This window comes from Ochotona princeps, chromosome 16 (genome assembly GCF_030435755.1).
Source record: "Ochotona princeps isolate mOchPri1 chromosome 16, mOchPri1.hap1, whole genome shotgun sequence".
Taxonomy (NCBI): domain Eukaryota; kingdom Metazoa; phylum Chordata; class Mammalia; order Lagomorpha; family Ochotonidae; genus Ochotona; species Ochotona princeps.
The window spans coordinates 23,310,517-23,443,390 of NC_080847.1; the positions used below are offsets into that span (position 1 = coordinate 23,310,517).

Consider the following 132,874-nt stretch of genomic DNA (forward strand, 5'->3'; position numbering starts at 1 on the left):
TGTGTTAACAAGGCAGGTCATTTGATGCCTTAGGTTTTTGGTGACACTTGGGAACCTTTTGCGTCTTCCATGTAGATATTTTAGACAAGCTCTAAAATTAGAGTGGACATTTAATAAAATAAAACTCGCACTTGGATGGCAAAATATATTAATTCTATTATAATATAAATAGAACAAATCAGATTCATTTATTGGGCAAGCGCTACCTTCTGAACCATCCAACTCAAATTAGATTCAATTCTGTGGCAAACAATTCATTTTCTCATTAGGCAATGAATGTTACCTTCAATAAGGCAATTCCCATTTAGCCTCTGGCCAGAGCAGCTGTCCTTAAAACAAAATTCAGAAACTTTAGCTTATGTGAAAGGCTATGACTTCCTCAGCAGGTGGTTAAAACCATCAACACTAGGGGTGCATATCAGAATAAGGGTTTTGAAGAAACCCAGCTCATTAACAGAGCTCTTGCCTTTCCATAATTATTGATCCCAGAAACTGAAATTAAAAGCGACAAGTGACTCTGTGAAGTGAAAGGTATAAAAGTTCTGAAATACTGTTCAGAATCTTCATCCTTATTTCTAGAAAGGGGAGACATTAGAGATAACAGAATATTACTGTTTTTGAGGACAGTAGGTTAAAAACAAAATTCTGTTTTTAAACTTCCAGGCTTACTGCTCACCAACCATAAAACCTTTATATTCGTTCAGATAGGGAAATTCAACTTGAAAACTCACAAAATACACAATATTTATCACCAATCCACTAATCAGTAAAGTACAATGTAACACATAAAAAAGGAATATTACTCAATATATGCACATTAATAGAAAAACATCTTTGGTAAGAAAGTTTATGGTTTTTTTCTATAAAGCATTTCCATGTTAACCATCTTTATTCAGTAAGCACAGTAAAAATACTACCAATAAATGTCTTCATGGTTTCCAGGAAAATCACTGTTTCCAGGAAAACTCCCAAGGAATACTGCACTCAGTCCTCCTTCTTGTCTGACATACTCTCATCATGGTTTTCAGGACTGACTTTATTACCCGCCCCAGGGGGAGCAGTCTGGACTTCTTTTGGTAATGAAAACACATGGCATGTCTGAAGGTCCAGGTAGCTTGTGAATATCTTAGCATATTCTGGGTGCTTCAGAGCAAAACTTTTAAATTCCTCTAGAAAAGGAAGAAAACAAATACAATAGATTCAGGTGAACCTTCTTTTGACATAATACAGAGAAATAACCTATTCTATAACTCAACTCACAAATATTGCTGTTGAATCAATACATTGTATGGCACTTCAGAGGGTAGTTTTCTTACTACCTAGTCAACCATTACTACTCCAACTTGACTAGGTAGTAGTATATATAATGACTCATTATTTGGAGCTATATCCTAGGGAAATCTGCGCAAGTGGTGCTCTGGAAGGCATGTGTGAGGATGTTCATGTCAACCTTCTTCAAAATAGGTAAAATCAAAATGAAACTACTCCAGTGTTTACCATTGGTGGAAATTAGCTAAATGAATTGTTGCATGTTCTGGACATAATGATAAATAGCAATGAAAATTCATAAACAGATATCTGATAATATTATCAATGAATCATAAAGTCATAATGTTGAGTGAAAACAGGTAGACCTGAAAGAACATGTAGTGCATGAGCCCATTTAAATAAAATTCAAAAATACAGACACAGTAGAATATAATATTTAAAGGAATATAATCTTGGGAAATGTAAAGCAGAAACTCCTTTTTTATATTTTTGTATCTTAACATATACACACACATATATATACACAGATATCTATGTATCTATCTATCTATCTGAAAGTGACACAGAGAGAGAGGATGAGGAAGAGGGAGATGGAGTGCCCCAAGTGTGGGCAGAAAAGCTGAAAGTTTTAGCAGAAAGCTAAAAGTGGGAGCAGAGGCGGGATTCAAATCCAGACACTTCAATACAGGATGTAAGCATCTGAACTGCTAGGTCAAATGTTCATTCAAATCCATGTACTTTATTTTTTTAAGTTTTCTTCTTCTTCTTCTCTTATTATTATTATCATTTTATGATACAGTTCCATAATTCATGTACTTCAAAAGAATTTCTTGTATACCCAAGAGTCTACTTTACAGAACATTAGCCTAACCAGCAACAAAATAGGTCCTAGTAATCACGTATTCAGGGCTCAGCCTCAATCACTCTTTTTAACTCTTTAGTACTGTTGTAAGAATGGAGACAGGGACTGGTGCTGTAGCACAGTAGGCTAAGCCTCAGCCTGTGGTATCGGCATTTTATATGGGTGTTCATTCCAGTCCTGGCTATTCCACTTCTGACCTAGCTTTCTGCTTATGGTCTGGGAAGCAGCAGAAGAAAACTCAAGTTCTTGATCCCCTGCATCCACTGTGGGAGACCAGAAAGAAGCTCCTGTATCCTGGCTTCAGATAGCCCAGTTCCAGCCACTGAGGCCATCTAGAGAGTAAGCCAGCAAATGAAAGACCTTCTCTCTCGCTGTCTTTCCACTCTAACTCTGCCGTTTAAATGCTAAATAAATAAATAAAAATTTTAAAATAACGAACTCAATAGATTAGGGCCTTAAGCATTCAATTACCTAAGACAGAATAGAGGTCAGCCAAAATGTCAGTAATTAAAAACAGGGAGTAAGGGATGTGTGTGACCTACTTTCTCCATCCCAGAAATATTAACAAGTTCAAACTCTTTGAACACCATAAGGAAGGGGTAATTAAAGAGGAATCTCTCTCCAGCCTGTGGGAAAGACAGGAAGAGAATCCATCAGATATCTAGGAACACATCAAAGTTAAGGCAGGAAACCACTAGCTGGACCTCTCCACAGAGATGTGTTTCTTAGGGACTACCCCATAAGACACAGAAACACTGATCCACCACTCTTCAGTGCCAGGCAGCATCACTTTACCACAAGGAGAAAGGATGACCACGGTTGGATGGCCCTGCCACTCTGCCATGAGGCCTCCATCCACACAGGCGTTGCTACCAAGGTGGTAGGAGACCACGCATGCAGATGCTTACCTAAGCACTAAACAGCAATAAATGGTTTAGTGGCTATTACCATTGGACCTTGATCCATATTCTTCAACTGGCGTAACAGCTGGGCTTACTTAACAGGCCACATAAAGAGCAGAAGGTAAAGGGCCCTCACAGAAGGAGAAGCAGACACTGGGGGCACCAAGGCATAGATTTCAAAGCCCAACTGCCTTGGTTGGAATCTAGATTATGACATTCTTTAGCTGGATGGTCTTAGGCAGTTACTCAAATTCTCTGTATTTTGGTAAAATAAATATAATCAAGACTGCTGATTAAAGAGGCTTGCTGTACAGAATAAATGAGTTAATTTATTTAACTAATGAGCTAAAGCATTCAACATGTTTAGAAGCGTACTTAGCAGCTAAGTCCTTTAGATAAGCTATTATGTACTATTATACTACTGTTACTACTATTATCATCATTACTGTTACTTCTATTTTTAATATAATTAGGTACAGAAAAGAAGCCTTTTGTCAGAGGGTCAAGTCACCCCCCTCCTAGACTGACTCAAGAGGTTAAATTGCCTACTCACCATAGGAAATAGAATCCCCATTGGCAATTTCCTTGAAGAGACCAGAAACATCCAGATCAGGCACTCCAAGGGAAGCCTGAAGGATGGTGGTGAATTCTTCCTCCGTTATGGAGCCATCCTCATCAACATCAAAGAGCTGATGGAGAAAACATATGTGACAATCAGCTTTCTGTGAGTTAGAAAGGGTCTGGAATAATCTTGGGATCAAAAACTCTTTAATAGTCATTCAAGCATCTGCTATGCTGAGGCTGGAGGTATACATTTGAAGGAAGCGTAGTTTCTGTTCTCACCACATTGACACTTTCATGATACAAAGAGACAGAATTAAAATAGGGGCTTTAAAACAATGGAAAGTCCAAGGGACCTGAGAGTCCCATGAGCACAGTGATGAGTCCTGTCCGGATAGGTCACAGAAGCCGAGATTTGAGTTGGATCTTAGAACACGAAATGATGTTCCCAGAATATACAAGGAGAGGCCTGGGGTTCATGTTAGGACACTAAGGGACAAGTGGATATCAGATCATGGTAGGTTTAGAAGGGTTTTTCCAAAAATTCATGGAAAAATGGAATAGAAAGGTAAGCTCAGGGTGGGCATTTAGCTTAACAAAGATGCCTGCATCCTACACTGGATACTTGGGCTCAATTCCTGATTCTAGCTCTCTGCCAGAACAGACCCCAGGAGGCAGCAGTGGTGGCTTACGCAACAGGATTCCTGTCACACCCCCACGGAAACCTGGGTTGAGTTCCTGGCTCCTGGCTTCTGGTTCAGCCCTAGCCTAGACCCAGTCCAGTTTAGGCCACTGTGAGTGTTTGGCACATGAACCAGTGAATGAGAGATGGGGGTGTTCTCTTCTCTCTCTGCCTTTTAAATTAAAAGGGATAACAGTAGTAAAAGAAGTTCTTTCCTCTTCCCTTGGGAGGTGTCTGGTCTCATATTTTTAAAGAAACAGTTGACTTGGTGTGGATTTTTTTTTAATCCATGCACAGTTTTTCCATCAGATACACTTTCCATGAACTTCTTAAAGTCCTCATGTAACATCTCACGTAATACGGTAAGATAACGAGCGAGGAGAGGAGGAGTGATGGCGCGTGAGATCAGCAGGCCTCTGAGGCAGCACTAAGGATCGGGTTTGGGGCAGGAGGCTGACAAGACTAGAGGCAGGAAAATCAATTCAGAGTCTGGAGTAGAGGAGCAGGCAGGATAAAAAAGACAGAATTTATGAGAACAAAAATAGGACTTACATTAGAGGAAACAAAGTGACGGAAAGGAGGAAGTCAATGATGGCTGAGGCTTTTGGTGTGGATAACTGGATGAAGGCTGGGTATATTAACAAAGAATGGGAAGTCGGAACAGTCGGTGTCAAATGAAATCAGGAACTGGATCCAGATCAGGTACATTTTTTTTTAAAAGATTTATTCATTTTATTACAAAGTCAGATATACAGAGGAGAGACAGACAGGAAGATCCTCCGTCCGATGATTCACTCCCCAAGTGAGCCGCAACGGGCCGATGCGCGCCAATCCGATGCCGGGAACCAGGAACCTCTTCCGGGTCTCCCACGCGGGTGCAGGGTCCCAATGCATTGGGCCGTCCTCAACTGCTTTCCCAGGCCACAAGCAGGGAGCTGGATGGGAAGTGGAGCTGCCGGGATTAGAACCGGCGCCCATATGGGATCCCGGGGCGTTCAAGGCGAGGACCTTAGCCGCCAGGCCACGCCGCCGGGCCCCAGATCAGGTACATTTTTGAGTGAGAGGTGCCAAGGATAACAGATTCAGGTATCAGTTTCAAAGGCTGGTGAGGTTTGGGATAAGAAACTGGTAAGCTCGATGAGGTCGTCCACTGATTGATATGGTCCATTATAAAGTCTCCGTTTGCCCCATATTTCGCTGCCAACATATAGCTGAGATGAATGATTGATCTGCTCTGTCTTCTGTCTTTTCTTGATTAGAGTTCTGAGTCCAGCAGTTCGATTGGAGCGAAACTGGCAGCGATTCATAACCGGAAAACTATTAACACCACTCGAGCACATATCTCAGAGCATGCCCCACATCCGGGACTCAGGGTGGGCGGGAAACCGGGTGGGGCTTCTCCCTCAATATCCCCCTTTACCTCAGATACATGATGGAAACAATATGGACATAATAGTCTTACCCACTTCCCTATCCCCCTGAACCTTTTTTTTTCTTTTTTTTTCTTTAACTGTAATTAACTACGTAAAGATTGTCAACAACAATACAATAAAATAGATTAAAATTAAAAAAAAAAAAAAGAAACTGGTAAGCATGGAAGCTGAGGGTGTGTCTGAGCTTATCAGGAAAAAACACAAACCCCTGGGAAGATGGGAACAAAGCACTGACAGAAGACTTGAAGCAGCAAGTAAAAACAGCATGCGTCTTGGAAACCGGCAGAGTGATTTCAGGAAAGACAAAAAGATTCTGACAGTGATAACAGGCAATAGCATAAAACAGCATAGAAGGGCAAGGCAGAAGGAGATGGTTAGCCAGATTTGGTAAATCAGAGATCCTGATGACGTCAGTAAACACAGCTTTGGGCAACCGGATGCCAGATGATAGCGCAGAACCTGGCCTTCTCTAGTGCCTTGGATCTCAAGCAATCACAGCCAGGATTCTGTCACACTTTCCATGCTGCCTTCAGAACTCTGGTGGCTCTCTCTTCTGCGGGAGTTCCTTCCACCCTGCAAACTTTATCTCTGCTTTCTCTGTCCTTTGCCACAGCTACCTACCCCAGATCACACCTCTCATTATATTCCCAATTCCCCTTACTTCTGCATCATCTCTGCTATAGAGCTCCCTGTTCTAAGCTAAACCCTACTGTCTGGCCTCTGGTAGAAAGTTCAACACCCCAATTTCCTTTAGGGAATGGCATCTCTTCACAGTACTCGTAATGAAAACATCCTGTTCTTGCTAACAAGCACCTGGCCAAAGACCATTTGGACCATACCAGACTGTGAATCATGAGCTCATGTTAATTACGAAGCCCCAAGAAAAGCCACAGGGCAGTTCCGTGTATCTGATTCTTCCCTGAAGCCTGCTCCCTAGCTTCGCAGCCAATTCCACTTCTGTGTCAGCTGACTAGAGTTTGCCTTGTTGCACACACTTGGACGATGCCAACATTTTACCTCTAAAAGGCAGAAATGAGATAAAAGACGAAGTGTCACCCAAATAAAAGGCTCTGCAAAGAATTCTAAATGGAAAAAGCTACTATAAAAAGAAAGATAAAAGTATGGAAAAGCATTCTAAAACACAAAACACCTGAAAGGAAGGGTCAAAAAAAAAACCCATGCCTTACTGAAAACAGAGCTAATTATAGTTTCAAGTCTTCCTTTTCTCTCCTCTTCCTTTCCCAAGCCAAGGTCTACACCAGCTACAAATCTCACGACTTCTCTGAAAACAATCATTACTGTGATTAAGGGTGAACTTCACTATCAGGTCTTTCATTGGTAAGCCCAAAGTGACCATTTGTCCAGTTAAACTTATAATTACATATACAATCCCAAAACAGCAACAGAAATATCTGGATTGAAATGAGTTGGCTATGTGTGTAATTTCGGTTTTTATGATTAGTGAGTCTATAAAGGCTGTAAGTTATCAACTTTGGTAAAATTCCTGGCCCTTGTCTTAGGATCATCTGCTAAGCATCAACCACTTGGGTTTTTTGTAGGTCTAACAGTTAACTCGGTTTAAGCCAATCACAAGTAAAAAAGGAGACCTTAGGAAAAAATAAAAGAACACACAGGAGTTCCCATGCCTATCCCTGGGAAGTGAGAAAGAACACTTGCAGGCAGAGAGTCTTTGTAAATAAACAGAGTTTGGGAAAATATTCGTTGAGGTCACAGTAGGCTAATCTTCAGAAACTCAGGAAGAGAAAGGTAACTGAAGGATATAAGATAGAGATGGTGCTGAGATTGCCTTTAGCTCCTAGGTTGGGTGGAAGCAAGAGACTCAAGCACTCTCAAACAATCAGATACACAGCTTGGTAAGACAAGCAGGGAAATCCATCCTCCTTGAGAGTTGCCCATCCAAGCACAGAGTTCACAAGAAGCCTTCTGTTTTAAAACCAATGAATATGGGGCCCGGTGGCGTGGCCTAGCAGCTAAAGTTCTCGCCTTGAATGCCCCGGGATCCCATATGGGCGCCGGTTCTGATCCCAGCAGCTCCGCTTCCCATCCAGCTCCCTGCTTGTGGCCTGGGAAAGCAGTCGAGGATGGCCCGATGCTTTGGGACCCTGCACCTATGTGGGAGACCCGGAGGAGGTTCCTGGTTCCTGCGGATCGGCACAACACCGGCCCTTGTGGTCACTTGGGGAGTGAATCATCGGATGGAAGATCTTCCTGTCTGTCTCTCCTCCTCTCTGTATATCTGACTTTGTAATAAAAATAAATAAATCTTTAAACAAAAAAAACAAGTCACAGCGTCATCTCCTGTCACCTAAAAAAAGTCTGACTTAAATAAACTGCTAATTTAAAAATAAATACATAAAAAATAATAAAACCAATGAATATAGCTGGTGCTATGGTTCAGTGCATAAAGCCATTGTCTGCAACACCAGCATCCTAAATGAGAGCTGATTTGCTCTGGCTGCTCCACTTCTGACTCATCTGCCTGCTAATGTACCTGGGAAATCAGAGGGAGATGGTCCAAGTCCTGGGGCCCCTAGCACCCACATCAGAGACCTGAAAGAAGTTCTTGGCTCCTGACTTTGGACTGTTCTAGCTCTGGTCTTTGTGGTCATTCGGGGAATGAATAAGCAGATGGAAGATCTCTGTTTCTTACTTTCTTCTCTGTAACTCTACCTTTCAAATAAATACATCTTAAAAACGAAACAAAGAAAGTCCATGGAGATGTGTATTCTCCTTTATTTCCATTATTACATAAACTTTTTGAGATCCTTTCATGTGTGACATTATAGGAAGGCAGAAACTGTGATGGGGTTCACCTGACACTATGGTGACAAATTAAATTCTGCTGGGAAAATACCACTTCAATTATCTGCATACAGAATGAGAAAATACAGGTAGAGTAGAATTTTCCAGACACAGGTAGATGTTGTTTATTTATAAACCATGCTAAATCACCCGCTCATCAATCTCCATACTGTTAACTAGACTTTTTGTTTAAGCAGGTACTTGTATTTTCTTCATTCTCAGTAGCAACTGCCATTGCATTATTCTCCCATATGTGCATCACAGCAAAAGCAGTAAACTAGTGCAGGAGATTCACTGATTTCCAAATAACAGAGCTAGATTCAGCACTTGTTGACGAGACAGACCAAGATGCTTTCCGTGAGCTGATACCTTGAAGGCCACCTGGATGATCTCCTCCGTGTTGGCAGGGTTGCACAAGACAGCCAGGCCGATCACATACTCGCGGAAATCGATGCTGCCATCGTTGTTCTGTAAAGGGACAGGAGGGATCAGTCAGCAGGGCTGTTCATCAGGTCACAAAGCTAGCCTCAGGTGTACCTCACTGCCATGCACTGAGCCTGTCCACTTCTCCCTGAGACGGAACAGCAAGCAAGGGGACCACAGGTTTTCCATTCAGCAGGAACTGTATTGAGAATACATGTCTTATTTAGCAATCGATACACACATTTTATCACTGACGCCATTTGGAGTGGCCCTCAGGGCACCCAGGGTGGGTTCCTGAGTTCAGTGCTGCCTTAATGGCAGGATCCAGGACCTTCATCTTCAATGAGATGGAAGCAATGATGGACTTCAACAGGCAGGATCATGGCATAATTCTACACTGGGAAAATAGGAAGGAGAGGCAGAAGCACAGCGAAATTCTCCCAGACTTAATCTGCAGTCAGTTAGGACCAACTAAAGCAAACATGGGAGACGCTGAACCCCTTGGGATACCAGGCCCCAGCAGACCCCACATTTGTAAGCCACTGGACAAGCAACATCACCGCTGCCATGCACTATGGAGACATTTTGAGCCTCAGTCAAAACGAAAGGATGGATAATTCCCCATTAGACTGACAGAATCCACCATCAGCTTTATACATTCATTACTCACCTGGTCAGGAACAGAGAGGATGACAAAAGGGGACAGAAAGCCTAAGAAAAGGAAGAAAGGGAGAGAGGGATAAGCTGGAGAGCCAGGGGAGCCTGAAGGAAGAGAGGATAGAGCTGAGGGGGAGAAGAGGAGAAAGGAAAAACAAGATTGAAAGTGCAAAGGAAGGAAACATGGGGACAGTGTTCCAGACAGCAGCTCAGCCCACTGAGACATAATGCTGGCCTCGTCATGGATTTTTGTTTGAATTCCCACTATGGACAGTTGCACAGTACTGAAGTTTCTATGGTTGCTTTATAAATAAGCATTAAAATATCCAAAAATGCAAGCAATCATTAGATGATGTGCATGTTTCAAATGCTCCTGGAAGTTTGTTGTTCTTAGATAAAGTTTCTTTAACAAAGATTTACTTTTTATTTTAAAGCCAGGGTTACAGACAGAAAGGGAGAAAGAGAGATCTTCCATTCATTGGTTCACTCCCCAGGTGGCTGGCAACAGCAATGGCTGAGCCAGACTAAAGCAGGAGCCAAGTGTTTCACCCATGTCTTCCACATGGGTGCAGGTACTCAAGGACTTTGGTCATTCTCCGTTGCTCTCCCAGGCACATTAGCAGGGAGTTGGATCTAAAGTGGAGCATCTGGGACTCAAACAGTGTCCATAAGTTATGCCAGTGTTGTAAACAGAAGCTTAACCCTCTATGCTACAACACAAGCCCCAATAAAGTTATTGTGTAAAACAATATGAGGCATTCTGAAATTTAAAAAGTATACATGGAGAGCAGGTCTTCGGTGCTGTAGATAAGTTGCTCCTTGGGACTCACATCCCGTATCAGTGCACCTGGTTTGACTCTCAACTCTTCTGCATCCAGTCCTGCTCCCTGCTTATACACAGAGGCAGCAGGTGACGCTTCAAGCACTTGGGTCCCTGCCACCCATGTGACAAAGAAATGAATATTAAAAAAAAACACTACATAACACCATTTCACATGTTCTCATCATTAAGTATTATTTTCAACAGCCTACACTGATTATACTCTGTGATGTTACAACTTAAAAATAATGGGATGGGGTTACTTGAATCAAAGGCCTTCACCTGGAGCTGGTACTATGATGCCAGCATCCTATATGGGTGGTGACTGGTGCCCTAGCTGCTCCACTGCCAATACAGCTCCCTGCTAATGTGCCTAGACAAAAAGCAAGAGATAACCCAAAATCTTTGTCTCCTGTGCCCATGTGGGAGACCTGGATGAAATTCTTGGCTCTTGGCCTTGATCATGGCCTAGTCCTAGCTATTATAGCCTTCTGGGGAATGAACCAGCAGATGAAAAATCTCTCATTCCCTCTTTCACTTCAGTTTTTAAAAGGTTATCCAACGGGGCTGGCATTGTGATGTGGCAAGCCAAGTTAATGCCTTCAATGCTGGCATCCCATATGGACACCAGATTGTGTCCCAGTTGTTCCACTACTGATCCAGCTCACTGATAATGAACTGGAAAAAGCACCAGAAAATGGTTCAAGTGTTTGAGCCCCTGGTCACCCATGTGGGAAACCCAGAAGAGGCTCCTGTTTCCTGGCTTTGGCCAGATCCAGCACTGGCTGTTGCAGGAATCTGGGGAGTGAACCAGCAGCTGGACAATCTCAACCCCTCTCTCTCTCCCTCCCTCCTTCTTTTGCTTTCTGTAGTTCTGACTTCCAAAATAATTAACTCTTTTTTAAAGGCTGTCAAATAAATATTTCTTTCTGTGCTAAAAATGTGCCTTTAAAACATTAAATATTGGAAGACAACTAAGAAATTATATCACTTGTTAGTCTATTAGTTCTATATAGTGCCAAAGGTTTGGCTACTTGGAAAAGTCCAAGGTTTGGGTTGGAGTTTTGCACTTCCACTCTGGCAACTGAGGTTATTTATACAAATGTAATACAAATGTAAGAGAGGAACTTGGTTCACTTTAGGATGTTCCCTCATGTGCCTGATGGAAGAGAATCATAGAAATAGGTAATCCCTCAGTTTAAGGAGTAAGTAAATGCTTAATACCCGACCTCCTGTGAAATGATGATCTTCATTTTTCGAAAACATGTCTTTAGAGCTGAGCTACAAAACTCTGGCTCTACTCTCCTTTCCACAGCCATCACGCAGGAAGGTTCAATTGTAAACTTAATATTCTGAGGCCTTAAATGACGTCCTGGCAGCTTCTCCCTCTCCTGGCTTCTCTCCCCCATTCATGCTTAACATATTGCTGGGCTCATTCTAGAAGAGGAAGGCTGATATTGATGTGCGGTTGCTGGCAGCAGCCTCATTCCTACTCTAACCACACCTGGGCTAAGCAGCCCATCAGACCCAAGTTAAATTACAAGTCCCTTGAGGACAGCGGTTGTATGCTCGGTGCTTGGTTCAGTTCAGAATCACATGTGTGCGGAGCTTCCTAAACATTACATAATGGCGACAATGGTGAACACAGCAGCCAAATGCCAACCCCTCCAATTTCCACTGGGAATTTCTAACAGGCAGCTGGGGGATTATCCACAGGCTGACTGTATCATGCCCATAGCTACAACTAGTCAAAAGAGAAAGCAAGTACTTATTTGTAAGCTCAGGGGGACCCTTCAATGTAGCCTTAGTTGAAGGGATGTGTTAACCACTTGGGAAAACAGAAATAGCAGGCTGGTGAACTGTGCACTTGCAAATGCAGCCTCACCCACTGAGCCCATTCACACTGGCACATTAGACTCAGTTTGCTCATGAAAACCATAGTCAAACCATGGGCTCTATACTGGAAAGGCACCAGGGCAGGGACTTGGGGTTCCTTTGGATTTTTTCCTGCAGGAGAGTGCTACACTGAATTTTCTGTTAGGCCAGAGTTTCTGGAAGACAGATTTGACAAATCCTGGGGTGTGTGTGTGTGTGTGTGTGTGTGGTGGTGGTGTGGGCAGAGGTGGATCTGGATTATTCCCCTATTTTAGAGCAGGCAATGGTGGGGGGTTGTGGGTTAAGCCACTGCCTGTAATGACATCCTTTATGGATGCTGTCATGTCCCAGATGCTCCACTTTTGAGCAAGCTCTCGGCTAATGGATGGTGAAAGCAGCAGCAGATAGCCAAAGTGTTTGGGCCCATGCCATCCACGTGGGAGACCTGGATGAAGTTCCTGGCTTTGGTCTGGCCCAGTTCTGGCCGTTGGGGCCATCTGGGAAGTGAACCAGCAGTTGAAAGATCTCACTCACTCTAACTCTGTGTCTTCTTCTTTAACTCTTGACTTTCGAATAAATACATCATAAATCAATCAAGCAAACAGCAAAGGCTATCATCAGAATCACCTCGGAGCTTCAAGACTTTCTCTCTGGGCTCTGCCTTTGTTAGCAGTCTCACTGTCCAAATTATTCGGAGTGGAACCAAGGCATTTGGACTGCTGAAGAGCTCATTTACTGATCACCAAATAAAAGTCACCAAAGTAAAGAGTTGCTTTATATTACCCTGGACTGATTGCCATTTATGTCTTTTTGATCTTTCTGTTTCCTATCTACTCACAGTTTCCAAAGATGAGCACAAGAATGTTCCTAGCTGTAAGGCAGGACAAGATATGACAAGAGCTGGCTGACACCAGCTGGGCATGCCTGAGTTTGCAGGAAGTATGTGTGAGGGCAGCAGTTTTGAACTAAGGATATACCCTCATATGTCTCAAATGCCTTTGAACCCCCCTCCACACACACGTATATCAAAGCAAAACAAAATTACAAAATGCTTATTTTTACTAGAGAAACAGAATCAAAGAGTTCTAGAAATTTAAATAGTTACTCCACAATTGTTTTAAAATGCTGTCCTCATACAAAAAGTGCTTTATTTCACATTTCTAAACCTGTCTCTATATATCTAAAACATTCTTTATAGAAAGCACTTTTTCTTTTTTTCTTTTTTTACATGATGGAAAGACCAGAGGTGAAATTATGAGAAAAACGGACTTTGAATCTCTCTCTTCACCCTCTTACAGGGAAAAACTTATCTTCTGAGTGTTTTCTTAATTTATTCCAATGCTTAAAACAAAACAAAGAAATGATAACATTTTTATTCATGGAGTTCACAATCTTTACATCTATGACTTTAGAACCCTGCACCCCCTCCCATCACATATGTAAATAAATCTAGTATCTCAGAAAGAGGACGTACTAACCATTCAGCACAACTTTTATGAGAAAAAAGAGTTTTTTAATTAAAAGCAGTAGCAGGTGGCCCACAATCTGAAATCTGCACGGATGTGACAGAGTTCGCCAGAAAGTGACAGCTGCGGTGTGGACGGAGCATCCTTGTTCTCTGGGAGGTTCTCAACTTTGCAGTCACCACTTCAGGAATACATAGTCAGCTGCAGCCACTCTTCCACAGACACCTGGATCAGACCATCGGCATCTCTATCCAGCGACTTGAAGGCACGAAACATGCCGTCCAGGCGGACAAGGCAGCTGATGAAGTTGTTAAAATCCATACTGCCATCCTCATCAGTGTAGCGGCGCACGATCATTTCGTGGATCTGCTCGTTCAGCTGGAAGCCTGCTGCCTGCACAGCCTGCCGCAGCTGGGAACCACGCAGACACCCAGAGCTATCCTTGTCGTACTGCTTATACACACACTGCCACTTCTTAATGTTGTTCCACAGGTACTTGAATTCTTCAAAGCCCAGCTTCCCGTTCGTGTCACTGTCCATGACAGACACAATGCTCCGGCACGTGTCAAGGCTGAAGCTGTCTGTCTTCAGGGTCTCCTTGTGTTTAGAGACGACTTTGTTGAGAATATTCATCAGGTCGGTGGCACCCACCTCCAGGTCTGGACCGGCCAGTTGCTCAAACTGTCGCCGAAATCGCCTCTCTTCTTCGCTTTCATGGGCCTCCACATGGGTGAAGTGCTTCTGCGGGGGAGGTGGTTCTGGAGTATACTGAGCTGCTGCAGCTTCACTGATAAAATTCACAATCCCTCCGACTATCCGGCCAATATTACCTCCACCTCCACCCCCGCCTCCGCCTCCACCTCCACCCCTGCCCCCACCACCTCGCTGACCACCTCCACCAAGAAGACCTCCCAGGGCTCCTCCAAGACCTCGATCTGCCCCTTCCAGAAAGGCCTTTGCAAGAAACATGCTTTCAGTCCAGCAGGCAAGGGCAAAAGCTGCAGAGGTCTTGGAAATGGTGTGTGAGGAGAACCCAATGCAGTCCAAGCAGCTGCATGTGGAAGAACTGGCTTTTCTGCACCCGCTTACACCACCCCACGCCCCAAGAGGTGAGGCTTTGCTTCCAGCTCAGGGCGCCTGAACTCCACCAGGTCCTAGCACCTGCCATGTTTTGGGGGCCTCAACAAAATTGCTCTGTACACTTCTAGGATAATGATCCTATATCACAGTATGTGCAGGTATGAAATATTAGAATAACACTCTAAACACTAAAAACACAACACTATACATATCTGACACTGGTTTCTTGGTGCAAATTTCCTAATAGGAGAAGATGAGTAACTCCAGAAAATCATTCATTCATTCAAAAATCAGAAAGACAGAGACAGGATTTTCCATCTATTGGTTCATTTTACAAATATCCACAACAGCCATAGCTAAATCAGGTCACAACAAGGATACCAGAGCTCAGTCTAGGTCTTCCCTTAGCGATCCATTCAGGGACTCACTTGACCCATCACCTGCTGCTTCCCCGGATGCCCAACAAGAAGGCTGGACTTTGAGGTAGAGCTGGGATTTGAACGCAGGCACTCTCATATTGGAGACAGGTATCCCAAGCAGTGTTTTAAATGCGCCAAATGCCTGCCTCAGTGTTCAAGTAGATAGCCGCCTTCATTAAGTTTATTCTTAAATATTTTATTCTTTTTAATAAAATTGTAACAGAATTGTTATCTCAATTTTTGTTTCAGGTTGTACATAGAGATGCAACTGGTTTCGTGTGTTGATTTTATATCCTGCAACTCTGCTAAGTTCAACTACTAGTTCTATTAAGTTGGTTTGTGTGTCTCTCTGTGTGTAATCTTAGGGTTTCCAATAAATGTGATCATGGCATCTTGCTTTTCAATTTGTATTCCTTTTACTTCTCTCTCTTACTTCAGTATTCTGGCTAGGGGGCTTCTGGCACTATGTTGAACAGAGACAATGAAAGCCAACATCCTCATCTTGTTCCTCATCTTACAAGAAAAACTTTGCCTTTACCACTGAGTACGATATTAGCTATGGCTTTTCCTAGATGGTGTTTATTATGTTGGGGCACTTTCCTTCTGTCTCTAGTTTGCTGAGTGTTATTATAAAAGGGTACTAAATTTTGCCAAATGTTTGTTCTACACCAGTTGAAGTGATCATGTGACTTTTTCCCTTCATTCTAATAATGTGGTGTATTACACTGATGGTTTTTCACATAGTGAGCCATCCTCGCATTACAAAAATAAATGCCACGTGATCTTGCTATATAATCCTTCTTTTTACTAATGAAAGTTTTATTTATTGGAAAGACATAAAGTGGGATGGGGGAGGAGAATGAGTTGGTTTCTATTCATTTGTTCACTTGCTAAGTGCCTGCATGGTTGAGCTAAGTTAGGAGCAAACGCAGCAGCTAGAAACGCAATCTAGCTCTCCCATCTGCATGACAGGAAGGATCTCAATTATTTGAGGCATTACCACTGCTCAGGGTCTGTGTTAGCAATCTGGCTCTCTGGAGTCAGAAGCCAGAGTTGGGGATTAAACCCAGGATCCTTTATGTGGGATGCAGGCATCTTAACCACTAGGCTAACTGAACACTCCTTATATAATGTGCTGTTAAATTTTGTTTGCCAGTATATTATTCAAGATTTGGCATCAGTATTCAGTTTTCTTACATTATCTTTATCTGATTTTGGTAGCAGGGTAAAGCTGACCTCACAGAATGAGTTGGGAAGTGTTTCCTCTTCTTCAGTGTTTTGGAAGTTTGAGAAAGGCTGTTGTGAATTCTTTAAGTGCCTGATAGAATTCTCCCATGAAGCCATTTGGTCCTGGGCATTTCTTTGTTGGGAGATCCTGGCTCTCCTTGTTAGATCAGAATTTTTCATTTCTTTATGATTAGGACTCAGCAGACACAGTATTTCTGTGAACTGGTCCATTTCATCTATGTATCCAATTTGCTTACATATAATTGTCCATGATATTCACTTATACTCTTTTTTATTTCTATACAGTTGTGATCTATGTCTCCTCTTTTATTTCTGTTTTATGTGTCTGGCTTTTCCCCCTTGCACATTACATTTGTGAGATTTGATTTTATATTTTTAGTTATTGCCTTCAGATCATTCTATAACAGTCACCCCAGAGAATACTTTGAGACGCCCTACCCTGGTTCTAGGTTAGGTCAGAGCACAGGTTCTCAAGAAGTCTCAGAAAGTTCCATTAGTGATATCGGAAAAAGGTGGCTCAAACTTAATAGCATATCATACCACCTAGTACTTGGAGTTTCGACTTCAAATAAATAATGATAATAACAGTATCTTCTATGATATTATTGTTGATGATAATAATATCTTCTATGATGTTGTTCTATTCTATAATACTATTGATAATGATAAAATAGTATCTCTGTGTCTACTCCAGTGATTTAATATGATTATTATATACCAAAATTTGAACTCAGTGAGTAAGACATAACATGAAGACAACAGGATGATTGTACCCAAGAATCCAGGAGATCCATAGAGAATCAGTTGTAATTTTAATCTGAAACCTGTGTTCACATTCCTACTAATAACTTATTATATTGATATATAATATGCTTTGGTTTTTAGGTTCTATAGAATTCCTCTGGAAGCTCTTAAAGTATTCACAACAGAGAAAGAACAAGTGAGAGGCACGAATCTAGTTATTCCAGATCCCATGGCTAATGCGCTGCATGGTATTTCAAGCCAGTACGGAAGCCCAAAGGGGGAGTACTGATTTCTGCTGAAGCAAACAGAAGCAGAACACTGACTTGTAGAAGAGATTGCTGACTATAGTCTGAGTAGGAGTCTCCAGCTGCACCAGGGGTTTAAAGGGATAACAGGATAAAAACAGAGGCGCCAATGGATAGAAAGTAGTCATGAGATAGTGGGTAGTATACTGGGGTGCATTTCTACTGCTGCAAATGAAGGGAACTGAGAAATGAGTAGGAGGGACCCTGCCTAGAAAGACCCATGCGGCAGAATCCTCATACAATAGTGTAGCAATTGCCAGGGGTTCCAATGGGATACCACAAGAGAGTAGATGCAAAATTACTTTGGAAACTGGGCAATCCTAGAGTTAGTGAATGACTTTCCTGGCTGTAGTTAGGGAGAGCATAGTAATGAACGGACTTGGCTCCATTTAATGATGCTGGTGTGGTGTCATGCCTCCTATCACGCCCAGTGGTTCGTAAAAACCTCTGTAGTGACTGATTTCATTTCTTGTGGGCACAATGAAATGGCCTCTTTGAATACAGAAGGACAAACATTTTCTGGAGCCACACAGGAAAAAAGCTCACAAAAAGATGGTCTTGATTTCACAGGAACACAGCAAGCCATCTGGCCTTAGATTTAAACCCATCCATACAGGCTGCTCCCAGAGCAAAATGGCATAGGCCTTGTTTTTCTAATATTGAGAGTTAACTTGATAGCATCCACTGTCATATGAAATGTGCTTCCTTCTGCCCATCTGAAGCGGTTTATTCGCTGCAGTTTAAATCCAATTGCTCTCACTTATTTTCTGTGAAGATGAAGAACATTTGGCTAAGAGTTTCTCATAAGCCATCATAGAACAAAAGGCTGTCATTAGATTAAGAAGTCATTTTTTTTTCTAGAATATTTAATTCCCTCTGGCTATCTATTAGAACATTAATAGCAGCCTTAGTTCCCGTTTAGGAGAACTCTGCTGTACAGACCTGAGAAAAAAGGGTGAGTGAAGAGGCCACATCTGATGGAAAGTTTAGCCTCAATTCACTGGGAGGAGAAAAGAGCTGCTGAATTTAAAAGTAAACAATGACACGGGAAATACTACCAGTAATATTACTCATAATAACCCCAAAGTAGAAGCAACCTACATGTCCACCAACTGGTGGAGACAGAAATAAAATGCAGTATACTGAGATAAAGGAAACGCTTCATGTGGAATGAATTACTAACGTGTGCTACACTAATACAATGTTTAAAGTTGGATGCAACTTTAAACATTATATGAGGTGAAAGAGCCCGGGAATAAAAGCCCATAGATTGAATGATCCTAATTGTATGAAATGTCCAGAAAAGGAAATTCTTGAGTCAATCTGGGTGAGTTATATAATAAGTAAAAATCTGTGTCAAGGGCCCGGCGGCGTGGCCTAGTGGCTAAAGTCCTCGCCTTGAACGCCCCGGGGATCCCATATGGGCGCCGGTTCTAATCCCAGCGGCTCCACTTCCCATCCAGCTCCCTGCTTGTGGCCTGGGAAAGCAGTTGAGGACGGCCCAATGCATTGGGACCCTGCACCCGCGTGGGAGACCTGGAAGAGGTTCCTGGTTCCTGGCTTCGGATCGGTGTGCACCGGCCCGTTGCGGCTCACTTGGGGGGGTGAATCATCGGACGGAAGATCTTCGTCTCTGTCTCTCCTCCTCTCTGTATATCTGACTTTGTAATGAAAATAAAATAAATCTTTAAAAAAAATCTGTGTCAAGAAAGTTATATTTAAAAATGAGTCAACATGGGGCTCGGCAGCATGGCCTAGTGGCTAAGGTCCTCGCCTTGATCCCATATGGCTGCTGGTTCTAATCCCGGCAGCTCCACTTCCTCTCTATCTCTCCTCCTCTCAGTATATCTGACTTTGTAATAAAAATGAAATAAATCTTTAAAAAATTTTTAAAAAAATGAGTCAACACGGACTGCTTGTACTAGAGGGATACTGCACTAGGAATTCTGGGAACAACAGTACCAGCTGTGCAGCTCTGAGCAGGTAGCTTCCCTCTTGGCTGCTAACATTCTAGAGGATGGATGGGCAATGTCACACCAAAAGCCCCTCTGGCTTTACAAGGCTGCGGTCTAGATTTTCAAATGCCACAGAATGGTGATAGCAGCTTGTTGAGCTTAGTTTTCTTCTGGCGCCTAAGCCTTTTTATGCTACACTTGTATTTTCATTCAATTGTTCTTTATCTTGGATCTGGTTCCACAACATTTAAAGACATGCTTACTTACACTAATCTCCATTTTGACATAGTACCTGGTGGTCCAAGTTCTGCTAATTGCAACCTTTCCTGCGGCTCATTTTCCCAGTGGAATCCCCAGGCGCGGGCACTAAGCAGGAGTACCAACAGCTTCCACTTCAGGTGCAGCCTGTCGTGTGGGGCGTTCACCCCACTGTAGTGTGATATAAACCAGACCTTCCTAATTGGTTCAGAAGAATGTCATGTTGGATAAAATCAGAAGCCTTTCTCGATTCCATATAGATCCTATCTGTTTTTCCTTGTCCTCTCCAACTGTCATTTTGTCATAAATGGGTCTGACACAACTGGTTCTTTATAAAGCCCTGTTTTTCACTTCCCTACACCTTTGGAGGAGGTCAAGGCTCTAATTAAAAAAAAAAGTTACATCTTAATTGTGAAGCTTCCTGTCTGCTTCCTCTATTCACCTCCCAGGAGTCCTTCCACTGAAAAACCAAAAATAAAGCATGTTATTCTCAGAACTCAATGGATACTTCTAATGTCCCAAAACTCAGAGAAAATTCTGTGACTGACTGAAATAGGGGAGTTAAGTCAATCTGAGAACTCAAGTGGGAATTACTCAGACAGATAAGACTATAAGACTCTCAGGATAAGTTGTGCAACTGAATAAAAATACTTCACTTGTCCTGGACAAAAGTTATGGCAGCCTTTCCCTGCAGAACTGGTGAGTTACAGAGTGGATTTCATATAGCAAATCCTGACGAACTAGGATTGGAATCAAGGTGAATGGTATTTTTTGTTTGTTTTCAGTGAACTGGGAAATGCTGCTACCTATCAATCCAGAACTGGGCACACAAAGGACAGAGTCAATCCTGTTGATTGCAGGCACAGCAGCCACCTGGTGTCTCCTCCCGACTGCAGGCCTGGGAAAGTCGGCTCACTGCAGCACCCCACCTCCTCGGACAGGAAGAGGCAAGCAGCGATGCTTGTTATTCCTGGCACTCAAGATTTAGACTTGATCTCATACCAAGAACAGGGCAGACAGGAAGAACTTGGGCTAAAGAAACACACATTCATTGCACAGAATGTGAAATAGTAATGAGAGGTCTACAGAAGTTTACAATAGCCAAAAAAGGCTCGCACTGCCAAAGTGCTGAAGCATACACAAACTTTCCCTGTCTAATATTTCAACAAAGTACACGGTAATGCCCAGAAGAGCACTTCATAAAAGGACAAATGAGAAAAGTTACAAGTTGTCAGCTTGTCTTTCTTTTTTTCAACAGAGTGAAAATATTAACCAACTACCTAAATTCTGCAAGGCAACACACTCTTTGTAGTGTAATCTTCTTGGTAAAAAGGATCATGTGAGCACATGCCAGACCACAATGGAGGAATCAGTAATAGATCATGTGCATTCCTTTCCTCTCACATGTTAAGAGCATGGCATATCATTAGTTACAACTGTGGGGGAATATTCATGAGAGATAGACATATCAGTCAAGAATAAAGGACCACAGCAATTTCCTTTAAAGTAAATGTGGAGCATCCCACAGATTCACAACAGTCTATACACTACACACAGTCACTGGCTACAGTCCTTCAATTCAGTTCTCAGACCTGCCAGCACGCTTCATTTGATCTACTTAGGAAACCTGCAGCTTAAAGCTGGTGGGCATAGCTGGCACCTGTTTTCTAAATAAAGTCTTATTAGGTTACAGCCATGCCCATTCTACATGTGGTCTGCGGCTGCTTCTGTACTAGCATGGCAGAGATGAATAGTTGCAACGCATTATGTGATTTGCAAAGTAAACAATATCTTCTGTCTGGCCTTGTACCGAAAGTTCCCCCATTCCAGAATATAGTTTTGTTAGGGAGAGGATTCATGCTGTTATGCTAACAGTGTCAGATGGAACATTATGCTGAATGGATCATCAGATGCAGTGAGGGAGAGCTCTAACTCATCAGGAGGACGAAGTAAGAGGCAGATGACAGGGTACACAAATGAACAAGCAATAAAAATTATATTCTTACTGAGCCATTTGAACACCATTTTTCATAGGCACATAAGGTGCTACTATCAAGGGCACACACAAGTCAGCTGCATAACCCAGTGGATGGGTCATGGAGGAGGTCAAGGTTCTAAGAAGAGTGCTTTGTTTTTGGTCTCCAACATGCTTAACGGTTAAAAGAAGGAGATGAACTAAGCAAGGACAGTTAAAGCACAACAAGACCTTAGTGTTACTGTAAAAATGACTGACAAATATCTCTGCTCCAGCCCGTGCTATTTCTTAACCCCACGAAGTGTCCTTAAATCGCTTCAAGGATGCTAATAATCTGAATTATGCAGACAAAAAATGTTGAAGAGCCACTGTTTAAGCCATGTCTCAGGTCCCCACTCCAACTTGACTGGCCAGTGAACCTGACTGGCAGAGCCCCAGTGAAGCTCTGGTGCACAGAGTTCGGTCCCCATCCATGGAGGCAGAAGAGCTAGAGCAAACCCAGAGATGAAAAGGTCCTTTTTTTTTTTTTTTTTTTTTTTAACCTACCAAAGATGAGACTTTTCCAAAGGAAATGATCCCAAAGGCAGAAACTTTGCCCTGCTTTGGATCATGAGCCACACATCTCTGCTGGATCCTCAAACTGTCTGTTCTCTGAGAATCTAAAGAATTTAGGAGAAGTTGGTAATAGTATATCTATTCTAGGACAAGTTGAAACAGAACCCATTGCAAAGTTCTTGTAAACTAGCCAGAGATGTAGGTGGGAAGGAAGAATAAGGAAAAGACAGAGAAGCTATTCAGGTGTTCCATCCCCAAAATTTCAACTACAACTGCCTTAGACTTGGGCAAAGATTGACAGTGGAAAAGAGGGAAGGGTAAAATGAGCAGGGGACACAGCGGAAGGATTTTGCAGGTAAGAATGCACAGCTGCTGCAAGAGCAACAGGAATACTCCACTGTTTCTTTTCCCCACCTTTCCTTCTGCACACGCCTCCACCTTCATCAAGCACTGACTATAGCAAGATAAGCTATCCTGAGAGAAACAACCTGGACTGATGACTTTCCTTGCCTTTCCAATTGAAAGTTTCCCAGCTATATCACCTAAAGGGACTGGGAAAACAAGCCTAGCTTGGAAGTATGCACAACAAGGTGTGGCAATAATTGCACAACCCAGCTTCTCCAAATAAAACAAAGTAAAACTTCACATGCACAGACAGGCAGGTGTGTCAGGAAAGATAGATAGAGAGAGAGAGAGAGAGGAATATCAAATGTATTAGTACTAATTCTCCAATTTTCTTGGCCTTTAAGCATGTTGGAGACCAAAAAGAATGCACGTTAAAAATTAGTTCATAGTTTATATCTAAAGCTGGGTCACCCCATACAAAGAAGTAATGAAAACTAACAGTTCAAAATGATAAGTAAGTCTGTCAAAGCACTCCATGCAGAAATGTGATGGACCAAACAAGCTACAACTTTCACAAGTCCCCTAACTAACTGCCTGGGGCCAATCACCATCACCAGCTCAGCGTCAGTCGGTGGTTATTTTAATCCTTGCCTCATGCTCTCTTCTCCACTGTCGGAATCTTCCTTACTTCCCATGCTACACAAGCAGAAGGGAGGCTGGCAGGTGCCATCAATCAGAGAGACAGAACCCGTGTCACCCACAGTTCTATAATTGCTAGCTGTGACAGTGTGACACCTGAAGGACAGGGCAACCTCTAGGGTTTTTTTTTATTATTATTATTTTGATTAATAATCATGGTGAGCACAACATCTAATAGGTGTTATTAACTTCCCCCTTTGTCCTTTTTCCACGTCTTTTCCCATTTCTCCATCTTCTGTCCTTGTGTGAGGGTCACTGTCACATTCCTTCTAAGTACCAGCTCTAAGTATAAAGATATTTCACTTAGAGTGGGTTGCCTGATTTCTAGGGCCATAGGAAGATGCTATAAACATCCCATAGATGGGGAGAATCAAGATGGCGGAATAAGGTAAGGACATGTTTAAACAGACAGAGAAACATTAACCAGCATGAAGCAGAGAGGGCACATTCCAGGAAATAGGAGAGGACAGAACAACAGCAGAGGGGTACTTGGAGACTGACAGACACAGGAAAGCAGCAAAAACAACGGGGTGGTGATGCAGTGACTCATACCCCAGCAGCATTCAGTCAGTGGTGATTCAAACTGCACCAACAGCCAGAACTCCACCAGCAACCAGGTGGGAAGAGACTTTCACTTGGAGCTCCGGAGGTGAACCCAAAGAACTGCCCATCCTGCTGGTCTGATTTCACCAGGAACAAAGATAGAGTAGCAGAATCCAGATGGGCAGTGCGGGAACAGGGTGGATTTCATAGCTTAGTCAGCCCCGCTAAAGCTGGATCAGGCACCATTTTGTTTAAGGAGAAAAAGGCAAGGGAAAGAACTGAGCATATCTTGAGCTGGGAGTAAACTCTGGCTCAGTGAGTTGCAATAGCATGACATCCTACGGATTTCACCCATGATAGGTCTGGGTAGCCCTCAGACCTGACAGCCAGCAGATCAAGAACTCTAGTAGTAGCATGTCAGGTGCCATTGTGTACAGCGTGGCAAATGTTTTAGGACTTCAGGGACAATAGTGAGCTGCGCATGTGCTGAGCTTGTGAGAACTCACTGAGCTCAGTGTCTTGCACTGGTCCCACAGGAAAATAATACCAACTATGTCATCATAGGGTCAAAATAGGTCCACGTGACGCTCAGACCTAACAGTCAACAGGTTCCTGCAACATTACCACCAACAACCTAGCTATATAAGACTCCTGGTGTCTCCCTAATCCTGGGACCTGCTCCAACTGAAAGTGGGAGAAAGGTTGCATAGACAATGGTGTAGCCTCAGCAGTGTCACAGGAAGTGGAGAGTGGTGACCCAGGAGCTGGGGCTATGGAGACCATGGTGGAAATCTAATATAAGAACCCAGACCTGAAACTCACTGGAGGGAGTGGCACAAGCGACTGAACAAAGAGCCGTGTACCAATTGCAATAAGTAAAATCAAATTGTAGACCTGTGGGTGACACAGCTTAGAAACCTGCCCCAAGGAGAAGAATCTGATAACCAGAAGTACAAAGACCAAGAGCGAAAGAGACAGAGGCACAATGAAAATTACTGAAGACTCCCCTGTAAAGGAGCAAAACCCTATGCCAACTTCAGGGTTAACTGAAGAAGACATTGAGAAAATGGGGATGCAGAATTCAAAACACTTGTTATAAAAATTCTTATCAACAATGAGAAGCACGTAAAGCAGGCATTCAAGGAATTTAAAGAATATGTCATACTGGAAATAAATCAAATAAAAGCTGATACATTAGAAATTAAGAATCCACTGGAGCAAATTGAAAGTACAGTGGAGAGTCTTCAAAATAGAATGAAACAAGCAGAAGAAAGAATCTCAGAATTGGATATTTCCTGTTACCACAGGGAAACAAACAAAAAGCTGGAAGCAGAGCTGGATCAGGCCAAAAAAAAGCATTCAAGAATTGAAAGACACTATTAAGAGGCCAAATATAAGAGTTATGGGAATCCCAGAAGGTGCAGAAAGAGAAACTGGGATTAAAGGTGTATTCAATGAAATAATAAGGGAAAATTTCCCTAATCTGGAGAAAGAATTGGGAAACAACATCCAGGAGGGGCACAGAACTTCCAACAGGGTTGACCAAAAAGCGATCTTCACCACAACATATGATAATCAAGTTCTCTTCAATCAAACATAAGGAAAAGATCCTTAAATGTGCACATGAAAAAAATCAACTGACATATAAAGGAATGCCAATTAAACTCACAGAGACCTCTCGTAGGAAATTGCACGCCAGAAGAGAATGGAGCGACATATTCCAGATTCTAAAGGCAAAAAAAATTGTCGGTCCAGGATAACACATCCAGCAAAGCTTTCCTTTGTCTTAGAAAATGAAATAAAATTCTTCCACAGTAAAGAAAAGTTAAAAGAATATGCCTCTTCCAAACTTGCCCTACAAAGGATAATTAAAAATGTTTTCTTGACAAAAAAAAAAAGGAATAGAACCCACCAAAACCAAAGGCAAATGCAAGGAACACCCCAGTAAAATAACAGAAGACTAAATCAATGAACAACCCATTGCTAAAATGACAGGACCTAATTACCACCCATACATATTAACCCTGAGTAAAGGGCCTAGGCTCAATCAAATGTCATAGATTAGTAGACTGGATTAAACAACAAAACTCAGCTGTTGCCTACAGGATATACATTTCACCAACAAGAATCAGTGGAAACTGTATCTCATGGATTTTGATTTTTTGTTGTTAGTTTCATCTCTTCAGAACGTTTTCTTCTCATTAAATTCTTCAGTGACTCACAGATCATACAGTAGCATCATTTTTTCAAGAAGGTTCTTGATTTTCTTTTTCATTTCTTCAGTGACACATTAGTATTCAGTAGCATGTTATTTAACTTCTTGGTGTTGTTAACTTCTTTTTTCTTCCTGTTGCTGATTTTGTTTGGTGGCATTTCATTTAAGGGGATGTATAGCAACTGTGTAATGGAGACCCTCATATCTAGTAACATGTCGTTTAACTTCATGGCATTGTAAATTTCTATTTTTCTTCCTATTGTTGAGTTTGTATTGTGGCTTTTCATTTAAGCGGATGTACAGTAACTGTGAAATGGAGACTAACATATCCAGATGTGAGGATACAATGCAGTATGCATCTCTATTTCCAGACTAAAGATGGACTCAAAATGAAACTGTTTACTATATGACAATAGAATGATGGACTCTCTGCCATTGTCCATGCCCACAATAATGGACATATGACTGTCTATGAAGAACTATACTTTAGTAATGATATAGGGGAATTCAGTGTGGGGGGGGGGATTTGGAGAGGGGATAAGGGAAATTCCAGGGGCTTATGGAACTGTATCATAAAATGATACTAATAGTAGTGATCATAAATAAAAGATTTAAAAAATCTCATAGATGGAACAGTCATTGCACAAGAGAAAGCTACCTCAAATCACTCAGCCAGCACAGTTACACTAAGTAATTTCCTTCTCCTTCCCTCTAAAGTTTCAATACACTTTGTGGTGACATTGCTGCTGTGTCACATCCTTATTTCCTATCGGACAAATTGTTGGCTACAAGCCAACCCAGGAGTGAAGCCCAGGAGCTACTCACAGAAAGGAGGCTGCTTCACACCATCGTGTCCAAGCAGAGTTCATCTCTGAGATCACAGAATTCATCTTTAGGAACATTAGTGTTCTCTGAGGAAAAAATGGGAAAGGCCTTGTTCTGGTTTCTGTTATCAAGCTATACTTTCTTCAAAAAATATCTTTTCCTGGTGGCTAATAGGAACTAGGATTTTTGGTGCCAGCTGAAATGGAATAAGCCCAGGTCGGTCTCTCTCCTGGTTACACACAGAATCTCTAAACATAGTGTGAAAAGTGGCTACCTCTAGAAAAAAATACCACAGCAGGAGGGACAGTAAGATAACCTAAGGATGTCATGGATACAGGATGAGTTTCTGGCTCCTGGCTTTGGTCTGATCCAGTCCTCGATGCTGTGGCCATTTACAGGAGTGCACCAGCAGATGGAGGATCTTGCCCCTTTAACCCTGCCATAAATAAATAAATAAATCTTTCTTTTATATAGCAGTTGAGCTATAGCACCTAACAGTAAGAACCCGAACAGGTGTGGATAGGTTGGGCAAGGCCACTGTTCCTGCCAGGACAGGAGATGGACTAAGTCAGTCTGGGCCAAGGACCCACTGGTGTATGTGAGATCTGCCACTGGGAGGAGGCCTGATAGAGGAGCTTAGGGAACTCCTTTGTTGGGATGCAATCACTGCAGGTGAGCTCAGAAACCAAAGCTGGGAGCAGCGTAGACCACACCAGTTACAGTACTAGCCAGCATACGTGTGGGTCAGGTCTGGGGTGGCCCAGGCTGGGCCAGTTCATAACACCCACTGGCAGATCTGAGAACCAAGACAGGCTAGGTCAGGCTGCAACACCAGCTAGTTCACATCAGGGCCAAGATTGGGGGCAGGCTGGACTGCGCTAGGCCAGGCTATAGCACACGCTGGCTAATGCTGAGGTGAGGTTGCCAGACTGGGCCGCAACACCCGCCAGTATATGTGAGACCCAAGGCGGGGCAGGGGAAGGTGGACAGGGTGTGAGCCTGGTACGGGCACTACGTGGGGCTATCCTGCTAGGCCAGTGCTCCGAATTGGTGAGCATGAATACTTGAACTAAGGACAGACCAGGCTGAGTAGGGCTGCAACACCTGTTTGCCTGCATGTAAACTGGGTTAGGGAGAGAGCCAGGCTGGGCTAACTGACTGTATCCCCTGGGGCAGCCATGAGCCAGAGTAAATACAGCCTAGTTAGGCATTACCACAAGTCACAAAGGCAAGTTACACTGATAAGTCACTCAGGCAAGACTGCAGAACCACCTGATGAGTACAAGATCCAGGGGGCTGGGAGTGGGCTTGTTAGGAAAACTATGGGCACCTCCCTGATGGGCTGTAAGTCCTACTGGTGAGCATGAGAATCAGAACTGCAGACAGACCTGGCCAGAAGGCAGCAGCACCCACCAGCATGAATGTGGGCTGGATAGTGGATCTGGCTGGGTGAGCTAGGTTTCAATGCCTATTGATGTAAATGAGAGCTGAATGGGATGCAGGACAGACTGGGCCAGTCTGCTGCACACTCTGGCAAGCATAGGAACCAGGTCTGGGAGCAGACTTGGTGGAGGTTACTGGGGGTTGCCCCAACTAGGCTGCAGTTCTTGCTGGTAAACGTGAGGACAGAATGTGTGGTGGGCAGGGTTGGGCTGGGCCACAGTATCCATTGATTTATGTAAGAGATGGGGTTGGAGATAGAACTGACCCAGCAATTGCAACTACCAGCGTATGTGTAGGCTGACATAAGTGGCAGACTCAGTCAGACCCCGTACTGGCAAATTACACGCAAGAGTGAGGTCTGGGATCGCCGCAGACAAGGTTTCTGTGGGGACCCCCCCAACCCCAACTGAACTACTGGACCCAGAACTCCAACCATGGGGAGAATCGCAGGATCTGTGGTTTGACCATGGAGTGCATGTATCAGAACTGGGCCTCCTCAGTGGCTTAGGCAAGTGGATGGCATGCCCAGATGCACAGGGAGGATACGACAGCCTACAGGAGCCTGCGGAGGACATCTGGTACCATAGCAGAGGAAGGAGAGCAGAACAAATTGCTCAACTGCACCAGCCAAGCATTGCCAGCAAATACCTGGTTGAATGGAGACTCTGGGGCAGACTGTCAGCAAATGGACTTTGGAAGGATTTCCTTACCCTTGGATTGGCAAGATTGGCAGGATTTCAGAAGTATTGAAACCACTTGAGCGGAACCCTTGGAGCAGGCCCCACATCAAAACCCTGGGATGGCATTGGGTGGCCCTTCCCCATCCCCGGGTGCTGAGCTGGCAGGAAGGCTGGGTGCGGCTTCTGCCCTCGTTTCCCCTCCTCCTCCAGATACTAGGATTCCCCTAGTCCTCAACCCTTCCCACCCTGGTCAACTACGTAAATATCATCGAAAATAAAACAAAATAAAACAAAAAAGAACACAAAACCTCTACCCCAGTGAAATAAAAATCTACGTTCATACAAAAACATATGCATGAATGCTAGATTAGAGTTATATTCAAAACTAATTCCAATCAGACACAAAGCAAATGTTCCTCAACTGGGGAATAAACTGTATTACATTCATGCCACGAAGTACAATTTGACAGTCAAAGGGAACAAGTTACTGACAGGTCTGTCCTCCACATCTCAAATGCATTGTGATAAATTTAAAAAGCCACCTAACAACTGAGTGAGTCCGCAGATGCAGCATCTGGAAGCAGTAAAATAGGGAACTAGAACAGACTGGCGACCCGCGAGGGTTAGAGGTGGGGGAAGACCACAGGGGAACTTTTACATGCTTGACCAATGTGTGACTGAAGGCGGTAGTAGCCACAAATCATAACTCTTTTGCTATAAGCTTCTTGGAACTCACAGATGCATAATCAAAAGACCACGTTGTACATTGTCTTTGTATGTTGCAAAATTAAAAGTATGTAACTTGAGATCCTGATATACTTCTCCTAAGGAAACTGTCACAGAGTTTAGGAATCTACCTGCACACTCGTACCCAGCAAGCCATATCCCCAGCACAACGGCAAACGGCCGGGCTGTAACTGAAACTTCTCTTACCAAACATCATTTGCAACAAAATCTTTTGATTCTCACATATTTTAGGGAAAGCCCAAAAGCCTTTGAAATAGACTATTACCACTGATGTCATCATTGTATGACTTTTGATACAAATTTTCAAATTCTTGTCAACTCATATAAACTTTGCTAATTCTGTACTATAAGTGTGGCTGTATGCTTACAATATTTACTTCTGACCTGATCTTTGAAATTGATACTATCATAGATGGTGTGATACATGCATACACAATTATTATTATTAGGAAACACAAAATCACACAATTCAACCACAACTTCAGCCTTAAAACTTCTAACACTGATCTGGCAAGCTTTCCAAACGCCTGCCACATGGATGGCTGCTCTGTGGGAAATGGCAACGTAACAATGTTAAAGGTTACATTTTAACATACCCTGTCAAAGAGTGCAAAAAGTTGTCTTAAGACATCTGAAATGGGCAACTTTAAATATTCTGCAAATTCTTCAATTCCAATTCTTCCTCCTTTTGAGGAACTTGCAATAGATGCGTATTCATCCAAGTGCTTGCGAATACCATCCCAATCCAATCTAAACAAAAATAATACACGCGTGTGATTAATCATTCACAGTTCTCATGAACATCACTTCATTTGTCAGAGGGAGACTATTTTAAATGTGAACTTTGCAAGGGAGAATAAATAGGTATTTAAAAGAAAATGTAGAACAGGTAGGCAAAAAAAAATTTGTTCGAAGATTTATTTGTTGTTTTTACTTGAAAGCCAGAGTTACAGAGAGATAGATGAAGAGAGAGTTACAATAAGAGAGAGAGAAATAGATTTCCATTCATTGGTTCACTCCCCAATTGGCTGCAAAGCTGGGAGCCGGCATTTTCTTGTGGCTCTCCCACGTGGATCCGGGAACCCAAGGACTTGAGCCATACTCCACTGCTTTCCCAGGCCATTAAACAGGGAGCTGGAAAGGAAGTGGAGCTGCCAGGACTAGAACTGGTCCCCACATGGGATGCCAATGCTGCAGCTGAAGGCTGAGCCTCCTACACCACTGCTCTAGCTCCTGGCTGTTGTTTTTTAAAAAGTAGGTACCAAGTTAAAAAAAAAAAAAAGTAAAGTCAAGTTAAGTGTCCAAAGCTCAGTGATGGTCAGAAATTATATTATGCAAATAAATTCATGTTTCGCACATGGAATTCTCAGTATCATCTAATCACACTCTCGTTCTCACAATGGCCTGGCTGCTCTGACCTACGCGCGAGATGGAAGGTGACCTGTGTGGATCCAGAGCCTCTCTAGCCCCGGCTCTTTCTGTGACCAAGGCACCTGCCTCTGAGTTAACTGCTGTGAAAACACAAAACTGGATGAACAGAATAGGAGAGAAATGCATAGCTACAGTTTTCCTAGAAGCCAGCATGAACAAAGCAAGGGGAAAGGAACAGAGAGGAAAACTTTATGAAAATACAGTCATTTCACAATACACTCACTTCAATTTTCGGCTGATTTTGGTGAATTCCACCAGCCCAGCTTCCATGGGCAGTGTCAGCTGTCCGGCTGAAATCATTAATCTGCAGTCTTCATAGGTGTGGTCTGTGACTGGTACTCCCAGGGCTCTAAAAGCATTAGGAAGCACAACAAAACTCCAGCTTTTTTTTAAAGCAATGATTATTCTTTCTCTGTGTCTCTCCTTCTCTCTGTACATGTCCTTCCAATAAAAATAATAAAATATATCTTTATAAAAAAATAAGTAGAGGATGGCTGAAAGCCTTGGAATCCTACACCCATGTTGGAGACCCGGAGGAAACTCCTGGTTCCTGGCTTCGGATCAACTCAGCTCCAGCCATTGTCTCCAATTGGGAAGTGAACCAGCAGACAGAAGATTTTTCTCTCTGTATCTCAGCCTTTCCGATAAATAATAAATAAGCAATAAAATGATAAAATAAAATAAAGTGTTTTTTAAATTTAAAAACTATTCATGTTCGTAGTTCTTTTTATGTTTTTGCATGTGTGAAAAAATATTTATTTATTTTACCACGATACAGTCCCATAGGCACTGGATTTGTCCTAAGAATAAAAACACCACTGCCCTGTTAGCTCCAAACCTGCTCCTAGGCATGACCGAGGGCGTGCATGCACAGGGAGAGGGGGTACACCTGCAGCCCTCGGCAGCTGCCTGGGAGGTGGAACTGGAAGGTGGTATGGTCTCTCATTACTGGACACTGATCGATCTAATCAGCAAAGGGACCAGTTAAAAAGCTCTGAAGTGCAGGAAATCACTGACTCTGGGCTGTGCAGTTTCTAAACCTTAAATTTACAACCCTCTCTTCAAAGGAGTAACTTTCTCACGTCTCCAGGCATCGTGTTCCCATGCAAACTTTCTCTCTGGTGATACTCCAGCCCTGGGCAGCTACCTGGAAACTACAGAGATAGAAAGTGGGATAATCACAAGCGACTGTCAGCCTGGACGGTCCACAAGTGACGGTCAGCTTGGACAGTCCACCTGTGGGAGGCACAGACTGACCTTTCCTGGTTACCCCTGGACTCCCCACCTTCACCTTCCTGGTGAGCACACAAGTCCATTAGTTTGGGGCTGCAGCTGGGGAAATACAGATTTACTGTGTCCCTGCACACATTATTTTATCTACCAAAATGAGCTAAAGAATGAAACCCTTGGGGAAAAAGAAAACCTTAAAACTACGTTAAGTGGCATTTACTAATACTTTTCAAATTATTTAGTGGCTGTAATCAGACGTGGACACTTACTCAGCCATTAAATTCCGAACTCTACTGGCGAAAAGAACAGGATCATTTTTTTCCTCATCGCTTGGTACTTGCACAGGCATAAACTGAAAGAGAAAACAGTCCTTTCCATCACAACTCCAGCACCTCGGCTCACGGAGGCTGAGAAAATCAACACAGGGAGTCTCTGGCAATATGTTTCCCTCTCCGCCTTTCAGAGCAGAGGTTCCAAGTGTAATGGGAGGAATATCAGCTTAGGCTTGGAAAATCCTGGGACTGTGTCATTTAGCTTAACTGTCTCCTCAACTCCCAGAACTAGGGTCACCTGCTCCCCTGCTTGCCACCAGACAGAACAAGTGCATGTTTGGAATTCTGGAAGGTGTAAAGTTGGAGCCAGCTCTCGGCCCCAGAGCAGCTTTTTCCATCACTCCCATCTCTTCCTGTGGGCATGTTCCTTTTTTCTCATTTCTGTTTGTCTTCAGTTTTGTCTTTCTAGCCATGCATCCAACACATTTATACCAGCTGATCAAATTTTGTATTTTGTTTTCTGCCTTTAAAAACAAACTTTAGGATTGATTTTCGTTTAACATTATTTTACTTTTTGCTCTATCACTTTCAGCTCTACTTTTTTCTCCCCTTTAAATTCTATGTTACTTCATTTGTACTATCCTTGTTTTTATAGTTTTCTTAGACTGAAAAGGCTTTGGTGTCATATTCAAGTCACTATATATCTTGGGGGCGCCTACCATATACCAGGCCAACACAAATAGGACCTCCTTGCCTCAAGAAAATCCATAGATATGTGTGTATATATACATAAATATAACACTAATTATATATCCATACACATATAACTTTATACATAATTATATGCTATATAATAATGTTTGGTCATATTAAATATTACTTGAATATAATATGTACTATGTAATAAAATATATAAAATTATATTTTCTATTAAACTAGACTAATATTTCTTATAGAATAAATTAGATTTCTTATATAATGATTATGCATAGTATATAATAAAATAGATAGTATTTTTATTGAAAGGCAAGGAGACAGAGCGAGATCTCCCATCCACTGGTTCACTACCCAAAATAAGTGCTGGGATTGGGCCAGGCAGAAGCAAGGAAGTCCAAATAAGTCTCCCACCTAGGAGACAGAGTCTTAAGTACTTAAGCAGCCTCTGCTGCCTCCCAGGGCATTTGAAAACTGGAAGCTGGAATTTAGGAAGCGATCGGGAGCTAATACTTGATCCCAACTTTGTAAGAATAAGGATAATTTCTGCCAACAGCTCCTGTTCGATCCATTATGACTATGTACCCGGTACAAGGCTAGATACTTAATATACATTGTTTCACTGCCTTCATTCTTCCTCCATTTTGTTGTAGCGAATTTGAGTTCATAAAGATGAGAAATTTGCTGGAGGACTCATGGCTTACTTCCATTCCTCAGACACTGCTGAGGCATCTCTTATGCGATATGCACTGTGCTGAGCCCTGACGTCTTGGCAACGAAGCTTCTACCTACAAGGAGCCCTCTGTGCAATGGGGCAGAGAGTTCAGGGATATTGAATTAAATTCACATTCATTAAACACCTACTGTGTGCTGAGTACTTTGGCTTTATCCCACCAACTCTCAACAACTCCTTGAGGCAAACTGGACCTTTTCCATCTGATAAAGAACGTGGCTTCAAGAGATTAAACAACATAACCCCAGCCAACACATAAATGGCAGGGCCATGACTTCAAAGAAAAGGATTTATAAGAAACAGTTCCACTGTGTCAAACGGACCAGCTTTCAAACCTTGTTAAGATGCCTATGGATGCTGGTGATTCAGAGATGAACTTTAAGTAAGGGGGTGATGTGACCAGGTCCAAGGTAAATTTGTTTGTTTTTTGTTTTGTTTTTAGTTATTTGAGAAGCGGAAAGTTGGGGGAGTGGTGTGAGGGATAGAAGGGTCTCACTCACCATTTCACAATCCACACTTTGACAACAGCTGGGCAGATCCTGGGCCACAGCCAGGATCTGACAAATCCAACCATGTCTCCCACATGGGTGACAGGGACCCATGAGCTATCCTCTGCCTCCCAGGGTCTGCGATGCAGGAAGCTGGCATCAGGGTGCAGAGCTGGGAGCCTGGGCACTCCAATGTGGGATGCAGGTGTCTTACTCCAGGGTCAAATGCCAACCTCTGAGTGGTCACTTTGGTGGTGAGGAGTGGACACACGTAAGAGCAAGAGGCTAAGAGCACTGAGCACATGGAGGCTCCTGCAAGGCTCCTGAGGAGAGGGCAGGGCCCAGAACCGAGGGGGGGAGAGGAGGAGGAGCAGGAGGGAGGGTGGCAAGGACACAGAGGCATTTTAACACAAAATGGATAGAAATTAGATAATAATGTGCTAATGTGCTGTCATTTCCTTTCACATGTTTTTATTAAATTCCCTCTCCAATGGGACAGTTCTCTGCAGTATGCAGAAAACAAGCACCTGGCTTGTGTTGCTGCCATGGCTCTGTTGTATCATTCTGGAAAAGTCAATTAGCTTTTCTGAGCTCATCCCCCTCTCCTGTCAACTAGAAAAGTTACACTAAATGGTCTCTAAGGTCCCTTTCCATTGGAATTCTGCGGGTAGTTCTCCAGCATCTATTTATTTTTTACAATGGAAAAATAATCTCAACTACCACTAGAGGTCCCCACACCACTTAGATATCCAGACAGTCTTAGCAAATACTTCTAAAAGTTCACTCTATCTGGATCTAATAAAATTTCTTTGTGTGTGTTTAGTGTGAAAACCAAAGAAAACAGTAAATTAAAAATCAATTTCCATAATATAGCATAATCAACTGAAGTTTTAAACTGCAATATTTTTCCTCATTAAAAAAAAAGCAAAATGATCACTTATAATGTACTTGATACATAGGCCATAAAAGAATATTTGGAAAATCCTTAAAAATAAACTACTGCTACTCTGTTAACTAAACATAAGACAAAAAACTACAGTTTGGTTGCTGTTTATGCATGGAACATTTTCCATACAATATTTCTTAATAACTCTCATATGGGCATGACATTTCATTTTTAAAGGAAAAAATTTTGCTGAGAATGCAAAATGATTAAAAAGGTGAGAACCGGCACTCCGAGGCCTTGGCATTCCTAAGTCTTCTTAGAAACCAATGAAAACTCGAATTCAAGAAAAGTTTCCTCCTCTTGGATAAGTTCGGCCTAGCTACATCTTATTTCTATTTTGTACAAAGCCTCTAACAGTTAACCGCACAAACACACCTGTCATTTGAAAAAGATCAACCAAAGAAAGGGAAACCCAGCTGCCTTTATGTGTGGTTGCCACGATACACATGTAAGTAGCCAGTGACCTCAGGATGCTGAGTTTCCTTTTCTCTCGTGACCCTCGGGCCTCACACTGATGACTGCTTTGACATCTGGACAACATAGATCCTCCACCTGGCCACAAGACATGGCTGTCAACTTCACGCTGGTCATGAAAACAAACATCCAACCCTCACCTCTTCCTGCGACAGGTTCTTAGCACAATCCGTGCACGGGCCCCTGATTTTGGCACACACAGACCCTCACAACCTGTCATGTTAGGACCTACTCAGTTTGCTTTATCCATTGCCCTCTCGCAACAACTGCCCGGCTACACAACTCGACCCAGCACTTGGGAGTCCTGCACATCTGGACCAGTCCTTCCATCACCCGGACTCTCTCATTGATGCCACACCCCTAAAAAGTGTCCATCACAAGTCTTCTTGGACACTGCTGCAGAGTGCTAAACACAGTTGCACATCTTCCATGTCTTTCAAGTTGCAGCACACTCCCCCTGGCTCAATGCACTTCCCTCTTAACTTCATAAAGAAGAGAGCCTAGAGGAACTCCTCTTTGCCCTTCCTTACTGCACAACAGGCTGGCTTCTCTCCGAGCTAATCCTTTCCACTTCTAATACTCTCTACACCTTCCCCATATCTTCTTCTACAACAGGTAAGGGTATAGATAAAGGTGTAAATAAGGCCCTGCCTCCTCTTGGTTTTCAAGTGCATTCAAGACAAAGACGAAAAGTCCTCAGCCTGTGATTGCAGGCCTCCACTGACGTTTAGTCCTTCACACAAATGCTCAGCACCAGTAACACCTGTGCATTCTTGATTTCTGGATGACATCAAGAATATTCCTTTCTACCAAATTAACGATGATGAGCAAGAGGAAGACTGAGGTGTGATGACACTAAATCTCTTCTTTCTCCTTTGTAACAGAAGGGACTTTTGAAGTTCAATATAACAACTGTACAGCTCAAGTTCTTCCCACAATGCTTCTAAATTCTCACAGACAGAATGCATGAAGGAAGAGATCCATGCTGAATCCTTCCCCAAAGAACAGAAACATCCAGATGGGCCCAGCACAGTACCCGAGCGGCTGAAGTCCTCACCTTGCATGCACTGGGATCCCCCATCAGCGCCGGTTCTAATCCCAGCAGCCCCACTTCCCATCCAGCTCCCTGCTTGTGGCCTGGGAAGGCAGTCAAGGATGGCCCAAAGCATTTGGGACCCTGCGCCCCACGTGGGAGACCTGGAGGAGGCTCCTGGCTTCGGATCGGCTCAGCTCCGGCCATTGTGGCCACTTGGGGAGTGAATCGGCAGACAGAAAATTGTCCTCTCTGACCCTCCTTCTCTCTGCATATCTGACTTTCCAACAAAAAAAATAAATTTTTTTTTAAAAAAAGAAACATCCAGATAAGGGCAGTGAATGCCAAACATGTGCCACATGCAGAGTTGTAGGCTGCCTTGCTAACCTCTTAACCCTGCACGGCAGACATCATCATGCCTGCTTTGCTAGTGAGAACATAGGCTGAGAGAGCCTTGAGGAATTTTCTCAAATACATACAAGAAGGTAGAAACCGGATGAAAACAAAACTCTGGATAATACTCTTTATTATTATTATTATTAATGTATTTGAAAGGCAGAGCTACATGGGAGGGCAGAAGGGAGAGAAAGCTCACACGCACTTCTTTCTGTTATTTCACTCCCTAAATAACTGAAACAACCAGGGCTGGGCCAGGCTCAAGCTCGGAACCAGGAATTCCATCCGGATCTCCCACACGGAGGCAAGGGCCCAATCACATGGGCCATTTGCACTGCTTCCCCAGCGGCATTAGCTGGAAGCCAGGTCAGAAGTGGAGTGGCCAGGACTTGAACTGGCACCCAAATGAGATGCTAGCATTACAGGAGGTAGTCCAACTGGCTGAACCAGAACACTGGCCCCAGGTAACATTCTTTTTATTACTCCACTTCTCTGGAAGCACTTACAAACACCAGAATTCTACTTATGTTTACAATTTACGTATTAATGTGTACACATATATGAGAATGTGTGTATTTTGTGTGCTAGAGATTTTGTAAAAGGTTCATTTTCAATTCACAATTATAAGTAGTTTAATAGCTCTGGATATTTAAATAAACCATATTAAAGTATCTGATTCTTCCCTAATAAATCAGACGCCTGAAGATTTCTTTCAAGTGGTGTGTGTGTGTCTGTACTGACCATAACACTCATTACTAATTACAATTCTTTTCTTAAATCAGAGATTCTTTTAAAGGAAAAAAAAAATTCCTTTCTATTACTTAAAATAATGAATTGCTCGCCATAAAGTATGTTAGGCCTAATGTTAATAAGTTTCATAAAGGAATCTTCCAGATTTCCTACAGGGAAAAAAAAAAAGTATGGCTTCTAAAGTTGATATAATGTGAACATCACAGCCCAGGAAGAAAGACACTAACTGGATACAGACTGTGAAGGTCATGTTTGCACTCCTAGATCAGCTGCTGCCCACACAGTTGCTACAGAGTATGACTTAGCACTTACCGTCTCTCATGAAACAAGCTAGCCTAATTTACGTCAGAGTCAGCGAAGTTTTATACGCTGGTGACATCATTCCCTCTGCCCCAAGCCATATGTTATCCAGGTGTGTCTGTGAAGCAGCTGTGTGAGAAAGATGGTCCCTGCAGGACCCTTCGAGAATTTCGCCACATTGTGAAGCAAAACTTGACTTCCAGTAGAACCCTTCTGTAAATGCAAGCCCTCGTTGCTGCTCACTGACACCAAATAACCAATTACATGGGACATGAGGTTTGGAACAGACTGCACTTTTCCAGCCCAAGAGTCAAGAAATCATAACCTTTTCAAAAATAAGTCTTCACTTTGGGGAATCAGAGAGAGAAGGGTAGAGATGTAGGGAAACCTTTGTGAATATGACAGTCACTAGATTTTAGAAATCAAGTTCTTGCGAATCAAAGCGTCTGGTAGTCGACATTCATGAGGGGAGATTTGGGAAGGTTAAGGGCACACTAAACTATCCTGTGACTCACAGAGGGGCTGGAAGGACTCTTCAGTAGTCCAAACTTTATTTTTAAACTTGTAAAGTGAGTGCTGTGCTCTTGAATACACATCTTGAATTAAGTTTACTTAATATTCAAGATCTAGGGCCTGGCGGTGGCCTAGAGGCTAAAGTCCTCGCCTTGAATGCACCGGGATCCCATTTGGGTGCCGGTTCTAATCCCAGCAGCTCCACTTCCCATCCAGCTCCCTGCTTGTGACCTGGGAAAGCAGTTGAGGATGGCCCACAGCCTTGGGACCCTGAACCCGTGTAGGAGACATGGAGGAAGTTCCTGGCTCCTGGCTTCAGATCAGCGCAGTCATTGCAGTCGCTTGGGGGGTGAATCATTGGACGGAAGATCTTCCTCTTTGTCTCTCCTTCTCCTTGTATATCTGACTTTGCAATAAAAGTAAATAAATCTTTAAAAAAAATCAAGGTCTAAAATCATGTTTAAGACAATAATAATAAGATTGTCCGTCAATTTTTAAAGGGGGAAAAAGCAAGCATAAAGCTTCCAAAAACCCAAGACAATTGAGATTGGGAATTGCTGACTATGCTCTGCTCAGCCTACTGGTGGAAAAGCTGCAGCTCCAGGGGCAGCACCTGCTCCTTCAAAGCCTCACACGTACAGTTGGAAGTCTCCTGTGGCATCGTCTTCATCGAAACAGTAGGGAATTAAAATATTCAAATATCATAAAGTAGCTAGGAATCACCAGTAACATCATAAGTCTAAAATAAATATAATTAAAATAAGAACACTGCAGTTCTAGCCTTGAAATACCTATCCTTTCACCCAGCACCGCAATTCTAAGGAAGATATCAAATGCCTCCTGATCCAGCTATTGTCCACTGGCAGAAAGTCACTGTGCTTGTAAAGTTACGGAAAAAAGGATGTCTTCTTTTTCTCTGCCAGAGAATACTATCCAAGCAGGTCTCAGAACCAGCTGGGTAAATACAAACACTGTCATTTCAGAAAGAAAGGAAGAAAGCCACAACACAGAAAGGAACTGTGGTAACAGCAGTCGGAGCACAAAATGAGGAATTTGCATCCTTCTGTTGTCATGCAGCTCAACTGTTGACAGACAAGTGTGCTAGACACAAAGCGCAGCTCCATGTGCAACTCCATCGCTGGTGCTAGATCCTGTGTGTGTGTGTGTGTGTGTGTGTGTGTGTGTGTGTGTGTGTGTGTGAGAGAGAGAGAGAGAGAGAGAGAGAGAGAGAGTGTTAGTTCATTGATTTTTAGGGGGGTGCGGGGAGAGGGAGAAGAGCTGAGTTAGACCACCAGAGGGAGCAGCGGAGCAGCAACAAAGGGCCTACTTATAAACAACACAAGGCTTCCCCAAAATGTGTTCTGTGGGGCTGATTCCAGGAGACACGCAGAGAAAAGAGGGATGTGAGGTCAATGCAGTCAAATATTTCAACAGCACTGGGAAGTACTGAGAGAAGAAACCAGGCAAATCTTTTTTTACCCTGGTACTTCCTAAGATACTAAGACACAGTCAGTTAAAAGAAAAAAAAAAAAAACTTTCCAGAAACAAGTCAATGCATCACAAGAACTAGCGCTGTGTTTTTTGGTCACAATGAGAGTTGCTGTGCTGGCATCAAAATTGGAGAGGTGTGGAACAGAGATACCACACAGATATTTCTGAGGCAGGCAGATAACCCGCAAATCTCAAGAAAAAAATGTCACTACTGCCCTGGACGACGTGTTACTGCTGAGTACTTCTAAAGGGCTGAATGACCAAGCCATTGAACAAAGCACAAAATAGGATTCTAGTTCATTACATTCCACAGCCTTCTCAGAACACTGGCCCCATTCAGAATTCCACATTACATAGGCAAATATTTCATGCAATCAGAAACTCCAGGCAAGAGTTCTTGGGCCTGAATATCTTCAGTCCTCCACCTACAGAACCTGGGAGTGTCATTGAAATTCACCGCATTCTGAGTTCTAGCGATCATGCCACACCCCATCTAGGAACGGCTCAGAATGTCCAAACTGTTCTAATCTCTCCTCTGCATGCCACCTGCCACCACAACTCAAAGGGAAGCATTGTCTTTGGAAGGATGGATGGTATGGGGCCTCCCAGGTGTGACTTTCCACGTACACAACGATCCCCTGATCTCTGCGTCTGTCCCCTAAACCCAGGGTTGCACCTGTCAGCTTGCATTGGACATACTTTCCAAGGAGTTGAAGGACCCTGCCAGCCACTATCATGCCCTTTGTTGGGACAGAAAAGCGTGGCATTTGTTTCCCCAGAGGTCAGTGTCAAGTCAAAAGGAATAAAAAGATGGACACGGGGGATGTAAATCTGGACAGCTACCCTGGTTCTAGGTTGGAAGTTCCCACATGCCTCCTAACATGAATCTCAGAGCTAAATCTGACAGCCTGCAATCAGATACACAATTTGCAATAGACCAGGGCTTTTTGTTTTATTTGAGAAACAAGTAGAAAAAGAGAGACAGAGATATTGTACCTATTAACTTACTCTACAAATGCTCCTAATTATCAAAGCTTGGCAGGACCAAATCTGGGAGTCTGGAACCCAATCCAAGTTTCTAGGTGAATGGCAGGGACCCAATTACCTAAGCCATCACCTGCTGCCTCCCAGGGTCTACATCAGCAGGAAGAACCAGGAGCAAAATCAGGAGCACTGGGACTGGGACCCAGGCTCTCTCATCTTGGATGCGGGTGTTGCAGCAGGGTCTTAACCACCAGACTAAATGCTCATACCAAGTTCTTTTTGGTTGCAGACATTCCTATCTGGTCTTTAGGCTAGACGTTTGAGGTCAAATCCTACGTTCCAAGGACACATTCTGAATGACTCACCTCAACTTCTACCTTTGTGAACGGCTGGCAGAAAGTCAGTACGCACAGCTGCAAACTGCAGAGAGAAAAAAAAGAGGACATCCTTATACGGCAATAAAAACATCGTTTGGCTGCACTTGATGCACAAGCACCCTCATAGCACCCTTCATTTACTAGTTTTTGTTTATAAATGCTGCACCGCTGCTGCAGGATTTTTTGGGCTTAGAACTATTCTTGATATTGAACAGCTAAAGACGATACCAAATACGGGCCATGAATCAGAGCCACAGCCCAACACACAAACCACAAATGGTGACGTTTCCTTGACAACACCAACTCACATGCCTGAGTCCCCAGGGAAACTACCCATGGCCACATGTGCACATACAGAATGGTGCTTTAGGAAAACTCCTGAGTAGAATGCCAGGTTTCTAAACGCTTCGTAGGCACACGCAAGTGCAAACACAAAATTATCCTGGTGAGGAGCAGCATAGGGGAAGTGCGGAGGCCCTTGGTGCAGTGGCTTAAATGCACGCTTGGGTTATCTGGTTTCGGTCCCAGTTACTGCACTTCGGATTCAGCTTCCGACTAATGGATCCTGGGAAGCAGGATCCTGGACCCGTATGGAGGACCCAGATGGAGTTCTGTGATCTGGCTTTGGCCCGGCTCAGTCTCAGCTTGATGAGGGCATTTGGTGAGTGGACCAACAGATAGAAAATCTCTCTCTTTCAAATGAAAATAGATCATTTTAAAAATTGTTCCAGAAACAAACACATGCTTTGTATCCGTGGGAATCTGGTGGAAATTTTCAAAAGTTCATTGCCAAGTGAGACAAAGGCTCTCTTTCAACTCTCAAAGATAATTTTTGAAGTAGTTGTTTGCAATTGCAGCCTTCCAGTAGACTTCTGGACTGTGGCTATGATTTCGGTGAGATTGTTAGGTCAGCCTCGTCTGAGAGTTGACCCAGGAACCAGGCAGAGTGGATTATACTACATGTTAAGGGGAGCAACTAATCAGCCTTTATTATTATTATTAGTATTAGTATTAGTATTAGTATTAGTATTACTGTTAAGAAAGTAAAACACAATTTATCTGTAAAATTTACCCAAAGGGACACTTAAGGAAGTTAGGAATTTAAATAAGGGAGTTGGTTGAAAAGTAAGAACTCAGGAAGTAGATTTATCACTTCCATAAATCATTATAAATTGTTAATGCACACTTTGAAAAGGAAAAGCAAATCTATAAACTCCAAAGTCAATAAATATTATCTGCATAAAATAGTTTCTGAATTATTTAAATGCAGTTATTTGAAGACAGAGATATTCTGAAAAGCCCAAATGCTATAAAAAGGAAAGGGGATTTAAAAAAAAAGCCCTATCTGGAAGATCTTCTTAACCCTGTCTTGTCCATACCACACACCAGAACAAATGTCTTTGGGAATAAACGTTGAGATGAGGCAGTGATGGAAAAATTGCTTTCCAGTCATGTAACAGTGTTGTGTTTGTGAAAATCTCTTCCTTAGCATCTGCACGGAGGGGAAGAGCAGCTGAGAAACCTGATTTCCAAGTACCGTGCACGGTGCTGACAGTAACAGGAAGTACAGCAGAGGACAAAGCCACACGTGGGTAAGCACCACAAGGCACCAGAACAAAACAAAACCAGGCCTTTTCAGGAGCCTGTGTCTGCTCACGTGCTCAAGAAATCTCTGCCTCTCCTGCTCAGAGTTCTTTGCCTTATTCATACATTTTCCAGGGTAGAAGCCCAGAAGAACTAAGTCGCTCCAGTTCCTACCCTGACTGCCAGAAAGCCTTCTATTTGATCTCCACATCTACCCAGACCACTCCACAGGACAAAAAAATAGTACTGTGCATACAGTGAACCCCCATTCAGCAGCCCCCTAAGGAGGTTAACTATAAAGGCCTACGGGAGGCACATTCAGAGAAAATAACTAGTCACCCGCCTTCGTCCTCTAACACGTTCTGGTATTTCCTAATTCTCCCTCATGCAAAACTTTGAAACCAGCAACACAAAACAAACATAGAGATAGGAAACTCGTATTGTAGCCTAATGAACAAACTGATTTCCTAGAGTTAAAAAGAATATGCTGTCCAGATAGCTTGTGCAATTTGCATTATCTTTGATGTTGTTTGCTTAACTGCAACTACCAGCATAGCAGTCTAAAACTCCACCTGTGGCACCAATATCCCATATGGGTGTTAGTGTTCCAGCTGCTCCACTTCTCATCTAACTCCTTGCTTATGGCCCGGGGAAGCAGCTTGGGCGCCTCCTGGCTCCTGGCTTCAGATCAGTTCAGCTCTGACCACAGTAACCATTTGGGGAGTGAACTAGTGAATGGAAGACCTATTTCTCTGTTTCTCTTTTTCTCTCTGTGAAATCTGCCTTTCAAATAAAAATAAATAAATCTTGTACTTAACGGCAAGTTGTGATTTGTTTTGAAATATCTCCAAGTGGTCACCATCTCTGTTCATCAGCAATATTACTTGCGCTCTGCACTTAACAGATCACAACTGGGCCAGCCACTGGGGAAAGTCCTTGCGTGCAGGTATTTCACAGACTCGTGTCAAAACTTAAACTGGTTCAGACTTATCCAAGAGGCACTAACCAAAAGATCAGGGCAGCAAGTTAAGATCCTACACGTTCCATTCTTTTAAACGTGGATTTCACTGCTCAGTTTAGTAATGAGATTGTATTTCTCTTCTCTCTTAAATTCTTACAGAAATTATGTGCTTTCAAAACCCAAGATAAAAACTGAAATCTTGGTTAGCTGTTGCCCCCACTCATATCACACTCATCAAGACTATTTCAAGCCATATGACTCAATTATTGTTATCCACAAAGACCTGGATATAAAATAAGAATGGATCTAAAATAAAAATGCTAAATCTGCAATGAAAATAAAACTATAAAATTACAGCTAAGTAAAATGCTAATTGGGTCACTGGGATGCACACACCTGAGATGCACTTGAACATGCTGGACAACCAGAATTCTGCATGTCAGGGACCACGGGCACTAACGGAAAGGCAGTGAGTCATCATGGAGACTCAAGTTACATGACTTAAAACTGATGAGAAATCTTTACTTTCAGAAAGCAATAACTGTAAAACAAGAAATAATCTCTCTTTTTCTTCACTAAAATACAATGGGTACAAACTACTAACAGCCACAAGCAACTTACAATGTGTATCCTTGCCATGTCCAGGTCACAGTATCCTACAATAATACAATATTTACACTGTTAGTCCAGTGGAAAAATATCAAATATAACAAAGATCTTATTTAACGTTGGGATTCACGCATATCTTCTCTGAAACTAAAAGCAACATTCTAAAAATCAAAATATGCATAATATTATTAAGAACAGTGGAACTCATCTAAAAATATTTTGTATTATGTAACTTACATAGCAAAAATTCATCCTTTTATATCATCATCTTTTTGGTGAAACAAGTTCTCAATTTTTTAGAAAAATATTATACATGCTCAGCTATGCATTTCCTAATAAGAACATACTGAGATAATCAATTTGCAAAAAATAAAAAGGAAGGAAGGGAGAGAGAGGGAAAGAGAAAGACAGAAAGAAAGAAAAAGGAAGGAAGAAGGAAAGCAAGCAAGCAAGCATGTATTTGTTTTTCCTTCCTACTCGCACACAAAAGGGAGCCTGTCTTGCCAACGCATCCGCCCCTCTGCTTCCGCCAGCTATTCAGACCATATTCTGCTATCAAAAGGGAGCTGGAGAACATGAGCTGTTTGGAATGTCTGCAGGGCCTCCCATAGTAAAACACTACCCTTACCAGTTTGTTTGGGTATCTGAGGAGGACTGGCTGCACTGGAACTCCAGGAATGAAGGCGCCTACAACCACAATGGAATTTTACAACATGGCTTTTATAAAATGAATAAATGTGAATAAACGTTTAACAGTAACAGAAAAACATCATAATAATCACAGTTTGAGTATACATAACAGAAAACAAACAAGTGGCTCATTTTGGTAAATTCTTAGCATCTGCCAAAATGAGGGTTTTTTTAAATTAAGAATTACTTAAGCAAAATTCTAAACGCTGGGCCTAAACCACTTAAAATATTTACTTCTTTATTAATAAAGGATATTTAGAAAGTTCATAGAAATAACTATTAGGAAAAAAAAACTGAAACTATATTTCAATTCTATTTTTCCATGAATTTCCTGAAGTATCTTCATATTGCTCCATTTGTTTTCATTTCCCAAATATTTGTGATTCAACAGGACAAGAGCATTTTATGACACAAATCCAGCGACTATATGAATAGTGAGATCAAACGTGTGAAGCAAGAACGGCCACACCTTCTAGAAATGACTGGGTCGCTGGAGCTGAGCGTTCTAGGAGCTGATCCAAAGGTCTATTAAAGCTACGCCTGCTCACAAAAGCAGCATTCTTAATGATAAAAAAGAATGACCCTTAGCAGAAATCTGAAGATAATATAATGATCATTTGAAAGTATTCTGTTCAGTGATGCTGGACGCCAGGTGTCTGTGAGATATTTATGGAGGAATATTAAAATATCATTGTTCTGTGTGCACGCGCGCGCGCACACCCACACACACACTGTGGAGGAGATTCTACCACGAAGAACTGGTACTCACATACAAAGAGAAAGCACACGGTTCTGTGAATTAAGCACATTTTTAGTTAGAAAAGAAAGGCTCAAAGCAAACTGAACAATTACCATCTTTAGAACTAGCCAATCACTTGAGAAACCTTCCATACCACTTTCTTACAATACGTAATTTAATTTATCTCACCTGGTTTAAAAGTAATCAAACAGGAACGATTAGTACAAGTGCCTTCTGGGAAAACTAGTATCTTGGGAGAAAAGGAATAGATTTACTATTTCAGGCGAATTAATAGATTATCTTTTATTTTCTTATGATTTAATAAGCAGCTGTGAATGCTTAAAAAACAGAAAGAAGATACAAAGATTAAACCACAAGTGTAATGAAAACTAGAAACATTACTCAATTTTCTTCTAAAAACAAGTATAGTCCCACTACCAACAGGAAAACTAGAAAAGCAGACTTCAGCTTTGAACAGAGACTCCCATTAATGAGACTAATGATTTAGATAAGCTTAGAGAAGATGTAAAGTTGTGCTCAAAGTATGCACCAGGCTGTACCAAACGCTTTGGCTATATGCTCTTTACCAATCAATGTCCCACTTCTTTGCTCCTGTTTCCTCATTAAATGATGTTTGCTCCCATGAGATGCAGTTCAGGGTTGTTTCAAGGACAAAGAAATGGTTACAATGAGCTTATTGCTTCTTCAAATGAGCTGGTGTATGGAATACAACTTAACGTCTTTTTGTTTCAGGAAATGTTTTTAGCTTGTCACATATTTCTTCGCTTCTGCCATGTGAAAGTTATGCTATACAGTGAGCTCCCTCGTTAATTAGAGGAAATAACGGCTCGATTTTTCCGAAACGTTAAATTCAGCCATGAGTAAATTGCTAAGCACATAAAAACAGAAAATCCCGGCGCTCACAGCAGTTAGTGAGGCATACTTTATCATCAGTTTCAGTGGAAATTCTACAGCCAGGCATCTCACAACGAATGAATACAGAGAATCATAAAACCACAGAGCTGGGAGAGGCATTAAAAGTGCAGAGCACTCCCTAATGCTTGGATTCTTTCTACAATATCCCCCCCAAGTGGTTGCTCAGTCAATACTCAAAACTTCTAGAAAAGAATTCCCAAGGAGACTATTCCAACTCTGGAAGAAGAAAATTCACCCTCAAAGAGCAAAATGAACTAAAACCCACCCCTTACCTCACCTTTCAATCCCAGACACATTCCTTGGATCCAAAGAGAAAAGTCAAATACTTGTTCTAAACTCTGGCTCTTGGCAATCATTTAAATATATATTATATATATATTTCACATGTTTTGGTTTCTAAAACCTCCTAGTTCTCATGGTCTTCTACCAAGGTCATCTATCAGGTCATCTATCAAGCTGCTAGTCTACTGGGGGTCACTTGTTTTCACCTGTGCAAAGATAGAAGAATACTTCCTGGAACTACCCCCTGGCTTTATGATGCATTAAATACTGCCCCTTGCCCACCTCAGAAGGTATTCCCATAAAAGGAACAGTGATGGCCAAGTCTGAGGAGGTTCTACAGGGGATTCTGAATGCTCACCAAACAAAAACGCACCATCTAAACATCAGAGTACTTCAGCTAATATTAAAGATCTTTCTATTTCAATAAACTTGTAGACTGTTGCGCAAAATTGAGCTTTAGGAGCTCATGCACTAAACTATAGATTGCTCATATTACTTAATGGTAATTAAAGTCCGAGAGAGAGAGAATCAAGTTATATGAGAAGGAAACACACACACACACACACACACACACACACACACACACAAATGGTTTAAAGAGTTGAGAGAATAAAAAAGAATGTTACACTTGAGTCTGAAATATTTCATTGCATGAACTGTACTGTACTTCATACTGCTTCTTTACATGAAAGCTACCTACCTCTAGGGGATGCACACGAGCAATTCTAAAGCTGTGCAATCAACTCTTGGCATGTATCAGTGGTCATCTTCTGTGTCTTACCTGGGGCCACTGCCCTTCTGATGTTGCCCGCTTCCTTATTTCATTGATCGTGTTCTTCCTGGAATCCGGATCCACACGGGATACCAACACTGGCTGCAGAGCTCGTAAGAGCCCTTCAAAACAAAAAAGTCACAGCCAAATCCTTTTGGCTAAAGCAATCATACTAGCAATAAAGCATAACCGTATGGAAAATGATAACAGCAAATCGAAGCAAACAAAGTTTAAAGACTAACTCAAAGTTTACAAGAACTCAGTTTCTAATTTCAGATAAAGTGGATATTTAGAAATAGTTCACTGATTCAACAGAGATAAATAACAAGAATAGAGGCAAATACGCTCTTCTTTCTAAAGGTCTTCTCCTTCAACTCAAACCTTTGTGACACACTACACGATCATCTTGTTTCATTTCATAAATACCCTGGAAAATGATTATGCAACGTTTCAGTACACATTAGCAAAAAGAAATTATTGCTCATTTTACTGAAATTTGCAATGCACAGTCTTCTAAATCAGTAGCTTCCTAGCACATACAAAACAAACTTCAATTTACCAAAAAGTTATTGCAATACAATTGAGGGGAGGGGACACGTTACACAAAGTATGCTAATTTCACCAAAAACAAAACAACTCAGTGTCTCAGGGTGACTGTTGTGGTGAACCATGTTAAGTCTCCACTTGGGACACCAAGTACTGGTTTGAGTACTAGCTATCCCCACTTCCCATTCAGCTTCCTACCCATGCGTCCTGGGAAGCAAGAGACGTTAGCTCAAGTGTTTGGGTCCCTGCTACCCATAGGGAGAGACCTAGATGGAATTCCAGGCTCCTGCCTTCAGCCTTGCCTGTCCTGGCTGCTGTGGGCATTTGGGAAGTAAACCAGCAGATGGAAGGATCCTCCCTCTCTCTCCTTCTCTCTTACTCCCTCTCTACAAGACAGTAGAGTCTCAGCTAAACGATGAAGGCACAAGGACTAGTATTTCTCCATAGCAGTGGAGGCAGCAGCCGACAATTTTCACAGCCACTCTTTGATCGTGTGATGCTTGCAGTAACCTTGGAACAACTGGGAACAGTTACTTGGAGACTGATTCCTTAGGGAGAGGAGTCAGCATCTGGTGGGAAAAACACTTCCCTTGCTTCATTAATTTTTATGGCAGGAAGCACTCACTGTTCCACATCATCATGTTTAGAATTACACATGGGTCCCTCATGGAGATTTGGGGGGCAGTAATGAAGAAAGCAGAGTTAAGAGAAAAGACTTGGAATATTTATCAGCTTAACACCCCAAAGAGAACGCCATGCAACAAACAACATGCTTCCACAGATTCTCTCTGTTTCTCTCTCTCTCTCCTCTCTCTCTCTCTCTCTCTCTCTCTCATTTTCTTCACGTTTCTCTCGAGCAAACTTTAGCATGCTTTGTTTTTAAAAACCATTTTCTTTGGCAATATACAAGGACAGAAAGACATGATGAGGGCTGGTGATACAGATGCGTTTTTAAAAGAATAAGGAAGCTACAGATGGGCAAATCTCTGGATTTTTTTCATGTCAATTCATTCTTTTCACATACATAGTACCTCATGAAAATGAGCAAATACAATTGAAATGATTTCTTACATGACAGTTACTAAAAAGTTTATCAAGTCACACGTGATTCTTTTCACTTAGAGCATATGCACGCAAATATTTCGTCAGTGCTGCAAGTACTTACTGCCAATCAGAGGGGTCTGTGCATTTTCATTTCGAGACACCATAGACGGTAATCCTGCTACAACACAAGCTATTCCATCAAAGAATGTGGAATGAGGGGCTGCAACAAAAATGGGTGCTTCCAACGGACTTGCAATCTTTCCTTTCACAGTAACTATAAATCCCATTGTGAAGAACATGGCATGACCCAGAAGCTTCAAAGCCGGGTGAGTAATTTTCCTTGAAAATAAATATGAGAAAGACTTAATTAGCTTTGCTCGTGGAAGCTAGCAGCAGAACTTGACTCTAACACAGTAAGAAAGCCAAAATACGTCAGAATGTTTCATTTTTGAGAATGAGTAGTTGACAGTAGACACGCTGCAGAAAGCTGTTTCCAGTTACTAATCTAAATACTTAATCTGAGGAAGTAGATTAAGGAGATTACCATTTCCATTGCACAGATGAAGAAACTGAATTACAGAGAAGTGAAAATAATTTGCCCAAGGACATGTGATTAACATATGGCTATATTAGCTCTGTCATTGCAAAGGGGTAAAAAAGAATTGTCGGGGTGCGAGGCCCGTGGCTGAGGTGGTTCGAGAGAGCCGAGGGAGAGGTCGCCGCGGTACCGTGCTACCGCTGCGAAAGCCGGGGACCGAGAGCCGCGATGTTCCGAATCGAGGGCCTCGCGCCGAAGCTGGACCCGGAGGAGATGAAGCACAAGATGCGCGAGGATGTCCTCTCCTCCAAACGCAACTTCCTCATCTACGTGGCCCTGCTGAGAGTCACTCCTTTTATCTTAAAGAAGTTGGACAGCATATGAGGATGGAGCGTCACATTCAGCTGCATGGGATGAGCCTGGATGCAGTTTCTACTTCTCTGCAAGTGAATAGGCCTGGAAAAGTGCATGAAGCTCTGACTGCATGAACACGCAAACTCAACTTGTTGAAAACAAGCCTGGCCCTGGTAACTGACCTTCACAGCTAAACTGTAAAACTCTAGGAATAATGAAGAGACTGTGGTCCTGGTGTGCCTTTCTGCCTGTGATTGACGGCCTCCATGAGTATTGGTGTAACAAATTGCCCAATCCTATTTTTAGCAAGTATTAATTATAAGGAAAAAATGTGTGAAATAGCCCTGTCTTGTCAACCGTTTCTGCTTCTGTTGGTAATTTTGTCTCCAGTGTGTTACGTTGTATAGATGTCAGCCACAGTGACATTTAAGCACAGGACCCATTAGTCTATATTTTTTAATAAATGCACCAATTTTTATAAATTGAAAAAAAAAAGAATTGTCAACACATAACCCCCTCTGAGACACTCAAATCAGTATTGCTCTTCAAAGTAGTCATTTCAGAAATCTACATGGAGTAATAACAAGACCAGTATCTCCCCAAATTCTTCTAGAATGCTCATGCTGTAATTAGCCCTCATTGAGAACCTTAAAAACTAAATTTATCAGCTCAGGGCTTCCAACAGTAATCTGCACACATCCCAAAATCCAGCTGTCTAGTCTTAAAAAGATTATGCATTAAAGATTACTTAAGTTATCTAACCATGCCAGGAACTGCATAGAACACACAGGACAAGGAAGACCCAGTCAGTCAGTCTCTGATATGCTCAGCTAGCAGGGAAACAAAACCCGTTCCCACAAGTGCAAATGCAGGATAGTTTGCTCAGTAGTAGGGAACGAGCACACAGCTTTTCTTCAAAAATTAAAACAAAATATGTTTACTGCTCACGGTTATCTAAGGAGAGCTGCAAAAACAAGATAAAAAGCAAAACAGCAACAAAAAATGTGAGCTTCCTGCCTAAGCACTAATGGACCAAAGAGCTATTAGGAACCAGCTCCAGAGGGAGCTTCTGTGACTTGTATTTCACAGCAAGGAGAAGCACTTTTCCAGGGGGCACGGACAGCTGCACTCCTGTGCTGTGCCTTAAATTAAGAGATGAAATCCTGACTCAGGTAAGGACACAAAGTGTGCCCCTGCGCCAAATTCACACACCTCTCCATTTTGATCTAGTGTGATATCACTTCTGATAACTACATTTCAAAATAGTTCATCTTCACAGCCAAAAGCTAAGTCTATTTAAAAGCATTTAGCAGCGACTGACAGCCTGGTTCCACACAATAGCTTCAACATTGCCTGTCTGGGAGGAGATGAAGATGCCAATTTGATTGACAAAAGCGAACCTTCCTTTGCCAACATTGCTTGTATCTATTTTATAGAGTATCAGACGATCCCTTCCATTACCCTAGATTTTTATAAGCCACCACCAACACACAGCAAAAGAGGTAATTTTAAAGGAACTTGCAGGTTATTAAAAAAAAAAAATCTCTTGAAGTGCTGTTTTATACAACACAACCTTGAGTTATAAAACAAAGAAGTGCAACTGGCACGGATGGAGGCATCTCTGGGGCATTGCCAGCACTGGATTCATTTCCACTTCAAACTAGCCTTGTGTTTGATATTGATATTTGTTCATTAGAACTGAAACTAAACAGCAATCTAAATATCTCCTCAAGAGTTTCTGCAGCAGCCTTTTCTTTTTTTTTTTTTACAAATTTCAGAGGACATCTCCACATTTGAGATTTGGATGAAAGGAGCACACCCTTATGAATGAAAAAATATTGCATACACTTTGGGAGCGTTCTACAGTTCCCTCAAACCCATCTGTGGTCCTGGGACCCAGTAAATCTACATGAAGAAGCCCCACTTTGAAAACATCTAGAGGGCAGGCATCTGGTCCTGGCCGTCTGGTGGCACGTTTGTTAACTCAACATCAGTCTGTTCTCGGATACCATCCTCTTTACACAATGCTTGAGAAGCAGTTCCCGCTTGCCTCAGAGCTAATGTTTCTGAAAGCCTAGATTATTTTAATAACTAAGTTATTCATTGTAACAATCATTAGTTAATAAAGATCATCATGGATCCACTTAATCACACCACCACAGAGAGCACACCATTACCGCAGAGGGACAAAAACAAACGTGAAAACTGAGGAAGAGTGAAAGTAAGCAAAGCATTTTGTAGCCACAGTGGTTTCCGGGATGTTAGCTGGGTATCTTAAAGAGCCAGAGATGTATTACTGCATTCAGCAAATGGAATATTTTTTCATTAGGAAATTGCAGCTCAATAGCTGATTATCAGAACACTCCTGGGTAGTAGTTTCTATACCAAACTAAATTAATATTCATTCTATCCAAGAAACAAAAGTAAATTATTAAAACCAAGTAGGTAACAATAACATTAAACTGTTGGTCACTGCCTATACTATGCTAAAGCCTTTTTTGTAGTCATGATTTATCTACCATTTGGACAGAAGTCTTTCTTACCTCCTCCAATCGGTCACAGGATGGGTCAGCTTGTCAGGGCAGCAGACGGTTGCAACTGCAGCAAATGGCCATGCCAGTAATATAATTAATCCCACCAGTAAGGCACGAATTGGAAGCAGGATAATGCCAAGAATAAAAATCTGAAAGTCATCATTGGAAAAAAAAAAAACAGATGAATGGACATGATTTTAACAGGTCACTATCAGAAGATTTCTGTGCTGTTCATGCATTTACTCAAGGATGAACTACGTACTGTCCTGTACCAAAGACTTAAGCACACACACAAAAAAGTATTTTATCTGATCTTATAAAGCGTGCTGTGCACAAAAGAAACGGTGAAGAAAAATCACATGACAACTTGATCTCTGTATCATGAAAATGCACAAAGGATGCTGGGGAAACAAAGAAGCTGTGTGTCTGTCCTAGCAACCAGGAAAGCTTCCTGGGAGAACCTTAGTCCTAACAGTCTTGCAGAACAAGCAGGTGCATGTGAGAAGGGGAAACTGTTTTGGGGGAGCTAGCAGCAAAAGGAAGATTGTTGATAAAGGTGTTAGAATGTGAAGAAGTAAAGGCACTGTTGAATGTATGAGCCACATTAGGAGAGGGGGAAAAGGAACATAAGAACGAAAACCACATAAATAAGGGTAGTAAATGGTGTACGAGTGCTTAACTATGTACCAATCACTTTAAGCACCTGACATGTAGTATACCACTTAGTTCTAATAAACTTCAGTCCTTTTAAGCAGAAGAAAGGCGTGGTATAGGGATCAATTAAATGCTTAAACCATACTCTAAGTTAATGGAAGAACCAGGATGTGAATCCAGTTTGGACATAAAGACTTTGCTCTAAATCCTTATAGTATATTGCCTTTTATGGGAAAGATTCTATTCTTATGTATAACATGTTGTCTTTTTTTTTTCCTATAATGCAACTACTCGAACAGTGCCACTCTTTTGCTGTCTCCTCTGACCTGTGTAGATAATCTACCAAAAAAAAAAGGTTAAAAATACAAGGATGATTCAATGAGTTTGTAAAAAATGAAATTTAAAAATGTCTTGGTGCAAAAAACATTAACCCATGCATTTTAGGTAAAAAAAAAAAAAAATTCCATAAGTTTTTTGAGGAACCTGTGTATTCTAGTAATCTGATATCTGTCAAGGCTTTTTGCACATCTGTGTGTTCCAGGTAAAAATTACATACAAATATAGATATGCAAGTGAAAATGTATTGTGCTTTGATGAATATATTAAAGAATAACTTACATAAAATAAAACTATTTTAAGTTTACTCATTATGAACTTTGCCAATGTGTTCCCCTATACAATCACCATCACAATCAAGATATCGTCACTGTCAAAATTCTCTTCTGCACCAGTCACTACACCTTTCCAAATTCCAGAAAACCGCGACTAGGCTCTTCCTCACTACAGTTTTACTTGCTTTACATATTCATGTTAATAAAATAGCATAGGATGTATTCTCTCATTTAAACTTGATCACTTTATATATTTTTTAAAGATTTATTTTTATTACAAAGCCAGACATACAGAGAGGAGGAGAGACAGAGAGGAAGATCCTCCGTCCAATGATTCACTCCCCAAGTGAGCCGCAACGGGCCGGTGCGCGCCGATCCAAAGCCGGGAACCAGGAACCTCTTCCAGGTCTCCCACGCGGGTGCAGGGTCCCAAAGCTTTGGGCTGTCCTCGACTGCCTTCTCAGGCCACAAGCAGGGAGCTGGATGGGAAGTGGAGCTGCCAGGATTAGCACTGGCGCCCATATGGGATCCCCGGGGCGTTCAAGGCGAGGACTTTAGCCACTAGGCCATGCCGCCGGGCCCGATCACTTCATATTTTTAAGATGAAGCTATTCTTCCACATTTAACAGAAGTTTTATTGCAAGTATAATTCCATTGAATAAATATAGCACAATTCTTTTATCCATTCACTTTCTCATGGCCATTCAGTCTATTGTAAGTGGTATCTCATTATGAATGTAGGTTCTATAATCATAAATTAATATTTTAATATCTAATGGGCATCTATTTTCATCTCACTAGGAGTGAAATTATTGGATAATAGATTGCATATCTTTATTAAAAAAACCCACAAAATTGTTTCCCAAAATTGTGCCACTGTTTAACATCCCTGCTGGCCATGTTAGTTAGCTCCTGATTCCCCACATTCCCACCAATATTTTGTGCTGTCAGTCTCTTTAGGGCTAGCCACTCAAGCAAGTATAAAATGATATCTCATTGTGACACCAATTCATTACATTTCCTCGATTAATAATGATATCAAGCAAATAATTTTCTTTAGCTTTTTATGTTAGCTGTTCAGTTCATCAGCCCATTTTTATTGGGTTACTCTTTATTAATTTGTAGGGGCTATTTTTACAAAGCCCATCTACATGTTTGATTGTCAACGTGTGCATTGAAAACATTTTCTTTGTGGCTAGCCTTTTCATCTTCTTAACAGCATCCTTTTATTAATACAGTCAAATCTGCCATCTTTTATTTTCATTTAGTTCTTTTTTTATGCCCTTTCTAAGAAATCTTTACCTATCTCAAAGTCAGGAAGAGCAATTTTATTTTTCTAGAAGCTTTGGGATTTCAGCGTCCTTGTTTCAATCTAGGGATCCATCTTGAATTAGTTTCTGTGTGTAAGGTGCAGTAGAGATTGTGGTTCATTTTTACCCACAGATATTTTTTTGAGTTGATCCAAAAAAGTCTTTGTTGACAAGACTTGATGTTACCTAATGAATTTCCTTGACAATTTTCTGAAGAATCAATTGTATGTTTATAGGTGCTTTTCTAGTCAGCTGCATGGGTTGGTTCATGTTTCCTTTTGTCAATACTCCACTGTCTTAAATATTAAGCTTTAAAGTAAGTTTTGAGATCAATGTGTGTACTAGAGCTTTTTTTTTTTAAAGATTTATTCAGTTTACTACAAAGTCAGATATACAGAGAGGAGGAGAGACAGAGAGGAAGATCCTCCCTCCGATGATTCACTCCCCAAGTGAGCCGCAATGGCCGGTGCGCGCCAATCCGAAGCTGGGAACCCGGAACCTCCTGCGGGTCTCCCACGCGGGTACAGGGTCCCAAAGCATTGGGCCGTCCTCAACTGCTTTCCCAGCCACAAGCAGGGAGCTGGATGGGAAGTGGAGCCGCCGGGATTAGAACCAGCACCCATATGGGATCCCGGGGTGTTCAAGGCGAGGACTTTAGCCGCTAGGCCACACCACCAGGCCCAGTACTAGAGCTTTTTTTTCAACATTCTCTGGAGGTTGTTTTAGTTTCTCTCTATTTTAGATCAATTTTCTATTTAACCTATCAGTTGACACACACACACACACACACACACACACACAGAGAGAGAGAGAGAGAGAGAGAACCTGTTGAGATGCTTACTCAGAGTTCACAGAATCCATACGTCAATTTGCAAAGAAATGTCATACTAATAATACTGAATCTTTCTATATGTAAACATAAAACATTTGTGATAGTCTTAATGAATTTCTCATTTTTACTATATAGCGATCGTGCATGTTAAGTCTTCCACATATCTTATCAATTTTATGTGCTGCTGTTTCTCTTGTCCTGTTTTTCATTTGCAGTAGGGGATGTCAAGAATTTTGGTTTTACTATTTCACCTAAATTCCTGTAATGGCTCCTTAGGCATACCTTGCCAATAGATGTTTATTTTATTGTTCTTTAAACTTGTATTCATTTATTTTATTTGCCAAGCAGAGAGAGAAGCAGAGATCTCTTATTTACTGATTCACTTCCCAAATGCCATGACAACTGGAATCAGGCTAGGCCAAGGCCAATAGACTGGAAACCAATCTAAGTCTCCCATGTGGGTGGCAGATCTCCAGCTACCTGAGTCACCACATACTTCCTCCCAGGGCCGTGTCAGCAGGAAGCTGGAGTCAGGAGCACAGGAGGTAGCTAAGCAGGCACTCTGATGTGGGATGCAGGTGTTCCCCCAACGTCATAACCACTATACCGAATGGTTGTACGGAACCTCAAGGTTAGGGGGAGGTGAGAGCTTAGAGAGCTTAGGGCCACCTTGGTCCTTGGCAGGGCATGTGTGTAGCCTCTGGCATGCACACAGACGCAGGTGAGTGAATGATCATCCCAGGATTATGTCAGAGCTTCTCAAAGCCCTCTGTGGACATGTCAGCCCCTGCCTTTTTCTCTCGCTTTTTCGGTTAGCCTAGTGTTTGCTCCAGCAAACTCCTTGCCTCAGGCAGCTGTCATATAAAACTAATTGCCTCTGATTGTTTCTGAAAATATATCTGAAAAAGGTGATTTGTGCTGGGTGAGCTCCAAGGCAGACGGCATCAAGACAGCCTTGACAATGTGCCGGTATTCTGCAGCCACTGGAAGATCAAACAATGATCATTCTTGAGAATGGCACTTTGAAGGAGCTCCAAGCCTAGTCCACCCGCTTCTGGAGTCCAGGTTGCTGTTTTCTGCCACAACCAAGGACACTAATGACCTGAGGAGAGTGAATGAGAACAGGGAAAGGAACCCTTCCCAAAGTTTACTGTGATCGCTTTCATGAATAAATGCAAACGTTTTCAGCAACATGTATGTATGTATTTATTTATATTAATTAAAATTTAAATTAACCAAAGTGTTCAGCGTGTATATTTATATAATATATATTTAAACTTATATAGTATATTTATATAAAAATATATATTGCTGAACACTTTTGGTTAATTTTCAGAAATGTGGCAAAAATTGATTCTGAAAACTGTACGTATAAATTTTTAAAAATTCTTGCCAGAGTTCTCTTTGATTTTACCCAGAATAGAGTTTATTCTCTTGCTCGTTAATGTCTTCAAGCAGTGTGCGTATTTGTGTATGTGTGAGAAAGAGAGAGAGAGAGATTATCCATATTGACCAGGATTTGTAATTAGTATCTATAGAAAGGTTTATCTGATTTAAGCTACTCCACCATTTCAGGGGCCAAAAATAGCCCTGTGGATTTTTTTTCTCTTGAACGCTGACTTATAAATAAATACAATTTTGCTATCACTCTAATTCCTACTAAAAAATACATACAAAGTAAGACAAACAAGAGCTCCAGAACTATTCCTTGCAGGGAACTTTGGATCCAAATTGCTCGTGAGGCTCTGTGGACACAGTAAGCACACTGCTTTAAAATGAACATACTCATCTGGCTTGAGTAGTGTGATGAAGAGTTAGGAAACAGGACAGTGCAGATCAGATAATGTAAGTTCCTAATTCACTCTAACAGACCCTTGTTCAAGCTCCCCTTCCAAGAAATCATGTTACCAAAAGACCAAGAAACAGTACTGACAACAAGAAAGGATCATAGCAGAGACCACAGCATAAGAAAGAGTTTGAATGTGATTAGAGCAAAGTCCTGTAAGTTGCATTGATATCCACTGTGATGAACAAATACACACTTTAGCTGAACAAGCTGTCAAATATTAAGACAGCTTATCTTCTGTGACATCTTTCAGGCTTGCTGCAAAGCACTGCACTCTGCACCACACTGCCTTCCGGTTTCATGTTCTCAGGACAGGCAGACGCTCTCTTGGGACCCTTCCCTAGTTCTTTTTCATGGCACTTACTAAAGCATGGAATTACATATTTATACACTTGTCTTTTTAGCCTTCTTAATGAGTTTTTAGATGGGCAGGGTCCCATTTTTCTTGTTCCCAGAGATGAGCCCTTGTATAACATGCTACAAGTTCTTGACGTATGTGACATTCATATATGCAGTTCCAACCAAATACCCATTGCAGCTCCACATTCTTTTGAGAAAAATGAAAACCAAGCTACCTTTCTCCCATATTATAAAGTAACAGATCCTTAAATTACCAGAGAAAGAGAGTTAAGTCCTGTAAGGAGATGCAAAAATAACAACAGTACTTAAACAAGATATGGGTCGCCATCTAAGAGTCAATGTGGGCGGTTGGAGGGGTGGGCATTCTAGCTTGGCAGTTGAGACACCTGCACCCCACGGCAGAGCTCTAGCTCCTGAGTACAGCTTCCTGCTATTGCAGACTTCTGATGAAAGTGGTGAAGGCTTAAGTAACTGAGTTTCTGCCACCCACACGGGAGATTTAGATGGAGTTCCCAGCTGATGCATACATGTAGACTGGGCAAGCTCTGTCGTTTTGTTTGTCTTTCAAATAAATAGACATTTAAAAACAAATTTATTTTGAATCATTCACTCTAAGTTGTACATAGATGAAAGAGAGTGCATCTTTTAAAATGGATATCGCAGACACGATGAATGTTCAACTACGTCTCCTGAAACATTCCTTCTTAAACCCTGGCTTCCACATGCCTGTTTTGAAAAACAGACCATTCAAGCCATTGATATTTCTTTGGTCTCTCAGGCCTACTTAGATTGCTTTTAATTTAATATCCAGACACTGTCCAGTTACATTCAACCCAAGCAGAAAATTCTAAATAAGGTGAAAAATTTGCAGACAACAAATAGCACAAAATGATGACGAATACTAAGATCACCAACTAGTATCAGGTTGTTCACACATTATCTCAACTTCAATGCTCCTTTGAGGTATTACTATTATTACAATTTACTGAATGAGAAAATGGATGTAGTTCAGGAGGTCAAGTGAGTCGGGTCAATGTCACACAACTAGCTAATAGTGACCATGCCTTTCGTCTAAGACTAGTGATTTTCCATTACACTACCACTCTCATGGACTTATGCAGAAGAGCTTTGTAAATGGCAGCAAGTCAGATGACAAACCAGTACACTGCAAACATTATGAACATGCCTCGAAGCCGAGTAGATGGCCACACTTTAGAGTATAAAAGAATTGACCATTTCAGACTCACTTTAGTCTTGGCTGCAGGTCAATGTAGTTACAAGTGTTGCTGATGTTTCAAAACACAGTGAAATGCCTATCTATTACAAGGCAGGCAGGCCACATTTTTAAACTTTTAGTTTCTAACCAGGATGGGAAGTATCCAGCCCGCAGGTCATATGAGGCTCGCAAAATCATTTTGTCTGGTTTTACCAAGGCAACTGCAGGAGGGACTCCAAGTTCAAGAAATCTATAAATTTTTAACTTGGTAATTTATAGTCCTTGGCGGAAAAAAAAAATGGTTCCCCACTGCTCCAAGAGGCATTTGTTCCGGTATTGTCATCTGTTCCCTCCTCTCACACCCTTCTTCAGACACCCATTCTACCTCCCCTCTAACCACTACCCCACACTGCTTAGCACAGGACTTCACTTTATTTTTTTTTTAAGATTTATTTTTATTGCAAAGTCAGATATACAGAGGGGAAGTGAGACAGAGAGGAAGATCTTCTGTCCAATGATTCACTCCCCAAGCGACCGCAACAGCTGGTGCTGCACCGATCCAAAGCCGGGCACCAGGAACCTCTTCTGGGTCTCCCATACGGGTGCAGGGTCTGCTTTCCCAGGCCACAAGCAGGGAGCTGGATGGGAAGTGGAGCTGCCGGGATTAGAACTGGCGCCCATATGGGATCCCAGCACGCTGAATGCTAGAACTTTAACCCCTAGGCCATGGCGCAGGGCCCGGGACTTTACTTTCCCTCTAATATAGCACATTGTTCTGCAAAGACTGTGCCAAAGTCACACTCCTTCAATGTAACATAGACACGTGTGAGCCAAAACGCAAAGCACCAAAGCCTTCCTTTCCTCGTGCAGCGCACACGGGACAATGTGGGTGGCAAGGTCTATCTTGTTCTGCGATAAAGACCTTCACCAAAGAGGAAGCCACAAGCGTGTATGTAACTGCTCTCGGTCAAGCAGCCTTAAAGAGAGGAAACGGGACTTCCTCTGGGCACGTAACCCTTTTTAACACTGGGAGACACTGGGCGACTTCTCAGCTTTGCATCCAGGCAGGTGACAGCTGACACAAGCCAAAACCTCCCCTTCTTTTCTGCGATCCTAGCCTCAGTGCCTCGGCTCAGGTGGATCATTCCAGCTTTACCTGTTCCTAATGCCAAGCCTGGGCCCTCTGCCTTCTTCACCCCACCCATCCCAGGCTGACTTCTCTCCTAACCTGAACCCCAACGAAGTCTCATACTCGCTCTCCCGGTGCAAGTGTGCCTCCCACTGCACGCTCACAAACTCAAGTGCAAGCTCCCCAGCAGGTTCCTCTCCCCCTTCTGGGCCACCTCTGGCTGGCTCCGCCTCTTCACCTCAGGGATACGGCTCGCAGGCCGCCGGTTCTGCATCCTCCAAATATCCCCGACCCTCAGAGCGCATCTTTCTCATCCCACTCCCAGCCCCTCACGGCTTCTTCCTCAGACGCCCGCGCAGCCCAGACTCACGCCCCTCCCTGATCCACGCCCCCTTTCCCGGGCAGCCTCGGTGGTCAGACCCTGGAGTCTCTCCGAAGGCTCTGCGCTCAGACCCACGCTCCTCACCTGGACGCCCCTCGCCGCGCCTATCCGCGTCTGCTGCACGAAGGGGTTGGGCACGGGCGGCGGGAAGAAGGACGCCTGGCGGGGCACCATGGCTGGACGCAGCCCCGCGACCCCAGCACCCGGCACGGTGGCCGCTACCGCCGCCGCCTCGGCGCACCGGTTCATGGTCCGGTCCGACCCAAGCAGAGCCCGTGGGTACTGCAGCACAGTCGGAGCCGGCGCCCCACTAGAGACCCAGCCTGGGGCGCCGCTCTGGGGCTTGTGCGCAGGCGCCTGTTACCTAGCCACGACTGCTGTCGCCCCGCCCCTGGCCACACCCCCTTCGGCATCTGGCCCCGCCCCCATAGAGGTGAATGCTTCCTGCCCTGCAACCCTTGATGAACACAGTATTCCTGAGACTCTAAGGTGAGCCTCTCGAAACAGACTTCTCTTGTTTTAGGAACCAGGTCGACTGGATTTTAAATCCAGTTTACAGGTTATGTGATGCTGTCCCCACGGACATCACTGTCTCTGAACGGTAACAAATGTTATTCAGATAAACGGAACCTGGGTGTAGCAATGCAACCACTTCCATCAAGTGAACTCATGTGTCCTGGGTGGGTTCTCTGTGCTTGGTTGCTAGCGTCCTTTGTCTTGGGGTAAACCAGTTTGAGTTGGGTGTTTAGTTGATGGATGAAAGAGTTCTCATATGGAAACGGGTACTGGAGCAAGATTTATCCCAACTCAAAATCTACATACTGAAGGGGGTGGTGGTGAGGGTGGGATGGGGGGTTGACCAGGACGGAGAAGAATCAGTTGCTCCTTCCAGAAAAAAAGCAGAACAAGAATTGCCCTCTGATACTAAATGAGGAACCGGATCCTGAAAAAGGAAACGTCTGGGGTGCCCTGCCTCTGCACCCCTAGGAAGTTAAGGGCCTGTCTGGACCTATATACAGCTGGTGGAGGCGGAGGGGGGAGTGGAGCAGCAGCTGGGATGCTGAGAACAAAAGGAGACGGGAAAGTCAGCAGGCAGAAGGCCAAATGATGACAACCAGAGTTTGGGGCCTAGGACAGTCACTCCGCCGAACTTCCCCATTGCAGAATTGCAGAATCTTCCAACCCTACAGGACGGGTGGGTGGCCTTGAGTCAGGCCCCCATCTGTGAGGAATGGCACATGATTTCCTACAGAGTAGGGCCGCAGGAAGGTTTCAGTAAAGCCGCTTATGTGCAGCATCTATAGACAAACGCTCCAGTGTAACACCTGCTAATTAGGCAAAGGAGCAGCTGAGTTTGCCCCTGCTGAAGAACCTTGATAATACAACCACATTTTCATCAGGACACAAGCTTCCCAGTCTAGGGGGTACACTGCCAAAAGCGGCAGGCAGACCCGTGGGCCGTCATTCCAGGAGCTTAAACCAGTGGGCAGGCCATGAGAGGAGAAAAGGTGATTTGGGGTGCACCAAAATCAGCTCCAGAGTCTTGTCCAATCCCCATCAGCCTCACCAGGAGCAACAGGCTGAGTGATAAACAGGGCTGGGAGTGATTCCAAAACACTAAGACCCACCCAGGCCTTACGGGGCTGCTCAACAGCACCTGCATGGTTACTCTATAGGAGGGAATGAGGAGTAGGGGGTCCGGCAGGAACGGGATTCTGCTACCTCATGACTGTGGGCCCCTGAGCAAACCCCTTCTCTCTGGGACTCGCTGGTCAGTGGCAGTAGCATTAGAACTGGTATTGTGACACTCTAGAAAGCACACCGTGACTAATCATAGAATGGCTGATGTCTGAACACTTCAGGGCTCTCTCCTTAGGGGACAGAGGGACTACAGCCAACACACCTGCTCTTCTCTTGCTCCTTACTTTGGCAGCTCTGATCTTTCTAGAAACATCACTTGTGTCCTGCCAGAAGCAGAGATTTGAGCTTTGTAGAGTTTCTTCATTTTTTGGTAAGGCTGTGGCAGCTCTGGGCTAAGACAATAGCAAACACTGCGACTCAGCTGTTATCTTTATTCACACTTGTTGGCACTTCCCAGGAGGAACTGCTGAAGGCACAGAGGGGAGGGCGGAGATGGAGCCAGGACTCAGTTTTCCTCCATCCAGTGGAGGCAGTGACTGGGGAGGGACATCTTAACCAGAGTGAATAAAGGAAGCATCCCTGTGTGGGCTGGGCTGCGTCAGGTGGTGACTTCAGACAGACCTGAGCCTCGTGTCAGGAGATGCAGAGTCAGAGCAGAAAAATAAAATGATCGAGGGAAAAGAACCAAATGAATACAAAGCAATCCACTAACGTGGGGAAGTTTCTAAGGCAGTCAGCAGTGAGAAGCCAGGCATCTGGGGTGGCCACCTGGCCGTGCCCTTGTGCCACTGTCCCATGCCAAGCTGTTGGGCCACCAGTGCCCTGCTGAGATAGTCCCTGTTGGCTCCGAGGGTGCCATGAGCCACAGACGGTTGTGGAGGGAGATGGAAATGTGGCAGCACCAGGGCAGCCCAAGGCAGGGCTGCATGGAAAATACCCAAATATCTTTTTGAGGGTGGCTCTGAGGGGTGGTGAGGTTGGAGGGAGAAGGGACACCAGGGAGGGGAGCAACCAGCACCTTTCCTTGGGCACAGGGTAGAGCGGCCATCTGGAATCGCAGATGACCAGGAGGGGGTGAAAATGTGGATTAAATGAAGGCGCAGCGGCCAGGCCCAGTGGGGCCCTTCCCTGCACCTGCGTGTTCAGGGCCGGCTCAGCAGCCCAGCCAGTCCGTTTTGATGCTTCCAACCTTCACACTCTTCAGACTTTGGTTCTCAAGCTTCAGGTAGTACGTGTCCTTGAAGAAGTAGCTGTGTCCTGAAAATAGAAGAGAGGCTGTGATCACCCCCATCCTGACATTGTGGGACGCAGAAGGTTCTAGAATGTCTGCCTGGTGTAAGCAAGAAGCTCTTAAACCAGAGGAGACTACCCTGCAGGGCTGGAAGAGAGGAAATGGTGGAGAAGGAAGGCCTCTCAGTTCTTGCATGTTCATCTCTAATTTGGGGATAACTTGGAGCTAAATTACATACTATCTGCCAATATTAATCCTAAGCACCACGCCCCACTTGACACAAGCACCAGATTAAAACTTTTCCACATACTAGAGACAGCAAACCATGCCTAAGAAGGCTTCCATGCCTATTGGGTCAACAGATGAGTTTACTTGATTCACATAAGCTGTTTTGTTTCCTTTTTCTTTAATTCTGATTAGGTTGCCAATATGTAAGCATCTACAAAATCACATGAAAATGCAGGTCTCTGGATTATTTGTAAAACAGCTGGAGGGGCTAGTGCAGTGGCACATCAGGCTAATCCTCCACCTAGCAACACCAACATCCCATATGAATGCCAGTTCATGTCCTAGCTGCTCCACTTTTGATCTAGTGGCCTGGGAAAACAGCAGTGTAGCTCAGGTCCTTGTGACTCTGCACCCAAGTGTGAGACCAGGAAGAAGCTCCTGGCTCCCATCTTTGGGCCAGCTCAGCTCTACAGCCACTGGGGAACGAACTAGCAGATGGAAGACCTCTCTCTTTCTCACTTGGTTGCTATCTCTCTCTTTCTCTCTCTCCTTCTTGCTCTATAAAGCCTGCCTTTCAAAGAAAAATAAATAAATCTTAAAAATATAACTGGATAACTGAGGTTAGCCTGATAGCTTTCAAGTTAATCCTCTGCCTGCAGCAACAGCATCCCATATAGAGGTCAATTTGAATCCCACCTGCTCCCGTCCAATCCAGCTCCCTGCCTATGGCCTGGGAAAGCAGCAGAGGATTGTCCAAAGCCTTGAACCCATATACCCATGTGGGGAAAGCCTGAAGAAGCTCCTGGCGTGGCTTCAGATCGGTTCAGCTCTGACCATTGCAGCCATTTGGGGAGTGAACTAACAGATGGAGGATCCCTCTCTGCATCTGTTTCTCCTTCCCTCTATATAAATCTGCCTCTCAGATAAAAACAAATGAGTTTTTTTTTTTTAATGTAATGGGCAACTGCAACGCTGGGCCACCCATTCTCACAGGCCAACAGCTGGGAAACAACTGGCCCCTAGAAATTACCCATGTACTCACTTGGCCACAGACACCACCATTCCCTGCCACCTGCTTACGTCTACTCTGCTCATTTGTGCTGCCTGCCTGGTCTGTAGAGCTTCTGGAATGCATGACTCCTGAACCCATGATCTCATCGACTTCTTTTCAAGCCCTGGTACCCAGATATTTATCCTTGAATTTTAGAATCCTTAACCTCACACTTGACAGCACACTGCTTTTTCTTGCACGTGTTGGATCTGGAGTCACAGGAGGTCTGGACTCAGCTCAGCCTGTGACAGGGTCTCAGCAAACCTCGGTGGACTTTAACTGACATCTCTTCTAAACAGCCAAGCTGGACTCCTTCTCAGGGCCCTGGAGAGCTCAGATCAGCCTCCAGCGGAATACAGCTTCCCAACTCTGCCTTTCAGCCTTGCTGATCGGGGAGGCCTTTTATTCACTAAGGGAGCAGGACATACAGTGGGAGAAGAGGGGGGACGTTGCCACGTGAGCAACAGAGTGGCCTGTCTCAAAGCCATCCTCCTGCTAATGGGAGGCCTCTGGCAAAACCCGAGGAGGCCTGGAACAAGCCCCAGGAGGAATGGAGGGCACAAGGCCCAGGTTTCTGCCCCTGTGTCAGAACCCTGGCTCTGGGCCCTGCAGCTGTCAGGGGGCCTCACTAAGTTTTGCTGCCTGGAGCCCAGCAGAGGGAACAGAGGTCAGGGGTCTGGATGCTTGCCCAGTACCAGGCTGAAGGGCTTGATTTGTTTCCCTGGGGCACGGCATGGTTGCTGTGCACAAAGAGCGAGTGTATGCTGGCGAGGAGCTGGGGCTTGGCGAGGGCAGGGAGTCCTAGAAAGCGGAGAGAAGCTTGGGCTACTTACCACCGCCCTGCAGGTCCACCACAGCATCCAGGTTATCAGGGATGGCATTCCAGGCGTCTGCGATGAGCCGAGGAAAGCCAGGGTCCATCTTCTTCTTCACCTCATTGTATCTGCAAGACGTTGTACATGCTAACCCACCAGGCCTCCTTAGGGGCCTGTCCTTCCCCTACCTGGAAGGACGTGCAAAGCAGACTTAGTCCTTTTGGGGGTTCGGCTGGTTATTGTGGAACTCAGACCTAGATCTGAACCCTAACTACATTTACTAATCACGTGACTGTGGACAATGCCACAAACACAGCTTTAAAATGACTGTTAACATGTGGGGGTGCTTACTCCATGGTTAGCATGGTGTCAGTCTCTTTCCATATACCTTCTCACTCAGTCCTTACCACAATGTTATGACCCGTTATTGCCGTATACCCATCTCATAGGCTAGAGACTCATAAAGGACCTCCCTTAGCTTCTAAGTGGTAGTCTAAGCCAGAATCTAGGGCTCTAAGTTGCACTTGGAACCTCAGTTGTATCAGCTATAAAATGGGATTGCATTTACTGTAATTCGTGGGTTTAACCTTGTGTGGGGTCCTGAGTAAGCTGCAGGCTGAAAATGAGGAGCCCTCAAGGATTGGAGAGGCGGGGGTGGGGTGGGTGGGGAAACCTGCTCCATTGGTCTTGCCCTGTGTGGCTTGGACTCACTGCTGCTTCTCCACCTACCAAATAGAGATGCATGACATTTTTGTCCTGGGAGATGACCATGGCTGGCAGAGTGAGGTGACATGGCAGGTGGTGGCTGCGAGCCCACAGTCTGGTCAGTCACAGAGTGTTAGAACTGTACCCGACAAGGTGCATGGTTACTCTGGGTCCCGCCTTTAGTTCCGGCAAGCATTCAGGACACTTACTGGAAGGCTCCTTTCCCTGATTAGTAACACCTCTGTCTTTTCAGTGTTCTGAAAAATGCTTTAATGAATGTTGCTGTCATTTTTTTTAAATTTCTTCACTTCACTTAAACTCAATGGATTCACTGTTGTATAAATACTTAACAAGCTCCCAGAGCTACCTGGACAAGCTCGTTTTCACGGCACTGATTTTCTGGACAGAGCTATAGTTGAATTCCACCTTGGTGGCTCCAAGCTTCCTTCCACATCGCTACTAGCTGGCTTGCTGTTTGCCCACAAAGCCACTCTGCCGCCAACCTGGACTATCACACCAGCCTCCACACAGGCTCCCTTCCAGCGTAGGGGTCCTATGTCTCTGTCCGTCACCCCAGGAACTGCCAGAGCGGCCTTCTTTAATCCCAGCTGTATCCTAAGACAACTCCTTACAAAGCCTACCATGCTTCTTCATGACCCCAGATCAACACCCACATACTCTCCAAATCCCCTCTGACCCGTGACTCTAATCGCTATGCCCATGACGGCTCAGAGACAGGTGTTTCATGCTTGAGCCCACCCTCGTCTCATTCTCATTCAGCTCCCCAAACATGGGAGGGACATGAATAAACCTCACTGGGGCTGAGATTTGGCACCCTGGTGGCATTACTGTGTAAGACATCAGCATCCCATTATTACAGTGCAGTTCCGGTCCTGGTTTTACTCCCAAATCCAACCTCATGTTATGCACACACTTGGAGGCAGCTGATGATGGCTCAAGTGCTTGGGCACCTGCCACTTGTGTGCAGACTCAGATGAAGTGCCAGGATCCTGCCTTTGGCTTGGCCTAGCCCTGGCTGTTGTGGACATTTGGGGAGTGCACCAATAGACAGAAGATCAGTCTGTCTTTGTCTCTCTACTTTTCAAACTAATAAGCACATAAATAAAAGAATCTACCCCACTGTGTGATGAAGCTTGGGCTCATGAGCTAATTAGCTCAAGACTGTGGCATCAGAAGATGCTGGTTCTGCAGGAAACCATGTCTTCACTCTCCTCTGTCAGAGACCCCACCTGCAGATGCACCACCTTCAACAGCTTCCCTGTGATACTCTGGACCTCTGCATCCATAGTAGATGCAGTTAAAGCTAGTGTTGAGGACACACACATTTGTGTCCCAACTTCCGCACACAGGTATCTTGGAGCCACTTCAGCCTCAGTTTCCACATTTGAAAAAGGGGTTGATGACTGGTAAATGAGAAACCCAGGTGACTGGCACGGGCTCCAACCCACTGCTGTTGCAGCGCCATAACCGACTGCCATCAGTCAGTTCCCGCTAAGTCCCTTTCCTTCAGTCTACCGTAAGCTCACTGTTCCCCCCGGGACCAGCAAAGTGCCTCGTGTACAGCGCACATTGAATGAATACTTGTGGGCTTAATGGAATCTTCCAGAGGCAGAGCCTGAGCTCGCCCTGGCATGCTGGTGGTAGCTGCTCATCTTCTGCCCAATCAGGTCACTCTGTCCAGACCAGGACAGTGTCTCAAGTTCACAAACCCATTCTCCTGAGGCAGTAGGCTGTCTCCCACAGCAATCTTACCCAGGGCTTCTGCCAGGTCCTCCTGCTACTCTGCCCTGCTGAGGAAGTCTCTCAGAGCAGCCTCTACAGAGCAGGCTGCCCCTCCTGGACCCTGGCTTGAAGAAAAGACTGGGAAGGACCTAGCTGCCTAGAAACCCAGCAAGGCACTGCCAGGCCCAGTGTGCACTTGAGCACGCCCCTCTGTGTATGTGGGCACATGTGCTTACATGCCTACATAGGCAGAGAACATAGGAGAAGGAGGAACAGGTGGAGTGTGGCAGTCCTTCCAAAGCCACAGTTCAGAAGACATCAGGCCTCTTTCCATGCCAAGTGCAGTTTCTAAGATTCTGTCCGTACTGCTGGCCAGGACTCAGATTGGGAGGGTCCGGGGCCTGCGATGCTGAGATGCCACGTGCGGCCGGTGCCTGTGTCAGGGAGGTATCCAGACACTGGGAGCAGAACGCCCAGTCTGTGGCTTCTAGGCTGACTGCTTTTCTCCTCAAGGCTGGAGATAGCAATCAGCTGAACCAGCACAGAGCCTTAGTAACAGGTCTGGAATTCCACCCAGCCCCTGGCAGGCCAGGGACAGGAGCAGTTTCTGACTGCAAGACAGCTGCCAGTGGGGGGCGGAAAGGAGGAGGACAAACAGGCCTTGGGGAAGGAAGTGGGGATTTTTCCAAAAGGGGCAGACAAAGGCATCGGGCGTGCCCTGCTAGTAGCAGTTCCTGGGTGGGGCACAGATGCTGTGGCAGCCACTGAAGGAACCCAGGGACACTAGGAGGGAGCAGATGCCAGAACACCCCAAAGGCTTTTGTGTACAAACCACCCCTTCCGTGTGGATCAAATGACAGGACAGTATGGCGAAGGGCACACAAGACAGGAGCCACAGCGAACACCAGGCTCTGTGCTGACACTTCTATGTATCAGGAACTGATAATAAGTTATGCAACATAAGGTTAAGCTATTAAAATACCCTAACCCTTTCATTTCTTTGACCTCAGTTTCCTCATTTAGAAAGTAGAAAGAATTACCATCAAAATTCTGAGGTTGGGGCTGTGTATTCTGCAGCTTGGCTCCTTGGCACCTTGGCTGAGACTGTGGCCTTTCAGAACTGGGTCCTTGCTTTTTGGCAGTCAGGGACCAGAGCCTCCTGCCCCTTTATGGCCACAGTCACTGAGCCTGCTGCAGGCGGGTACCTGCTGCCTGCCATGGAGGCTGGCTCCTGTGGGTGTCCTGTGAGGCCATCTCTCAGCTTTCTTGGCATTTCGCCCTCTGCATTCCCTGCCTCCTCCACCTCCATCTCCATCTCTAGGGATTCCGTTATTCCTGATACAGAATAAGTAAAATTGAGCATGTATGAATCAGGCCCCAAACTGTCACTACAAGTGATGTGACAGCTAGTTACTTAACACTTCTGAACCCAAGTTTCTAAATCTTTAACATGGGAATAATAACAGCACCCTTCCCATAGAGCCCCTAGACTAGTGTCCGATTCATGAAGTCAGTCTTGGTGGTGATTATTTTATGTTCCCTTTACACAAGGAATCACCCCAAAATATGCATATGGATGTGAGCCAGATGGGCATGACTCAGACAAAAAACTCCTGAGAAGGGAACAGAGGTTATAACCACAATTATACAGCAATGAGTACAGAGCTGGGGCTTGCCTATGGGGACTTCTCATAAGGCAGCAGCCTTGGCAGGCTGAAGACCAGAATGGGGGTACCCATGGCCCCCCAACCTCTGGACACATCCCAGGAGACATGACACTACAGGGCTGTGCCACCAGCCTCACCTCCAGAACTTGTCTCCAGCAAAGATGTATGTCTTCTTGTTCTTGCTCCAGTTAAAAGCAGCATCTACTCGCTGGACATCAGGGGGCAGCCCCAGGCTGGTCAGAGGCTTGGGGTACCCTCGCTCCAGGGTGCTAGCTGAATAGACCCAGTACTGGTTGCCTGCAGTAGGAGTAAAGAATGTGTTGGTGGCTGATGCTGAAATCTCCCACTTCAGCCTGCCCCCCAGCATCTGCCACTGCCCTTACATCTGCCACCCAGAGGACCCCACTGTGAACAGAGGGACATGTGGCAGGGGCACAAACATCAGCTATGCAATCCTTGTCCTGATGACTCACATCTTCGAGAGACTCTTTCTGCTAGCATTCATGCAATACTAATCTTTCATTCATTTGATTGTCTATCATTCATTGAAAAACCCACTTCCATCTTGGTTTGAAGTGACCATCCAATCACAACTGTTTATGACTAGGAAAACACGTTTCTGTACAATAAAAGTAAACATAGGGGCTGATGGTGTAGTGCCACCTGGGACATCAGCATCCTGTATCACTGCACCAGTTTGAGTCCCAGCTGCACCATTAGCTCCAGCTCCCTGCTAAGGTGCTTGGAAAGAGAGATTTGGGGAGAGCTCTGGGCTCCTGGTTTCAGCCTAGATCAGCCCTGGTCCATTGTGTTCATGTGCGGAGTGAATCCACACATGGAAGAGGTTCTTTCTACTCTCTCCCCTTCCCTCCCCTCTCTCCCTTTTTCTACTTATTTATAAACATATCTCAAAATAAAAATCAGGTTTTAAAATCTCTTACTTCAAGTTGTTGCCTGCCAGATACTACAAAGGTGGAAGGAACACATCAGCAGAAAAACAGATTGTTGCCTTTTAGGCAAAGGACTTGGGAAGCATGGAAGAGAATTAGCAGGAAGGGAAAAATGTCTACTTTGCTGTTGGGGTTTTAACAGTCTCCAAGGTGAATACTACATTTGGGCAGGGGGACTATGTTCAAAGACTAGACCCCACCAAGAAGAGGGAGGTGCACAGGGCACATGGGCTTGGGTAGTGGGGGGCCTGGTCACACACAGGAGCCCCGGGGTACAACAGGAGTATCCCCACACACACACCTGCAAAGAACACAGCCTTCTCCTCCTGCGGGGCCTCATACACGGCATCTATCTTTTCGGGGAGCTCAGGCCAGAATGTGGCTACCAGCAGGGGTCCCATGGGCTTGTCCCGTGGTGTCACTGTCCGCCAAATGAACCTGGAGACGGGAAAGAGGAACGGAAAGCCACAACTTGAGTCACTCTGCAGTGCTAACCATACATGCCCTCCCAAAACCAGCAAATAAAAATGAAACAAAGTAAGATCCAATGAGACTTCCATGATGGGAGGTCAAGGGGCAACATGAAGGTTGGAGAAGGACAACAGAATGAGCGGAGTTCCCGCTACACCTGTCTGGTGGAGAAACGACCCCCTGTTCCCCTTCTCTCCTTTCCCCAAAAGACAACCCTGACGACCCCCTGGCCATATCTCAGTCTCTCAAAATCACCAATGGTGAGTGTATGGAATGGCAAGGTCTTCCTATTTCCCCTCCTGCCCAACTAGAAACCGCCTGAGGCAGGATCAAGGCACCCTCCAGCTTTTCCAAAACTGGAATGGAACAGAAATGGCACTTTGGCAAGAGTCACGGCAATCATTTCTTGAGGTCGAGCACGCCCTGCGCCTTGTAATTTAATCTCACAGCATGATCATGTGCACCACTGGTGTTTCTCCAGTATCTAGTTGCCATTTCCCGGCAGCCTTCCTCACACAGCTCCACCTCTGTGCTCCATCCCTCTCCCTCCCCTTCCCCTGCCCTGGCAACCCAATCCCCATTCTAGGAGCAGACCCTGATACATCTAAACCATCGTGGTCCAAGTGTGTCCCCTTATCAGCAACCCCATAAACTGGTTACCAAGGCAAATTATTGAGATCCTAGCCTCTCTGAGCTAGGGACTTCAAAGTTGTTTGCATGAACCTTCCAGAGGATTCCAGCATGTGACAAAGTTTGAGAACTATTAGACCGAGCCGACCAAAACTTAGAATTCCCTGGCAACTCTTACTGATTCATTAGTTTTCATGTGACTTAAGTTGGCAAGACAATAGTGGATAGATAAGTTAGCATTTCAAGTCTAGGGAATTGGGCAGGAGGGAGTTTCTCTCCCTCCTGCACTGGATATGGATAAGAGAGTTGTAGCCCCAGTTCCCATGGGCAGCCATTGTGTGACTGTGGCAATGAAACTGAAGCATAAAGGCAGTCAGCAGACAATGGTATCAAGTCACCAACCCTCTTCTCCCAGAGGGAGGATGGAAGAGTCACTTCTCTCCACTGTTTAAGCTGCTTGGGATTTGCTGGGAAGAGGGTTATCTCTGTTGTGTGCAGTGACCCATTCTGGTACACAAAACGATCACGCCCCTCCTCTGGGCAAAGCAAGCTGAGAGAGGCGAAGGTACTGCCAGGATTCAATTCTAGATCTGACCACAAAGCCCAGGTTGAATCACCCTGTAGTACTGTCCTTGTCCCCCCACTGTCCAGAGCCAATTTGTGCACATACTCACTGCTGAAATATTTACAGATTCACTCAACGAGTCCATTAATAACGTCCATCAAAATCAATTTCAAAGAAGATGCAATGTGACGGGTGCCCATTCTTAGGCCCCCACTTCACAGATGCCAAGATTGTGATCACGGCTCCCTTTATGGGAAATGCTCCAGGCTAAACGTACTCCTGGGCAGCAGGGCCTCAGTGGACTTCCTCATCTCTGTTAACTGGGGCTGCGGGGCCGTCTGTTATCACACATCCTGATTTCAGCATTCAAACCCTGCTGAAACTTCACTTCTCACATCTCGAGTCTAACCTTTTTTGCTCCCCACTGGTCACAGACCCCATGAAAGGCAAGACAGTTGCACCCTAGCCCCTGGAGTCGAGGAGGTCCCTCACAAGTCCCTGGGCCATCTTCCAGCCTCCTCTGGCTCTCTGCTCCCCACCCCCTGCGCGTATAAGCCATGAACCTTAGTACCTCTATGGCTTTCTCTGCAGACCCCTACAACTCAAGCATTCTCTCAAACTTTCATTACTGCCCAAATGCCTGGCAGCCTTGATTGCCAACAACATTTTGCTCACGAATGCCCCTGCCTCACATTCCCTTCACTCTGCCATGGCTTACTGTCAGTCTTCTTTGCCTCTGTTTCCCCACACCATGCTGGTGACGGGCATTGGGATCCCTGGGGAAACCTGCAAAATGCAAAAGGCAATTGACGCCTAGAGGATGCAGTCGTGGGGCTTGAGCCTGGGGACTAAAGCCAACACCTTTATCACTCACTTGAGTTCAACTTTGCCCATGAGCCCCTCTTTGAAAACAATGGCCCCAACGCACCATCCTCCCTCCCACAACTCTCCGAGCCTCATAAACTCCTTGGCACAGTGGACACCAAGTAATTATTTGTTGATAATAACAATGAATGTGAATTCACTGACTCAGTGCCAGGCACGATTCCAAGCACTAAGCTCATCTAATCCTCATGTGAATCCTATGAGATAGTTGAAATATTAGCCTCATCTTAGAGCTGAAGAAAAAAGGGACTGAATTAACTTTCCTGTAATCAAGCAGGTCAGATATTCTAATCCAGATGGTCTGGCACCAGGATCCATTTCTTAATTACCACACTCCACCCATGGATGAATGGATGAGTGGATGAACAGTTAATGGCTAGACTGAAGAGTAAGCAGATGCAAGGGGGGTGGGTGAATGGCTAGACCCTTTAATGCAGTCCTAGACACTGCCTACCATTCTTCAGGGGCCTAGGGCAGAAGGGGGAGAGACTCAGCTCTTGGTCAATTGAGTAGAGACCTTTATCCATTCCATGCAAGATATTGCTTATCTCTATCCTACCATCACTTGCTACCCATCCATACATACCCACACATACACACATGGTGAGTTGGCCGTTTGAGGTTATGGTTGTTCCAGGAGAAGGCCTGCGGTAGACTGGTTTATTGTTCCCAATGCTTCCTTTACATTGCTACCTTGGGATTACACATCCCAGTATGTGGGTGTGTGATTTTTACCAGCCCACTCCTTAGGACAGGTATTGGGCTTGGCCATATGACTTGCTTCAGTCAACGGAATATGCTCAGACGTGACTTGAGTGTGGGTGAGGTTGGCTCTTTGCACCCTGTAATTTACCACGAGTAGCTGCTAACTCACCCCAGGAGAACGGATGACATGCCAACATACCTGACCCTGAACTGTAGCTGGAAGCTAAGATCCTTGGCAAACCCACGGACCATGGGCAGCAAAAAAAGATGCTTGAGTGCTGGCCACCTGAGAGCAGGAGCTGGGTAACACACACCAGCAGCACCCACAACCAGTGATCCATGAGGCCTCCAGCGGGGACCACGAGAGCAAGGGTAGCAAGAGGACACTCACCGGTCCTTGAAGAAGAAGATCTCACCACGGATCTGGGCAATGCCATCAAAGACAATGTCCTGCTTGCAGATCTCAGGAGTGACGGGCCCCAGCGTGGGGGTGGGGCCAGTGCCAGTGTCCACATCTGCATCAGGGGAGGGCCCTGGGGAAGGACACCTGGCTTTAGGCTCTCCCCCACTTCAGGGCTCCTCCCCGTCAGACTCTCAGCTGGACCCACGCTCACTATATCCCTGACAGCTGTTGACCACTATCATGCCCATTTCACAGGTGAGGAGGCTGAGGCCCAGAGAGGGCAAATCTCTCCAGAGTACAGGTTCTTGTGTCCACAGGGGCTCATGTGCAGGCCCATTACTAAGGTCAGTAATGTTTCAGAGTTAATTCCTCCACTCGTGGTGGCCAGCAGCATTATAGCATCAACACGGACCTGGAGGAGAACTTCTTCAGCCTCTTGTAGCCTGTGGGCAGGAGTGCCAGCACTTGAACCGGGCATCTCTTTCCTCCAGATTTCAGGCTCATGCTCAACTTCAGGCTTCCCCAAACTTCATCATTCAGGTACAACTTGCCCCCTGTTGGCCTAGTTCAGGTACCACCAGGATCTATATATGTAATCTCTTAATGGAAGGAGTTTTTACCCTTCAGCCTCACTGAAAGCACTAAAAAAAAATACTTCAATGGTTTCAGGAACTAGGTATGATATCCTCCTACATGCTCAAATAAAAACACATTATGAAAATGCAAGACTTTTACCCCCCTGAATCCTTAAGGTCATTGCACAGGGTGCAAAGGTCTACTTTGTTGTTAGCTAACTCACTGGATTCTAGACCCCTCCCAGTTGGTTTAAGCTCATGTGACCTTGGGTCAAGAACATCACCTTTCCCAGGGCTCAGTTTATCGCCTTAGAAATGGCAGCCTGGAGAGGCATGGATGCTAATGTCACCTTGTCCAAGTACTGCCTTGTTACACCTCCCCGACTCTCCAGGGCTAAGTCAGCACTCCCATCACCCATCCTCGGTTCCAGTGGTCCTGGATAGGTGAGACCTTATGGGGGCGTCCCTCCCAGGCTGTAAAACTGCACAAACCCTGCCCCAGGCTGAGGTTTACCATAGAGCTCTTGAATGCCCTTGATGTCGTCCTGTGACAGGCGGAAGTTCTTCGTGAAGGTATAAATGGGTGCCATCAGGGCCCCAGGGTCCTGGGAGTGCTCCAGTCCCATGGCATGGCCAAACTCATGGGCTGCCACAAGGAACAGGCTGTAACCTGAGGGGGCGGCAAGCAGCGGGAAAGGGGAAAAGGAAGAGAGGGGAGATTGGAGTCAGGATCTGCTTCTAGCCAAACGGATTTCCAGCAACAGTGGGGCCAAGAGTTTTCCCTCTTCCGGGGATTTTGGGATAGTAGGTGTGTAGAGATGCTGGCAGGCATCTCTTGATGGAGTGGGACTCCCTTGGGAGAAGTCTCTCTCTGGGGCAGTGCAAGCTACACTGCAACTTGGACATCTGTTGGTAATAGCAGCCTTGCCTGAAAGGGGTTGAGATGAAAGTGGGTGCTGGGATGGATGACGTCTTGTTTTGGAGTTTGGGCTTCTGCTGAGATGGGTGTGGCCTACCCAGAGAACCTGTCCCTGACCAGGGAAGGGAGTCCTAACTGCCCAAGTTGGAGGGACTAGGGAAGATAGTACCAACTTGAGATGGGGTCTGAGGAAACATTCAGAACTTTAACTAAAATTTAGTTATGTAATGCCAGTATTGCAGGAAGTAGGTTGACTTATTGGATCACAATATCAGCCCCTTAGTTTGTCTACTGAAGTTATTTAAACAAGTTCTGGTTGGTAGGCAGTGATACCCAGTGTCTCTGCATGGTGGCCAGGGTCTTGTACCTTGGTCAGGGCAGAAGCCCCACTTGCGGTCATCGTCATAGTTGGCTGAGGTGGCACACCACATCTTGCTATCACTGCGGCCGGCGCTGGTGCAGCTCTCATACTTGGTACCCAGGAAGGTGAAGGGGAAGACGCAGGGGGCACCCTCTGAGTTCCCGCCAATAGTCGACATGGCTGTGGGGCGAAGGACAAAGGTGAAGGGGCAGAAGGGCCTGAGACCACCAACAGGAAGCAACAACAGGAAGCTGGCTGAGTACTGGTTTCCTCCCAGGCACTGAATCAAGTGCTTTACTTACAGCCCGCCCATTTCACGTGCAGTCGCCCTGCTCAGCAGACTGAATGTGTCACTCCCAAGTCCTGGGCAGGGAAACTGGAGCTCAGGGAGACACCAGTCTGCTGGGACACCAGTCTGCTGGGAAGTGTCAGGCCCAGGCGGGTCCCAGAGCTTCCACCATCAGCCTCCAGTGGGTGTGGAGAGAGGCCAGAAGGCAAGCTGGCTGGGCAAGGCTGACACTGCCAACATCCTCCTCCAGAGGGCGCACCTCATGGGCCGATTCCTGCAGAGACTGTCCTTGCAGTTTAAAGCAGGTGCTCAGTAAACATCAGGCGGGGGAGGGGAGAGTGCTAATTGGAAAACCAAGACTAGGAAAGACAGGGGACAGAGTGAGCGGTCCTTGCCAAGAAGCTGAGAGACCTGGCATTTTGGCCTCAGAGTCTGTCCTGAGCTTGGCCCACCCCGCCCCAGGTCTAGTTATTCTAACTAGCACCGTTTTCCTGGAAAGGGAGGCTGCTGGGGGAGGGGAACATGTTTTCTATGGACAGCAGCAGGGCAGGGGGAGGCTGTAACACCCACCTGTCTCCGGGCAGAAGCCGTACTTCTTGTCACGGTCGTAATCCTCCGTGGTGCCACACCAGCGGTAGCCGTCTGTGCGGCCCTCCGTGGTGCAGCTGTTGTAGGATGTGCCTTGGAAGCGGAACGGGAACTTGCAGGGCTGTCCATCGGCGTTGCCACCCATGGTGAACAGGGCTGGGAAAGAGGAGACAGGGCAGGGGAGCTCAGCTGAAGGCCAGACACCTGCCCAGCACAGGACCTGCTGGCCGCCCACCTACAGGCTCACAGCAGCAAGTTGAAGGCTATAAAAACCTCATTAAAAAAGACGAAGACACTGAGCATGGGGTTCAATCATTTTTGCACCCAAATAAATTCACCTCTTAATTCTATTTTCCCACGAACTTTCTGAACGCCCTTGCATTATAGTCATCCCCACCCTCCCGTGAAGAGCTGCTTCTTGGAGCCCCTACAGAGGATGCCTATCTGGCCAACCCAATCAACAGACACCAGCCATGACATGGTTAACACTCTGTACTCAGCAGAAGCCTCCAGTTCCCAGGCCCAGTCCCAAGCACCCTGTCCACGCTGCCTGGTCCACACCTACACCATGTGGACTGCTGACTATGCTACTCATGTGGGCAGGACAACAGGAGTCTCGTTCCATTTCACAGACAGGGAAACTGAGGCGTGGAACAAAGTGGTCCTGTAAGTGAAAGCCTTGGACAAGGATCATAACTAAAACCTAAAAACATCACCCGATGGCGATCTCTCCCTCACTCTATCCCCCATATAAATGCAACAACAACAACACACACACACACACACACACACAAATCTTCACCTCCTTTTCCTCCCAAAGCTCCTTCCTGGATGGCCTGCTGCGGTCCCTGCAGGAGGGACAGCATGAAGGAAAAGGAACAGAGAGGGTAGGGAGCTGACCTTTGGCAGTTTTGAACCTTCAATTCAGGATCCCAGTTTGACCTCAACCGAGAAGGGGGTCAGGACAGGACAGCAGGTAAAGGGCTCAAGAGTCTGGACTTGTCTGTCACGGGTGCTGTGCTCCCCTAGCCCCTCATCCACCCCAAAGCTACAAAATGGTGTGTCTCTGCAACTGCCAACTAGCAAAACCACAAGTGCGTAACAAGGACCATCTGTGCACTGCAGAGCCAGGGGTGACCTCACCAGCCCCCGTTAACTCCACCATGGCCAGCATGGAGCCCAGGCCCTGGCTTTCAGCCACAAGTTGTGGGGCTCCCCTCTGACTGATCCCCTCTCCCACACCCAAGAAAGTTGGTCTTGAAAATCCATAAATAGACCTGAAGAAGAGACAAAACTGAGTTCCGACCACTCGGCCTGAGAACGGGGAAAGGCAGTGTTAACACAGTTCGAGGCCAGCCTTCCACCTCTGGCCTCCCCTCAGTGGTATTTCTACCACCCAGGGAGCTCCTATCTCCCCTTGGACCACTCCCAGCAAGGATGGCCAGGATCAGACATTGACTCAGCAGTCAGGAGGGGCTGAATAACAAGAAACTGCTAATACAAGTGTGTTGTGCATTCTCCTACCTGGCTAAAGACCAAGGAGATGGCTAGCGGCTAGGGAAGGGAGACACCTTTCCCATACTTAGAAGCACTGCTGTTGCTGTTAGACCTTTGACTGGCAAAGGTACTGTCTTCCCATCAGAGGATCTGGCTCATGGAAGGGTTAATAGCACCTGATTCCCTATTGCAAAAACACAGAAAAGGGTTTTATCTAAAACATTCTGACTTTCTTACCTAATATGAAGTCAGTTTGGGTAATAAAAGCATAAGCAGGAAGACAAGCAATAACTATGTGTTCCTCTCCTTGCTTCATGAAGGCCAGTGTTGAGTTACATACAGAATCAGAAAACCTCACAATTATCACCCAAAACACAAAGAATATTTATACTATGGGAAAAGAACGTAGCTCTTAGACACGTTACCAGACTTATTTCTATTTTTCCTGGATTTCCTGGGTCTGTGATCTAAATTCAGCACAGATGATGCCTTGATCAAGAAGTTTCACAGACAATATTTTTAGGAGTTGCAAGTATGAAGTTTATCAAAGACGGTGTTCGAAAGATCGCGGGTGAAAACTTCGATCGTCAATTTATCAATTTCACCCCATTACGGCTTTAAAATCTTTGGAAATGTCAAGTCTCAAACACTGACAATAACACACACACACACACACACACACACACACAGCCAAGCCAAACGCAGAGATATAGCCACAGCGAAGGGACAGAAAGCAGCACACAAGATGGTACAGTGCCCCTTCTCCCACACACACACTCACCTGTGTGTGCACGCACACACTCACGCATGAGCAGTCCGCATCAAGAGAGGAGCAATGGCGGACACTGGTTGGCCTGCCTGAGCCAGGTTGGATATACCACAGCGCTATGAGTGCCACCTCCCTTTCCCACATCTCAGCTCCCCCATCCATCACCAACTTTCTCCTCATGCCCTTGGGCTTCATAGTTGCAAGGTACAGAGTGGTCCTAGAGAGAACCACTAAGCATGTTCAGGTTTCAAGTTAATTCTAATAGGCTTCAAAAAATAAAACAAAACAAACAAACAACAAATAATAAGCAGACTGTGGCTTCACACATAGCAGTGCAAAGGAAGATACTTTTAAAACGTTGAATTGATTCCATAAAAATATTCTATGAACAATGGTCCTGGTCAGGGCTCTTGGATCTGATGAACGGGTGTGGGGGTCCACTAGTTGACTGGCAGTGCCAGTCCTGGTGAGGTGGAGAGTAGGGATGTAGCAGAGCACTCAAGAAGGCTGGAGGCTTACAGCAGAGCCTGGGAGTTGGGTGGTTGGGAGTAGACACTCACCTTCATGGGGGCAGAAGCCGTACTTGCCATCCTTCTCAAAGTCATAGGTAGTGGAACACCAGAGGAAGCCGTCGCTGCGACCAGTGTCTGTGCAGCTGTTGTACTCCTTGCCGTTGAACAGGAAGGGGAACTTGCAATACTCCCCATCTGCGTTGCCATACTTCACACGGACCACTGGAGGCAGGGGGTGACACACAGGATGGAGGTGGGATGTTTCCTGCATTTTTCTGACTATTGGGATTCTCACTCACTGAGGGGTGTGACTTCTCCCTGACCCCACCAGGACCAACCAAGAAGCCACATCATGGTTTTGCTAGTGACAGGGAGTGTTCAGAGGAGCCGAGAGGAGGCCTGGGGTTCGCAGAGGGCCCTTGCTTACCTTGCCCTTCTCCCAGGGTCCACAGCTCATCATCATCAAAGTGAGAGTCTCCCCCAACACCAGTGCCCGGGGCAAAGGCATGAGCCAGGAGTCCGTCCTTGCCGTCGAAGGGGTATCCATCTCCATGCTCTGCAGCACACACTGGGTCTCAGTGCCCAGCATGGGGACCCATGCACGCCTCTGAACATGCGTGGAGTCCTGAAGTCCACCTGGCATATGCTCCCCTCCCCGTCCCACTGGGTTTATCCAGGGCAGGAACTCAGTGGAGCTTTCTTGACTCGGTTGTCATCACACTATGGTCTACATCACTCCTTCAAGATCACATGGCACCCAGTACTCACACCATCTTCATTCAATGGCTGTATCACCAGCAGTGACACTATGCCTATGCCCACACCATTTGCCCTCCCTCACCTTGAGTCAATGCATCGACCTTTCTTCCTTCAAACCATACCCCTACCTTCATGCCTTACTGTCACCAAAATCTACAGCATAAAACTTCCTGCCTACTTTGCTACCAAGGTCCATCCATGCTGTCTGCCCTCGTGTACATTGTTTGCCACGCAATGTCCCTCATCACACCACCCAGTGTCTCATCCCAGCTTCATGCCTTATGCTACAGCCACCAACACACGCAATGGTCCTGTGTTCTCCTCCACTAACTCTCAGGTCTACCCTGCTTCACTGTGTCTGCTGCAATCCCCCGGGAGGTACCAGGGTCATCCAGCAGAATTTCCTGTGATGTCACCAGTATTCTTTGTCTATTCCAGCAGCCTTGTGTGGCTATGTGGCCAGTGGAACCAAGAGACTGAGTCTTGGTGTTTACTTAAAAACTTAACTAACATCAGTTTGAATAGTCACATCTAACTATTGGCTACCTGTTGAACAAGACAGCAGATCACTGAGTGGAGGTTTGCACTGTATCCAATTACTGCATAGTACACCTGGCTCTCACCTCCACATGGCTCTCCAGCCTTACATCATGTTGGATTTTCACCACCTCCAACGTCTGCACCTTCTGCTCTCATGTCTAAGTTGCCCTCTTGTCTAAGCACTAATGTCACCCCCCAAAACTTCTCATCTGCCTACCCCAGCGACCAAAGTTGATCATGATGTCAGCTTCTCCATCGTGAATGCGAGAAAACCTCAGTGGGGTCACGGCACTCCAGACCTGGAAGGCACGAGCGAAGGCGTCGTCCACTGTCTCTGGGTCCAGGTCAGGTGTGTAGCCGATGATTCTGGAGGAGGCAGAAAGGCAGGTGAGCACGTGTGCATGTTTGAACATGTGAGTGTGTGCCAATGTGGAGTGAGTATGCACAGTGTGCAAGTGTGTGTAGGCACATGGGGGTGCACAAGTGTGAGTGTGCAAATAGGAACATGTGCATGCATGTTAACCAGGGTTCACTGACACAACAGCCCTCCCACAGGCTAGTCAATAGCTTCATGTCCTCTATCAGGAAGTTTATGTCTCACTTCAGGCTAAGGGAGCAGGGATTTTAAAAAAAAAAAAGGGCAATATAAGACACAGAGCCAACATCTCACCCTTGGAATCCAGGGCCAGCTGTGCAAAGCAAAGCTCAGTCTAATTAGCCACCAATTATGACCACTCCATAAAATTTCAATTAGCAGCCAACCATCAAGTTTCCTCTGCCTGCCCCAGTGACAAACATTTGTGACACTCTCGCTGTGTGCCAAACATTACAGAAACCCTTTATGTAGGGGTGATCTAGCTTGTTCTCTTGCCAGTCCCAAGAGGAAGTGGCTGGGATCCCTACTTTGGGGGCTGACAAATCAAGGCTCTCACCACTGAAAGATGGGTAGGCTGATGCCCCATGGCGCTAAAGCTGGAGACTGGCGTCCAGATCTGATCCCATTGCCTTAGAACTCTACATGCAAAATTCCCAAGATGTCAAGACCCTCACAGATCTCCAAGAACACTGAGTACCCCTCGTCCCGATGGCCCCAGCCCTGCCTTGTCACCTGTATGTAATCTGATTCTTTTCCCACTTGGGTTTGCGCGGGAAGAAGTTATAATTGGCCACATCTGGGTTGCCACAGCGTGGCTTCCGCATGGTCTCAATGGTGTTCTGGTCAAGTTCGCCTGTCTGGGGCAACCCGAAGAACTTCTGCATCTTCTTGAGTGTGTCCTTCAGCACGAACAGGTTACAGCTCTCCTTGGGGCAGCCGTAGAAGGTGTTCAGGTATTGCTACACAAAATAAGGGATCCCAAGAGAAGCATCAGATTAGGGTGAGATCGTTGGGACCAAGCAGGGTGCATCTACCCTCCGCGTCCAGACACAGCATAACTCAGGGGTGCCAGGGTGCTGGCTGCAGTTCTCCAACCGGCTCTGACACCCACCAGCTCCAGAAAATACGTTACCACCTGTCAGTGTTATGAGCTCACTCTAGGCCCGCGTCTGTATGTTTCTAACTCACTTCATTCTCATAGCAACTCCATAATGCAAATGCAATTATTCTCCCCGTGACACAGAGTAAGAAACAAATGCACAGAGACTTTAAGAAACTTGCCTAAGATCACACAGTTCACAAATTGCAGATCTGGGTTTTGGAGCAAAGAGCAAGGTCCCAGAGTGCATGCTGAGAACACTCCAACATCCTTCCTTTACATCCACCATTGTACTTATACACCTAACAGAGACTTAAAGCAACTTCTTAAAAAAGAAAAAAAATGGATTGTATTTATTTGATAATCAGGGTGATAGAAGGAGGGAGAGAGAGAATAAAAAAAAGAGAGGAAGGTCTTCCATTCACTAGCTCACTCCCCAAGTGGTCATGCTGGCTGAGCCTGGGCCAGGCCAAAGCCAAGGCCTGGATCTTCAACCCAGTCTCCCAAGTGGTGGCAGGAGCTGAAGCCCTTGAGCTGCCCTTCAATGCTTTCCCAGGAGCATTAGCAGAGAGCTAGATCACAGTGGAGCAACCAGGACTTCAATCAGCATTCTGACATGGAATGCCAGGGTTGCAGGTGGCAGCCTTAACTTGCTGTGTCACAGTGCTAGCCCCACGCTTTTATCCAGAGTCAAGGGCTACATGCATGGGCTCTGGAAACAGACAGAAGTGGATCCAAATCCCGGAACTGCCATTTCTAAAGAGAAAGTGGGCCTGTCCTGTGGGGATCTGCCAGCATCTGGGCCAAAACCAAACTGGCCCTGGAGAGAGCCTGTGCAGATTCAGGAGTGATCAACCAATTGCTTAATTCAATGAATCCGTTTTTTTAAATAATGGTGAATTTATTTATTTATTTATTTATTTGAAAAGCAAAGTTAGAGAGAGAGAAAGATGTCTTCCATTTGATGGTTCACTCCCCAAATGGCCTCAATAGCCTGACAGGGCCACATCAAAGCCAGGAACCAGGAGTGTCCTCTGGGTCTCCCACACAGGTACAGAGGTTCAAGCACTTGGGCCAACTTCCAGTTGGATTAGAAACAGGGCAGCTGGAACTCAAACTGGCACCTATATGGGATGCCAGCATCCTAGACAGTGAATTTACCTGCTACATTACAACACTGGCCCCTCAGCGGGTTCTTTTTGACTCCTGTCACCTGCCAAGCCCTGTGCTACTTTTTTGGGATACACTGGTGTGCAAAATGGAAGTTGCTAATCTCTGAGGTTCAAATCCCAGGGCAAGAGGATCTGCTGATCACAAATCAATGCAAAATTAGCTCTTCGGCCAATGCTGCCTTGGAGTGACAAAAGAAGATAGAAGGTTTGATGACAATGGCCCTGATCTTGCTCGGGGCGGTTAGGAGGGTAGATCCCTAATGAGTTCCATGTAATAAAGGCTGGTGCTGGCTGTGTGCTAGTTCAGGTACTCTTACAGGCAGTGGATGTGACCTCTCATCGCATCTATAGATGAGGAAACAGGGGCTCTAAGGCCAGTCGGTTCCTGCCTTCCTCCGCTTGGAATTAAACGGGCTCCATCCTAGGGTTCATTCTTCTACTCCTGGGTTCCCAGTAATGCCCTCAGGGAGGTAGGGACGCTAAAAGTTCAACTCTCCACCTGCCGCCCACAGCACCATTGTGCAGGTCAGATTCAGCCCCTGGGGAAAAACAGCCCTCTAAAAAACTGCAGGAAGCGTCCCTAATGTCTAAAGTAGGGGCAAATGTGGAGGTATGTGTGTGCGGATGCTGGTATCATGGCAACCGGGAGACACAAGGTTCCTGAGGGGCACCAACTGGGAGGAGTATACTCAGAAGGTGAGAGGTTTCTCTCGTGGCAGAGGCGACGCGAGAGCGCGGGTAGTCTGCTGGGAGCCCAGAGGCCTGTAGCGCCCACAGTGTCCAGGGCAAGGTCGGACCTCGGACCTCCAAGCTCGGCTCCTGTAACGCAGCGGGCCAGGACGCCTCTGGAGCCAGGCGCGCGCACGCTCTCAAAACAACATCTGAGCCGCAGCTCGGGACCTGGGCCAGGAGGGAGGACTGGCTGGCTGCTCTCCGACCCGAGTCGGGCTTCAGCCGCCCCCGCCCCACGCGCCAGGGCCTCCTGGCGCCCGCCCATCCCCCCCCCCCCACCCGTTGTCCCAGCGCTAGTCTGTTCTCCGACTCCCTGGAGCAGTTCAAAGAAACTTTCCGAAGCCTCACTCAGGACCCTAGCGGCCAACGCGCCCTTTAAAGATGGGCCACAGATGCGCCCTCCCATACTCGATGGCTTGTGGCACGGTGCTCTGGAGCTGTTTGGTTTGGCTGGCGCCCCCTCCAGCCTAGTGCCAAGTCCCTCTCTGGCCAACCTCACGTGTGCCAAAGTTTACCCAAACTGGGGTGAAAAGGGGGCCCCTTTCCAAGGTTCCTGTTAGCTGCTTGTCATAGATAGGCCTTGTCAGGGGCCCACTGCTAACTCCCCAAGATGCGCTTAAAGCCTGATTCCCGGCGACCCCTCAAGGTACTGAACAAAGTCCGCTATTTACACAAGGAGCCCTTCCCGGCCTCTTGCCAAAGCTCCTGGTTCCCTGCTCCACTGGATCTCAGCGCCCTGCCGCGGATCTGAGGACGCCGCCTCGTTCATCCAATTACCCCCACCGTTTGCATACAGATCCCTTCCATTGCTTGCCAAGGACCCACCAAGAGGTTGGCGGAGGCCCCTCTCCCCACGCCGTGCACCCACTCTGGAGGTTGGGGGAGGCCCTTATTCTCCTCCTCCGAAGTTTGTCTCAACTTGGCTGTTGGGGCCCGGCATAGCAACTCACCACCGCCAACTCTTTGTCCGTTTTGGGGGCGACATCGCCAGGGAACTTGATGATGGGCGACGGCGGGGCGACGGCACGGCCCAACAGGCAACCTAGGACGCACAGCGCCCGCAGGAGGCCAGCGAGGGCGCCCCGGGCCACTGGTGCCTCCATCCTCGCGTTCCCGGACTCCCCGCGGCTCCCGGGGGTCGCTTGCTCCGGTACGGGTGGTCGCGTCGCTGCCTGGCTGACGCCGGTTCTGCTGCACTGCTGGGTGCCGAGGGTCCGCAGGCTATGGGGTCGCCTCTCCCGCGCCAGGCTCAGCCGCTCACGGTCCGGGACCGCGCACGAGCCCTCGCCGCTACCGCTGGTTCTCGCAGGTCTTGGCGATCCCTTTGTATATTTAAAAGCCCAGATGCAGAGCCTCCAGGCTACGCCGGAGGAAGTCTGGAGGCAGCGGAAACAAGGGCGGGCGGCCTCCAGATGTGGCCGGCTGGGCTGGGAGGGCGCTGGCAGCCTGGGGCAGGGGGAGGGGGCGCGCTCGGGCCCGCCCCTCTCCGCCCCACCCCCCACTCGCCTCCCTCCTGGGGTTTTCTGTTGTTGTTTTTGTCCACCTTCGTTTACCACCACCCCCCATCCGGCTGCTGGCTACCTCTGGCCTCGGCGACCACCTTCGGTGCGCCCACTCTCCAACCCCAGTCCTGGCGTGCAGCCTGTGGACCCCCTGCCGGTAAACATCTGGCGCCATGGCGCCGGGGCCTGGAGCTTCAGGGGTTGGCGTGGAGGGGAACAGCTGTGCTTTGAATGAAGCCCCGGTACCTGCGACCCGGCTGGGGTCAGAGAGGGGAAGGGAGGAGTGGTGAGACACCTATTGTAGGTGTTTGGAGACTGAGAGGCGAGGTGAACAGAAATGGAACCAAAGGGAAGCAAGTGAAGCGGAGCTCCCCTAAACCCGCTTCCTCTGCCCCCTTTCTTCCTTCTGCAAATAGGGGAGTTTGCTGGACCCCATACACAGTGCTAAAGTCACCACCGTAGGGAGCAGAGAATAGTACCTCGGACTCCTCCAATAAACACCCCTTCTCTTGCAACCTGCCACTTCTGAATCCACCAGACCAAACCCCGACCCCTGCAGGCAAACATGACAGGCAAACCCTGACCCCCTGCAGGCAAACATGACAGGACACCTGGCTGGCCGGAAGAAACCTTGGAAGGGTGCTGATGTACCACAGGCCACAGGCCACGGGCCCACGATCTCCAGGAGGTCGTGTTTCTGCCCCAGAGGTGGTGAGGTGAGCAGGAAAGAGCCTCTAGTATCTTCAGACCCCCCGGTGCCTGGGGTCAGATGGATATCACTTCCGGTGCTAGATGGAGGCACAAGACAGGATCCGGTGACTTGCTGTTCAGGTTCCTTTTGCTCTGGCCCAGCCTGTCTCACCACCTCAGCTAGTACTGCCTCCTTCAGTCCCACGCTGCAGGGAAATACAAGCAGCTTTTCTTTATGGAAAACCCAAGGAGTCAGGGAAGTGTGCCTCTACTTAGCTTCAGTCCCTTCAGAGGGCAATTAAATCAGGGACAAACTGTGATGGGTAACTCCAGGAAGGCCTCCTGGAAGAAGTGACTTCCAAGCTGAGACCTGCAGAACTAAAGGGGTGGGAGTGCTGGGAAGGGGGTGGTGGGGAATGTTTCAGGCACCAACTAGGAAACCAAAAGAAATCCCCTTAGTTGGGATTGGGCAGGGTTGGAGGAGGCAGCCTGGAGCCAGTGAAGGAGTAAGGTTAGGGACAGGAAAGGTGACCAGCAAACTGCATGTGCAGGGCCTTGGGCACTCATGGCTGTGCAGCTGGACTTTCTTCCCAGAGGCCTGGGGAGACCTCGGCAGCAGTGTGGGGGCTCCATGGGCTTCAGACAAGTACAGGCTTGCCCAGCAGGCAGGCACGTCCTCTGGCCTGTCAGTGTCCTCCAGGCACGGCTGGGAGTGGGGCCCTGGCCCTCTGTGTGTCCTAGTGGGATACCATGAGGCCGGGTAGGGGTGCAGTCCCGGGAGGGGGCTCCCTGGTGGCTCACGCCCCTCTGGCTCCTGTCAAGCTCCCTGGATAGTCAGAGAGCCAAGTGGGAGCGCCGAGAACTGGGAGTGAAAACGGAAAAAACTTGTCTCAGTCAAACAGGGGCCTGCGGGTAAAGAGGGCCTGAGCAGTGTTTGGAAATTTGGGAAACTTCAAGTAGAAATCTGGCTTTCTAGTTTCCTTGGAAAAGTTGCTGAAATTCTGACCAGCCGGGTTGCCAGTTTCCTAAAACCCTGGCCAGCCCGGAGATGTTTCCTGGTGGCCACGTGGGGCCGGAGCTCAGGAATGGCTGCTTCCTCCAGAGGAAGCGTGTGGCTGCTTTGCTGCAGTCCCCACCATTTGTTTCTTGTCGCACGTGTGACTCATCCCGCTCACTTCTGTTCATTTGCCTGGCTAGAGTTTTAACCTTTTCAGAAAAGTCTTACGGCAGATCTAGACTTTGGCTTTGGGGCCCGTTGGGCAGAAGCAAGCTTTGCTACGCCTCTTCACTGCCGCTGTCATTCTGGGCATTGCAAGGGCCTTGGTGTCCAGTGTGGGTGCTTGGTGCCCATTTAGGGGTCGTGTCTGCAACAGAAGCGGCCCTCAGTGAAACAGTGACTTCTGTGTCCAGCATAGTGGGTACGGGGGTCATCTGGAGCTCCCATAATGCATTTGATGGGGGGTGAGGTGTACCCCACAGCCCCTGTGGACGCCCTCTGACCTCCCCTCCCTTGCCCCACCCTGTCCTGTCCTGACCTGCCTAGGTGAGTAATCCCGAGAGGCCTGTGTGGAACTGGCAAAGCCACAGGTTGCACACCACCATTAGACCATCTGCTGATCTACATGTGCAAACAGGCCGCCTGCTGAACCGCCACCTCCATCTGCGGACTGGCATCTTTCAGCCAGTCCCAACAGAGATACAGTGCATGTCCTGTGTCCCCTCCAAGGATCTGTGTAAGTCCCAGCCCCCGGGAGTTTGCTCTCAGTGGAACCAGAGCTTGCAGATCCAGTGGGGAGATGATGAGGTCATGGGGATGGGTGCGGGCCCAGGCCAGGGAGAAAACACAAAGCTGCATGCAAACAGCCAGACAGGGAGAGAGTATGGAGGCAGAAAGGGGAGTGAGGCCACTCCAGGGCACCAGGAGGCCGGAGGGACAGGGCTGGGCCTCTCCCTAGAGGCAGCCCGCCCTGCTGAGACACTGATTTTGGACTTCCAGTGAAATTGCATTCCTGTTGCTTGAAGTGGCATGGCTAGTGGCTGCTGTGTTAGGGCAGATCTAGGAAGCTTCCCAGGCAGTAACCAGAAGGTGTTGGGGCGTGGTGCGCATGGCTCTTACCCAGGACATCGGCAGGGAGCACCGTTCCAGGAGCAGCGACCTGCAGACTGACTTTACCTTAACCAAAAGTCAGAGGTGACACAAGATGCTGCAGGTGGAGACAGGGCCATGGTGGCCAGTTGTGCCGCCCCAAGCCCCTGGTCTCCCTGCTTGCCATAGGTGTCCCTTAATTCGCCCTCTTGGGGAACCACCTTGCTCTCCATCTAGGTCTCAGAGGCTCCTGGCTGCACAGTGACTGTGTGACCCAGGCAGGCCTGGCAGGTGTGAACAGCCTGGGGAAGCAGCAGCTGAGAGAGGAACGCATGGCTTTCCTGGAGCGAGAAGACTCTCACTGCAGGTAACACAGCCTTTGGCCCTCCACTGTGATTTGAGCTGCTGGGAGGTAAAGGCAGGGACCCCTAAGGACAGTGGCTCCCTGAAGTCACAGCTCCACCACAGAGAGCAGAGTCAGGAATTGAGCCCCAGACAGCTTCTGGATCCAGGCCTACCTGATGGAGGAAGGTGGTAGAGGAGTGTTGGATTGTCAGTACCCCAGCTATGTGCAGTCACACAGCCCCACACCCCACGCTCCGCTGTGTCAAACCCAGCAGGACTTACAAGGTCACACCGCGCATCATACCCCTGACCCAGAACACTGGGGCCCTGCCCCCAACTCCGCCTTTTTGGAATATTCATTAAGTTCTGTCCTGAGGGTCACCCCAAGACTTTTTTTTTATATTAATTTATTTTTATTTTAAAGGCAGAGTTAGAGAAAGATAAACTGGGAGGAAGAGAGAGAGAGAGCCTTCCATCCTCTGGTTCATTCCCCAAAATGCCAAAATGGCCAGAGCTGGGCCAGGCAAAAGCCAGGAGCCAGGAGCTTCCTCTGAGTCTCGCACGTGGGTGCAGGGTGCTCATCCCGGGCAGCCAGCAGGGGACCGCATAGGAAGCAGAGCCCCCAGGACTTGAACTGGCAGCCGAGTGGGATGCTGGTGCTGTACATTGAGGATTAGCCGACTTAGTCACAGCACCACCCCAAATCTCTTCTTTTTCAAGATATACTTTCCTAATGAGTAATAATTTTTTTAAAGATTTATTCTTTTTTTTTTGGAAAGAGAGAAAGAGAAAGTCATCTTCTATCCATTTTATTGGTTTATTTCTCAAATGGCCACAATGGCCAGGACTGGGCAAGAGCAAAGCCAGGATCCAGGAGTTTCATCAGGGTCTGCCATACGGGTGCCAGGCATTCAAGCATGTGACCAACTTCTGCTGTTTTCCTTGGCCATAAGAAACCAGCTGGAACAAAAGCGAAGCAGCCGGGACTCGAACCAGGGCCCCTATGGGCTGACAGCGTCACCATGCCGGCTCCGCATACCAAATCTTACAAATGGCAATGCTCACTTTGCCCCGTGGTGGCTTGCACTCCTTGCTGAATGTGCACTGTGCGGTGTCTTTAAACAAATCTTGCCTTCCGACTCCCCTTGGTCTGCGCCTCCTCCCGGAGTATGTTCAAGGAGCCTGAAAGGAGTCAGGCCAGGGGAGCTCTGCTTTGCAGCACAGCCACAGCTACATGTGTCCTGTGCGGTCCAGCTGGGGAGAAGGTGGGAAGGGACACAGCCCTGCCGCTTGCAGCATGGAGCTGGGCTTCCCCTCCTGGCTCCAGCTGTCTGCGCATCCCAGGCAGGGTCAGGTTGTCCTGCAGGGAGCCCCATCAGTCAGCCCTGGCTCAGGCCCCTGGAGTCCACGGCACAGAGGCTGCCACAGGCAGTCAGGGGGACAGATGGCTGTGGGGATAAGGCTGAGCACAGCCCAGCTTACTGGCAGAGGGATTATACATAGGGCCCCGGGGCAGGTGGCAGAGCAGGGAAAGGGGAGAGAGTTAGGGGTGGCACCCTGTGACCCTGTGCCTAGAGCCATAACTGGTCCAGCCTGGCAAAGCCACCATGCACCTTGTGCCCTCATTGCAGGTGACTGGTCTCACCCCTGCCTGGCTCCGTCTCAGAGCGTGCAGAGACCCTAACACCTCATTTTTTCCCACTTGATTGGCACTCGGCATTCATCTGTCCTGCAAAGCTCCCAATGCTTCATTTCATCATTTCTTAAAGATTTATTTATTTTTACTGGAAAGATGGATTTACATACAGAGAGAAGGAGAGACAGAGAATAAGATCTTCTGGCTGCTGGTTCACTCCCCAAGTAGCTGCAATGGCCAGAGCTGTGACAATCCAAAGCCAGGAGCTTCTTTGGGGTTTCCCATGCGGGTGCAGAGTCTCAAGGCTTTGCGCCATCCGCAACTGCTTTCCCAGACCATAAGCAGGGAGCTGGATGGGAAGTGGAGCAACTGGGACATGGACCAGTGAGTGCCCAAATGAGATGCTGACACTGCAGGTGGAGGATTAGTCTGTTAAAAAAGAAAAACATTGTGCTGGCTCCTCGTGTCATCATTATAAAAAGTATTCTTTGGTGTTTTATTTACTCAGAAAGCAGAGAGACAGCAAGAGAGGAAGGGTGGGGAGACAGACAGAGTGTGCCACTTCTCCCCAAATACATGCAATGGCCAGGCCTGGGTTGGTCCACTGCCAGGAGCCCAGTAACTTGATCCAGGTTTCCCACAGGGGTGGTGAGACCCCAAGATGAAGCGCCATCAGCTACCGTCTCCCAGGGTACATGTTAGCATGAAGTGGAGCTGAGACCTGAACTCAAGCCCTCTGATAATGGACACAGCTATCCCAAGCTCCTCTCCTGTGGGTCTCAGTTCACCTGCCACCTCCTCGGCAAAGCCATCTTTGATTGACCATCCCCAGAAATGCTTGGTTCCTGTGTTACTTCTCTCTTTCTCAGAGGCAGCCATCAGCTTGTTCCTTCAACGTCTTTTTATTTTATTTTGTCTTTATTATTTTTTTATTGGAAAGTCAGATATATAGAGGAGAAGAGGCAGAGAGGAAGATCTTCCATCTGCTGGTTCACTGTTGGGTCCAGAATTTATCCTGCCGCCTTGAACAGAGGAGTTCCACACGAGATAATACAGAGACAAAGGAATGTTCTTGCTAGCGCGCTAGGGTCCAAGTCTCGTCCAACACAATGGAGTCTTGACAAGGACCCTGACCATACATTTCACATAGTTCATATAGGGTTTGGGCTGCAATCCCAGGAATGAGCCATTGATTCTATGAACAGGTATTGGCAAGATTGTAACTGGTCAATTTCTATCACCTGTGACCACTCTGGTGGTCGGTCTCTCTTATCTGTGCCCACCCCAGTGGTCAGCCTCTATCGCCATGACCAGCTGATGACTAGGGACCTTTCAAGTCTCTGATTGGTCAGCTCTGCCTAGGGTGTGTCGCAGCCCAATTCGGGGAAGTGAGTGCCTCAATTCCAGGGACTGAAACTCAGGCCTAGCCTGCTCCAGGCCTGTCGTGGCCTAGCCTTGGTTTCCCTGCAGCAAGTGAGGCTCTCATTACAGAAGCCAAACTTCGTGGTCAGCTAAACAATTGATCAAGCAGCATCATTCTAATATTATTTATCCTGTATTCTAATTACCATTACTTATCCAACCCTCTACTAATTGCTATCTCTTAACATTTACATATGTGTTTTAATTACCTTATTACTAGTTACTCATTTAATGCCATCCCTTAATCTTAATCTCTATAATCCCCTAACATTAGCTCTTAACACTTATATATTTTGCCACTTTCATCCTCTTTATTGCTAGACATTCATTTATTATTGAACTATTTCTTAATACTACTCCCTAGTACTATTCCTCATTACTATCGTCCTAACACAATCTATTGCTTAATACACTGTTTTCTTTATTCATCTGTCACTCAGCACACTTAGTACTACTTAGCTCTTATTTTAGTTTCACGGTCTCACAACTCCTCAAGTGGCCGCAATGGCTAGAGCTGAGCTGATCCAGCCAGAGCTGAGCTGATCCGGAGCTAGGAGTCAGGAGCTTTTTCCAAGTCTCCCACAAGGGTGGGTACAGGTCCCAAGGCTTTGGGACGTCCTCAACTGCTTTCCCAGGCCACAAATAGACATCTGGATAGAAAGTGGGGCCACTGGGATTAGAACCGGCGACTATATGGGATTCTGGCATGTGCAAGGCGAGGACTCCAGCTGCTAGGCTACCGCTCTGGGCCTGCTTCAAGGTCTTCTTCACAGACTCGATGTGTCAGCTGCATCTCTGCTAGCTGGACCAGAGCATTGCACACAGTAGGTGCTCAATTCATGCTTGTTGACCGCATTCCTGTGGGACTTCTTGGAAAGCTTTCCCCTGAGTGCAGGGAGGGCCAGGGCCAGCCCTGTTTGTGGAGGTGGGGGAGCTGGTGTGGTCCTTGGGGTGGAAGGGAGCCCAGTAGTAACTCCTGGCCTTGGAGCTGGGCTGTGTGGACAGGGTTTCAGCCTACGGAGCCTTGGAGAGCTTCTTGTGTCTCATAGAACGTTCCATGCATGGTTCCAGATCATTCTGCCACGTGGAGACTGAGTGAGGACAGACCGCAACAGACCATGGGTCTGAGGGCAGGGTTGTTCATTTGTTACCAACAGCGTGAGAAACTCAGGGTAGACTCTGGGTGGGACTTCCAACAGTGCAAAGAAATCATGGGGCTTTAAGGGGCATCAATTAGCCAAGACTTCTGGTTTTCCAGAGACTTTGGGGACACAGAACCCTGTCGGGTGGTTGGGTGGACACGAGAGTCTACAACCATGGCAAGATCCTGGCTTGGCTGGGAGGCATAGGCTGGCGTTTGCCCATGAGTGCCTGCCTGCCCCAAGCTCTGCAGCCACCACCCCCCCCGCAGTGCTCAAGAGCACTTGAACTTTGGTCCCTGCCTGTAGGTCTTTGGCTTGGGTGGTCTGGGTAGAGGGCAGAGTGGGGCTGCTCTGCACCATTGCCCAGTCGTCTCTCTGGCACATTCGGTCCCCTGGCTCCTGTGTGTGATGCAGCCTGGTGCCTTCAAACCCTGGCAGCTTTCCCACCTAAGGCTCAGCAGGTCCATGTAGCATTTCTGGGTTTTCTGCCTCAAATGTCAGCAAGGAGTAGCTGGTGCGGGTGGGACTCAGCCTCTGGGCGGACTTCGGGTAAGGTCGGTGGCTCACCAGCCAGCGGGGTCCCCGCCTGCTGCCCTACAGCCATCAAGGCCGGTGGCTTCCTGCTCTGCCCAGTGGCTTCCCCCAGGCAAATGACGGAGGACTGGGGCTGTCAGTGAGGGGGCAGCGCTTCCTGATGCTGTGGGAACTGGCCTCCAGGGGAGGGGAGGCTGCGGATAACTTCCAGGGTCCCCCTGCTGCTCCCGGAGCTAGCATGCCATGACCAATGTCAGCCCCCAGGGATCCTGGTCTCCTGGCTGGGACACTCTGCAGGTGACCCAGCTGGCTCCCAGCCCTCTCTGTGCACTGTGACCAGATGGCAAAGCCTCCCCACCCCATGGCGGCTAACCGCGGAGTTGCTCAGCAGCAGGTGGGATGGTGAGGAGCCCCGTCTCAGTTAGTGACAATTTTTAAATTAATGTTTAAAAATGTTTATTTCTTCTGACTTTTAAATCAAAGGCAGATTCACAAAGACAGATCAAGACACAAAAAGATCTTCCGTCCGCTGGTTCATTCCCCCAGCCAGCTGCCAACAGCTGGAGCTGAGCTGCTCTGAAGCCAGGAGCTTCTTCTGGGTCTCCCACCCGGGTCTCCCAAGGCGTTGGGCCATTCTCCACTGCTTTCTCAAGCCATAGGCAGGGAACTGGGTGGGAAGTGGAGCAGTTGGGATGTGAACTGACATCCATATGGGAGTGTTGCAGTCAGGGGTATGGCTCTAGCCAATACATTAATTTATTTGAAAGAAAGTAAGAAAGAGGAGAGAGGGCACGCCATTGTCTAGCTCATTCTGCAAATGCTCCCAGTGGCTGGCAGGAGCTGGACTGGGGCTGCAGCCAGGAGCCAGGAACCCCATCCAGGTCACTGAGAACACAGAGAGGCAGGCCTGGCAGCTGCGGCTTCCTCCCCTGGCCCTATGTTTGTAGAGAGCTGTGGCAGGCATGGGCACTGGGAATGGGACTCAGGTGTGCCAACACTGGGTGCCTCAGCCTCCAGGCTAAACTCACGCCCCACTTTTAGAGGCAAAGAAACAGGGGCCCAGAAAGGTTGAGCCTCATTTCAGCCCTGGGGAGCCTTGTGGGGTTCCCCAGTGCACCCAAGCCCCATGTTACATCACTACCCCAAAGGATGGGGAAACAGGTGCCCACAAGGTGTGCCTGGGACACAGAGAAGGAAAGAAAGCCAGCCCCCACGGGGACTCACACGGAGCCATGCTGTCATGAGAGCCCCCTTTGCCAGTGCTGGAGTGCCAGGGCTATGCAAAGGCTAGAACAAAGTGACCAGGCACACGCAGTAACCAAGCTGAGCCCCTGGCCTCTGCAGGTCCTCTGTCAGCCCAGCTACCCGCAGCTCACTCCTCCTCCTCCTCCATCCTCAGCTCTGGCTGCACCACTGGGGGGGAGGGAGGCACTCTCCCGGTGCCTCCCTCAGACCCATCCGCATGGTTCTTTCAAAGCCAGCTGGAAAACCACCTCCAGGAAGTCCCCCCTTGATTTCACCTGTGGCATACTGACTGTGCCCCGTGCCCTAACTGCAGGTACCCAGCCCCCACACCGCCCTTTAGTTCTTCAATAATTACAGTCACCACCCGGAGTCTGAAGGGAGACTTGGTGTTTGTCATGCATTTAACACGGTGCCAGGTCTGCACACAGGAGGCGCTTAACAAACCATTGCAACTGTGATACACTGGTCCGTGCAGGACCCACCAAGCAGGCATGTATTATACATGCATGCTTTTGGTCATGCATGTGTGTGCATGCACTTGGATGTGCATGAGCAGGTGTGCATGTGTGTGTTTCTGAGCACCGCCTGGGTGACAACGTCAAGGCTACAGGCAGACGGAGTCCTGGACGCTGTTATCCTGAAATAGAGCCCGACCGCGGGCCGCCTGGGCACGGAAGGACGCAAGCGCTTCTCCAGCCACTAGGTCCCCTGGCATGGGTCCTAAGGTCCCTCTCAAAGGCTCGCTGGGCAGGCGGGCTGCGCCATCTGGTGGTCAGCCTAGGAGACGCAGCCTCAGCGTTGGGAGCCCCTTGGGTCAGACCATTCCTTAAGCACGTGGCTCCATCTAGTGGCTGAAAGTTGCCATCACAGGCCATCCGCTCCAGCATTTGCAACATTAACAATTCCAAGCCTCCTCTTACAGCTGCAGAATCAGAATTTTGGGGAGGCATCCACATCATTTACATTTCTCCTTAAAGCCCGCATGCAATTTTTAACTCTGAAAAAGTTAGAAGTTTTAGTTTGAGAAGCACAGACTTAACGGGACTTCTATCTGAGATATTCTATCTTCAAGTTCAATAATAAATCTCACAGAGTAGAGGCAGAGGACCCAAGACCAAGGCTCTGGGGTCCTTCCTCCCCATGCGTGCGCCCACTGTGAGCCCCGTGTTGCTGAGAAGGAGCCATGGGGAGGGGGCCTGATCTCTCTTTAAAAAACTAAAAAAAGAGTTAACGAACTCTTCAAACTTCTCTCTCTCCACCCCAAAGGACGCCCCATAAAATTAAAAGCCTTCGGGCTTTGTTTAAAAGCCTTTGGGCTTCGTATAATAGCCACATCTTTCTTCCTTTTTATTATTATTATTATTATTTTTAATACATTTATTATCGAGAATTAAACTCCCCATATACTCTATAAAAACGCCAACACTGTGTAAATAAATAAGCGCACTATATGTGTATAAATAAATACACTAAATGTGTGTATAAAAAAAAACCTATATATATTACCTATAATGTATAAAATTTAATAAACAAATAATATACATATATTAAATGAACCCAGGTTCATTCTGGGGTCTAGCAGCCCCTTGACCGAGGCAGCGGAAGGTCTGGGATGAGGGGTACAGCAGATCGGGTAGGGTGCGTGAGCCCAGGAGTCTAAGTCTGCTGGTCTTAGCAGACGGCAGGTGGGCTGCTAGGGTGGGCTGGGGGCACCATATATGGGTCAGGGACATGGAAGCCACAGCAAAACCCACAGGCAAGGAGATGCCCCTTCGACTGAGCAGGCCAGACTGGGTGTCACAGTGCTATGTCCTGGGCCCCCTCCTCCAGCCCAGCCTAGTAGCCTGGTGCTGAAGAGCCATGACACCTGTTGAGCCAGAAATGCTCGTCCCGGAATCTCTGCTCTTTGGAGGACGTGAGGGGTGGGAGGGGGAGGCTGTACCAGCGCGTCTCTCTTGGTCTAGCTGGGCCCACTGTTCTCATGTTGCAGAACTGGAGGTCAGCCAAGAGGGGGCTGGCCTCAGCTCTGCCCACGGTTGCTGCCCTTCCGCAGACTGGCCCAGGCTAGTCTTCCCAGCGTGGGGGTAGAGCCCAGACTTCCAATGGAGAGAGTGGCCACATGCCATGCTACTTCAAGGCCGGTACAGAGCACACCCACTTCAGTATCTGCCCATGCAACAGTGATCCGACAGGAGGGGGCCAGGAGAGGAGAGAGACTGTAGCTGCAAGGAATGGCAGAAGACAGCAAGGGCACTGGGCTAAGGCTGGCGGGGAATGGCAGCCAGCTTTGCCATCCTCTTTGCATCCTCGTTACACCTCTTAGCACCTGGAGTGACCCAGGTGTGAGATGTTTGCCCTGTTTGCCAAGGCTCTTGCTATGCCTTACCAGCCCTATGCTACCTGTACCTGTCACCCACCTGTCCCGCACCCCCAGCTCCCACTCATGAACCATCTATGACTCCCTGCTGTCTACAGAAATCTGAAATCAGCCTGGCATTGCAGCTTTCTCTCCCTGAACCGTCCTAGGCTTCCCTCCTGCACCTGTCTCATGTTTCTTATACCTCAAGTCACGGTTCCATGTTTGCAAGCATAGAACCCCCTTCTGGGTGCTCTACCCTGGGTGGGGAGGTGTGTCTGCTTTGCAAAGTATTCCCTCGGGGAGGGGCACCTACCTGTCCTTCAGGGCCCAGCTCAAGGTCACGTCTGCACAGTTTTCCCTGATTCGTTGGATGTTGTCTGATGCCACCCTCCCACCTTGGCCACCACGCCTCCTGCCCCTGCCCCGTTCCCATCTGGGTGCTGCTGTGGCTGTGTGTGTCTTCCAGTGGTCTCCTCTCTGCTGCGGCTGTGACTCCCATAAGGCCAGAGGCTGGCTCCCGGGCCAGACACACCTGTGTTCGCAGCCTGCTTCCATCCTCTGTGAACCCTACCATCCCATGAGCCCACTGGACCTCTGTTTCTGCATCAATAAAATGGGTTCATGAGGTGTTCTGTGAGGCCTGAGATGGGGCACAGCCTGTGTGTACTGTGGCACCTGCAATGGAGCACCTGGTTCATAGTAGATCACAATTATTCAAGGGCAGGAACAAGACAGCCCAGGCGCGTCCCACCTGAAACCCCGTAGGAGGCTCTCTCTTGTTATTATTTAAGATGTTAAAAATTTATTTAACTTTAATGTCAGATTTACAGAGATACACAGAGACATCTTCCATTTGCCAGTTCACTCCCCAAATGGCCACGACGGCCAGAGCTGAGCTGATCCGAAGCCAGGAGTCAGAAGCTTCTTCCAGGTCTCCCACGCAGGTGCAGGATCCCAAGGCTTTGGGCCGTCCTCTGCTGCTTTCCCAGGCCTCAAGCAGGGAGCTGGAGGGGAAGTGGAGCAGCCAGGACTCAAACTGGTACCAGTACTACAGGCAGAGAATTTGTTGCTACGCAACCATGCCAGCACCTCTTGTTGACTTTTCAAAGTTGTTGTTTGAAAGGCAGAGGGAAGGGACAGTCAGGCAGGTGGAGAGAACTCCCGTCAGCTGGGTCACTTCTCAGGCACCTGCAGTGTGACTGGGGCGAGCTGAAGCCAAGGGCTGAGCTCATAAGCCAGGTCTCCTGGCTGGGTGCCTTTCCGTGGCAGCCCAGGCCTGCGTTAACAGGAAGCTGGAGTTGGGAGCCAGAGGAGGACTCACTGCTAGACGCCTGGATTGGGATGTGGGAGTGGTGATGTGGGACCAACACCCAGCCCTGACCAACCTGTTCCTTTCCTGACTGTCACCGTTCGCGGCCCAGGTCAATGTCAACATCCTAATCACTTGGCCGGGATGTGGGTGGCATGGCTACAAAGCCCTTGCAAATATCAACATCCGGGGCTTAGAAGACTCAGATTAGTAGCCTGTGCCTGTTTTACAAACAAATGATCAGAGAAGCAGCTTGGGGTGCAAGACACGAGTCTAGTAGGAAGGATTATATACCAAATCCAGCTAGGCTATATGGGGGTCGTGCGTGTGTGTGCGCGTGCGGGTTGGAAACAAAGCTGCAATCCTCGCCCACTTGCCCATTAATTCCTGCGCAATAAGCTTTTGAAATATAATCTGTCGTTTCAGATTTACGGAACATGACTTTATATAATTGTGATTCTCCAGTACACGTTCCTACACATAATTAAATTCACTTTTAAGCAATCTGAAGCTTTTCTCTCCTGGATTATCTGTTCCAACCATGTCGTGTTGGTAAAAATGAATGTATAATCTGTGGAAGACATTTGGTTGGTTTTGGATAAAACGCATCCATCCTGCTAGTGATCAAAAACCGGAGAGACAGATAAGGTGAGCTCAACGCACCTTCTTCAGCTCGTGCGTGCACAAAGGCAGCCCTGAGCCCAGCATTGTCCCCTCTCCATCCCCCAAAAAAGGGCACGGGTCTCCACAAAAGAGGAATACTTGAGTTGCTTCAAAGGGTACCGATGTTCAATTAGAGCCAAATTATCCGCTGGAGTTGACACAGTCATACACTTTGAAAAGCAACTGAATGAAGGCCCTCCCTGGCTACATGATCAGAAACCAGAGCCCCCCAGCCCCTCCTCCCACAGGAGTATTGCAAGAGACATAAACAGATTCACAAGCTGGCCAGAGAGGAGAAAGGGGGCAGAGAAGGAACGCAGAGACCTTGAACATGCAGAAACAGGTGCGAAGCGAGAGGCATTCCTGCCGAGAACTCTGTGGGTACGGTGCAGTTTCACGCCCCAGACCCTGGAGGGAGCTGGAGCTGCAGAGTTAAGCTGAAGGCACCACGAGTGGACGCGTTTAACCTGCCAATATGTGCAACTATTACGTGTTCATTAAAAATGAAATGAGAGAAAGAGATCTTCTATTCACTACGTCACTCTCCTAAATGGTCGCAACAGCCAAGGCTGGGCCAGGACAAAGTCAGGAGCCTAGAAGTCCATCTGGGTCTCCCGCATGGACGGCAGGAGCTCAAGGCCTTGGGCCATTTTCCACTGCCTGCTTCCAGAAGCTGAATAGGAAATGGAACAGCCGCAACCTGAACCAGCGCTCTCATGGGTTGACGACATGGCATGTAGTGGTTTAAACTGTCCACAGCACCAGCCCCACAGGTAACCGTGACAGACAGGGGCTTGAAAAAAATCAACACCTCTGGCACTTGAGACAATAAATTGGAGGAAGAGGTCGGCATGGTGCTGCTGCGGCTGCCGTAGCCACTGCCAGGAGTGAGGGCGGGGAAGGGCCAGGAGGGCGCACGTGTGTTTCAGTGCATGTGTGTGTGTGTGTGTCCCTTGTCTGAGTGTGTGAACAGGTGTCTCAGTGTACTTGTGCCTGTGCGTGTCTGTGAATGAGTCGAGTGTGCAAGCAGGTATCCTGATTGTGTGTGTGGCAGTGTATCTGTTAGTGTGCACGCGTGTGAGTCTTTGTGCAGTCCAGCTGATACAATTATAAACAGGTTTCTTTGTAAATCCCAATCGTTTATTTCCAAAGGTTGTGAAAGTTTAAGGGCGAGGCGCCTGCAGAATCGGGGTCTGGGGAGGTCTCGCTTGCTGGACCATCTGCAGCCACTCTTCGCCATGACCTTGCTTAGTGGACAGGAGAAAACGTCCCTCCCCAGCCTCTTGTGGAAGAGCAGTGACCTCACAGGTGGAGGTCCCTCCATTATGGCCTCTCATCCTGGAGACAGCTCCCCGAGGGGTAGGACTGCAACACACATGTGTCGGAGGGACTCCAGCATGTGTGCATGTATGTCTGGAGCTTCAGTGTGTAGGATTTTTATTTGTGTGTGTGCGTGTGTATAGAGAGAGACAGAGAAGAAAGTTAAGACCTCAAGCGAACGCCTTCTCTGCTTGGGTCCTGAGTTCTGTGTTAGTGGATCAATCTCTTCCCAGTGGGTACATTCATCTCTGCACGTCGGACCTGCTCTGTGCTGTCTCTGTGCCGTCTCTGTGCCGTCTCTGTGCCGTCTCTGTGCCATCTCTGGGATATAGAAGTGAGAAATCAGGGCCTCACTGGTCTCACAGGGTGTCGCGGGAGTGGGGGATTCTTTCGGGCTGTTCTTCCCAGGGGCTGTACAGCAGGCGATCCTGCCCCTGCAAGACAGGGCCTGCCTTCCCCAAGTTACCAAAGCGTGCCCCTGCCCCCGACACACACACACACACACACACACACACACACATTCTCAGAGTGGCGAGGCTGGGGATGCTGGGAAGATGGGAGAAAGTCTGTCTTCTGATCGCAGACCAGCCAGAGGGGACCAAGGCTGCCGCTTTCTGTGTCCTCCCTTGTAACATAAAATGCTGCAATTCTGGCAACTATGGAAGCCGCACAGGGGAGAAAGTCACAGGCAGATTCTAGCAGGTGAGTCTGGAAACGCCCACCAGATGGACGCTGTCAGCATGAAGGTGAGCACTGGCCTTGGCCTTGAGGTGAGACCAAGAAGCAGAGGACAAATGGTCCTGGTGGCTGTCTTAGAATATTCTCCGCTTCTGCTATTGGGAAAGGAAAAGTGGAAGGAAGGAAGGCACTAGCCCAAGGTCACTTGCAACAGAGAAGCTGAGTGCTCAACATTCCACCTCTGTCGCTTGTACTGCCTGCCTCGGCTGTGCGCCCAGGGTCTGAGACTTCTGCAAGGTCCACCTGCCTGGGGCTACGACTAGCTCAGGTACGACTACGTACTACGACTAGCACAAAAGTGCCCCCTTACTCAACTCATTAACTGTTAGCACAAAAGTTGAGGATTCACATGTCTATAGGATTTTGGGGAGCCAGATATTGCTTCAACCACAGCAACAGATAAGTGGATGAGTGTTGTATGGAAGGATGGATGGATGAATTCTTACACTGAGGAAAAGAACCAGGGTAAGTTCTCACAGTCAGTTCAGGCCACAAGCCACACACACTTCCTTTTTGTTGTAAGGTGAACCCGCAGAAAAGTCTTAGATATTTAGCAAGTGGTCCATGCAGATCTTCACAGACCTGGAGATTGTTTGGTTTTCCTTGGACAAGTCAGGAGGTGCAGCCACGGCAGGCTTGCATTCTCGTGCAGACAACCCAGAAGCAACATATCGCCTGCCCCTTGCAAAGGAGAACGGCTTCTAGCTCCCACGACTTCCTGTTCCCCTACACCCTCAGCAATGACAGCACTTGTCTAGCCCATTGCGTATCCAACTCCTGGGGTGGAAAGACTCCTTCTCCACTCCCGTTCCTCCCGCTGAGGCTGTGTCTGGCCAGGGTCTTCTTTCTCTACATCTCACTGTTGGGAAGCAGAAACTATTCACCCAGACCATGCCAACCCACGACTCAGCTCAGGCTACAGCTGTCTTGGGAGCTCTTCTCTCTCAGTTCCGAGGAGAAGACAGCGAGGCCCGATAAGCGCTGCTCCCCTGGGGTTGAGGAGAGGCGGTGATGGGTACCAGCAGCCCTCGGGGAAACAGCAGCCAGTCCTGGGGAAGTTAAAAGGCAATGCTTTCTGAACATGTCCCTTATGCACTTGCATATTTCGTTGACATTTTAATTAAGACTGGAGCCTTCTTTGGGCTGCTGTGAGGTTGAAATCGCTTTCATAGGCTGCCACAGACTAAAGGTGGAATTGAACGGGAGCCGTGCTGCTACTGAGCGCTGCTTCCTGCGCATGCGTCAGGATGTGACTGACAGTGTATGAGTTTCTGTTGGCTGAAACCAGGCTGTTGCTCTGTGGATTTTGCTGCAGATTAGAGGGCACCTAGGGCTTGCCCTGCCAAAAGCAGGTCCCAGGATCACCTTGAGCTGGAGGCAGGCCCCCCTGTTGTGGAAATTGTTGCTTTCTAAAGGGTGAAAAGGGTGCTGATGGAGGGTGCACCTGAGTGGTCATGGCTGGGGTCATATGGGGGTTATGACGTCCACTTGAGCGGTGTGTGTGCTCTTGCAGTGTTAGCCCAAGCGTCTTGGAAGTGCAAGGCAGGGGAGAAACTCCCCAGCTCTCATGCTGCAAGGTATTGCTTACAGAGCTGTGTTTATCTATGAACATTATTTTCTCCCAGTGGCTGAAACCCAATCATGATGGAGGTGCATTAGGTAGGGTGCTCCCAGCATGCTTTTCTTTTGGAGTGTGGGCTTGTTGTCAGTCTCTGGTGGGCGTGTGCTCACAGCCCTCATTTCTCACCAGGAAGGCTTCATCTGTGTCTTCCAAATGTTGTGCGAAATGCTCCCACAAGCGCTCTGGGTGATGGTATCAGAAAAAAATATGTGTCGGGCTCGGCAGCGTGGCCTGGTGGCTAAGGTCCTTGCGTTGATCCCATATGGTCGCTGGTTCTAATCCCGGCAGCTCCACTTCCTCTTTATCTCTCCTCCTCTCAGTATATCTGACTTTGTTATAAAAATAAAATAAATCTTTAAAAAAAAAAGAAAGAAAAAGTATGTGACCTCAGGGAAATAAATGAAGACTACTGAAAGCAGCAGCTAATATCGAGGTCCAAGACATATGTCATGAGCATCTTTAGAAACATTAGATACACATGTGGCAAAAATAGAAATTTGGAATCCTATTTCACAACGAACACCAAAACAGAATCACTCTTTTTACACATAGAATAAAACGTAAGACTTGGGGAAAATATGGAAGAACTTTACAATAATCACAGAGTGGGTAAGAGTTTTCAAAATATGCTGGAAACACCAGAACTCAAACAAGAAAATACCAGTTTGTCAGTTTGTCTCCAAATAAATCTGTATAAAGCTATAAAACAACAGCAACCATTAAAAATAAACCTAAATGCGGAAAAATAATTGCAGCTTCTATCTTACACTGGTGATTTACTGAGTATCTCAAGACTTTCTGTAAATCCCAAAGAAATTGTCTCTGGCTGGGGTTGTGGGATGGCAAGCTCAGTGGTCATTTCTGATACCTGCAGCCCCTGTGGAAACACCTGTTCAAGTCCTGGCTGCTCTGCTTCTGCTCCAGTTTCCTGCTAATGCACCTGGCAGGTGGAAGACGTCCCAAGTGCATCCCTGCCACCCAACGGTTCATGGTCCCTGGCTTTGGCTTAGTCCAGACCTGCCTGTTGTAACCATTTGGAGAGTGAGTCAGCAGGTGGAAGATTTCTCTCTCGCTCTCTCTCTTTCTTCTCCCTGTTTTTCTACCTTTCAAATAACAAACAAGTTATGTTTAGAAACAGGAAAAAGTTAAACAGACGAACAGCAAAATCTAGACTGTGAATATGAGCAGGAAATATATGGAGAATGAAATGCCGGGTTCTTTTTATTAATTAGATTAGACAATGTTCCAAAGTTCGCTAATACTCACATACCCCACTGAAGAGTTTCCAGAGAAGCAGGCCATGTGATTGGTTGCTGCTTTCCTTACTCTGAGTTGACTCATGAGAAACAGGTGTCCATCTCTCAGGGGAGGAACCTGCTGGCTGGCTGGTGCCTATGAGGCCAACTTCACGAGTTAAGCACGTTTTATCATAGGCATTGTATTCCCCCACTAACACAGAACATGCGTTATGCATAGGTAGTGATGCAGACACAGAGAATACGCATACATGTACTGCTGGCTGGATTCTCAGACATGTTTTTCCATCAACGGCTGCCAGTATAGGCCGTAGCCCAGAGCAAACATTTTTGGAATCAATTATACTTGAATTAACAAGTGTGCTGTTCTTTTTCTCCTTTCTCCTCTGCCCTCCAAACTCTCTCCACCTAAGAGGACTAATGTGTTGGAAGAATTCAACACGAGATTTTTCGTGTGTTTACACATCTGATGCAATATGAAGGCAGACTTGGAAGAACTGTCTTCCTCTTGCTCCCAGCCCCCCGCTGGCAAAACAGCCCTGACTCCCCAGTTCTCCTGATTTTGACCGGAGAGGAATTGGGCAGCTGCATCATTTTGAACTTGCTGAGCCTGTTTCTGATCAGTAAAATGGAAAGTTCTGGCCACCTTTAGGATGGAAAAGAGGTTTTCAAAGCGCATGAAGAGACGGGTAAGGGAGAGATCAGGGAAGGAGGTGCAAGATTGGTGGGAAAGAAGGCGCAGGTGGAGGAGACACTGGGTTCAGAGAGCAACCAGGTTTATTTCACACACAGCACAAAGGTCCATGGCCCAGGGAGTTTTGGAAGTTTCCCGAAGAGTTCATTTAGGGCAGGGGGTGCCTCAAGGTCCTGTGTGGTGTGAGCTGTTGGATCCATTCATGTGCTTGTATGTTGCAGTCTTGGCGGGGTGAGGATGTGAGGTATGCATGTTGTGTGTATACACACTTGTGTGTCCAGTAGATGACTTCTGAGCTGGGCCCGGGGAGCTATCCTGATTTGATTTAGTTTTCAGAAAACCTTAGACAAGGATTTATTTTGGTGGGGTGGGGCCTTTGTTTTCTTGGGTGTACACTGAACTGATTTTTCCCTCTGGCTCTCACAGGGTTGTTTTGTTGGCTTGTTTTTGAAAAAAATCGATTGTGGTGATGGATAGGAGAGTGGTCTGCTAATTGGGAAGAGTCAAGTGCCTTGATATTCAGCAGAGCCTGAAAAGCATCTTGTTGAGTTCAAGGGTTGGCTTCTGTTAGAAATGCTGCTGCCTGGAGTGGGCGTTTATCCTAGGGGTTTAGAATTCCACATCCCAAAGTGTCTGCGTTCAGTTCCCAACTCTGGCTCCCAACTCCAGGTTCCCACTCCTGCCAACCCCAGGAAGCAGACATGCTGGCTGTGTTAACTGGGGCTCCTGCCATCCTTATGGGAGTCTTGGCTTGCATTCCTAGCAGACAGCTGGATTAGAAGTGGAGCAGCTGGGATTTGGAGCAGAGTCTATATGGGAAGCCAGCACCATGGGCTGTGACTTGACTGCTGCGACATAGTGTTGTCTTTTACCCCAGAACTTTCTTCAAGGTGTCAGGTTATGAAGGAGAGACACAATCTACAACTTCTCTAAATCTAAAAGTTCCTGAGGCAGGAAATACGTCCAACCCCATGGGCTTCTGGCTAAGAATTTGAAGACTCACAAGGACCTCAGCTGAAAACCTGGGAGCATTCACATAAAATTTCACATTTCCTGGCTTTCTTGAACAGGCAGCAGGGTCCCCACATCTATGTTCCTTGCCCTACATCAGCCAAGAGATAAGATGTCCTTCTCAAGACAGGAGGTGGGTTAGTGGGCACCATGGCAGGCTACGGAGTTTGCCAAGGGACTTTAATTCCTGGATACCTCTGTCTCACTGGGACACTCCCCCCAGCTGTGACACAGGTGTCCCTTGACATTCAGGAGGGATTGTTCCAGGAATCCCTGCAAAGTTCCCAGTTCACAGATGCTCAAGTTCCTGGTAGAGAGCAGGAGAGTATTTGCATGGAACCTTGCTGTATTCCTGACATCATCTCCAGATTACTTAGAACTCTGCTCTAATGTAAGTGCTGTCTGTAGAAGCCGTGGCATGTGGTAATGACATTCGTCATTACAAAGTCTGTCGTTGGTTAAATTCACAGGTGTAGTATCTGTGGATATGGAGGACCAGCTGTGCTCACAGCAGTTGCTATGCTGTATCCTGAACACTCTTTGAGCATGGGCCAAGGCTGGGTGGAACTGAAGTCAGGATTGAGTTCATCTGGGTCTCCCACACATGTGGCAGAAAGTCAAGTGTTTGAACCATCATCCACCATATTGATGCTGCATTCATAGGGAGCTGGGGGACTCTGAAATCAACGTGTCTTGGCATGGAAGAGCTTGGACTGGGTGCAGACTGTGGCAAGGTCCTCTTGACTTTGATCCCTGGCCCAGGCAGCAGAGGTGTGGGACTGCAGAATCTGTGACCAGTCCAGTTTTGAGAGATGGGGTGGAGAGGAATGGGGAGAGGAGGCCTAAGTGTTAGAGGCACCCCAAAGGAAGTGATACAGAGAATGTCCGCATCTCCAATGCTCTTGCCTCATTCTTGGGAACAGAGGTGGGGTGTGGGGAAGATGACAGGCTTAAGGAGCTACAGAAGGTTGTGTAGAGGAGTAGTTCATGACGTGGATTTGGGTTTCAGATTCTGGGACATCATATGTTAGCCGTGGGCTTTGCCAGTTCTCAAGGCCTGAGCCTGTAGACTGCATCCCTTAGCTGAACCCAAGAGAGGGGATCCTCTACCGACGAGTCCAGGCCTGTCTTCCCCCTCGCTCTCCTTCGGCGTGGCAGCCCCTTGAATGGGTAGTCTATTCCCTTTGGACTTGAGCAGCATCTACCCAATCCCATAGCATTCGGTGTCCCTCGTGCCCACACCTCAAGAGCCCCATCGTGCCATGAAAGTCTCTGTAAAGAAACATAATTTCAGAGAAAAGGAGAAAATAGGACTAAGAGGTTTGGCCAGCAGTGTCGTGTGCACTGGCATTTGGCCTCAGCATGCACAGCAGCGGGAGCATTGCGTTCTGTGGGAACAGGTGCCTGCTGGTCTCCTAGGAGGAATCAACAATGGAATGATCAGAAACCGAGTGAAAAACCAGGCTGCCTGCCTACATCACCTCCCACCTGTCCCCTCCCCCCCTGCCTCCCTGCCACCTCCTGCTTGGAAGGGGCCGTCTTTATCTCCACAGCTTTAGTCTAAATGTCCAACACATCGTATTAATGAAAAGAATAAGCTGTTGTTTATTATATGTCATAATGGGGAATATGACTATTTAATATAAATCTGACATTTAAATTCCACTTAGTTCTGAGATACGGATGATATCAAGGCATAGCTCTTTACCCTGGAGTACTAACTCCCCGGGCCTGCATTTTAAAGCATTGAAGTTTTCAAAGTAATCAGGTTCCTTTTTTTTTTCCAGAGGAACCAAATTGTGAAGACATCTGTTCTGTTATTAATTTCACATAACTCTTAAGCTCCTCAAGGCCAGAAATGAGGCTTCATTCACGTCGAATTAATGAAACATGATTGTGAGGCCCTTGCATGGAGATGCTGTCACACGGTTCTGAGCTGCTTATAAGCACGGAGTAATCTCTCAAACTGCCAGGGGACAGCCACTGGAAATCCGCCCGCCCCCCCCGCGCCCCGAAAACAATATCGGAAAATATCACAACACTAACTCTATCCTGCAAGATTAATAGCAGATGAAAATTTCTGGGAAATGAATCAGACTTTCTCAGGAAAGGATACTAATATCTCAGGCGAAAAGCAGATTGCAAATGGAAGAGCTTTTTGGATACAGTTTAATAATCGCCGCCCCCCCCGACCCCGCCCCTGCCTCACAGGAATGCTTCTGGGAGGAGGGGCCTTGGGTTTCCTGCAGAGATCTCTTGGGGAGCAGACTTGCTGCAGAAAAGGGGCTCTCTGTGACATGGATTCTAAACTGGACAACGGGACTGGTTTTACCATGATGCATGTGCTGGGCAAATGAGGGAGTGTGTGTATGTGTGTGTGTGTGTGTGTGTGTGCATGTTTGTATGATCTGTGTGGGAATGTATGCCTGCATGTGGATGAACATGTATGTGGGAGTGCATGTGAGCTTGTGCATGTAGAGGTGTGAAAATGTGTGTTGTGAGTTTGTGTTTGATGTGTGCTTGGGAGAGAACATGTAGGATTTGGAGTGTGTGAGGATATGTGTGTGGCGGTGCGTGCACATGCTCCTGGAAGACCTCTTAGGACAGGCATGAATGAGTCAGCTGGGAATGACCCATCGCCACGCAGAGTCCATCTCAGCCATTCTGGCAAAGAACTTGTTCCCGAGGCTTTGACTGGGAGGGACACACTTTTGATTCTTTTGGTTAAATCACTGGAAATGCCAGTGGAAAGATCATCTGGAGGGAAGTATGGGAGGGGGTGCCTGAGATTTCTTAATCAAACTTCCAAGTGTTATTCTTGCGCTTCTGGTGAGCTGGGACCCAAAAAAGAATCTGCATATGATATTTACATCTCAAATCTTCAGAGCCTCATTAGCTTTGATAGTTATTTATTTATTTATTTGCAAGGAAAAAAAAGAGCGAGAGAGAGAGAGAGAGAGGAATTTAAATCAAACAGAGAGGCACAGAAGCAAAACCTTTGAATGTAGTGCAAAATTAATTAACACAGGCAGCTGACGGGTAGGCTAGAATACAATAGAACTCAGAGAAAAGACAATGAAACTAATTAGAGTCTGATGGGAAAATCCTGCCTCATTTAGTGATCATCCATTGGTAATTCATAAGTTGCAAATATTGGTATTTGAAGAACAGTGTTGGAATTTTAACTCTGTTTTTCCAGGGTTCCTCTAGAGCTTCCTGTGTCATTTCATTAGATTCATGATCTTCCCAACTAAACCAATCAAATTAATGGATATTGTATTTATGGGGTTCGGGGGAAGCCAGTTGAGCTAGTCCTCAAAAGAGTGTGCGTGTGGATTGAATCCAAGTGTCAGTCCAAACAGAGATGGAAATGCAAGCTGTGGTGAACTCTAATAGTTAGCATTAACCCCCAATGGAGGAACCAATTTGTGTATACCAACAGATAGAATTCCAGTACATTTTTGCCCCTGGATATTTTGGGGGCTTTATTTTACATTCTATGCTTTGTAGATCTGTGAAAAACATTTTCATCCGCGCAGCTGAAAAACCCTTGACCATCAGTAGGAGGAAGACTTTTAGCTTTGCCTCGCATAAGACAGCATCAAGGGGTCTGTCTGGCTTTCTTGTGGGAAGTCCTTTGGAATAAAATGATCAGTTAGCATTTATGTTTTTTTTGTCCTTCTGTATAATGCAACAGCACAAATGTACAACTGCCCCACTGGGAGAATTTAATGCAAAGCCAGCCTGTCCCAGAGTTTTCCACTTGGCTGTGCGTGTCTTTGGTGAGTCCCAGGAATCCTTTCAGCTTCTTTCAGAATCTCCTTTCTACCTACCCTCCTGCCCTGGGCTCGAGACTTTCAGGATGACCCTGGGTCCTTTTGAGCTGAAAGAGAATGGGCTTTGAGAAATACCTTGATAATAAGCTTTAGTTCCTGTCTTTAAAGATGGCTAAAATGCTAATGGTTAGATTTCAGGCTTTGTGGCAGTTGGATGAAAGGGTTGTTTTTGCGCGAAAGATCTTTCCGGTGGTCCTTCAAACCTCCACTGCATAGAGGTGGCCTTGATTAGATGAGTCAGTAAATTATGCCACATCTCAGCTTTTCCCCTATGCAAAGTGGAAGGAATTGAACTAGAACTTGAAAATGATCTTTAAAGTGTCTTAAAACCTCTCTAATTGGCGATTGCAACCCATTGGGGTGTGTGTGTGTGTGTGTGTGTAGATGGGGGAGGGAGGAAGGAATGCATGATTGTGCACAAAGAAACCCAGTAGCATATGCATTTATTCATGAGCTCATACATCTTTGTGTGAGTGTACCTATGGGCTGATTCTGCAGCACACAAGTCTTTCACATTATTTCACTTAATTCTTACAACAACCTTTGGAGGCAGGTATTCCTAATAGGAGCGACAGCCAATGCATTGAGCTATGAATAAATCATAGGCACTTGCCCAGCAGAAGGGACACCAAGCTTCATGTCCCTGTGCCTGGTGTGTGCTGCTGGGTGAGGAAAGGTGGAAGATGGGAAGGCAGGGAGGAGGATGTGAAGGGTCCTGAGCAGGCACTGCATCAACTGGCCCAGAACGTGATTTAACTTTTAAATAGTCTGTACAGGCTGTGTTATTGGACATGGCTGACCTTCAGCCCTGGTTTCCAATCTCCCCACTCAGTGAAGGACAGAACTCAGGCTAAAGAAACCTCAAGATTGCCCTAGCAAAAAGTGACAGGCCTGGGGCTAGTATGGTGGCTCAACAGGCTAATCTTCTACCTGCAACACCTATAGAGGCACCGGTTCAAGTTTCAGCTGTTCCACTTGTGAACAAGTTTCCTGCTTATGGACTAGGAAAGTAGTAGAGGGTGGCCCAAGTTCTTGGGCCCTGGTATCCATAGGGGAGATGTGGAAGAAGATTCTGGATCCTGACTCTATCCATTCAGCTCTGGTTGTTGTGGCTGTTGGGAGAGTGAACCAGTGATGGAAGATCTCTCTCTGTGTCTGTTTCTCCTTCTCTCTGGAAATATGCTTTTTAAATAAAAATAAATAAATGTTAAGAAAAAAATCTGTGAGCAGAGTATATAAATTATAAAAGAAAAAAGTGGCAGGCCTGAGCTGGAAGCCACTTTAAGACCACAAAGTTCTCTCTGTTCTCCGCTCTGCTGCTGGGGAGCTGCCGCAGGTTGGCCTCATTACGGCCCAAGCAGGTCCAGCATTTCCACACCAGAACCCAGAGGAGGAGAAGATCCAGCATCGAGTTTGAGTGAGGCTTATACTGCCAGATTCAGCCAATAAAGAAAAATACAGGACATTCAGATACATTTGAATTTCAGATCAACAACGAATAATGGGTAGTATAACTATATCCCACACAAAACGCTAAAAATATACAAAAGCATTACACATTGTCGATCTGAAATTCAAATGGAGGCAGACATCTTGTATTTTTTCTGGCAACCCTAAGTGTGGGGTGGGTTGTGGGGGTTCCCAGGTACACTAAGATCATTGGAGCTCTTCTCTGCTCATGACCAAGCCCATCGCAACCCTGATCTCACCCCAGGACCTTCTCCATGCCTAGGCCATGGACTGCAGGGGAAGGAGTCCTTGAGACCAGCACCTTGCCTCGCTCTCTTTCTGTCTCCTCCCGCCTTCGCTCCATGCACTGGCACTGTGGTTTGGCTTTGAAGCCGGGCACGGGGTCCACAAGGCGTGTACCCGTCTCCTAAGCACATGGAAACTATTCCGGGCCTGCGGGCCTTCGTGGTGAGTCGGCAGCCAGTCGCACGGTCTTCCAGCTGCGGCACCCCCACCCACCCCAGCCCAGATGGAATTTATTAGAACGCATTGCTTTTGAAAAGAAAACTGCATCTTAATTAAAGGTTGGAGATCCAGAGTTTGTTTACAGATGAGAAACATTAAACAACTACTATGACCAGGGCAGGGCGTCCCCGCTGGGGCTTCAAACATGGCTTACCAGCCTGTGGAGGGACCACATGGTGTCAGCTGCCTCAACATCTGGGTGCTTCGCTGTGAGACAGTCACAAGGCTGGATAGGGGGGATACTGGAGTTAAGCAGGCCTGTCTTCTGCTCTTAACACTTGCTTTCCCAGGATGGCAGGAGGTGCCTAATGAAGGTTGGTTGTGCCTGCAACCCTAGGCCACTGAGTCAGCTTGGGCCATATAGAAGCCGAGAGAGTTTGGCCCTGACTCATCTGTGCACCACACATGAGAGAAATTGTGAGAAAGTGAAGGGGGAGTCCTCATCTGGATTTTATGGAAAGAATTCAGGAGCTGTTTTACCTTTGATGGGTTATGTTCACTGATTTATTTATTGCTAAAAGTTAACTGAAGGTTAGCATTTCTCCCATTCTAATTGCAGGCCCCCCCCAAAAAAATTCACAACCATATTAGCATTACATGTGATCTAACATCAACAGAAATCAAGGATATTTCCATATCATAATATGTTATTAGGCAATATCATGAAATAAATTTGTTAGTATTAGCTAGAAATGGTTTTTCCTCTGTTTATTGCTATTTAATGGTTATCAACAGCATATATACTTTTATATATATATATACGCACACCTATATATACCTATAAACAACTTCAATATATTGCATCTATCTTGCACCATCATGAAAAATTATTTACAGTTGGTGTTTAATGTAACTTGCTTTCTAATTCCTTGTTTTCATTTTATTTGTATAAAAATCTTATTCTGGACTAAATCATGGAGATTTGATGCTAAGACCAATAAACCACACTCCAGGGGTCAACACTGTGATTCCTCACGTGAGGCACATGGAACAGTGAGAGGCACACACAGACGGTCGTGGTGGCGGATCAGTGACAGAGGAAGGGAATTATGGACTGTTTAATGAGTGCAAGGAGCCAGGGAAGATAAAGATAGTTCTGAAGAGTGGTGGTAGACTTTGCACGCCTGTGTGGACATACTTAAAAATGGGTAAACTGTTACATGTACAGAAAAATTTATTTGAAAGGCAGTGTTACAAACAGAGGGAGATGAGAGAGAGATGAAAGGGAGGGGAGGCTCCATTGGTTCACTAAATGGCCTTAATAGCCTGGATGGAACAGGTGGAATTTAGGATCCTGGAGTGGCTGGGACTGAAATCAGGGCTTACGTGGGACCCGTGTGTTCCTGTGCCACAATGCCAATCCCTCCAATGATAAATTTCAATTCATGTGTGTTTTCTTAAAGTTTGTGAAAATTCACATAACCAGTGTAGGCATTTTCATGTCATAGTAATAAACCTCATCTTATCCTGTCAAAGGGTCATTGGAAGGGGCTCTGTGGTATAAACCAGGCCAAGACCTCTGTGGGGCACCATTCTTCCCAAAGCCTGGCTCAGGCTGCCTCCAGGTCTGTTCTCTTTAACCAGGGAGTTTGCTCTTCATAACCTTGAAGCATCCCGCTACTGTCCTAACCTGACCTGGCCACCTCGCAGAAGTTAAGGTCTCACTCCTGTTTCATTAGCACGTTGTTTGACAGAGAAGCAGCTAGGCCACATTAATATCAAACTGAAGCTTCCGCCACAACCCGACAGGGTCATTATCTTCTTGAGTCGATCAAAACCTTGTCTGGGGGCTTAAAGCCAGGATCACTGTTGCACCTCTTGCTGGCCTTTGTATGACTTCACTGAATCTGCAGACCCTATGAGGTCAGAACTGTCAGCAATGACACTTTGTAGATGAGAACTGAGACTCGTGCAGGTCATGCGAGCTTGTCTGACTGCAAAGGCTTTCTGCACCTACACATAATTCCTACACATGATTCCTTAAGAGCTGCCTAAGGTTCCTTTTGGGGAGATGACTTCTCACTGGAGAACTAGTCTTGAACTTGCAAGAGAAAAAGGAGGGAGAACCCCAGCAAAGACTGTCAGACCCTCCTCTCCTATCCCTTGGAGTCCTGGCAGCCGCGTGTGTGCTGGTGGAGGCTTCTGCCTTACTCGTGTACCATGAGCCTTGGTTGATCCTTTTAGTCTGAGCCTGGGGGACAGAGCAGTGTCTGAATGTGTCCTTGTTCTACCATCAATACCAGAATAGCAGTCAACTTCTGTGCTGACCTCTTGATGTGGCTGATCTCAACAATTCTAAATCTTTCATCATCTGTGGGCTCCCTAAGAATATTGGCTACATTGGAATGCTATTGCTATTATCATGTACTTAATGTACTTTTTTTTCCCCCATGTAGCAGGTCTGCTTTTAAAACTACCTTTTGTATACTAAGCAAATTATTAAATAAATTATCACATGTATATATTACCATTTATATATTAAGCAAATTGTATAGCATTACCATCGCAAGAATAAGAGAAACATCAAAGTGATCCCTCAAAAAATGTTTATTCAGTTCTATCCACATTCTACCACATTCTGTTGTCTGCAGAAGAATTTGAGCCTGAAGTCTTTTTATCAGCAACCATTAGGCATTAAACACGCTGGCATTAGCAAGGTATTTTTCTGACGCAATTAGAGGAATCTGGAGTGTGTGGGAGAGCTTGATGCACCATTGTGTGGGTTGGTGGTATTTGTCACCTTGTCTATGCATCCTCTAAGAATATCCTCTGAGAACACTCTTTTGTCCCAGCGCACCTTTGCAGTGCCCCTGTACTGTGGGTGCTGACACCAAGTGAGTACTATTTCATCTGACAGGTGCAAGGAGAGCCCCATGAACCTGGACCAGCACAACCAACAGGGGCACCTCGCTTCCCTTCCTTCCACTCTCCCCTTTGTGTCTTCAGAGGTTCTGTCCTGGTCACAGCCATGTTCTCTTCCATGGTCACATCTGTCCAGGACAAGGACATTTTATAGCATCTTATAACTCCCCATGGGTGTCCAGGATCACAGAGCCATCCTGAATCAGGACGTCCTTGCTTGAAAACCCATGGTGAGGTTGGATACAAGCGATACCAACTCTGCCTTTGTGAATGAAGAGTGTGTTGAAGGAAAGGAGGCGCCAACAGGAGAGGAAGGAGATGAAAACAGGCCGGGGAGAGCTGTAGCACTCCCATTTGGAGAATGGAAGAGTGAGAGCTGCTTCTTGGTGGCATGGTTAATTGGTGGGAGAATCTGAAAACACAGTTGGTACCTCCACTCCCTTCCCCTCCTTTTCCCTCTCTTATACATGGCTACATATGTGTTCATACACACTTAAAATTATTAATTTATTTAACTTATGAGAGAGAGAGAGAGAGAGAGAGAGCGAGCGCATGGACCCTCTTGCTGGGAGCCAGGAATGCCGTGTAAGTCTCTCATGGGTATAACAGAACCTGATTCTCCACCTGCTGCCTCCTGGAATGCACCTTAGCAGGGAGCTGGGGTTGGGAGTGGAGCCAGGACTGGAACCCAGGCATTTTAATACAGAATATGAGCATCCTAAACAGCATTCCAGCTGCACTGGAAAACTCCTGCCCTTTGGGTGCATGTTAAGTGACAACAGAGACCCTGCAACCAAGATCTGTGTTGCTATGAAAATATGTGGGGCCGGAGACAAGATTGCCACAGGCAGGAGGGGCCTCTTCATTCTTAGGACAATGCTGCCTGAGCTGGGAGAAGGGGTCTCTCAAGGGGACTGGTGTGACACGGACCAGCAAACCACCCCTCATCCTCCCCACACTGCTCTGGCTCTTGCAGCATCTTTAACTACCTGTCAGGACCAGCTGAGGCAGTCATGCAGGTTTCCAGGGAGGTCCCAGCACAAGGGCAGAAGACTGTGTGTGGCTACCAGGGGCTGGATGGGTGTGCCTACGCATGCAGATGAAGAAGGCAGGGACGTCATTCCTACTGGTGCACGACTGTGTCAGTTCCCTCTGCTTTGGCCACTTGTCTTCTGGCGGTGGAACAATCAGAATGATAGATGGGAAGGCTGGATGACAGCGCAGACCAAGCCTGCATCTCACCACTGCCAGGCTGCTTCCTCCCGTTCCCTGTGGTTCAGCCCATCTGGGAACTGGGAAACACAAACAAAGAGTGTCCAAGCACACATATAGGGTGCTCATGTGGTTTCCAACTCATGTAGGGGTCCTTGGCAAGCCTGTCCCCTCTCTGGGCCTCCACTTCCCAAACTGTAGCACCCTGGAGGGGGAATCAAGCCTGGCTGATATCATACACACTTAGTTGTTCTGAAAGTTTGTTAAAGTAGAAATCCAGATGTTACTTAAAAACCCATTTGGGCTCGGCGCTATAGCCTAATGGCTAAAATCCTTGCCTTGCATACGCCAGGAACCCATGTGGGTGCCGGTTCATGTCCCAGTAACCCCACTTCCCATCCAGCTCCCTGCTTGTGGCCTGGGAAGACAGTCAAGATGGCTCAAAACTTTGGGACCCTGCACCTGTGTGGGAGACCTGGAAGAGGCTCTGGTTCCTGGCTTCAGGTGGGTGCAGCTCTGACTGTTGCGGCCGGTTAGGGAGTTGGATCAGTGGATGGTAGATCTTTCACTCTGTCTCTCCTCTCTCTGTATATGTGACTATTCAATAAAAATAAATAAACATTTTAAAAAAGCCATTTAGGGAATACGCAGAGAAATTCCTGGCTATGTTTGTGTGCTGACGCCTAGCTGAACGCCCACATGTCAAGGCGGACCTGGGACCTGCATTGTGGTGGCACCTGCTGTGCTGGCATCCCATGTGGGTGCCTGATTCAGTCCCAGCTGACCTGCTTCCAATCTGTTCATGCACCTGGGAAAGCAGAGGATGGCTCAGCTGCTGTGCCCCGGGCCACCCATGTGGGAAGCCCAGATGGAACTTCTGGCTCCTTTAGTTTCTGTCTGGCACTGCTTGGTCGTTGGGAGACATTTAGGGAATGAATCAGTGAATGGAAGTGTACATGGTCTCTCCTCTCTCTCATTATTTATTATTTCAAATAAATAAAACAAATCTTTAAAAAATCGGCAAAATGGCAGGTTATTGGTTATCAGCCACAGAGAAGGAGTTACAAAGACTTTTAAAGGCCCTGTTTATTCTCTCCAAATCAAGGTCCTTTATCTGTCCAGATGCTGTGAAACTTGTTCTTTTCCACTGGGTAGTGTTTTTAAAAATTGAGCAAATATTTTCATAACAGCACGTTCTCATGCAAGTCCTTGTGTCTGATGTCTGTAGGGAAACCTGGTAACAGAGGGTAGGAACTGGGCCAGGATACCCGCCTGTCCTCGGGGGCCGCCACGTGCTCTCTGCTCACTGGCCTGGGTCCTGCATTCCAGTCTGAGACCTGGCTTTGCAGAGAGAATATCTAGAGTTCAAGGCAGGAAGGACAATGCGCTCACAGGATATGAAATTGTTTCTCTTGGGTGTCTGTCATGGACACCCTGACTGGCCAGCCAGCTTAACTGACCTGCAGGTTCGGGGCAAGGCGCACCCCTGGCTGGTAGGGCCCTTCCGACTTGTGGCTGCCCTGACCCTCCGCAGTGAGTGTCCATGAAGACTGTGGCCCACGTGCTTCCTGGAATTGGCTCGGTCTCCCATTTGAGCTGGGTTTCCTGCGTAACCTCCCTAGCACCCAGTGCCAGCTGGTGGCTTTGCCTCTTCTCCTGCCCTGGGGCCTTTTTCCAATATGCGAAGTTGCTTTCTGTTTCTGCAGCTGGGATGAAGGCTCCTTGCCGAGCTGGGGCTTTTATTAAAAAAAAAAAAAAAAAAAAAAAAGACTTTCTGGAATGAGTTCTCAACTTCTGGAACATTCAGGACCCCACCTACCTGGTGGTTCTGCACTGTGCCCTCTTGTTTCCAGGTTGCTGTGCCCCGTGGAGATTCCTCAGCTAAACACCGCAACAAAGTTACACATGGAAAGCACAAAAACCTGGGGCAGGAATGTCCCAAGAGGGTTGTGGGTTTTGTTTTTTTGTTTTTGTTTTGTTTTTGTTTTTAAGCAGGAAGATGGCTCTATCCATCCATCTATCTATTCAAAAGACAGAGTGGCAGAGAAGAGGGAGAAGAGAGAAGAAAGAGACTGATCTTCCATCTGCCAGCTGACTTCTCAGATGCCTACATCAGGCAGGGCTGGGCCAGTTTGAAGTCAGGAGCCAGGAATTCCATCTGGGGTCCCAAGTGGGGTGTGAGGAACCCAAGTCCTTGCACTATGATCTGTTCCCGGGTGTATCATCAGGGAGCCAGATCTCAAGAGGAGCAGCTGGGACTCAAACCAGGACTCTGAGTGGATGCAGACGTAGCAAGCAGCAACTTATCCCTCCGTGCTCTCCATCTACATTGCAAAGGAGTGCTCAGTAAAGGTTGGAGTGCAAGGCTGGGAGGCTCACCCTAGAGTGCCCAGAGCCACAAAGGCTATGCTAGCTCTGGATTTTATCCCAAGGTCAGTGGGAGCCACTGAGGGCTGAAAGCCTGCAGAGGGTGTGGTTCTGCCTGGAAACCAGCCTGGGTTGGGTGGAAGAGACTACAGCGGAGATGAAAGGTCGGACCTAGGGGCAGGGGCATGGCTGAGGCTGAAGGGCAGCGAGAGGTAGGTCCACAAGAAGGGAGAGGGAGTGGTTGGAGTCAGAGACTGCCCCCCAGTGCCTACCCCACACTCTTAGACGATGGCAACTCCAGTCAACAGGAGGGAGATACAGTTTCAGGCAAAGACCGATGAGTCTGGTTTTGCACTTTGAGAAGTAACTGGCATACCAACCAGAGCTATAGTGTTTGGGATTCCAGTAGCAGTTTTCACAGGCTACAGATGGTTAATGGGGTAGACGCATGTGTTTGCTGATCTCATAAAAGGTTCCTGTTATATGAGGGTACATCAAAAAGTTGGTACAGCATGGACTTGCAAGCTGGTTACTTCGGTCCAAAAAATATCTAAGTCCATGTATGCAAGGGATCTTAGGGAAGGTCATGACACATGTGTGCTATTAAAAAAAACTACATGTGAATTTCAAAACTTCTTGTACCAAATTTCCATTCCCTGTGAACTTTCTGCATCATTTTTTCATTGGTGTATAGAAAACTTTGATATCAGTCAAAAACAATTTTCTTTTTGTTTTTGCTGCCTGTGAGGCTCATATTCAACCTTCAAAGTCCATAAGAAATGTCATCTCTTCCAGGAAGACCTACCAGGTTCACTCTTGCGTTCCCACACTCTTATTTCATAACCACATTGATTCTTGTTCTTCTTTTTAAATTGGAAAAACAGATAAGATCTACAGGGAAAAAATCCACATGTTCACTTTCCAAATGGCCGCAGTGGCTAGAGCTGAGTAGATCCGAATCCAGGAGCTTCTCCTGGGTCTCCCAAGAGAGTGCAGGGTCCCAAGGTTTTGGCCTTTCCTTAACTGCTTTCCCAGGCCACAGCAGGGAACTGGATGGGAAGTGGTGCAGCTGGGATGTGAACTGGTGCCCATACAGGAACCCAGCACTTGCAAGGTGAAGATTTAGCCACTAAACCACAGGCCCAAAAGGCCCAACAACACTGATTCTTGTGAGCTATAGTTAATAGTCTTTCCTCTCTCTCATCCCATGATCAACCTGTTGATGCAACCTTGAACCCCTCCATCTGGTCAAGTGTTTAATTCATAGAAGTTGTCCCTCAAAGTTAAAGAATGGATGTAGTTTTACTTTTATATCCTTCCTTGAAGCTATAGATTCAAGGTTGAGAGAAATTCAAGGGGGTGTCCCAGATCACATAACAACCTCAGGTCATCCTGAGGGATTTTCCCAGTAGCGGCATACTCATGCTTTACCAAACATGGATTTTTCCCTTATCTATAAATTAGAACTCATATGGAAGCTGGCTCTGAGCCCAGTGCTCTTTCTCCTGAGCCTCCCCCTTAGCAGAAAAGATTTTCACAATTTCCATGCACACCTTGCTTGCCAGGGAGATGGGGGTCTTTGGTGTGGCAACAGGTGAATGAAGCCACTGCATTGTCATCGCCTCCTGCTCCCAGGGTGCCCGCAGCCTGCACTTTGAGAACCCTGCTCCCTTTCAGAGTCTGGTTTCCAGACTCAGACGTCAAAACAACTACCTTTCATCTCAGGTTGGGAGCACAGAAAAGCTCCAACATTGGCAACAGACATGCTGGACGGTGGGTTCATATCTCTCAGCAAGATTGCTGTAACTTAACTCTTGTGCCCTCGATCAAGGCCTGCTGATGCCTCGTCGGTATTTTAATACAAATGTTCCTTTCATTTGGCTGATTGAAGGTCTCCAACCTGCAATAAATGAAACATCTGATCCCCTTGAATCCAAATCACTTCTTCTTTGATTTTCTTTTACTTCTCTTTCTTCGTCCTTTGTTCTACAGCTCGAGTCAAATTTCCCTTTAGAAATTGAAAGAATGTGTGTGGGGTTTTCCTGCTCCTTAAAAAAAAAAAAGCTCTAATGCTCTAGTGCAACTGCTGGCCCATGGACTAGAATATTAAGAGGGAATTCAATGGCAGATTGTCTCCAGCAATGTGCTTTGCATGCCACTAGCTCCCTCCTCTCCACTCCCCCCAGCCAGTGTGAGCAACTGCAGTACAAATTAGTCTGTGTGTACCAGTCATAGAAGCTGGCTTCATCAGTAACACCTGGGCTTCAGAGAAAATAACAATCAAGGTTCTTTTCCCTGTTGAAAGATTTCAGTTGTCCCTGCACAAAGGCCAACACAGTGGCGTCTGGCTTATGGAACTGAGCTTTCAACTGTCTTTGGAATGACCCAGATCATCTTCATGGTATTGGGTTCTCAGATGCACGTACAGGACTGGAGGAGTCTGCAATGCCCAGCTCTTGCCCATTGGTGGCTTCACAAGGCCGACAGGGACTACAAGAAGCACAAGAAGTGCTGGACTCCCTTGTGTGCTTGCTTCTGGGATGGTGCCCTGTGCGGGGCCTTGGGGGGTTATCTATCCAACTCCACAGGCTTGGCATTATGTCTAGGGCAGCTTGGGCTCTAAGTCAGAGGGCTGATTATCACATGCCAGTAAAATTGTCTCCCTGACTGAGTTGGCAGAAAAGTTTGTCCCTTAGAGTTGAATAGCTATCAGGAGGTAAAGACAGGAACAGTATATTGCATTCAGTTTGGGTTTGAAGGTTTGTGTGCCCCCCTGCCCCCAAGTTTGCATGTTGAAATCTACCCACAGTGTGATGGTATCGAGAAATGAGGGCATCCACAGCCCCTGCAGGTAGGATTGGTGGCCTTATACTAGAGGCCCAGGAGAGCTTTATTCCTTTTATTAGATTGAGGACACAGCAAGAAGTCACTGTGTGGGGACCTAGTCCTCATCAAACACTGAGCCTGCCAACATGTTGATCTGGGCCTTCCCCATATCCAGAATTGTGGCAGATATATTTCCACTGTTGGTAAGTTGTCCTGTCTATAATATCTTGAATCATATTATTTAACATTTGACCCACAATTGTCTAGGGCCAGACTTTCTGAGTCCATACTGCCATCTGCCTGGCTTCTCTCTGCTGATGCTGTATCTCCTGACCCCTAACTCCCACATACCTCATGGTTGGCTGTTGTCCTCCCAGATAGCCCATAGCCATGCCTTCCTGCTGGTATCTGCATCATAATCTCCCACTAACACAACAGACAGACAAGCAGAGAAAGGAGGAGAGAAGAAAGAGAAACCGATTTTATTTCCGCTTTGCCCTTATCTTTGTTCCTGGTGTTGACTGTTCGGGCCTTCACACTTTTCCCAGAGGAATCTGCTGTTGACTAACTCCCAGTGTTGCCCTGGCTCCTTTGCCCTCCTGTGGCCCCCATCATTCTGTTACAGGTTTCCTCTTGCCTCCTTGTCCCAGTATTCCTATTGAGGCTCTAATACTAAAGAGGTGGCCTCACTCATTGCCTTTGTTCATCTCCTTACCCCTATTCCCTAGTTCTACTGTTGCCCCCAAAAGATCTCTCCTCTTTGTCATGCCCAGGGAAGCTTTCATTCCCCAAGAGACATTCTAGGTGCTTCTTTCTATTCAGAGCATCCAGACTCTCCTAACTGTCTCTACCACCCTAGCAGGATCTGCTGTTCCTGTTCCCTAAATCCTACAGTTTCCCATTTTGCAGGTCCGAAGGCTTTTCTTTGGTGACATTTTTTCCCCAGAGAATTCCTCTGGCTCCTAGTAGCAAGCACTACTTTGTGCCCTCTTCCTGCCCATGAGGTTTGAAAGTTTTGCCAAGGCTACCCCTTGCCCACAGATTCAAAATTTTCAGATGCTCCTGCTATCTTCCCAGCACCAATCTCCTGATCTTCTAGGTGCTCCCACTCCCCATCACTCATGACTCAAAATCTCCTACTAATCCAGGCCTGGACCCTTGCCCAGGATGTTCCCCAGAGCTGCCTGCCTAGTAGGTCTAACACCTACAGCTAGGATCCTCAGTGTATGCCCAAAAGTTCATGTGTTGGAAGCTTGATTGCTAAATGATCCCTAGTGTTAATGATTTTAGGGGTGTTGTCTGTGGGAGGCCATTAGATCTCACTAGGGTTCTGAGGGCAGAGTCCTCTTGAGGGCAAACTAGCATTAAGGAAGAAGAGGAAAAGCAACTTGAGTTGGCAGCTTGCTCTCTCCCACCCGTGGCATCCCCCAGTGGGTGACGATGCATCAAGAGGCTCTCGCCAGATGCTGGTGTCATGCCCTTGGATGTCCCAGCCTCCAGAACCACAAGCCAAATTAACTTGTATCCTTGGCAAGTTGACTGATCTGTGGTCTTCTGTTCCAACTCCCTTCCTGAGAAGACTCCTGTCCTTAGAGTCGTCCCCAGATCCTACAGGCCACAGATTCCCCCAAATATATCTCTGTTCACCCCCAGCGAGCAAAGCAGCCTAAAATGGCCTGAGGAATCCACATTATGCGTCTGCTGTTTAGAAGCTATGTGACTGTGGACAAGCTATTGAGTCTCCTTTGGCTTTCTTATCAATAACAGAGAGATGAAAACAACCCCATAGCTGGCCAAGGGTGAAACAAGGGAGGCGGAGAGAGGCAAAGATGGCTGACCTAGGAGGACGGGCATAGGGGAGGATGCGGTGAAGGAGACAAGGGAGGCAGGGGGAGTGCGATATTTAATGAGTACTTAGTACAGGGTCAGCACTGTGGTATATTAGTTTAAGCCTCAGCCTGCTATGCCGACATCCCAAATGGGTGCCAGCTCGAGTCCTGGTTGCTCCACTTCCAATCCAATTCCCTGTTACTGTGCCTGGGGAAGCAGCTAAAGATTATTCAAGTCCTTGGGCTCCTTTGCTCATGTGCGAGACCCAGAGGAAGCTCCTGACTCCTGGCTTTGGACTAGCCCAGCTCTGGCTGTTGCAGCCATTTGAGGACTCAAACAGTACATAGGAGATCTCTCTTTTTGTCTCTCCTTCTCGCTCTATAAATCTGTCTTTCAAATAAAAATAAACACATCTTAAAAATAAAAGAGTCCTCAGGGTACCATATTTGCTTCCTCTTAACCTCAGCCTTGATAGTGTTAACAAGAAGGTATGAGGAATCGCTATACATATAAAGCAGTTAGAGTAACTTAGGCTATTCACACAGGATGTGTTGAAAATGCTATGCAAACACTAAATGCTGGAATTCTGTGAGGGACTGAATGTGTCTTCTCAACTTTTGCACTGTTGAAGTCCAACCCCCAATATGATGATATTTGGAGATGGGATCTTTGGGAGACAGTTTGGTCGTCAAGATAGAGTCCTCATGATGGGATTAGTGCCCCTAGAAGGATAAACAGGAGGGAGATGATCTTCCTCTCCAACAAATGAGGGCACAGCACAAGGACAGCCATGGGCAAGTCTGGAAGAGGACCCTCACCAGGAACCAAAGCATCTGGTGCCCCAATCTTGAACTTCAGAGCCTGTGAGAAAGATGAGTAAGTTGTTTGTGTGTTTGGTGGTGACAGCCTGAACTGAGACTATCTCCCTCCAAGGTCTGCTTTGCCCCATGTGCCCAGACAGTTCCTTGGTTGCTTTTCTCTGCTCCGTCAGGGATACATCCTCTTATGCTGCAAACCCAGGTGCGCTCTCTCTGGCTAGAGCATGTCTTAGCTGGATCATCCCATCCACTCACTCTTTCCAGGGGTTCCATCCATACTTAAGGGTCCAGAACCCTGGGGCCCTGCTATAGGGCAGGACTAGGGATCTTAGCAGGGCTGGTTTCTTCCCTCTGCAGAGGTACCTGGACAGAGAGATGGACACAGTGAGGACCCTTGGCAGAAGAACAGTTATTGCTCCATATCTGTGTCTCACAGCCCTGTGCTGAGAAGCTACTTTGAGTCAAGATCCCAGAGAGAGCTGACACAAGCCAAGTGGGGGCTGACCCTGGAAAGCTCATACTTTTGGGGATGGGTTAGATCTAAGAGGGTACTTCTAAAAGTTTGTGGAAAATTGGCTCAAAAGATGAGGGACTTTTTTTGTGCTCAAATTTTTGAAATTCATGCCAATGAAGGGTCCTCATATAGTTCATGAAAAATGTGTATAGTTGAAAAGCTGTGTGAGTTCCAAAAACATGGGCACCACCATGAACTACTTTTTTAAAAATCGTTTGAGGTAATATGTGTTTAAAGATTGATTTATTTTTATTGGAAAGGCATATCTATATAGAGAAAAAGAAAGATCTTCTGTCTACTGGGTTACTCCCCAAGTAGCTGCAATGGCTGGAACCGAACTGATCCCAAGCCAGGACACAGGAGGTTCTTCCTGGTCTCCCACACAGGTGCAGGGTCCCAAGTCTTTGGGCCATCCTCTACTGCTTTTCCAAGCCAAATGCAGGGAGCTGGATGGAAAGTGAAACAGCCAGGATATGAACAAACAGGCACCCATCTGGGATCCCAGTATACTCAAGGTGAGGATTTAGCCACTTGGCTACCACAATGGGCCCGAGGTAACTTTTTATTTGTATTTATTTATTTGTTTACAATACAGTCAAAGGCTTAATGACCTCCAGTCTCCTCCAAGGATTTTTTGAAGAGCTTTCATATGATCAGTTTTCTAACAGTTACTAAGCAGGGCAGACAAGAGCTGTGGGACCTGGTCAATAAATGGTACCTGAGCCTCTGCCTTGTGTTCCCCAGGCTTTTGGGCATGAGGGAGCAGGCAGTTTAGGAACCAGAACAGGGTGGGCCATGCCAGATCACTGCCCTTGGACTTCTATGCATAAATGTATCATGTGCCTTCTGTAGATGGACACTGTTCTAGCTGCTGGGGACACAACTGCTACTACAGAATAAACCCAAGGGGGCACATGCAAAAATCTTAAGGAACCACACATTAGCCTCTTATCTCGGTGAGAGAGAGAGAGGAGAGAGAGAGAGAGACTGAACAATTGCTTCCTCTCTTTGAAGCCTAAATGCCGCCGTAATTTCTAGCATGCCTGTTACTTGGCAATTGCACATTGTTGGCACACATCCCACAGGAAAGCCCAGATAACTGGGCTGGGCAGGAGGGTTTCCTGCAAGAGAAAACATCAGTGTGAACTGGAGTCCCCAGCTGGCCCATGGCCCCAGGTTTCTGAAATCCCATCTCAAGTGCAGACAGAGTCCTGATGTACCCATGTAGCTGAAGGAGGGCTCTGGTCCAGGCAGACTAGGAGCTCAGCCCAGAGCTGTGTCCCAAGTGTTTGTAAGCTCTTTATCAGGTCCTGTAGTTAGTTTTAAAGGGTCCCATGGTCCTTAAGGTTCTCTAAACAACAATCATCTCTCTCTCCCTTCTTGGTTTCCCTTCTTGGTTTTTCATCTCTGGATTTGTTTCAAGCATGATTGGAAGCCTGCTGTTGTGAGTTTGCATGGAGGAGGTGAAGCCTTCTCATGTCTTACTGCTTGTTACTTGCAGGAAGGCTGACATCAAAAGGCCCCTTGCCGGCTCCCCACGTGGCCCAGATCTTCCTGTATAATGTGGAGAGGAAATTGGAGCCTTGTGCTTGCCTTGCTCAGATCAGATCAATGCAGTTTTCTCCTTCGCTTAATTTGTAGCTGGAGTCGTCCTTGTCCTCCCAGGCACAGCAGTGGTGGGTGAGGAGGAAGGCCAAGAGGGAGGGAGGAAGCAGGCTGCTGGCAGCCCTGGGAGTGGCTGGGAAGTATCTGAGAAATGAGGGGGGGAGGGAAGGACCAGTGTGGCGCCAAAGCTCAGGCCCTAGGATGGGAGAGCAGCAGCATTAACCTTGGGTACACCCTGTCACTGCGAGACTCAGCTGCTTTCCTCTTTGAATTCTGAAAAGGAGAAACTTGGAATAAATGAGTATTGGGGGCCTTTCTAGCCCTAGCAGTCTGTGGTTCTGCTCCGAGAAAATATGGCCTTGCCAGACAGAGAGGCTCTTTTTTTTCAGACATTGATGGAGGCTGGCATCTCTGGGTGGTGCTGTGGTGTAGTTGTCACGCTGACACTCCCATAGCCTGGAGACCTGGTCACTCTATGTCTTTTCTTTTTTTTTTGGTTTTAAGATTTATTTATTTTTATTGGAAAGTCAGATATACAGAGAGAAGGAGAGACAGAGAAAAAGGTCTTCCATCAGCTGGTTCACTCCCGAAGTGGCTGCAATGGCTGGAGCTGAACCAATCCCAAGCCAGGAGACAGAATCTTCTTCCAGGTCACCCACGCAGGCGCAGGGTCCAAAGTCTTTGGGCCATCCTCTACTGATTTCCCAGACCACAAGTAGGGAGCTGGATGGAAAGTGGAGCATCCAGGATACAAACTGGTACCTCTATGGGATCCTGGTGTATGTAAATTGATGATTTAGCCACTAGGCTACCGTGCCGGGGCCTACCCTATTTCTGATCCAGCTTACTGCTAATTCATATTTTAAGAAACCATAGATCATGGCTCAAGTACTTGGGTCCCTGCCACCTATATGAGAGACCGCCAGGCTCCTGGTTTTAGCCAGGCCTGACCTGGCTATCGTCGGCATTCAGGGGAGCAAATCAGTGCATGGAAGATCTCTCTCTCTCTCTCCCCCTCTATCTCATACTATCTTCCAAATAATATATAAACATTTTGAACATAAAGTTTTAAATATATACTTTATGTTTAAATGTGCCTCTCTTTCCCCCTACCTTCTTTGCACACATGTGAAGTGCCCAGGGAACCCTTCACACAATGTACTTATTCTGGCAAACATTTTAGGCATCCTGTATCTGTGGTCTCTGTTACAGGTTTTTTGCCTAATGTTTGAAAACAGGCAATTCTTCCTAGCTTGCAAGCAAGCTTGCATGCTGGAGCTGCCCCAAGAGCCATCATCTGCCAGTGCCTGCTCTAGAGACAAAGGAGGCTTGGCTTTAGATGCCAGCTTGGCTGTTTACCAGCTACGTGACACTGGGAAAGCTCTCCAATCTCTCTGGTCATTTTCTTCATCTGGAAAGTGGGGATTGTGATTCTCCTCAAAATGATACTATGAGAGTTACACATACACATACACCATGCTGAGAAGAGTAGTTGCCAACATGCTTGGCACTTAATAAAAGTTAGCATTTTGCTATGAATTTATAGGGGGAATAAAAAGATCTGCCTGGACAAGAACTTGGTTCAGGCCAAGCTTCATTTTTCTTTCTGTCTTTTCTTTCTCTTTTTCTTTTCTTTCTTTCTTTCTTTCTTTCTTTCTTTCTTTCTTTCTTTCTTTCTTTCTTTCTTTCTTTCTTTCTTTCTGTCTTTCTCTCTCTCTCTCTCTCTCTCTCTCTCTCTCTTTTAGCTGAATATTTAACAGTGGAGAATTCCAGGCACAGGAAGCAGCAAGAGCAAAGGCTCTGGGGCTGGATCATTAGCTGGCATATTGCAGAACTCTAGGAAGCCAGAATTCCAAGAATAACAGGGAGACCAGAGTCAGGTGTGCTAGAGAGCTGGGAGCAATGAGCTCAGAGGAGCAAGGAACTGGACAAGGAGGGCAGCTTGTGCCTAGCCTTCCAGGTCATTGTACAAGGATGCTGGGAAGGTAGCCATTTCTGCCTTTCATCCCCATTGTAGCCATTTGTACATCCCTTCACCTAGTATTTGTGCAGCAGTCCATCTGCGCCTTGGTCCCTGTCCTATGATTGCCTTCTCTGCTTTGCTCTCAAGGAGCTCAAATCCAGGTTGGGGTAGAAGGCCTCAAGACAATGTGATCCCTCTGAAGGAGGGTGACAGAAAGGGTGACAGAGAAGTTGAACTGTCTGGCATTCAGAGGAAAGGGCAGTGAAGCCCGGGGTGGATGTTGGGCAGGTGAGAGCACAGGCCCTCCCAGGGACTTAGAGAGAAGGCCCAGCATTCTAATGCAGTGGGAAGGGGAGCTTGTTTAGAGTATGTGGCCAGAGTGGTGGATCTCCTCAGCGATAGCTGGATCTCCCCAATTCCTGTAGGCTGGATCAAGAACCTTTTTTCCTTCTCCTTAGAGCTAGGGCACTTTGGAAATTTGCAAAGCTGGGAGTCACGTGATAGTATTTGCTGGCAGAAGAGATCATTCCGGCTACTCCTGTGCAGGGCAACTGGTGGATTTGGAACCAGCGATTAGCATGCCTCTGAGCTCTGTGGTGTGTGTCCCCTTATGGAAGCTGGCCAGGTCCTGGCATGAGAGTGGAAGCTTTGAGAGTTCCCAGTGCTGAGATCTGCTGGTAGCAGGGTTCCTGGAAGGCAAGGTAACAGTTACCTCCCACCCTAGCACCCAGGCCCAGGTCTGTTTCACCACAAGGCAGGACGGGGCAGACATGAGGGTCCTTCCAGCCAGTCTTCCTTCAGGAAGGCCAGAGAGGAGCTGGCTAATGTATAGAGCTGGCTGAGTTGCCGCAAGATCATCAGTTTGGAAACAATCAGAATGAGGTTCCAAAACCTGAAAGTGACTTTGCTAAGCTGCCTGTTTTCATGCCTTTTCCTGCTTTCCTTTAGCCTCACTCTTCCAGGACCTTTCTATGACTCACTCTTCACTCTTGCTTGGAGAGATCACTTAGAGAAGGACCTCTGGGAGCTCTCTCCCATATCAGGACCTATGTACCTGCTGTCTCTTGTATTGTGATTGCCTCTCCTCTCCATCCCTGCATCTCCATAGCTCTCCTGTTTGTAAACCTCTTTGTGTCCATTCACACCACTTGTCATCTGCTCTGGTAGGCATCCCTGGTCCCCTGGCCTACCTTCAACATTCCCAGAACACCCTGTACTCTACCTTTGTGACACTTCTCACAGCAGTCATGGATCGCATGTTCTTAGGGCCTCTTGGTAGTTTCTGATCCTCAGGACCCAGGGTTGTGCTGGTGTGTGGATGCTTGCAATGAGCAGAGCAGCTGAGGGGATGAATGAGTCTGGGAAATGAAGTCTTTGGATTGCATGAACCACCCAACAAACTCCAATCATCCACTGGTGATTGAAAAAGCACATATTTTTTTGCCTTACATCTCCTAAGCATACCTGTATTTTATGACAAAATAAACCCTCATCCAAAAGAATTGGCCCTCTCACAAGTTGGGAAAATATTTTAAGGATATTTAATGCCTGTGTTCTGCATCCAGACCCCCTATAAATCATGCTTCCTGCGCACCAGTCTGCCATCATACAGCTCTGGTGAAGGGTGAATGGCACCTTGAGAAGGAGACGCCCCAAGGTAGAGGAATTCGCTCCTGAGGAGAGGAAAAAGTAGAAGGCCACTTTCTGCAGTCAGGAAAGGTGTGCGCACATTAGAGACAGGTGCTGGGTCACAGGCTGTCTGACTGTCCCCTTGCCAGGGCCCCATTCTGCAGCTGAGCTTCATCCACCTCTTCTGGACCATGCAGCTGGGCGAGTCATGGGAACAAAGCTGAGCAGCCATTGTGTCCCCAGCAACAAGCACCTCTTACAGAGCACGGTGAAGGTAAGATCTGCTTACCTTCCCCATCCCACAAACACAAGGACAGCAAGAGGTGATATTAACTGAGATGGAGTCATTTTTAACTAGCAAGCTGGCAATGTTCATTTCTAATTCACCATCCCACACACACTGCCAGTGACAATTGTCTGTGGTAAGGATGAAGTCACTGACAGAGAATAAACTAGCCACTTTTGCTTTGTGCATCTATGCATGTAGTCTGATTTGAATTGCATCCCAGTTCCCATACTTTTTAACTGTAGAAACTTGGGCATGGACAAGATACCTGCAGATATCTATCCATTGGCTCATCCCAACCACCTGATAATACCAAGTGTGCCTTCCTCCCCTTCCTCATGTGGTCCTCTTCCTTCTTATCCCCTTCTCCCATTTTGGTAAGTAAGACACCCGCAAGCAAGACAACTTTTGAAATTGTTTAACAGCGGGAGTAAAATCAGAGTGATAGGGCTGAGATGAACAGCATCCCAGCTTCCAGCTCAGCTCACCAGCCCTGAGATGCTTTTATTTGAGAAGCATCAGTGCCTAAGGATGTGTGTGTCCACGATTTCTGGTCTCAATCTTGCTAGTTCACACACACCAATGCTGCAGTCTCTGCACTTTCTAATCTGTCCTCCTGTATTCTTTAAATGATCACTCTAACTCCATTATCCTCATGGGGCCATCCTTGCCCATGAGGCCCACCACTAAACGAACACTTGGCCTTCTAGTTTTTGAACCATTGGCTAGCTCACTCCAATTACCTTCTGGTCCTACCAGGAGTTAAATATTCCTGCCATGATTTGACCCCTTTGAAATGCCTGATGGTTGCATCATAAAACAATGGCAAGGCAGTCTAATTGAATTTTTTAAGTGCCTGCTGACATTGGATACAGAATAATAATGCTTAGTGCTTGCAGAGAACTTTTCATCTTCAAACAGCTTTGCTAGCATTAAAGGCCACATTTGCTGAAGATAGATTCACTTTCCTTCTTGGCACCCTGAATCACATCAGACAGAGCTGGGAGGGGCTGATGAGCCAAGGACTCTGTTGTGCTTGAGAAACACCTTGAATTCTGGCCCCTCTGCATAGGCTAGGTTTTACTGTAGTTCAAGACGCTCCCCTCATCTTCGGGACTTAAGATATCAAAAGTCTGTTTATGGTTCACTCTACGTGGTCTATGGGCCAGCTGAGATCCTGTTCTGAAGACCCCCCCCCCCCCGCATGCATGGGGGACCTAGGGTAACAACGAGCTGCAGTTTAAAAATGGTGGCAGATGTCATGGCCAAGGGAAATGATTCATTCGCTCGCTCACTGGCTTGCAGATTCCACCTGCAATAGTTGTATCACTTCTGCTCACACTTTTGTTGAAACAAGTCAACAGGCATACTTCCCAGGAGCCTACCATGACCTGTCATGACCTTCCTAAGTCTCTTTCTCAAAGCTGATCACTCTTTTCTCCCTCTCTTCCTGGCAGAAGCAGCAGCTTCTCTCTTGGACCAGACATCTGCAGAAGCTCCCATCTGCTTTCCCTAAATTTTCTCTTATTTTTTTTCACCTAATCTCTCTGCTCTTCAGTAAGAGTGCAGTTTTTGGTTTGCTAGGTGTATTTTTTGCCCTCTTCTCTAATCAGTTTTGCTTTTGCTCAGCTGTGTGCTCACACAACCTGCAGCCTACTGCTGGCCCTCTAACATTCAAGGATTGAATGTCTCTTAAGTCAGCTTAATCCAGATTGGAGGCAAAGCCTTTGAGTTCACCTTTTTCATGGGCTTGTCATGTGTACAGTGATTTCATGAGTGCTAGAAGCCTGCCACGTCTTGCCAGATGCCCAGAACCCACAGAAGCTTGCAG

General features: G+C 46.5%; 4 protein-coding genes across 4 annotated transcripts; 1 reads left to right on the forward strand and 3 right to left on the reverse strand.

Annotated features, from left to right (window-relative positions):
* Nucleotides 1–225: 225 nt before the first annotated feature.
* On the reverse strand, nucleotides 226–62,204 carry LPCAT2 (lysophosphatidylcholine acyltransferase 2). The gene is made up of 14 exons (XM_058675166.1): nucleotides 61,955–62,204; nucleotides 53,540–53,679; nucleotides 50,226–50,443; nucleotides 48,524–48,636; nucleotides 46,714–46,774; nucleotides 45,724–45,782; nucleotides 45,108–45,142; nucleotides 41,930–41,984; nucleotides 32,740–32,822; nucleotides 31,464–31,589; nucleotides 30,406–30,559; nucleotides 8,902–9,000; nucleotides 3,587–3,722; nucleotides 226–1,169 (listed from the first exon to the last, which is right to left on the reverse strand). The coding sequence occupies exons 1-14, from the start codon at nucleotides 62,117–62,119 to the stop codon at nucleotides 985–987; spliced, it is 1,629 nt and encodes a 542-aa protein (XP_058531149.1). The 5' UTR covers nucleotides 62,120–62,204; the 3' UTR covers nucleotides 226–984.
* CAPNS2 (calpain small subunit 2) lies at nucleotides 13,426–15,067 on the reverse strand. The gene has a single exon (XM_058675167.1). It carries the CDS (start codon nucleotides 14,740–14,742, stop codon nucleotides 13,957–13,959), a length of 786 nt encoding a protein of 261 aa, XP_058531150.1. The 5' UTR covers nucleotides 14,743–15,067; the 3' UTR covers nucleotides 13,426–13,956.
* LOC101523031 (mitochondrial import receptor subunit TOM5 homolog) lies at nucleotides 50,840–51,234 on the forward strand. Its single transcript, XM_036492600.2, has one exon. It carries the CDS (start codon nucleotides 50,871–50,873, stop codon nucleotides 51,024–51,026), a length of 156 nt encoding a protein of 51 aa, XP_036348493.1. The 5' UTR covers nucleotides 50,840–50,870; the 3' UTR covers nucleotides 51,027–51,234.
* Nucleotides 62,205–63,928: 1,724 nt separating the features above from the next.
* On the reverse strand, nucleotides 63,929–87,170 carry MMP2 (matrix metallopeptidase 2). The gene is made up of 13 exons (XM_004583856.3): nucleotides 86,699–87,170; nucleotides 83,478–83,704; nucleotides 82,587–82,735; nucleotides 81,498–81,626; nucleotides 81,119–81,292; nucleotides 78,275–78,448; nucleotides 77,422–77,595; nucleotides 76,650–76,805; nucleotides 75,549–75,690; nucleotides 72,203–72,339; nucleotides 71,089–71,248; nucleotides 66,855–66,964; nucleotides 63,929–64,768 (listed from the first exon to the last, which is right to left on the reverse strand). Exons 1-13 carry the CDS (start codon nucleotides 86,849–86,851, stop codon nucleotides 64,665–64,667), a joined length of 1,989 nt encoding a protein of 662 aa, XP_004583913.1. The 5' UTR covers nucleotides 86,852–87,170; the 3' UTR covers nucleotides 63,929–64,664.
* Nucleotides 87,171–132,874: the final 45,704 nt, after the last annotated feature.

What these genes read in the sequence shown, in the direction of transcription:
- CAPNS2 (XM_058675167.1), bottom strand. Translation starts at nt 14,742, where the DNA reads ATGTTTCTTGCAAAGGCCTTTCTGGAAGGGGCAGATCGAGGTCTTGGA.
- LOC101523031 (XM_036492600.2), top strand. Translation starts at nt 50,871, where the DNA reads ATGTTCCGAATCGAGGGCCTCGCGCCGAAGCTGGACCCGGAGGAGATG.
- LPCAT2 (XM_058675166.1), bottom strand. Translation starts at nt 62,119, where the DNA reads ATGAACCGGTGCGCCGAGGCGGCGGCGGTAGCGGCCACCGTGCCGGGT. An exon ending in CAGAAGGGCAGTGGCCCCAG is followed by an intron (nt 46,775 to 48,523) that starts GTAAGACACAGA and finishes TTTTCTCCCAAG; the next exon opens with ATACTAGTTTTCCCAGAAGG. An exon ending in TCATCCAGGTGGCCTTCAAG is followed by an intron (nt 3,723 to 8,901) that starts GTATCAGCTCAC and finishes TTTCTCCATCAG; the next exon opens with CTCTTTGATGTTGATGAGGA.
- MMP2 (XM_004583856.3), bottom strand. Translation starts at nt 86,851, where the DNA reads ATGGAGGCACCAGTGGCCCGGGGCGCCCTCGCTGGCCTCCTGCGGGCG. An exon ending in GACCCTGGGAGAAGGGCAAG is followed by an intron (nt 81,293 to 81,497) that starts GTAAGCAAGGGC and finishes CCCTGCCTCCAG; the next exon opens with TGGTCCGTGTGAAGTATGGC. An exon ending in ATCTTCTTCTTCAAGGACCG is followed by an intron (nt 72,340 to 75,548) that starts GTGAGTGTCCTC and finishes TCCCGTCTCCAG; the next exon opens with GTTCATTTGGCGGACAGTGA.